The 144,179-nt window shown below is 42.1% G+C and overlaps 1 protein-coding gene across 3 annotated transcripts; it reads left to right on the top strand.

Annotated features, from left to right (window-relative positions):
* Window positions 1-23,739: 23,739 nt before the first annotated feature.
* LOC140723650 (erythroferrone-like) lies at window positions 23,740-120,789 on the top strand. Of its 3 annotated transcripts, XM_073038235.1 has the most exons (8): window positions 23,741-24,639; window positions 73,874-73,987; window positions 78,657-78,759; window positions 81,510-81,712; window positions 82,396-82,504; window positions 94,541-94,631; window positions 102,282-102,360; window positions 120,349-120,789. In XM_073038235.1, exons 1-8 carry the CDS (start codon window positions 24,475-24,477, stop codon window positions 120,445-120,447), a joined length of 963 nt encoding a protein of 320 aa, XP_072894336.1. In that variant the 5' UTR covers window positions 23,741-24,474; the 3' UTR covers window positions 120,448-120,789. The 3 variants fall into 3 exon arrangements, with proteins under 3 accessions (XP_072894330.1, XP_072894322.1, XP_072894336.1); XM_073038229.1 differs by lacking the exon at window positions 94,541-94,631 and having other exon boundaries at window positions 23,740-24,639; window positions 73,877-73,987; XM_073038221.1 differs by lacking the exon at window positions 94,541-94,631 and having other exon boundaries at window positions 23,740-24,639.
* Window positions 120,790-144,179: the final 23,390 nt, after the last annotated feature.

Here is a 144,179-nt window from a genome sequence, read left to right as displayed (position 1 = left end):
TAATATTATAACCATTGAATGTCCTGGAGTGGTAAATATTCTCTCTCAGCTGAAGTATTCAGTGCCTGACATTTGTATGCCCAGATACTACTTGCTGAGTGCAGTCCAAAATGGTTTCATTGTAAGAGGAGTTATCAATGGAATTAAGCACACTAGAATCATCAGTAAGCTGTTCTTTCTTCTGTTAGAGGCAGTGTTATTGATGGTGCGAGTAAAGGTGCTGTGGTGAACTACATATACCTGTCTGGACATGCCCCCCCGCTGACTGCTCCTGTGGCTCCTCCCACAGACCCCGGTATAAAGGCGACTGGAGGCATTGCTCCTCCCTCAGTCTCCAGGATGTTGTGTGATGGTCTCTTGCTGCTGACTGCTCTCTTCCAGCTAATAAAAGCCTATCTCGCCTCACGTCTCCGAGAGTTATTGATGGTGCATCAGGTGGATGCAGCTAGGACTCTGCCTTGAGGATATCCTAAGGCTTGCCTTCAGCTGAGCCAGACAGTTTCTTTGATTCCCACTGATTTTGAGTTTAGCAAGAAATGTTCAGTGGTTCACTGGGCCCAATGCCAAGTGAATAATGGTGGCACATGATGCTGGAGTCTGGAGCAACAAACAAACTGCTGGAGGAACTCCACAGGTCAGGTAGCACAGGTGGAGGGAAATGGATGGTCAGCATTTTGAGTTACGACCTTTCATCGGGACAGTCCAGGTGAAGCGTCTCCACCTGAAACATCAACTGTCTACACAACCAACATGGCGTGGTGTTGACAGAGATCACTTATATGGATGCTCAGGGCCTCGATGCTCCCAGCGTGGAGTGTGCAGGTGTACAGCCAGAAGTCATGGTCCATGTAGGTACCAATGATGTGGGTAAGATGAGTGATGAGGTTCTGCTCAGGGAGATAGTTAAAGGGCAGGACCTTCAGGGTTGTGATCTCAGGATAGCTACCATGTGCTAGTGAGGGTAGAACTAGGAAGATTATACAGTTCAATATGTGCTAAGGAGTTGGTGTAGGAGGGAGGGCATAAAGTTTTTGGATCATTGGGCTCTCTTCCAGGGAAGGTAGGACATGGACAGAAGGGATGGTTTGCACCTGAACTGGAGGGGGACAAATATCCTAGTGGGAAGGTTTGTTAATGCTGCACAGTGTAGTTTAAACTAGAGTTGTGGGGGGGGGGGGGGGGGGGGGAATGGGAACCAGAGTGCCAGAACAGTTAGTGGAGAGGTTGTGGAGACAGATGTTGGTAAGACCTCATTCAAAGTCAGGAATTAAAAGGTTGAGCATGGTGTGACTAATGTCCTGAGCTGCCAGTACTGCAATGCAAGAAGTATGGTAGGAAAGGCAGATGGTAGTGCTGAAGATGAGGTAGCTGGTTTACAAACAGAGGCAATGTGTAGTGAGGAGAGGCTGTGGATATGTCAAAATTGCAGTCAGCAGGATGAGTTGCAATGTGAAAGGCAGACCGAATTGAAAATAATGAACACAGGACTGAAAGGGTTGTATTTGAATATGTGCAGTATACAGGATAAGATAGATGAACTTGCTCCACAGTTGCAGATTGGCAATGTATGATGTTGTAGGCATTACTGAATCTTGGCTGAAAGGAGATTAAACTGGGAGCTTAATGTCCAAGGATACATATTGTACCCTAAGTACAGGCAAGAAGGTAGAAGTGGCAGTGTTGCTCTGTTGGTTAAAAAATGAAACAAATCATTAGAAAGAAGCAATATAGGGTTGGAAGGTGTTGAATCATTGTGAATAGAGCTAAGGGTAAAAAGACCCTGATGGGAACTGTATACAGACCCTCAAACAGTAAGGATGTGGCCTACAAATTACAAAGGGAGATAGAAAATGCATGTCAAAAGAGCATTGTTATAATAGTCATGGGGGATTTCAATATGCAGGTAGACTGGGAAAATCAGATTGGTGCTGGATTCCAGGAAGGAGAATTTCTAGAGTGCCTATGAGATGGCTTTTTAGAGCAGCTCGTGGTTGAGCCCACGAGGGGATCAGATATTCCGGATTGGGTGTTGTGTAATAAACCGGATCTGATTGTAGGGTAAAAGAACCCTCAGGTGAAAGTGATCATAATATCATTGAATTCTCCCTGAAATTTGAGAAGGAGAAGCTAAAGTTAGATGTATCAGTATTATAGTGGAGGCAAGATAGAGGAGTTGACGGGAATTGATTGGAATTGACTGGCAGGGATGACAGCAGAGCAGCAATGGCTGGAATCTCCGGAAGGCACAGGATGTATTTGGAAGGCATAGATAAAGCAATGGTTGATTGGCGGGAGGCAAAGAGTGGAAATAATGGGAGCATTTTCTGGCTGGCTGCCAGCAGATGTTGATAGATTCTTGATTGATCGAGGCATGAAGGGATACTGGGAGAAACATGAATCTGGAGCTGAGAGGAAATTTGGATCAGCCATAATGAAATGGCGGAGCAGACTCAATTGCCCAAATGGCCTAATATCTTATATCTCCTATATCTTATGGTCTTACGTCTTCACTATAACAGAGTGTCTCTCCTCCAGGTTCTCCAGTTTTCTCTGAAGTTGTATGAGCTAACCAGTAGGTTTACTGACCACCATAAATAGTCGTTAGCTTGGTGCTGGAAGAAGTGTTGGGGGTGGGGTAGCGGGGGGAGGAGTGGTGGAAGAAGAAAATAAGTTACAGGGAAATAAGTGGGCAATAGGACTGATCTAATAGCTTTGAGAGCTAGCAGAGACATAATGGGCAGATAATCTCCTCCATGTCCTAAATATGTCGTAAAACATGTCCTAAACCCTGTGGCCACTTTATTAGGTACACCTGTACACCGTACACTGTACAGCAGCAACTCAATGCCTAAAAAATGCAGATGTGGTCAAGAGGTTCAGTTTTTCTTCAGACTAAACATCAAAATGGGGAAGAAATGACTTTGACCGTGAAATAGTTGTTGGTGCCAGAAAGAGTGGTTTGAGTATCTCAGAAACTGCTGATCTCTTGTCATAACAGGCTGTAGAATTTACAGAGAATGGTGTGAAAAACAAAAAAAGACATCCAGTGAGCGGCAGTTCTGTGGACAAATGTGCCTGGTTAATGAGAATGGCCAGACTGGTTCAAGCTCTCAGGAAGGTGTGCGGAAGAGCAGCTCTGAACGCACAATGTGCCGAACCTTGAAGTGGACGGGCTACAGCAGCGGAAGACCACCAGCACACACTCAGTGGCCACTTTATTAGGTACAAAGTGTATATAAGGGTGTGTAAGGGGCTGAACATTCCTGCTTTGGTGCTGTGGGAATTTGAATGTCATACAGGAGCAATGATCTCATGAAGTTAAACCTGAGCGTGGAGAAAGGCCCATAGTTTGTTACAGTGCTGTCACAGGGAAAGAGTTGCCAAAGTAAATGACCGGTGGTGGTTACTGCGATGACTTCATCCAGCCCCAAGTGAGCTGTCTGTGAGCCCCAGTGAACAGTAGAAACAAGAGAAGCAGACGGGGTGTGATGATATGTGGTGAGGTTTGACAAGTTATGGACAACAAGCAGAAGTGGCTCAACAAGCCAACCATTTTGTTAACCTTTGCTACCATACTCTGAGATTTGCCTGGAAACCAGGGACTGCTACAATTCACAAAACTAGCACGTGCTGAATGGAGGGCTACTAGTGCAGGAATTCCCACACCCATAAGCCTCACTGATGAAGCTCTGTATGTCACAGCCATCGATGTTATAGTAAACTGTCAGCCCTCGATGAGCTGGACAGAGTGAAAAGTGATCAGCAGCGAGATTACATGGCACACATGTATTAGGATTTTTAAAGTGTCACATGCAAAACATACATCTACTGCTATAGATGGTGATCACAGAGGTCTCCTGAAACAATGTGGATAAGCGCACTCACACAGCTCTTAAAAATTCCATAACTGAGGAACTCATTTTCAAGGACTTTACAACTCTTTTTCTCAGTATTATCTATTTATTTGTTGGGCTTTTTTCATAATTGCACAGTTTGCCTTCTTTCACTCATTGATTGATTGTCAGTCTTTGTGTGTAGTTTTTCATAGACATTATTGCATTTCTTTGTTCTATTGTGAATGCCCGTAAGAAAATGAATTTCAGGGCAGTATATGGTGACCTATATGTGCATACTTTGATAGTAAATTTGCTTTGAACCCTGAACTTTGAGATTTGGCTCCGCTAGAGGCTGAGTTCCTGAAAGTTTGAGTTTTGATCCCATTCAGACACGTGAACACATAAAGCTGCTATTTCCAGTGAATAATTGGGACACTGTGGTTGATGTGGGGAAGCCATCCTTCAAGTGCTCATCTGCAACCACAAGGGATTTGGTAGCAACGTGGAGGAGAAGGAAGGAAGTATTAGTCCTCAATAAGCACCTTCAGGAGGCTTATCTGGATGTTCACCTCATTGTTTTCTTAGGAATTTATAATTCTTCAGTGAGCCCTTATGCCATCCACTCTGTAGCAGTGCCTGCGGTTTAACAAGCTATCATTGGCTAGAATGGATTTTAGATATCTCCCAGGGTTTAGAAAGGAACATAAATGCAGATCATAAACACAAGGTCTGTAGAGACTGGAAATCCAAAGCAACACACACAAAACGTTGGAGGAACTCAGCAGGTCAGACAGCATCTTTGGAAGTAAGTAATCAGTTAGCATTTCAGGCCAAGACTTTTCTTCCAAGTTCTTCGTTCTTCAGAAAGTGGTCAACATACAGAGGTTGGTTCACATCATTTCCTAATGAGTATCTACATAAATAAATTTTCCCTAAGTTTAACACCGTTGAATTAATCTTTTTTGGGGAAAACCTAACCTCACTACTTGTCTTAACACCACTTCCATTTCAATTAATTTGCTTTCTCTCACCCCCTGTTTTGATGAAGAGTTATTCAGCTGAAACATTATCTCTGTTTCTCTGACACTAAGTGTCTCCAGTCTTCTCTGTTTTTGTTTTTGGCATTTGTTTTATTTCCCATTCTCTCTGATGTTTCTATCTCTCTGAGGAGAGTGTGCTGCTGTCCTCTCAGTGTAAGTGTGATAGGCATTCCCCTCACCGGTATAACTGCTGCAAAATAATGGATGCTATCCAAGCCGACTGGGTCATATTTAGAGGCCTCCAACACTTCACTGGGTGAACCCTAACTAAGCACTGACGTCATCTCTTACAGACATCAACACTACCTGTTGGTGCTTAGACTGACTTCATCCACACTTAGTCATAAAGAATCCAGCATAAACCTCAAAACCGAACCCTGTTCTACTGCTGGGCACAGCTCCTTGCTCACAACCTTGGTCTTGGTTGCGTCTGTGCAGAGTTTACAAACTCTCCATGAGGCCACGTGGATTTCCTCCAGGTTCTTGCATTTCCTCCCACACCGCAAATACACGCAAGCTGATTGGTTAATTGACCACTGTAAATTGCTCCTAGCGTGACAGTGAGGGTTAAAATCTGGGGGCAGTTGATAGAAATAGGGGGAGAATAAAATGGGATTGCTGTAATGCAGGGGTTCCCAACCATTTTTATGCCATGGACCCCTACCATTAGCTGAGGGGCCCGTGGACCCCAGGTTGGGAAATCCTGGTATAATGGGTGGTTGATGGTCTGCATGGACTTGATGGGCCAAATGGCCTGTTTGAGTACTGTAGACTCTATGGCTATATTATCTGAGAGTATTACAATTGAAAGAACAATTGTATAGAACTGGCTGTAGTTAGTGACCTCCCAGAGCTACACGCTCGGCCACATATCACTGAGATGTGTTCTGAAACCCTTTCTCCTCCAGCAGAAACACTTTGGTGCTTGACCAATTTAAGCAAGATTCACAAGGTGTTACGGAAAGTAGTAGGTCACCCTAAGCTGCACTGTAACCTTTAGCCTTCACAACTCACCCATTAGCACAGGTTTCCAGGCAGGATGGCGTGGAACCATTACTGTACACAATGACTGTTCACAAACAGCCAGTCCGGATAAATTGCCCTTTACTGTACTATAGGGGCTGTGCTCGACTCTGCTGGATTGGGTTGATGTCTATACATTGGAAATGTGACTTTCATTACTTCCCAGATTGCAAATATTTTGACTTTTGGATACAAATATCATCCCCCACCCCCCTCCCCACTATACTGATATCTAAATGCTATGAAGCGGACTGGCACTTAGAAGAAGTGAACAGTATTGGCACATTTAAGAGGCACTTGGAAAGAGAGAGAGAGTAACAAACGGAAAGAATTATTGATGAACTGAGATGACTGCAGTAGGTTTATAGGGAACATGAATGCTAGTGTGGGCCAGATGGGTTGAATGGCCTGTTATACTGTTGTTAAGTTCTACCTGATTCTATACAACTGGAGCCTGGGAATGGATTGTGCAGTACTGTGTCTTTTAATGTTATCCAGTTTCAATTTCACCCACAGCAAACCACATTAGTGACGCTTTTGAATGTAAACACCAACCACAAAACTGGAGTAGGTATCAGGACTATGTCAGCTGGTCTGAACTTTACTTGGCATCATGCCCGTTCTTAATGATGTGAGTTTTCATACAATGCCCATTTCTGCCTATAAGTTGGAGCTCTACACTAGGCCTGTCATTGTACAGTTTCACTCCGCCAGCTACCCCGTTACTTCACATGCTATTTAAAGGGACATTCCACCAACACCGGGAGAATAACTGGCCACCATTGACCAGAGTTTGCTCAGCCACTGACGACACAGAGTGTGTCACTGCTAAGAGAGAGTGCTTTCTCTTGCTGAGATATCCATTCCATGGGCACCATAGTGACACACTGGCACCACTCCGATATAGTGGGAGCCCTTATACTGCTCCGTTATAGTGCTTATCTCAGGCTGGTCTGAGTCAGCAGGTGGTTGTGGATCAGGAGAAAACCTTCAAAGTGAGCACCATATTTCAGGGGAGTCCTGCACCTCTGACCCCACCTCCCTCCCTCTCTCCCTCTCCCCCTCCCTCCCTTCATTCTGAAGGTTTCAGCGCCATTGGACATCACTCAGAAGGGTAGATCGTGGGCAAGGAGCAAAGGTAAAAGTTAGAATATAGAACATAGAACAGTACAACACAGTACAGGCCCTTCGGCCCACTATGTTGTGCTGACCCTTAAACCCTGCCACCCATATAACCCCCCCACATTAAGTTCCTCCATATATCTGTCTAGTAGTCTCTTAAATTTCACTAGTGTATCTGCCTCCACCACTGACTCAGGCAGTGCATTCCACACACCAACCACTCTCTGAGTGAAAAAACCTTCCTCTAATATCCCCCTTGAACTTCCCTCCCCCTACCTTAAAGCCATGTCCTCTTGTATTGAGCAGTGGTGCCCTGGGGAAGAGGCGCTGGCTGTCCACTCTATCTATTCCTCTCAAAGTAAATGTATTAACAAGGTATGTATACGTCACCATGTACTACCTTGAGATTCATTTTCTTGCAGGCATTCATAGTTGAACCAAGAAATACAATAGATCAGTGGAAATCTACACACATAGACTGATAAAGAAGCAATGTGCAGAAGATGACAAATTGTGCAAATAAATCAATCACTACATTCATAAATAAATAATACTCAGAACATGAGCTGTTGAGTCCTTGAAAGTGAGTCCATAGGTTGTTGAATCAGTTCAGCATTGAGGTGAGTGAAGTTATCCACACTTATGATTGAAGGGTAGTAAGTGTTCCTGAGCCTGGTGGTGTGGGACCTCAGGCTACTCACACCAGTGATATCTCCAACCACAGATGCAACGAGAGTCATGGAAACACTAGGGAAAAACGGTGCAGTTGAACTGCAGATGGGAATTTTCCTTCTGCACCAATGCTGGGCTGACCTGCAATGCACCCCAAAAAGACAAGGATATTTCATTACTGTGCTGTGTACAACACACCTTGCCAATGGAAGACAGTGGCAGAGGAAGAGAAGAGAGCAGCCTCAGAGGCCCATGACTGCCAGGCAGCAGGAGAAAGAGAAGGAAGGGGACTACCTGACCATGTTCTCATCTTAAAGCTGAAAGGAAAAAGACTAACATTCATCATGCAGGTCATTCCTATTTACTGTGGTTATAAGGCTTCAATGAACAATTCCCTGATCCACAACACCAGTGGCTTGATTCAAAGATCATCTTTCTTGTGGTGAGTGACACTTGTCTAACCAGTTATGACTTCTCCACAAACTCCATCTTCCTCAGATCACCTCCACTTTGTAGTTGTAAAACATTGGATGAGGATTTGAATACTTTGGACCGATGTATGATACTGATAACGACTACTGAGTTTACAGCTGCAGCAGCTGTGAGCAATACCGACTCACTCAGGGGCCAGGGAAATGCAGCGAGAGGCTAATATTAGAAACTATGAAATCCACAGCTAACCTAAATATTTCATGAGACTCAAACTGAAGATTATTTTAAGCTACTGCTTCAATTCCAGGCACAATGAAGCACAACTGATGAAGTTTTAGTTGTAGCACTGTATTTTACTCATACTGTCAATGTAGTATTGGGCTTCACTCCACAAGCCATCAGTTTTATCTGGTGCTCTCTATCAAATTCTACAACTTTCAATCCTCTGTGTAAAGATGGGTGGAGCTATGAGTAACAACCATGGTGTATTCATTCAGATTACACAGACTCTATTAAAACAGTTGTATAAGAGTGCATCCCACTAAATCATTCAATTCCATTGCCATATTTAAGCTTGCTGACAACACCACTGTCATTGGCTGAATCAATTTAGGTGATGAATCTGCATATAGGAGGGAGTCTGAGTGGTGCCACAACAATAAGCTTTTACTCAAAGTCAGCAAGACCAAGGAGTTGATTCAGGAGGAGGAAAGTAGAGGTCCATGAGCCAGTCCTCATTGGGGAATCAGAGTTGGAGAGAGTCTGTAACTTTAAATTCCCTGGTGTTATCATTTCAGAAGACCTGTCCAGGGCCCAGTAAGTGAAATTGCAAAGAAAGCATAGCAGCTTCTCTACTTCCATGGGAATTTGAGAAAATTTGACATGACATCTAAAATTTTGACAAACCTTTGTAGATGCGTGGTGGAGAGTATATTGACTGGCAGAACCACAGCCTGATATGGAAATAACAATGCCCTTGAACAGAGAATACTACAAAAGGCAATGGACTTGGCTCAGTTAATCTTCTGTAAAGCCCTCCCCACCACTGAGCACTTCTGCTTGGAGTGTGGTCACCAGAAAGGAGTATCCATCACCAAGGACTCACACCACCCAGGTTATGCTCTCTTCTCACTACTTCCATCAGGGAGAATGTCCGCACACAGACCTCAGGACTCACACCATGAGGTTCAGGATTGGTTATTACTCCTCAACCAGTAGGCTCTTGGACCAGAGGGGATAACTGAATGCGTATTTTGCAACAGTTTTCACAGTGGAAGACGTCTGCAATATACTGGACATTCAAGAGTGTCAGGGAAGTGAAGTTTGTGCAGTGAAAATTATGACTGAGAAGGTGCTCAGGAAGCTTAATGCTCTGAGGGTGGATAAATCTCCTGGACCTGATGGAATGCACCCTCGGGTTCTGAAGGAAGTAGCTGGAGAGATTGCGGAGGCACTAATGGTGATCTTTCAAGAATCGATAGATTCTGGCATTGTACCGAATGACTGGAAAATTGCAAGTGTTACTCCACTACTTAAGAAGGGTGAGAGGCAGTAGAAAGGAAACTATAGACCTTTTAGCCTAACATCAGTGGTTGGGAAGTTGTTGGAATCAATTATTAGGAATGAGATTCGAGTACCTAGAGGCACATGGCAAGATAGGTCAAATCCAGCATGGTTTCCTGAAAGGAAAATCCTGCCTGACAAACCTACTGCAAATCTTTGAGGAAGTTACTAGCAGGGTAGACAAAGGAGATGTAGTAGACGTGGTGTACTTGGATTTTCAGAAGGCCTTTGACAAGGTGCCACTCATGAGACTGCTTAGCAAGATAAGAGCCCATAAGAGCACAGGGAAGTTACTAGTGTGGGTGGAGCATTGGCTAGTTGTCAGAAAACAGAGAGTGGGAATAAAGGGATCCTATTCTGGCTGGCTGCCGGTTACCAGTGGAGTTCCACGGGGGTTGGTGTTGGGACCGCTGCTTTTTATGATGTATGTCAATGATTTGGACTATTGTATTAATGGATTTATGGCTAAATTTGCTAATGATACAAAGATAGGTGGAGACAGGTAGTGTTGAGGAAACAGAGAGACTACAGAGAGAGTTTAGGGGAATGGGCAAAGAAGTGACAAATGAAATACAATGTTGGAAAGTGTATGGTCATGCACTTTGGTGGAAGAAATAAACAGACAGACTAATATTTAGATGGGGAGAGAATTCAAAATGCAGAAATGCAAAGCGACTTGGGAGTCCTTATGCAAGATACCCTAAAGGTTAACCTCCAGGTTGAGTTGGTTGTGAAGAAGGCAAATGCAATGTTGGCATTCATTTCTAGAGGTATAGAATATAAGAGCAGGTATGTGATGCTATAAGACACTCGTCAGACCACACTTGGAGTATTGTCTGCAGTTTTGGGCTCCTTATTTTAGAAAGGATACATTGAGATTGGAGAGGGTTCAGAGAAGATTCATGAGAATGATTCCAGGAATGAAAGGGTTACCGTATGAGGAACATCTGGCAGTTCTTGGGCTGTATTCCCTGGAGTTTGAGAGAATGAAGGGAGAATCTCATAGAAACATTCCAAATGTTAAAAGGCCTGAAGAGATTAGATATGGCAAAGTTATTTCCCATGGTAGGGGATTCTAGGACAGGAGGGCATGACTTCAGGATTGAAGGATGTCCTTTTAGAACTGAGATGCAGAGAAATTACTTTAGGCAGAGGCTGGTAAATCTGTGGAATTTGTTGCCACGAGCAGCTGTGGAGGCCAAGTCATTAGATGTATTTAAGGCAGAAATAGATAGGTTCTTGATTAGCCAGGCCGTCAAAGGGTATGGGGTGAAGGCAGGGGAGTGGGGATGACTGGAAGAATTGGATCAGCCCTTGATTGAAGGGCAGAGCAGACTCGATGGGCTGAATGACCTGCTTCTGCTCCTATATCTTATGGTCTTGCAATCTTATGATCTTCACTCAACTTCACTTGCCCCATCATTGAAATGTTTCCACAACTTATGGACTCACTTTCAAGGACTCTTCATCTTATTTTCTCAATAATGATTGATTATTTACATATTATTATTATTTCTTTCATTTTGTATTCACACAGCTTGTTAGCTTTTTACATACGAGTTGAATGCCCAAGTTGGTGCAGTCTTTCATTGATTCTACTATGGTTATTATTCTATTATGGAGTTATTGAGTATGTTTGCAAGAAAGTGAATCTCATAGTTGTATATGGTGACATATATGTACTTTGATGCTAAATTTACATTGAACTTTGAAGTTTAGAAGGGGCAATATAGAATAAGGTACTTCTCAACTTCAGTCTATCTCATTTCTCTATGAGGCCATGGCAAATAATGAAATAGAAGAAAAAGCAGGGTAGAAGAATCATAAGATAGTTATTAAATTCACATCATCATTCACATGCAATCATTGTCTGAGTAACATGAGGACTCTGGTGTGAGACTAGTTACATCTTAATCATCTGTTCTGCAGTAGAGCAACATAAAATTTTAAGGGGAAAGCAGCAGTCAATACCCTTCCATAATTAATGTTTAGCTTGAGTTTGTTGGCATGACATATCTGACATTAGTGATCATTTTATTTGAGGTGTGGCAGAATCTGTAGCAATGCCAGCAGATGCCACATTAGTGTGACTGCTCTCTACATTATCATGCGCGCCAATAGCCTTGAACCTGAATGCATTTGAACAGTATTAGCGCCCTGAGACTAATCTTTAACAAAACACATCGAGTGATACATTAGCAGAAAATCAGACCACACTTTTTTGCAAAGTTCCAGCATCGCATTTTCCATTTAACAATCTTGCAAGAAGGCTTTGATTTCTTCGCGCCATGTCGCATGCCCCTGTGTGGTTGGAGCCTGGCTGTGTTTCATTTCACTCAAAGAATTCCCTGAAGACCAACAGGAAACTCTCACATTACCCTACAATTCTGAACCAGACTACAGCTCAGGGCCTACAGAAGGAGCAGTGTGGATGGTTGGTTGTGGACCATGGCCAAGTGTGCTGTCTGCAAGATTGTGTTGTGTGAGCTAATGATGAAGGACATGGCTGGACTGAACTTACGCTCTGGGTGACCTCGTTGGGAACTGGGTCGCAATCCACTGGCAGTCATGCTATTCCAAATTCCAGGCCGAGCCAATGAGCCACAGTACTGCCACCAAAAAAAATAAATTTCACATCCTATAAGGCAATGATAATAAACCCGATCCTGTTTCTGGTTCAAGTCACATAACCAGTCATCTTTCATCAGCTCTCTGCACAGTCTGGGCAGAGGAGGTGTAGGACTGGGAGTGGTGTAAGTTCCCACTCTCATAGGAGAGTGATCAGCTCACATGTGGCCACTCTTTGTTCATGCATGACAGCAGCCTAGGAGCACAGCAATCTGCTCAGCGGCATTAACCTGTGCCCACTAATAGCCGTGGTCTTCTCATGGATATACCCCAGGTTCCACCTACTTCAACAGATGAGTGTCATTCTCCTGCTCAGTGAGATCCCAAGCTGCCTTCTGCCAGGATTCTTCAGGGCTACAAGTTGCTGTTGTGTGGCAGAGAGAAGACCTTTAGCTGGAATCAGGAACACACTGCACAGCTTCTGCCTGTGATCAGAGTGGCTACTGAGCTCTGGTCTATAGGGAGGAGGCAATGGTCCATGATCTCAGGTGATATGTTGCAACAGCTGAAGACAGAATTCTCTACATACCCTATCATCCTCTGCATTCAGATGAGCAGGTTTGGAATTTGACAAACAGCTCATTGTGCATCTGTATGACCTAGTGTTTCCAGATGTGGTATTCATCTGGTCCTCTGAGGCAGGATGAATATCCAACCCCAGGATCCTCATCCACGAGAGTCTAGTATACCTCCTTATCATATAGATGACCAACAGTTTTAAGCTGCTTGTTCCACATGACTGTCTCTCTCACTGAAGAGTGCTTCAGGGTGCCAGCTATGACCATGCATTGTTCTTCATCATCTTCCCCAGCCCCTCCTCCTCTCCTTCCAGTGACCCCTCCTAATGAAGTTAATGCTGCAAAGTTCACTAAAAAACTCTTTTGGCTGCAGCCAGGAGTGTTACTGTAGAAAGGCAGCACAGATGGCAGGGTCGGTGTGCGCTGTTGATCAAATCCCAGGCAAGGCGCATCGTGATGGGAGAGTGCGTGTGAGCAGATCCCATCCAACCGATGTTCACCAGCTGCATCATGCCAGTGTGATCCAGCTGTCCTCAAGAAGGGTGATGGCTTTCTCAACGCTGGTGAAATGCTGTGTATGTGACAGCTCCTCTCCCATAAACGGTCTTCTGCACCTATCGCTGGCAATGCTCATGATGCCAATGACACACATTGGATCCTGGATTCCTGTGCTGGCTGTCTGGAGTTTACATGTTCTCCTGTAACCACCTGGTTTTCTGGGTGATTGTAAGACCATTATCCTATGAGAGGAATAAGGCCATTCATTCCATGGTGACTTTTTTTAATCCCTCTCAACCCCATTCTCCTGCCTTCTCCCCATAACACCCTTACTGATCAAGAACCTATCAACCTCTGCTATAAATATACCCAATGACTTGGCCTCCACAGCCATCTGTGACAATGAATTCCACAGATTTGCCATCCTCTGACTAAAGGAATTCCTCTTCATCTCTGTTCAAAAGGGACATCCCTAGGTTCTTAGGCTGTGCTCTTAGATCCAAGACTCTCCCACTATAGGAAACATCCTTTCCACGTCCACTCTATCTAGGCCTTTCAATATTCGATAGATTTCAATGAAATGCCCTTCATTTTTATAAACTCCAATGAGTACAGACCCAGAGCTATTAAATGCTCCTCATACATTAATACTTTCATTCCCTGGATCATTCTCGTGAACCTCTTCTGGATTCTCTCTAATGCCAGCACATCCTTTCTTGGGTGAGGGGCCCAAAATTACTCATGATGCTCCAAGTGTGATCTGACCCATGCCTTATAAAGCTTCAGCTTTACGTTCTTGCTTTTATATTCTAGTCTTCTTTAAATGAATGCTGGCTTTGCATTTGCCTTCCTTATCACCAATTCAAACTGTACAATGGAATCCCAAGTCCCTTTGTACCTGTGATTTATGAAGATTTCTCCCTATTTAGAAAATAGCCTATGCCTTTATTCCTTCCACCACAGTGCATGACTATACACTTCCCTACACTGTATTCCATCTGCTACTTCTTTGCCCATTCTCCTGATCTGCAGACTCCCTGATTTCTCAACACTACCTGCCCCTACACCTACCTATGTATTGCTCACAAACGTGCCATCAATTCTGCCACCCAAATCATTGATGCATACCATCTTGGACAATGACTCCCATCCACTCCATAATGTACTGGTTAGGCACAGGAGTACATTCAGCCAGAGACTCATTCCACTGAGATGTAACACTGAGCGTCATAGGAAGTCATTCCTGCCTGTGGCCTTCAAACTTTACAACTCCTCCCTCGGAGGGTCAGACACCCTGTGCCAATAGGCTGGTCCTGGACTTACTTCCACTTGGCATGATTAACTTATTATTTAATTATTTATGGTTTTATATTGCTATATTTCTACACTATCCTTGGTTGGTGCGACTGTAATGAAACCCAATTTCCCTCAGGATCAATAAAGTATGTCTGTCTGTCTGTCTGAAATATAATGTGAAAAGAAGTGGTGCAAACACTGATCCCTGCAGAACATCACTAGTCATCAGCAGCCAACCAGAAAGGGCCTCCTTTATTCCCAATCTTTGCTTCCTGTCGGTCTGCCAAACTTCTATCCATGCTAGGACCTTTCCAGTAACATCATGGGCTCTCGTCTTGTTTAGCAGCCTCATGTGCAACACCTTGTCAAATGACCTTCTGAAAATCCAAGTAAACAGCATCCACTGGCTCTCCTTTGTCTATCCTGCCCATTATTCCCTCAAAGAATTCCGACAGATTTGTAAGGCAAGATCTCCCTTTAAAAAAACCAAGTTGTCTTTAGTCTATTTTATCATGTGTCCCCAAGTACCCAAAACTTCATCCTTAATAATGGATCCCAATATCTCACCAACCACCAAAGTCAGGCTAACCGGCCTATAATATCCTTTCTCTTGCCTTGCTTCCTTCCTAAAGAGTGGAGTGACATTTGCTCTTTTCAAGTCCTCCAGAACCATTCCAGAATCCAGTGATTCTTGAAAGATCTCTACCAATGCCTCCACTATCTCATAAGCCACCAATTTCAGAACCCTGGGGTGTAGTCAATCTGGTCCAGGTGACTTATCTACCTTCAGACCTTATAGCTTCCCAAGCACTTTCTCCTTAGTAACAGCAACTACACTCACTTCTGCCCTTTGACCCGCTTAAATTTCTGGCATACTGCTAGTGTCTTCCACAGCAGGATGCTCTAGTTTCCTCTCATCTCTCAAAAGTGCACTGGCTGGCCGGTTAAATGGTCAATGTAAATTACACCTAGTGTAAAGGTGGGTTGCAAGAGAATCGGGTGAGTTGATTTGTATGTATGAGAGGGAGAATGGGGTAAGGTAAATCAGTGCTTGATACGTGTTATGAATAGGGTGGACTGAGGGGTCTGTTTCTGTGTTCGCAGGCATTATGAGGGCATTAGGCAGCCTTTTCATCAGGCTGCCTTTGTGGGTAGGCTCTTGTTCTGGGTAAAAGCACAGAGGGTAGGAGTTCTGGGATGTAGATGCAGTTACAGGTTTTGACTAACTGACTGAGTGTGTCTGGAGACGACTGCGGTTCCATTGTAGAGCAGTGTTCCGCTTGACTTCATTAATTTGATTGTGACATTGCTTGGTGGTTTGCGGACTCACATTTGGTATACCAGAACCACCTCTGGATGGCTTGTTCTAATGGTGGCCATGACAAGGCTCCAGCAACTCCCCCAGTGCACAGGAGCCTTGCCCCATGCATGCATTTCATGCAGCAGGACCTCTTGGCCCCTTTCGGGAACTGAACTGTTTTCTCATTCTCCTTATGGCAGTCACGATCGAATACTGCTGCTGTCTGTATGACTATCACAGTGAATGTTAAAGTCCTTCTCTGATCATTGCACAGGTATTATTAGAGGTTGTACTCAGTTCATCTTGGTCTTATTGGTCTTACAAATGTCTGATATAAAGGTATGTTTTTAAATGCAAACCTAATGCTGTTTCTCACATGGTCCTCAAGTATGCCTGACTTTTCATTGGATACCTAGCCTGCATGGACCCCCACTATGCCTAACTTTTTGCAGGCTACATAGAACATTCCACGTTCCAAGCCTTCCCTGGATATGCTCCCCATATTCCTGTGCTACATTGATGAGTGAATTGGTGCTTCTTCATGCACCCATGCAGAGTTCAGCCAATTTCATCAACTTTACCTCCAATTTCCACCCTGCCCTTAAATTCACACAGTCCTTTCTGACACCTCTCTCTCCCTGTCTCGATATCTCCATCTCCATTACTGGAGACAAAATTCTACCAACATCTTTCATAAACCTTTCAATTCCCACAGCCCTCTTGACTATACCTCTTCCTAACCTGTCTCCTGTAAAAACGCTATTCCATTTTCTCAGTTCTTTGTCTTACTGCTTCTGTTCCCAGGATGAGGCTTTCCTCCTCCTTCAAAGAACGAGGTTTCTCTTTCTCCACCATTGATGCTGCCCTCACCCTCATCTCCACCATTTCTCAGACATCTGTGCTCACCCCAGCTTCCTGCTGCCTTAACAGTGATAGAGTTCCTCTTGTCCTTGCCTATCACCCCATGAGCCTCTACATCCAAAACATCATTCTCTGCAACTTCCGCCATCTTCAATGGGATCCTACCAGCAAGCACATTTTTACCTCTCCCTGCACCCCCTCAACTCTGCTTTCTGCAGATCTCTCACTCTGTGATTCTCTTGTCCATTCATCCCTCCCCACTAATCTCCCTCCTGACTCATATCTCTGTAAGTGGCAGAAATGCTACTCCTGCCCATTCACTTCCTCCCTTACCTCCAAACAGTCCATGAAAATAAGGCAGCAGTTCACCTGTGAGTATGTTGGGGTTGCCTATTTTATCTGGTGCTCCAGATGCACTGGTGTGAACCAACATAAATTTGTGGGCTGCTTCATTGAGCATCTCAGCTCCATCTGCCAAAATCAGAACTTCCCGGCAGCCAAACATTTTCATATGGGTTCCCACTCCCATTCTGACATGTCACTCCACAGCCTCCTCTTATACCACGATAAAACCATCTCAAGGTGGAAGAGAAACACCTCATATTCCATCTTGGTTGCCTCTAACCTGATGGCATGAATATTGATTTCTCCTTCCTGTGATTTTTTTTTCCATTTTTTTCTATTCCCCGCTCTGCCCTTTTACCTCTTCCCCTCACCTGCCTATCACATCTGCCTAGTGCCCCTCTTACTTCCATAGTCCTCTCCTATCAGATTCCTCTTCTCCAGCCCTTTATCGATCTTGCCTTCATCTATCACCTTCTAGCTTGTCCTTCTCTCCCTCCTCCATTTTTTATTCTGATGTCTTCCCCCCTTCTTTTCCAGTCCTGAAGAAGGGTCCTATAGTTTTGTGTGTGTTACTCTGGATTTCCAGAAACTGCAGAATTTCTTGTGTTTATAATGCTGTTTCATATGTCTTTTTGACTCATTTCCTAATCTATGGAAGGAGATCTGCTTTGGAGTGGGCATTGCATGCAACAGTGTTTTAACATCTCTGGTGGTGGTGCTGTCTAAATGCCAGCCAACAGCTTTCTACTGTTGGGTCATCTTGTTGAGTGTTTGCGGAGAATTCCTGACAGATCCTTCCTTCAGAATCTAAAGTGGTTCCTCAAAAAGCTTTTGCATTTTGAAACATAATACTTTTTCTTGACGTAAGTTATTGACCTTCACTTTGAGCCCTGACAGGGCTACACACCTGCTGTCTTTTGCATTGAGAATTACATTGCTTCTTATTCTTTGATCCTATCAGCACTTGACATGCATGATGCTTAGCCTCCAAATACTCATGAGGCATATTTGCTTCTCTGTGACCCTGGATCTAGTGATGCCCTCTCCTTGCAATGTGCGCAGGAAGTTTTCAGCTTAGGGCTTTGCCTAAGTGTAGGAGGTGCAATGGTTAGCACTGGTGCTCCACAGCCCTAAGGACCTGGGTTCATTCCTCACCTCAGATGCTGTTGGTGTGCAATTCTCACATTGTCTCCATGACTACTTGCGTGTTTCCTCAGGGCATTTGGCTTCCTCCCTCATCCCAAAGAGATGCAGGTTGGTAGGTTGGCTGGCCCTAATGACTGGGTTGGTAACGGAAGAATCAGGATGGAGTCGAAGGACATGTGAGTAACAGGGAAATGGAGAACATAGAACAGAACAGCACAGGAATAGTCTCTGTGGCCCAAAATGCCTGGGCTGACTGCAATATCAAGTTAAACTACCCCTTTCTGCCTGCACATGGTCCATATCCTTCCATTTTCTACAAAGCTAATGTGCCTGTCTATATGTCTGTTTGGGGTGTATGGAGTGTCTAGGGAGGGGTAGCATCTCTGGTGGGGGGGCCTGCCGTGCCCTTTTTCAGTGCAGCTTGTCCACCTTTGGTCCCCACCGGGCGCCCAGCAATCACTTCCAAGTAGCGGTAACATGCACAGCGGTCACACCCCAGTAAACTGGCTCAGCAGACAGGCTAAACCAGGTGAGGGTAGCCGACGGGTCTTTGACCATCGCTGAGGTAGGGGATCTGCCTATCCCAGCGTATGAAGTCTGGCCCTGGCAGATTGAGTGGAGGAGACCGATTAATGGTCCGACGGTCAAGAAGGCAGGCCAGAAGGCCTTTGTGGAGCGCTAAGAGAATGACAAGACACTTAGACATCCTGGTCATCTACTGCAAGAGGTGGTGGTCTCTCTAAACTCACCCGGCAGAAGGCAAAGACAAACCACTGTTGTAACTGGACTCTCTGACGGTGGTGTCTGAAAAGAGGATGCTGTCCAAGTTGCATGCCATCTTGGACAATGTCTCCCATCCAGTCCATAATGTACTGGTTAGGCACAGGAGTACATTCAGCCAGAGACTCATTCCACCGAGATGCAACACTGAGCGTCATAGGAAGTCATTCCTACCTGTGGCCATCAAACTTTACAACTCCTCCCTCGGAGTGTCAGACACCCTGAGCCAATAGGCTGGTCCTGGACTAATTTCCACTTGGCATTATTTACTTATTATTATTTAATTATTTATGGTTTTATATTGCTATATTTCTACACTATTCTTGGTTGGTGCGACTGTAACAAAACCCAATTTCCCTTGGGATCAATAAAGTATGTCTGTCTGTCTGTCTAACATGCCGAGTATATGATTTCCCAATATGTCAGAGCGGCGTGGAGGGAAATTATCTGCCAACTGGAAATTCCAGATGCAACCCAACGACGACGAAATGCCTGTTCAACGTCACCATCGTGTCCTTCCATCACCACCCCTGGGAGCGCATTCCAAGCACCTACTCTCTCTAGGTAAAGAACTTGCTTTGCAAATCTTCTTTAATCTTTCCCCCCTCACCTTAAAACTTGATGCCTCTATTTGACGGTACTACCCTGAGGAAAAAATGACTCTGCCAATCTACCTTATCAATGCCTCTGATAATTTTATAAATTTTCATCAGTGAGGGAATATGAAATGAGTGAGGGAATAGGATAGATTGGATTGCCTGAGAGCCATCATATTCTCAATAGGCTGAATGGCCCTTTATGGTGTGAGAAATATGTAAGAGTTTAGCAGTTTAAAGTTTCAAACTCCCCCCATTAATCTCAGTAAGTTCTAACTGTTCAGTTTTCTTACCAAGTGTAGTTGAATATTTGTAAACTTTAGACATGAAGGGTGTGGTCAGAATATTTATATTTTAGCTATCAAATATAGAAGAAGTATTACATAGTACCACCAATATTGACACAGACCAGATAGCATATGTTTTATTAAATAAAGATCTGGATGTATTTCTATATGAAAGATGATGTACAGAATCTAATGAGGAAACAAAAGTCATTTGGCCTTGATATACAGTGTGTAGGTTGAAATGTTGTAGACGGAAATGTGCCGGACCTTTATGAAACCGTACCTTGACTATATGTACGGATTTGTCCTCTGTGTTCAAGGAAAAACATGCTTCTTATAGAAGTAGTACAGCCATGGCTCACCGACATTCCTGGGATGAGAGGGATGATACGAGAGGAGAGTGTGAAAAGAACTGGCCTACATTCTCTGGACTTCAGAAGAGAATTGAAAATTGAAAATGAGAAATCTCTGAGTGGCTGACTTCTCCCCATTCTGAGGTGTCCACGGAAACTTATAAAACTATTTTTGGACTGTTAGGTATTGAAGTGAAATGAATACCACTCAAGAATGTAGAGTTAAGGTCAAGGAATAGTCATGATCTTGTAAATGATCAAGCGGACAAAATAGACCTACTATTATTCCTAATATTTTCAACAGACGAGTTTTGGCTGGGACTGATCCTTCCCTTGAACCCTGTATATATTTTACCGGATTAGAAACTGATACACATTAACTCACTCCCCAAAACAGCAACACATCGCTTAGCTCACTGGAGGGAATCTCTGATATTCTACCAATGTGATACTCAAGACATCAAGCAAGAGAGAAAAGTCCTTATCTCTCGATCTTCCCTTCCCACCAGCATGGAAGTAGGAGTGGTTACTGATTACTGGTTACTGGAGGGAAGGTTCAGAGGGAGAATCACGAGGAAAAGGTGAAGAGAAATTGGAGAATGGTGGGGTTTGAAACCAGCAGCTGAGTTAGAAACATAGAAAACCGAAAGCACAATACAGGCCCTTCGGCCCACAATGTTGTGCCAGACATGTACTTACTTTAAAAATTACCTAGGGTTACCTATTGCCCTCTGTTTTTCTAAGCTCCATGTACCTATCCAGGAGTCTCTTAAAAGACCCTATCGTTTCCACCTCCACTACTGTCACTGGCAGACCCCTCTGTACCAACTTCCAAGCACCTTAAAAGTGTGCCCTCTCATGTTAGACTTTTCAGCCCTGGGAAAAAGCCTCTGACTATCCACATGAACAAGGTCTCTCATTATTTTATACATCTCTATCAGATCCCCTCTCTTCCTCTGTCGCTCCAAGGAGAAAAGGCCAAGTTCACTCAACCTATTCTCATAAGGCATGCTCCCCAATTCAGGTAACATCCTTGTCAATCCCCTCTGCATCCTTTCTATGGTTTCCACATCCTTCCTGTAGTGAGGTGACCAGAATTGAGCACAGTACTCCAAGTGGGGTCTGACCAGGGTCCTATATAGCTGTACATAACATCTGATAGCCCTCCACAACACCCCCAACCTTTGTGTCATCAGAAATTTACTAACCCATCCTCCACTTCCTCATCCAGATCATTTATAAAAATCACAAAGAGAAGGGGTTCCAGAACAGTTCCCTGAGGCACACCACTGGTCACCGACCTCCATGAAGAATATGACCCACCTACAGCCACTCTTTGCCTTCTGTGGGCAAGCCAATTCTGGATCCACAAAGCAAGGTCCCCTTGGATCCCATACCTCCTTACTTTCTCAATAAGCCTTGCATGGGGTACCTTATCAAATGCCTTGCTGAAATCCATATACACTACATCTACAGCTCTACCTTCATCAACGTGTTTAGTCACATCCCAAAAAAATTTGATCAGGCTCGTAAGGCACGACATGCCTTTGACAAAGCAATGATGACTATTCCGAATCATATTATGCCTCTCCAAATGTTCATAAATCCCACCTCTCCGGATCTTCTCCATCAACTTACAAACCACTGAAGTAAGACTCACTGGTCTATAATTTCCTGGACTATCTCTACTCCCTTTCCTGAATAAGGGAACAACATCTGCAATGATGCAAAGATCATTGCCAGAGGCTCAGCAATCTCCTCCTTCGCTTCCCACAGTAGTCTGGGTATGGATGTGGATTCCAAGATCCCTCTTTTCCTCCACATTGCCAGGAATCCTACCATAAACCCTGCATTCCATCTTCAAATTCAACCTCCCAATAAGAATCATTTCACGCTTCTCCAGACTGAACTCCATCTGCACATCTCAGCCCAGCTCTGCATGTCCCATTGTAACCTACAACAACCCTCAATGCTGTCCACAACCATCTACTACCACACACTGCCTTCTCTGAACAAGCCAGTTCTGTATCCACACAGCCAAATTTCCCATGCCTTCTGACTTTCTGAATGAGGCTACCTTATCTAATGACTGACTAAAATCCATATACACCACATCTACTGCTTTGCCTTAATCTATGTGCTTTGTCACATCCTCAAAGAATTCAATCAGACTCAGGAGGCTGATCTATCCCTCACAGAGGCATGATGACTATTTCTAATCAGACTCTGCTTCTCCAAATACCTATGAATCCTGTCTGTAAGAATCAGCTCCAAAAATTTGACCACCGCTGAAGTAAGACTCACCGGTCTATCATTTCCAGGGTTAACCCAACTCCCTTTCTCGAACAAAGGAATAACATTGGCCACCCTCAAAACATTTGATACTACTCCTGTAGCAAAGATCCTCGCCAAAGGTGCAGCGATCACTTCCTCACCCCAGGTTTCTGAGGAGAGGAATTCTCAGTAAGACCTAATTGCTCTCAGTTTTCCTAGTATGGCAAGAGGATGTGGTTGATCATAATTCTATATTTCCTAATGACATAAGAGGCTATTTGGCCCATCAAGTTTATGTCAGCTCGCAGAACAAACCCCATTCCCCACTCATTCTCCCTGTAACCTACTCTCCACAAATTCCCATTACCACCACTCTCTTACACACTAGGGGCAATTCATAGTGGTCAAGAAGCCTACCGACCCGCACACCATTGGAGAAACGGGATCGCCTGGAGGAAGGCTATGCAGTCAGGCGAGAATGAGAACCCACCCCCCCACCCCACGTGCTAGAGCTGGAACCGTGAGGCGGCAACTCTGACTGCCTTACCATTGTGCTGTGAGGGGCAATAGAAAGGTAATGAAGACACCAGGAGGAAAATGGATGGTCATCTTCCCAACAGCTTGATCGGGTGAAGCCCCCTAACTGATACCGAAGTCCCTCAGTTGAGCCTGGGGTTCACTTGCGAGGTAGAATTTTGTGTAGGAGGTATCAAACAAGTACACTGCTTGGCATCAGTGCCTACCACTGTCACCCCTTGCACCCCCCCCCCACCCCTACTCTCCAGGGCTTCAGTATGCCAATTAGACAGAGGTAGTGGCAAAATAATCTAGCCAAACTGCCTACAGAAGTTTGAGGACCCAACACTCAACTTTGTATATGGGAGTGAAACACTGCTTTTATCGAATATGTGCCATACAGAAAGCAAAACTGAGGTGCACAGTGGCTCCAAGGCAGCAGATACAACTGAATTAATCCTTTTAACCCCGGAGCACAGTGCACAGAAACAAGACACACTCACCGCTGGGCGGGAATAAAGTGGGCATATTGTTTGAAGAAGAAGAGAACTGGCAAGGAACATTGCTGATGAGGACTGTGGCTGTGACAGAGTTAAGTTCTGCAGCCTGGAGTAGGTGTGGAATGAGAAGCAGCCTGTTGTTGTCTGGCAAGGCTGAGGCGGGAACCCGAACATCAGCTTGACAGAAGATCAGATATTTACACAAGAGACAGAGAGAAACCTTTGCACATTCAGCCGAAGGAGATGAAGGCAGAATATACAAGGACAGCACATGCAGCTAGGGGAAGCGGAGGAGCAGGCTACAGCTGAAAATCAGGGAGCAACCCAGCATCATCTCCCAGAGAAGATTAATTCTCAGTGTTATGCTCCTTCCAGATTTCATGGATAAAAATTATGAGAGAACTGCGTTTTTGCCTGGACTGAGTTTGCAATCGGAGTGCCTTCCCCAACGCTCTTCCTTAAGGCAGTGAGGGATCGGGTCTCTCCAACCGTTTCCTCAAGACCCAGTCAGACCCGGCCCACAACTCGTAGACAAGGAACAAGCAACCCACGGTGTAGAAAACTGAGTAACACCAAGGGACCTCATCTTCCCGGGGAGACAACTGCATCTTTTTGCCAGCCTGTGTGACATTGTAGACTCTGGATCAGAAGCAGCAACGGCATGTAGTGGGAAGCCTCTGACTGTAGTGTTCAACTGAAAGGAGATCTTTGCTTCTCTCTGGAGGAAGCTGTAATCCTTGGTGTAAACTGGATCTTCAGTCTCCAGCTCAGAGGAGGTGACGTGATCACAATCCATATTCCCAGAGCAAAGAACAAAACTTAACATTCACAATATTTTATGCTTCCCTATATCTCTGCTGCTGTTGGCAGTAGCACTCACAAATACAGATGGCCACTTCACTTGCCGAGCTCCTGACCATTACGCTGTGTGTCGACTTTGTGCTGTTCAAGTTGGTGCAGCCTGACCGGAGTGCTGCGCGCACCATGGGGCGGAAACCTCCGCCAACCGAGAAAGGCCTGGACCAAATAATAAACGTACCCGACAGCCAGCAGGTAGGTGACCCCGCAGGTGAGTGAGTGTGTGCGTGAGTGAGTGAGCGACAAGAAGCCCAGGCGGGATGAGTACTCAATAAAGCAAAGCCTTGGGTAAGTTAGTGAGTGAATGAGCGAGTGTATAGGGTGCTGGAGTATCAAGCAAGAGAGCCACATGCAGGGGAGTACAGAAAGTTGGACGTTACTGCTGAGGTCCTACTATTCCAACTTTTGGATCTTTTCAGCAACTCAAAGGCATAAAAGAATCGTGTCCCTAAAGAATGTATCAAAGATAGTGATGCAAAGGATGATTTGGGACTTCTTTCAGCTAAAAGAATGGATTACAGTATAAAACTAGGCAAAACCTCTGTGGTTTCTACATAGAACAATGGATAAGTAGAGAGAGTGAGCTGCTGGTTGAAAGATCCTTAAAATGAGTGGAACTTAACTTCAGTTTCTCCTTTACTTCCACTGGCATCTCATCAGTCTCTCTGCTGTTTTGAAAAATCCATCTTCCTCACTTTCAGCTTGTAAAGGTATTGTGCTTGCCTCCCCTACTCCCAAACTTACATTTCCTCACTGGCCATCTTATACTGATCGGTCAAGTTGGTATCTTTTACGATCTTTTTAATCTCGCTAGCATTAGCAAATGAGCAGCCTCCGTATTGGGGGGTCTATAGAGAATGTTTTGGAAAGACACAAGAGCCAGGATTTTGAGGATGGGCAGGGTGGGAGTGTTGGTGGAGATGAGTGGGCAGTGAAGTGGAGGCTGTGAAATGAGGGAAATACGAAGACATGGGGTAGAGGAGTGAGAAGCTGGTGGTAGAGATATAGAAACCAGTCAGGAGATGATCTGAGAAGAAGTAGCAGAGAAGACATGAGAAATAATTAACAACTAATGGTAAAATAGGGGGAGCCTAGTTAATAATATGGTTAGCTCAGGAAGAAAAAGGCAATAAGGGGCTCAATTCTTTAGATATGGCACAAAGACAGTGAGGCTTTTTGACTGATTCAGATAGCTTACATGTTCAGTTATGGGTAACCAGCAGCCTTATCGTAGATTTGGGTGGAGGTCAGGCAGGGATATTTAGTTACAGGCTGGGATCCAATCAGTGAAAAACAAGAAGGAGGCCACAAAGATGTGGGGGATGCTGAGGGATAGACTCGGAGATGTTTGTAAATAGTGAGTTGTTTTGACTAGCAAGCTCACGGAAAGCAAACTTTGCCCTCTGCCCGAGGAGATGAAATTGTCCAGCCCTGCAAGCTTAGTGTGCCAAGAACGCTCAGTGATGATGAACATGATACTACGCTTCAGTCTGATATCATTCGATTGTCATGGCACGCGATGCATTCCTAAGCATGTAAACGGCACCACTCTCTACTTAAAGGCACATGCAAAAAGCACAGCATGCAATGTATTGGGAAGGCTCAAACACTGCCTGCTTTAGGACAGAAAAAGCGCGAGAAGCTAAGGAAAAAGAAAAGAAGGAAAATAAGGAATACAAAGTTGCTGCATTGGAGCATGGAACTAGAAAATAAATGCACCAGCTAAAAGATTTCCAGGAGAGTTGGGAGTAAAAGGATTGAGTGGCCTTGTTTATGGAAAATAACTGTGCAATCAGAGAAGGGAATATTCTCAATGATGACCATGGTTGAAATTTAGAAATATAAATGGATCAGTTTCCAATTCAGATCAATTAAAGATTCCTAGAAAATTATGTGTTGCTTTGAAGGAAGCAGAAAACTATGTGAGAGACTTAAATGACCCAAACATTAAGTGGAGGGCTATGTGGGAGGAAAGCATTAAATTAATCTTAGAGTAGGTTAACAAGTCATCATGAACATGCCAGTACTGTGCTGTAATGTTCTATGTTCTATTTTCATTGGGATATAACATAAGGAGAGAATTTAGAGGCCAGCATGGTAGCATAGTAGTTAGCATAACGCTTTACAGTACAGGCGCTCCGGGTTCAATTCCCACCGCTGCCTGTAAGGAGCTTGTACGTTCTCCCTGTTACTGCATGGGTTTCCTCCAGGTGCTCCGGTATCCTCCCACAGTCCAAAGACCTAACAGTTGGTGAGTTAATTGGTCATTGTAAATTGTCCCATGATTAGGCTAAGGTTAAATCAGGGTTTGCTGGGTGGCACGGCTCGAAGGACCAGAAGACCCTATTCCTTACTGTATCTCAATCAAGCAATCAATAATCCCTGTTGACGTTTTCTACTCTTCATTAGGTATGTGTCATTGGCAGCGGTAACACTAATTGCCATTCAAATGGTTGATGGTGAGAAACTTTGCAAGCTGTATACTGAAGGTTTCCAATACTGCTGTTGAGTTGGGAGTTATAGTATTTAGTAAAGGAATGGCAGCATATGTCCAAATTAGTCACTTCCTTAATTATTACGAGATATTTCCATCAGTAAAACGTTGCAGTACTTGATCTATTTTCATTAAAAATTAAGTAAGTGACTGAAAAATATGTGGCAGTTGGGAATACAACACATGGGCGAATACAGGCAGAGCATATTCCAACAGAATACGGGCCAATCTGTTTTAGAATGAGGTAGGTAATAAATAAACACTGAAAGATAAAGAAACATACTGGAAAATACGTAAAGAAAAGAATTGAGACATTAAGGATATTATTTCCGCTGAATCGGTAATCTAAGCAACCATTGTTGAAGAAGGATTTTTTAAAATTCTTACATTTTGGACTATGTTAGATATATTGAGATAAGAATTTGGTGGGTTTTGCAGATTTTTGCATGATATGTGATGTAAGGCAATAAAGGACATTATAAGATCATAAGACCATAAGATATAGGAGTAGAATTAAGCCATTTGGCCCATCAAGTCCCATTTCGTCATGGCTGATCCATTTTCCCATCAGCCCCAAACTCCTGCCTTCTCCCCCATATCTCTTCATGTTCTGACCAATCAAGAAGCTATTAACCTCTGCCTTAAATATATCCAATGACTTGGCCTCCAGAGCTGCATGTGGCAATGAATTTCACAGATTCACCACTCTCTGGCTAAAGAAATTCCTTCTTGTTTCCATTCTAAAGAAATGCTCCTCTATTCTGAGGTTGTGTTCTCTGGTCTTAGACTCCCATACTATAGGAAACATCTCCCCATCCACTCTATCACGGCCTTTCAAGATTCAATAGGTTTCAATGGGGTCACCCCTCACTCTTCAGAATTCCAGTGAGTACAGGCCCAAAGCCATCAAACTCTCATCAAATGATAAGCCTTTCAATCCTGGCATCGAACCTCCTTTGAACCCTCTCCAACGTCAGCACATCCTGTCTTAGATCAGGGGTCCAAAACTGCTCACAATACTTCAAGTGAGGCCTCACCAGGGCTTTATAAAGCCCCAACATTATATCATTGCTTTTATATTCTAGTCCTTATGAATGTAAGAACAAGACTATGGGGACAATAAATTAAAAGAAAAAAAGACTGTGAGGAAATGATAATGCTCTGAAAAGGTGGTGTAAAGTCAATGAGCCAAAGGACTTACTTCTAAAGAACAATATGGCAATGATATATGGTGGAATTGTCTTCATTTGTCTGTGTAGTTGGCATGGGTGCAATTGTATTAAGGGAAAGTAGCTGGTATAATCAGTGCCCTTGTCAATCAACCAAGTATTCACCCTACCAGGGCAGATAGTGGCTGGTATATTAGTATTTATCTGTTCAGTGTAGCAACTAAGCAAGGTTTCTTCAAAATTCCCTTCTTACCCTGCAGCTCCAGCTCCCAGAAGATTGAGAACAAGTAGCGTGATTCTGTTTCCAGAGATGGAAACTAATACTGCCTAGCCTGTGCTTTTCACCCTCACCCAGGTTATTTTCTTCTTCAAGCTAAAAGATAGTGTCAGATAGGCTATTGTCCTACCCTAATGTAGATCATCTGTTCAGATGTAACATTAGAGGATAACAGATTAAAATGATTCAATCCAGAATAATTGACATGACTGTTAAATTCCTTTAATCCACCCATTGCATCTTCTGAGCTCTCTGACACTGGGTTGAGTTTGAACTATCAAATTCCGCTTCTTTGACTTATAGAGATGGGTATATTTTTAATGGAGACACAAGGAACTACAGGTGCTTGAATTTAGAGCAAAAACCAAGTTCAACAGGAGATCAACAGGTAAAGGCAGCATTTGTGGAGGAATAGTTTGGGCTTTACTTTGCTTCCGGACCCACGTTTATTTGTAAACTGGGATTTTTTTAAGATGGAAGTGAAGTTAGACCTGAACTACTTAAAGATGCTTGGTGCTGAAGCAGTAGTTGAGGTAATGCAAAACAAGCAGCTGGGAGATTATGATAGAATTTGGCTGTTCTTTGCAACATTATTTTACTTATTCTCTATCAACAAGATGGATTAAGTAGCATCATGCAATGAGTGTTTGATGGCTCTGGGCCTGTACTCACTGGAATTCAGAAAAATGAGGGTGGATCTCATTGAAACTGATTGAATATTGAAAGGCCTTGATAGAGTGGATGTGAAGAGGATATTTCTATAGTGAGGAAGTCTAAGACTAGAGGACATAGCCTCAGAATAGAGGCACGGCCTTTTAGAATGGAGATGAAGAGAAATTTCTTTAGCTAGAGGGAGTGAATCTGTTGGATTTGTTGTGTGAGGCCAAGTCATTGGGTATACTTAAGACAGGTTGATAGATTCTTGGTTAGTCAGGGTATGAAAGGTTATGGGGAGAAGGCAGGAGATTGGGGCTGAGAAGAAAATTGGATCAGCCATGATAAAATGGCACAGCAGACTCAATGGGCCAAATGGCCTATTTCTGCTCCTATATCTTATGATCTAAGATGATGGTTCATTTGCTCAAATAATAGACAATGAGGTGAATACATCTGATGGAAGCTAGTAATAAATCCAAATGCCTACAAGCATAGTTTATAAAAAAAAACAAGAGTCCATGAAGGCAACAGTCCTTAATCCTAATCCTTCTACTTCTACAGTCCAAATCCTATGGACATAATTCAGAGTGGTTTCATCTCAATAGATTCAACACATTCAGCGATGGTTGTCTAAACTTCCCTGGTTGTATGTATTTTCCTTCAGAGAAGTTCAGTAATCCATTCTCAGTCACTATAAAATACTAGGTTAGTGGCAGAATGAAGTTTCCAATCGAATACAGAGTGGCTTAGTGATTTCTTTTATACTGTTGTACCAAATTCTGATGCCGTGTGTGTTATGGGTTATTTAAGAGTAAAATTACAACTGTATTAATCTAACAAATTCTCCCATGGCAACGAAAGCATAAGTAACTATATAGTGCTAAACCTCCCTCTACACTATGTTACTAGATGTACCAGGCCTGGTACAGTAAGGGGTTGAAACCATGTCTAACTTCCTTTACATTATTTGATCAAAAACTCCCAAGACAGGATAAAGTGTCCCCTGAACTTAACCGATAAATATTCTGAGGACAGGTACAGTATGGATCAGTTACAGACAAAGCTCACTTTGCATGGACCTATCAGGCACACTAAGGTCAAATACTGTATTGAGTAAGGATAAAGTAAAGCTGCCTCTTCAAGGAGGTGGAGGATGCTTCATAATTAACTCATCATGGTGCAGATCTGTCTCAGTCCTGCTCACCTGACCTGGACCATCTAGCTGTCAAATGTTGTCCTTTTTATCTGCCTAGGGAGATTTCCACCATCATCCTGGCATTCCACCTCAGGCTAGTATTAAGCAGGCACTTGAGCAGCTAAGTTCTGTAATCAGTTGCATGGAACAGGTCACCCTGATACCTTCCCTATCATTGTGGGGCATTTCAACCAGGCCAGCTTGAACAGCTACCACCAATGTATCACCTGTAGAACCAGAGAAGCCAACACACTGTTCTACGACCATCGAGAATGATTACCATGCCATCCCTCGTTCACACTTGGCAAAATACAATCACCTGACTGTACTTCTACACCAAGCATATTAGCAGAGATTAAAGACTGGAGCACCAGTAGTTAGCTCCAATAAGTTATGAAAGTGAGCTGGAGGAGCATTTTGAGCTAATAGACTGGACAATTTTCATGGATTCATCTTCAAGTCCATATGAATATGCCACAGTTGTCACTGACTTCATTAAAACATGAGTGAATGAGTATGTACCTGCGAGAAGATACTGGACATAGCCAAATCAAAAGCCATGGATGAACCAGGAGATTCATAGTCTGCTGAGTACTAGATCTATGGCATTGAAGACCAGTGACCCAGAACTATACAAGAAGTCCATGTACAACCTACTAAAGACTATCTTACGAGCAAAATTCTGACTGAGGTTAGAAACAGAATTGGATACATGTCTGCTCTGGCAGGGTTTGCAGGCCACTACTACCTACAAGCAAAAACCCAACATCATGAATGGCAGTGATGCTTCACTCCCAGATGAGCTCAACACCTTTTACGCACACTTTGAAAGGGAGAATAACACTACATCTAATCAAATCCTGCAGACCTTGTGGTCTCTGTTTTGGAGGCTGATGAGAGAACATCCTTCAAGGGGGTGAACTCTCGCAAGGCATCAGGCCCTGATGGTGTACCTGGTAGAGCTCTGAAATCCTGTGCCAACCAATTGGTGAAAGTGTTCAAGGACATCTTCAATCCCTCACTGCTGCAGTCAGAGGTTCCCACTTGTTTCAAAAGGGCAGCAATCATACCGGTGCACAAGAAGAACAGGGTGAGCGGCCTTAACAACTATTGTCCAGTGGTATTCACATCTACAGTGATGAAGTGCTTTGAGGGGTTGATTATAGCCAGAATCAGCTCTTGCCTGAGCAAGGACCTGGGCCATTGCAATTAGCCTATCACCACAAAAGGGTCTACAGCAGGTGCAGTCTCACTGGTTCTCCACTCGGCCTTGAATCACCTGGGCAATAGTAATACTTACGTCAGGTTGCTGTTTATTAACTGCAGCACAGCATTCAACACAATCATACCCTCAGTTCTAATCAAAAAGCGCCAAAACCTGGGCCTCTGTATCTCCCTCTGCAACTGGATCCTTGACTTCCTCACTGGGAGTCTACAATATGTGTGGATATTGTAAAAAACTTGTCAATTCAGTCAGCTCCATCATGGGCACTAGCCTCGCCAACATCCAGGACACGTTCAAAAGGGGATGCCTCAAAAAGGTGGCATCCATCATTAAGGACTCTCATCACCCAGGACATGTTCTCTTCCCATCAAGGAGGAGGTACAGGAGCCTGAAGCCACACACCTGATGTTTCAAGAACAGCTTCTTCCCCTCTGCCATTAGATTTCTGAATGAGCAATAAACCCATGATCCTTAGCATTTTCCCCTTTTTGTTCTTCTTTTTGCACTACTTAGTAATTTTTTAGTATATACTTCTTATTGGAGCATACAGTTTTCATTACTATGCATTGCAATGTACTGCTACCACAAAACAACAAATTTCATGAAGTATGTTGGTGATACTTATTCTGATGCAATATTACAATAAATGCATTGAGGACAGATTATAGTAGGTTGTAGTTACAGAGTAAATCTCCTTTTACGACCTCCCATATGTTAATATCATTCATTCTTCTGTAGCCATTTCTGTTCTGAAAGATTTTATGTTACTCTTAGGATATGGTTGGCAGAGGCAAGGTTGGAGTTAGTCGCCCACTCCTGGTTTACCTACAGACAACTGTGGCCAGCATTATCTTTGAAACATCACGGTAATGACGTTAGGGATAGATCGATGGTGAAAGTCCAAATCAGTGTGAATTAGGTGAGGGTGCTCCCACACACCAGAATATTCTGTTCTTCTAACTAATCAAAGCCAATGATTGTGGGTACAGGGAAGGTGGGTGCTGAAATTACAAAGGCACTGGGTATAAAGTCCAATCCATGCTGCCTGTGCACAAGGAGCAATGTGCTGCATCTACAGTGGTAGTTGATTCTGAAACCAGGTCTTCTAGTCATCAAGTAGAAGAAATAAAGCACAAGAAGTAAAGCAGAAAACGGAATGGAGTTGAGATGAAGGAGAACTGATGCTCACAAGGCATTATTCCTCTGTTCAGAGGAATTCAGTTAATTCAATGATTTTTGTTTAGTTGCATTCAAAAGTGCATCTTTGGAACTGAAAAAGCTATTTGGAGCTTAAAGGCTCTTCAAGGTGGAATGTTTGGGGGAATATGGTAAGAATTTCTTTGATTGTATAACGTTCACCATATTCCCCCCAAAAATACTCCACCTTGAATCACATCTGGTTCTTTTTGAAGAGAACTAGACTCTTTGCTTCAATGGCCCATTTATGTTGTTTCTTATATTCTCTCTGCATTGCAGTTTTGTTTACTAATTTTTCCCTTACCATTGAATCCTCCTGGCAACGTGAACAAATGCCAGAAACAACTTCACCAATCTCTTTCAAAATCTTAAAAATTTTCTTGTGGTCCCCTTAAAGTAACCAAGTCAAACCTTCCCCTCACTAAATGTCAGATTTTAAAGTCTGACACAATTTCAGTTGTCTTAAGCCATTTTTGGAGACACAAGCTTGCATTTTTAACTCATGGTATGACTATTTCTTTACCCAGCTCTTTACATTGAAGGTCACAACAGTTTTTATGAGAAATATTGCATCTATAAAGCAAATGTTTGCTTTTGCAAAGAGTGGAATCTGTGCCAGATTATCACCTGCAACTGGATTTCATCTGATTAATCTAGTAGCATATCATAAGCTACCTGAACTAAAAAAATTATTGTCATTGCAACTGGCATAAAATTGCAAGGCAAGTATTCTTATTTAATTATACAAGGACAGAAACGTATAAAAATCCTGCGTAAAAGACAATAAAAATAAAATCAATCTTTATAAAAGGCCACTTGTGTCCTGAGTAATTAATTTCTTCAGAACGTGCTTCTCACACATCTTGATGATTGGTAGTACTTTATAAAGGCTATGGTTTATCAGTATACCACAAACATGAGAAAGTCTGCCGTGCAGTCCTGAAGAAGGGTCTTGGCCCAATCCGTCATCTGTTTACTCTTTTCCATAGATGCTGCCTGACCTGCTGAGTTCTTCCAGCATTTTGTGTGTGTGTTGCTATGGTTTTCCAGTGTTATGTTTGTGATATTTTATTCATAATGAATTAAGTATCTAAATTGAAATTAAGATATATCAGCCATATCTCGTCGGGAAGATGACAGCGTTCAGAACTCAAGGGCATTACCGGTGGCTGAATTGCAATGAGGGGAGGAGGAAATCTGTTTAAATTTCCAAATTTGAACCTGTAAAAAGCCAATCCCTTAATGGAAAGGGCGGACTGGCTATGATCAGTGGCATTTAAACTCCAGTCAAAATCCCTGCACTCAGTAAAGCCTATTGGCATTTAGACAACAGATAACAAGAAAAGTGTTCCCCAGCATGAGTTAAAATTGTTGTTGGGAGTAGGGGAGAGAAAATATAAGTCAAAAACAAAGAAATATTGTGCAATTGCTAGGCTAACGTAGTGATTGGTGGATTGGACCTGATCGGTAGTGAGTGATGCTCTCCAGCAGTGTCAGATGCATGCTCCTGATTAGTCTACTGTATCTGATTCTTGCACTAACTCGTCTTTGATACCCAGATCTGTCCACATTCCTGTGCTAAATGATGTGCTGTAATTGCTGCACCGACTGATCCACTGAATTGAGGTAATTATCATACTCTTGTATCAAATTGCTGCAATGATTGATTACCCTGGCAGACTTAAACCAATTCAAATTTCTGCCAAGACTGCGACCCAGTCACCGGCTGCAATTCTGCCTCACTACATTAGCACAAGCACTCATCTCCTGTGCCTGAACAGTGAGGTGACTATCCCCAATGCCAGATGCATACAACTTATTTCAATCAATAGGCTCTCTTGGGAGATTTAGCTGTGGCCTTAGAAATGTTATTCTTCTTCTGTGGGAAACAATCAACTCAAATGAAGACTGCACCCCTAAGTGCGACGCATTTCATTTCTAATGAACAAGGAGCACAGATACCATGAATTCTCTAAGGAATCAAGAAAGATTCACATCAAGACCATCAAGACAGCAGAGCTGTTGTTTTTGTGTGTGTGCTCACAGTGGGAAGGGCGGCTTGTTGTGAGCAGCAATCTAGGAAACCTAACCTTCCATGCAGAGTAATAAATGCAAGGTGGAGTTTCAGGAATTTATTATTCAAATGGACAGTAAAGGATTAGAGATCACAAAAATAAAAATAATTCTGAGGAACACATCCAAGTACTGGAGAAAGTCAGAGCATCTACGGAGAGGAATAAGTCCTGAGAAAGGCTCTCGGCCCAAAACGTTGACCATACATTCCTCTCCATAGATGCTGCCTGACCTGCTGAGTTCCCACAGCACTTTGCAGGTGTTCCTCAAGACCTGATGTTGTGGTGTTCACCAAACTTGGCAATTAGCTTGCAAACGTTTCATCACCGGTCAAGATGACATCCTCAGCGTGCAGCTGTTGCTCTCTAGGAGTGATCACGTTTATATAGGCCCTCTTTCGCATGCCTCGGTCGTGATTGGCTACCCCTTCAGTTGACCTTTGAATTCTATTGGCTCGCGTTTCTTTGGCTGTAAGGGGTTTCTAGATTGTGCCTATCTTGATATGTCTGTTTCCCAAGTTATCATAAGAGAACCTTGCTCCTAAAAATTCTCGCGTTTGCTTCATGTTTGCCTGCAGTGTCCTAGGTTTTAGAAGCATGGTTACAATTTACTAAGACCAATTAACCTACCAACTGGTACTTCTTTGGACATTGGGAGGAAGCCCACGTGTTGATGGGGAGAACATACAAACTCTTTACAGGCAGTACCGGGAGTTGAACCCAGGTCACCTGTACAGTAAAGCGTTGTGATGACCACTACATTACCATGCCACTTTACTGAGTGCCAAATCTAAAAGCCTTCCAGTTGCTGAGTTTATCCCTGACACAATTTAAGTATGATTATTGAATGCTAACTTTATCCATCTGTGTAGGCATTTCTCAAGGTATCAATAGCCCAGGATAAATAGTTGCATCGATTGCTTCATCAGTGAACTTTCCCCATGAGCTCAGGGGTGTGACTATTAATATCACAGTGTTCATTACAACTTTTCCTAAGACATCAATCGTAGTTAGTGATGTTTGTATAATGACGATATCAGGCTGTGCCTTTTGGGCAATGGTGTGGGTGTTAATAGGGGGTGAGTCACTTATCACACAAGACCCAGTTTCTGCAATGACCAATAAGCTTAATGTTGCACTGACTAATCAAATAAATGTTTGATCAACAGTGCCCACATCCTAAGATAGTGGTCAACTTAGTGATGGTGCTGCTACTGAGGCTGAGTGGAGAGTGCAGGGTTTCACTATAATGATTACACTCAGATGGCAGAGCTCTCAGATGTTATCCAGACACTGCAGAGGACTTTGCTGCCTTCGTTTAGTGAAGAATTCTGCTGTACACTGTGATATCATTAATGAGATTCCAGCCCCTGCACTAGTTTCATAAGACTCTGCTGCGTACAGGTTAGCGCATCACTATTACAGCAAAAGGTGCTGGAGTTCACAGCTCAATTCTGGCATCTTCCGTAAGAAAGTTTGTACATTCTTCCCGTGTGTGCATGGGTTTTCTCCCACAGACCAAAGACATACTGGTGAGTCGGTTAATTGTTCTGTGATTAGGCTAGGGTTAGGACCATAAGACTGTAAGATATAGGAGCAGGATAAGACCATTTGGCCCGTCACGTCTGCACTGCCATTTCATCACGGCTGATCCAATTTTCCTCTCAGCCCCAATCTCCTGCCTTCTCCCAATAACCCTTCATGCCCTGACCAATCAAGATCTATCAACTGTGCCTTAAATACACATAAAGACGGCCTCCACAGCTGCCAGTGACAAAGAATTCCACAGGTTCACCACTCTCTGGCTGAAGAAATTCCTCCTCATCTGCGTTATAAAAGGCTGCCCCTCTATTCTGAGACTGTGTCCTCTGGTCTTAGACTCTCCTACCATAGGAAACATCCTCTCCATATCCACTCTATCAAGGCCTTTCACCATTTGATAGGTTTCAATGAGGACACCCCCTCATTCTTCTGAATTCTAGTGAAGACAGGCCCAGAGCCATCAAACGCTCTCATACGAGAAGCCATTCGATCCTGGAATCATTTTTGCGAGCCTCCTTTGAACCCTCTCCAGTTTCAGCACATCCTTTCTAAGATAAGGGTCCCAAACCTGCTCACAAAACTCCAAGTGAGCCTTCACCGGGGCTTTATAAAGTTTCAGCATTACATCCTTACTTTTATATTCTGGTCCTCTGGAAATGAATGCTAACATTGCATTTTTCTTCCTCACTACAGACTCAAACTGCAAATTAACCTTTAGAGAATCCTTCACAAGAACTCCCAAGTCTCTTTGCACCTCAGTTTCTTTTGTATTTACTCTCCATTTAGAAAATATTCAGCTCTTTCATTTCTTCTACCACAGTGCAAGACCATACACTTCCCGACACAGTATTCCATCTTCCATTACTTAACCCATTCTCCTAATCTGTCCTTCTGTAGCCTCTCTACTTCCTCAAAACTACCCGCCCCTCCACCTACCTTAATATCGTCTGCAAACTTTGCAACAAAGCCATCAAATCCATCATCCAAATCATCGACATATGCGTAAAAGGAACGTTAAATCGGTGGGTTTCTGAATGGTGCAACTTGTGGTGAAGGGCCTATTCTGCACAGTATCTCCAAATAAATAAATAAGGTTCATTGTATCTTCTCTATTTTGCATTCCATATCTTTGTTTCTTCTCCTTCTGAACCCATATGCATTTTCAACTGCTTTCTCAACCTGACTCCTTGAGGAATTTATTTACTCATACAGTAGATCACTGTCTATTTCCCTACCCCTTTATAATCACACTGCTTACACTATAAAGCCTTTCCTTATTCTTTCTATTAAAATACATTGTTTTGCACCTTTGTCTGTTGAAGTTACTCTGATGTGTCTGCCCATTCTGCCAGGCTTAGCTTTGTCCTCTAGCTCGGCCACCTTCCTTTAGAGGAGTTACTGAGTTGAAGAGCTGTCTCAGTCTCCCTTGCTCTGCAGAAGCTGCCTGTCTTGGGCAATTTTTGTGTTTAACATTGTACAAGTCCAGTTAAATAATGTACGTCAGGAGGGTCTCGACTTCTTGCTGTAAATACAAGTAATTAAAGCAAATATATTTTTCAATCTGTTAACATAAAAAGGTTGCTTTATTTTTAAAATTTAAAAACAAATGGAAAGTGGCATGACTCAAGGTAGTTGGAGGGAGCAACAGCCTTGAACTGCATGGTGTTCACCAGCACCCCCTGCTGAGTGAACCAATCCTCCTAACCAAAGCTTCCACCTGGTCCTAAATTCCACCCTGTTCAATCTCTAATGAAAATGAATCGAAGGTTGTAATGTCATGTGAAAATTTGCATTTTACATTAAATGGTGTTAGCATCTTCCCAGTGTCACAAATTTATGTTAAAAATAGGACAAGATATTAAAAATTATAAATGATCGTCTATCTGCTGCTAGTGCATTGTTGGGAAGGGGCAGAAAGAGTAAGGATATTAAACATGGTTTGCCTATCTGAAACCTAAAGAGTGAGAGGTACCAGTTTCACAGAGATGTTTCAGCTTCTGCTTAAAACACAGGAGTAGGCCGGATGGGTCTTTGAAACTGCTCCACAATTCATTAAAATCATTGTATTCTATGTTATCGGTTATATTCTAACTCTCTCCCCATACCATATATAACCATATAACCATATAACAATCACAGCACGGAAACAGGCCATTCCGGCCCTCCTAGTCCGTGCCGAACTCTTAATCTCACCTAGTCCCACCTACCCGCACTCAGCCCATAACCCTCCACTCCTTTCCTATCCATATACCTATCCAATTTTACCTTAAATGACACAACTGAACTGGCCTCTACTACTTCTACAGGAAGCTCATTCCACACAGAAATATCTTTAATATCTTGATGTCTATCTCTCTCTCTTTCTTAAATCAGTTCAATAAATTTGCCCCCTTTGCTATCAGTGGTGGAGAACTCCACAGATTCATGAGCCTCTCACAGGTTCTCAACCTGGGTCCACCAACCCCTTGCTTAATGATATTGGTATAAAAAAGGTTGGGAACCTTTGCTCTAAGTGAAGAATTTTTTTCTTATTTGTCCTAAACATTTGAGCCTGTACCTTAACACAATGATGTCTTGCTCTAGATCCCTCACAGCTAGGGAAAACATCTAGCTTGCTTTGCCCCGTCAGAATTTTGGACTTTTGTGGAAGAAACTTGGTTCCTCAATGCCTACACTGTCCCAAAGAGTAAGAAGGAAATCCAGGTGAGGTCATGGAGGGCTGGTGTGTGGCTGATGTTGTGCCTATATTTAAGAAAGGAACAAGGAGAAATCATGGAAACTGTAGACAGGTGAGTCTCAAATCAGTTGTGGGAAATTGCTGAAGGAAATTCTTTGGGATAAGATACTTGAGTATTTGGAAACCCAAGCTCTAAGTAGGAAGAACCAGTGTGGCTTTGTGTGGGGTACATCATCTCTTACCAAATTGATCGAGTTTTTTAACTAGGCAATGTGAGAGATTGATGGAGCTAGAGCAGTGGATGTTGTCTACATGGATTTTAGCAAAGTGTTTGTCAAAATTCCTCATGGCAAACTAATCCAGAAGATTAAGATGCATAGGGTCCATAGTGAACTGGCTGTTTGCATTCAGAGCTGGCTTGCATTTAGAAGACAAAGGGCAGTGTTCAAAGGAACTGGAGGTCTGTAATTAGTGATGTTCCGTAGGGATTTGTGTTGAGACGTCTTCTGTTTGCGATGTATATTAATGACCTGAATGAAAATGTAGATGGGTGGGTTAATAACTTTGCAGATGATACCAAGATTGAGGGAGTTGTGAATAGTGTAGAAGATTGGCAAAGAATACAGCACAATATAGATCAGTTGCAGATCTGGGCAGAGAAATGGCAGATGGAATTTAACCCAGATAAATCTGAGGTGTTGCACCTTGGAAGGGAAATGCAAGAAGACAGCACATCATTAAGGGCAACACTCTTAACAGTGTTGTTGAGCAGAGAGATTTTGGGGTCCAAGTTCATAGCTCTATGAAATTGGCTATACAGGTCAATTGGGTGGTTAAGAAGGCTTATGGAATGCTTGGTTTTATTTGTTGAGTTCAAAAATCAAAAGGTTATGCTGCAAATTTATAGAACTCCAGCTAGGTCACATCTGAAGTATTGTGTACATTTCTGGTCGCCCCACTATAGGAAGGCTGTTTAGGATTTGAAGAGGTTCACATGGATGCTGGCCGGTTTAGAGGGCATGTGCTGTCGTATGAGTCTGGATAAACTTGGGTTCTTTTCTCTGGAGAAGTGCAGGCTGAGGGGAGACCTGATAGGGGTTTATAAGATAGAGGTTATAAAATTATTACATAGAGTAGACAGGGAGTAGCTTTTTCCCAGGTTAGAACTGTCTAATACCAGAGGCATGCATTGAAGGTGAGGGGGGTAGATTCAAAGGGAATTGTGAGGGGTACGTTTTTTACTCAAAGAGTAGTGGATGCCTGGAATGTGCTGCCTGGCATGGTGGGAGAGGCAAATACATCAGAAGCTTTTAAGGGATATTTACATAGGCACATGAATATGAGGAAGATGGAGGGAAATGGACATTATGTAGGTAGGAGTGGTTAGTTCTTGGGAGCTTTTTGATTTATTTTTTAGCTGGATCGCACAATATTGTGGGCTGAAGGGCTTCTTCCTATATTGTACTGTTCTATGTTCTATGAACATCAGCTGCACAAATAAATTGTAATACAGACAGGAGATCTTTTCATGGTTCACAGATGAAACAAACTCTTTGGATTGATGATTCAGATCCACTGGACCTGCCCTCCTGTCACTTCTTCCTGTGGCCGTATCATGCAGCGCTTGGTTTGGCCGTGATGCTGTCGAGCTCCTGACAAGCCTAGTGGCCGATTCCACACTGCTCTGATCAGATCGGGGTGGTGAAGGCTATGTGAGCAGCTCTGTGCTTGCTGATAACATTAACACTGGTAACACAGCCACTCAAACAGCACATTCTCCCCGTGACTGCGTGGTTTTCTCCCAAGTGCTCTGGTTCCCTCCTACACCCTGTATGGCTTTTAGGTTAATTAGCTACTATAAATTAGTCCTGGTACAGCTGGGAAAACCAGCAAAGGGGCTTTTAATGGGTACGGGAGGGAATGTGAAGCAAAGAAATAAATGGAGAGATTTGACATTGATTCAATGGGTCACACGGCCTGCTTCAATTGCCTATAGGCATGAAAATAGTTAAATGGTGAAAACATTTAATTATTCAGTTATTATAACTTACATTAATTATTTGACTTAGGTTATTTTTAAAGTAATGTTCGCTTTTCTTTTCTAGCATTCTTAAATTAACCCACCTCCCCCAACACACTACGATAAAATAAGGAGTGATACTTACCAATAAATCAGTTTTTGGCTGGCCTCTGATGTCTTTTTAATATATTTTCAACACCTAACACTCCCACAAACAGCTGCTTCTCCAGTTACAGTTTCTTGGCTGAAACTAATATGGAAAACTATGGATTCTGGAGGTTTCTCTTTTCCCGCCTGCTCAGAATTCCAATACAGAACAAATTCCCAACTTCAGCACTCTCTTAAGCACTCTACTTAAGATCATTATGTGCAATATCTTGGACATAAATCAATATTTCTTTGTTATCAACACTGTGTCAAAGATCTGAAACTCTTCATCAAATATAGTGTGAGAACATCACAACAACATCTACAGCAGTTCAAGAACAGGCCCACCATCATTTTCTCAGGTTAGTTGGTCATGCCAATGACTGGAACTTTACCAACATTAACATCACACGGAGAGTAAAAATAAAAAAAATATATATTAGCAGGCTGTTGCTTGAGCAGCATTGATTACACTTTAAGTGAGCTTATGGCTTTATTAAAATAACCAAGAGTGGAATTTCACTGGAAAGTGTAAATTACACCAACGTCTCTTGATTATTGCCTAAATTCTTCAGCTGTCAGACTGAGCAGTTAAAAAGCAGACAGACAGTCTAATTGACTCTGGGTTCTCCGCATAGCCACAGGTGACTAAATATTGTGATAATGCCAATGCTACTGTGTCTTGTGAGGGCTAGAACAGCTTTTGGATTGACCAGGTACGTTGTAATGTGGAGCTGAAATCTGTGAAATTTGTGGAATACTCTTCGAAGTTTGAATTTCCAATCCTTAAAATCTTAGGATCAATATTTGCATAACTCAATGCGATGTATACAAACTGTTAAGCAAGAGGTCAGTTTTCAAATCATGGTTTTGTGTTGTTATAACATGTGCTACTTTTAGTAATATAACGTTTTGAATAAGCTCTTCTTGGGCTTCAAGTCTTGTACAAGTATCAATCCTAGCCGATGTTTCGATAATAATCTCTGCTATCTTCATCAGGCAGGGCTTATCTAGACCAGTGGTATTTATACCCCCGTCATCCTTCTCTCCTGATTGGTTGGCCCTCACCCAATCAGGTTTCCACTGTCCTACCGTGTTTACAATTGAATTCCAGTTCTTACTTGGAGTGAGACCTTTGTTTTGGTTAAAATTCTTTTCCTCTAGTTTTATTTCAATGGCTTTCCTCACCAGGTGGTCCCAAAAGCTACTGGCGCAGCACAATAGTTTCATGTCATCAAAGTCATTCCTAAGGCCATTGCAAATTCAATGTTCTGCTACCACCAATTTCTCTGGGTATAAATGTAACACCATAAGACCATAAGGTATAGAGGCTCATTGGCTCATTGAGTCTCCTCCGCCATGGCTGATTCAATTTTTCTCTCAGCCTCAATCTCCTGCCTTCTCCCTATATCGCTTCATGCCCTGAACAATCAAGAATCTATCAACTTCTGCCTTAAATATACGTAAAGACTTGGCCTCCACAGGTGCCCATGACAAAGAATTCCACAGATTCGGCACTCTATGGCGAAAGAAATTTCTCCTCATCCCCATTGTAAAAGAATGCCCTGAGGCTGTGTCCTCTAGTCTTAGATTCTCCCACCATATGAAACATCCTCTCCACATCTACTCCATCAAGACATTTCACTATTTGCTAGGTTTCAATGAGGTCACCACTCATTCTTCTGAATTCTAGTGAATACAGGTCCAGGGCCATCAAACGCTCTATATATGACTAACCATTCAATCCTGGAATCATTTTCGTGAACCTCCTTTGAACCTTCTCCAGTTTCTAAGAATGTGCTCACAATACTCCAAGTGAGGCCTCACCAGTGCTTTATGAAGTTTCAACACTACATCCTTGCTTTTATATTCTAGTCCTCACCACAGACTTAACTTGCAAATTAACCGTTAGGGAATCCTGCTCAAGGACTCCCTACTTCTGAGTTTTTGTATTTTCTCTCCAGTTAGAGAATTGTCAGCCCTTTCACTTCTTCTACCATGACCATACACTTCTCGACACTGTATTCCATCTGCCTTTTCTTTGTCCATTCTCCTAATATCTCCAAGTCCTTCTGTAGCCTCTCCACTTCCTCAAAACTACCTGCCCCTCCACCTATCTTCATACCGTCTGCAAACTTTGCAACAAAGTCATCAATTCCATCATCCAAATCACTGACATATAATGTAAAAAGATTCAGCCCCAACACAGACCCTGTGGAATACCATTATTTACTGGTAGCCAGTCAGAAAAGTCTCCCTTTATTCCCACTCGTTGCCTCCTACCAATCAGCCACTGCTTTATCCATGCTAGAAACTTTCCTGTAAAACCATGGGCTCGTAGCTTGCTAAGCAGCCTCATGTGTGGCATTTTATCAAAAGCCTTCTGAAACTCCAACTTCCCAACATCAACCAATTCTCCTTTGTCTATCCTGCCTGTTACCTCTTCAAAGAATTCCAACAGATTTGTCAGGCAAGATTTTCTCTTGAGGGCACCATGTTGACTATGGCCTATTTTATCATGTGCCTCCAAGTACCCTGAGATCTCATCCTTAATAATCGACTCCAAGATCTTCCCAGCCACTGACTAACTGACCTATAGTTTCCTTTCTTCTGCCTCTCTCTCTTCTTGAAGATTGGAGTGACATTTGCAATTTTCCAGTCTTCAAGAACCATTCCAGCATCTAGTGATTCTTGAAAGATCGTTACTAATGCCTCCCCAGTCTCTTCAGACACCTCCTTCAGAACTCTGGGGTGTACACCATCTGGTCCAGGTGACTTATCTACATTCATACAGTTTCCCAAGAACCTTCTCCCTAATTATGGCTAATTCACACATTTCATGCTCTCTGACCCCTGGAACTTCCACCATACTGCTAGAATCTTCCAGTACATTCACTATTTCATTGGCCCCCATTACTACCTCTCCAGCATCATTTTCAAGCAGTCTTGCCTCTCTGTTACACTTTATGTATCTGAAGATACTTTTGGTAGTTTCTTCAATATCTTTGGCTAGCTTACTTTTGTATTCCATCTTTACCTTCTGTCGGTTTTTAAAAACTTCCCAATCTCTAGCTTCCCACTATCTTTGCTCTATTATATGCCCTCTCTTTGGCTTTTATGTTGGCTTTGACTTCTCTTGTTAGCTATGGTTGTGTCATCTTTCCTTTAGAATATTTCTAACTCTTTAGGATATATATATCCTGTGCCTTCCAAATTGCATTCTGAATAATATAATAATACGTCCGAAGTTGTTCCTTGCAGTATGCTAACCTGAATTCCATCATTTGGATCAGCAATAATTAAAGTAAATGCTCCTATTGAATTAGTGGTTTAAAGACTCCAAAATCCTGCATTCTCTGCCACTCAGCATTACCTAGTTCTGAAACAATTGTAAATGTAATCAGTCAATAGGAGTAATAATTTTTGATTACAGAAACTTTTCAGCTGTGAAACGCTGATAGAAACAATAAAATACTAAACACACAATTCCTGTGCAGATGGTGACTGTGGAGGTAATGTTGTTGCCAGTATGAACTGACAGATCTGCAAGTGAGGAAATTGAAAATCCAATTCCACAAAGATATATTGAGGCCAAAATCTTGGAGTTTATTGATTAGTTTTGAGGAGATGATAGTATTGAATGCTGAGCGGTAATCCATAAAGAGCATTCTGATGCATGCATCTTTGCTGTCCAAATACTCCAGGGTTGAGTGAAGAGTCAATGAGATGGCTTCTACTGTGAACCTGTTGCTCCAGTAAGTAAATTGGAGCAGATCCAAGTTGCTTCTCAGGCAGGAGTTGATGGGAAAAAAGGAAAAAAAAACCAGCAGATGTTGAAAGTCCAAAACAAAAACAAAGACTTTTTGGAAAAGCTCAGCAGGTCAGGAAACATCTGTGGAAAGAGAAGCGATCAGTATTTTGGACCCAAGTTGACCTGTTGGATGTTTCCCAACATTTTCCATTTTGTCTCAAGAAATAGTAATTAGTTGTTAGTATGATCAATGTACTCTAGTATTCCCTTCAGCCTCAAGTGCTGTCCATCTTCTTCTTAAAAGCATCTATACTATTCACTTCACCTGCTCCCCATGGAAGCATAGTTGATAACCTTTAAACAGATATGCACTTATTTCAGATAACTGTTGTTCTTGGGGATGATGCTTATGATTGCAACAGAGTATATATGTACTCTAGGGAGATGTGAGTTTTGATTTGTTTTGTATTTATTTGTTTCCTATCCCTAATCGACGTCAAGAAGACAGAAGGTCCAACTTCTTGAACCTTTGTACTGAGCATATCATTCTAGCTGGAGTGGGCTTATATCAATAATGAAGAAGAATTAATGAGAATAATCAGGATGGTATGTGATTAATGGACACTGACAGCGTAGGTAATAACCTTACTCTTCCAGGTGGCAGAGGGCTTGAGTTTGGGAGGCAATGTTGAAAAGTTACTTCTAAACACACCTTGTATGTGGTAACTACTGAAGCCATCGTGTACTTAATGTGGTAGTGAATAGAGAACCAATCATGCTGACTGTTCCTTCATGTTACTGGAACATTGTTAGAGCAAGTGAACAGTATTCCAGCATGCTCTTGTGCCACTTGGATAATAAAAGACTTTGAGGAAGTTAGGAGCTAAGTTAAGACTGCTAGACAACCAGTCTCTGAATCACTGTTGTGTGGCTGCGCTAATCATTTCTTTAACCAATGATGAAGAAATTTTGATGGTGGAGGATATAGTGACACAGACACCCTTGAACACCAAGGGCACTCTCATGTTTGGATGATTATTTCCTGCCATTAGTTGGTACCAGTGTTACTCCTTATCTGTCAGTCCATGACTGATTGATAGTTGAACTAGATATGCTGGGAGGTCGTACAGAAGTGAGATATGCCAAGTAGTGGAATGGTGCTGCAGCAACAACCTGGCACTCAATGTCAGTAAGACAAAAGAGCTGATTGTAGACTTCCGGAAGGGTAAGACGAAGGAACACATACCAATCCTCATAGAGGGATCAGAAGTGGCAAGAGTGAGCAGTTTCAAGTTCCTGGGTGTCAAGATCTCTGAGGATCTAACCTGGTCCCAACATATTGATGTAGTTATAAAGAAGGCAAGACAGAGGCTATACTTTATTAGGAGTTTGAAGAGATTTGGCATGTCAACAAATGCATCTAAAACTTCTATAGTTGTACCGTGGAGAGCATTCTGACAGGCTGCATCCCTGTCTGGTATTGTGGGGCGGGGTGGGGGGGGGAGCTACTGCACAGGACCAAAAGAAGCTGCAGAGGTTTGTAAATCTAGTCAGCTCCATCTTGAGTACTAGCCTACAAAGTACTCAGGACATCTTCAGAGAGTGGAATCTCAGAAAGGCAGCGTCCATTATTAAGGACCTCCAGCACCCGGGGCATGGCCTTTTCTTACTGTTGCCATCAGGTAGGAGGTACAGAAGCCTGAAGGCACACACTCAGCGATTCAGGAACAGCTTCTTCTCCTCTGCCATCCGATTCCTAAATGGCCATTGAATCCTTGGACACTACTTCACTTTTTTTAATATACAGTATTTCTGTTTTTTGCACAGTTTTAAAAATCTATTCAATATATGCAATTGATTTACTTGCTTATTTATTATTATTTTTATTTCACTTTTTTTCTCTCTGCTATATTATGTATTGCATTGAACTGCTGCTGCTAAGTTAACAAATTTCACATCACACGCAGATGATAATAAACCTGATTCTGATCCTGATATAATTAGGAGAGTTATTGTGAATGGAACTGAATGTTGTGCAGTTGTCAATGAACATTACCATACCCACATAATGGAGAGATTATGGTAATGCTACTTCTGGCTCCTTTAGGAGCACTGGGTTTCAGATCTTATAAAGCATTCGCTCAAACTTGAACAGAAGAGTAGCAATCTAGTGGTGAGGTGAGGGTGACGTCAGCAGCAATTGGCTAGGAAAGTGTCAAAAAGCTTGCATATCTTTGAAGTGATTGGAAATCAGGACTTGCTGGAATCATTGCAAGATAGAAGACGGCTGTGGCTTTGGTCATTGGTAAAACAACAAAAGAAGGTTGTTTCATCAACAAAGGTAATTTTCTGAGAAGTGCTCAGAACAATCATTTGGGTACAAAGTGTTGACCTCAAAAAGTGATTTCCAATCACTTCAAAGATACGCAAGCTTTTTGACACTTTCCCAGCCAATTGCTGCTGACGTCACCCTCACCTCACCACTAGATTGCTACTCTGCTGTTCAAATTTGAGCAAATGCTTTATAAGATCTGAAACCCAGTGCTCCTAAAGGAGCCAGAAGTAAGAAGTTCATTGGTGAATAAATGCTACTGGATAAAACTATTGTCTATATCTTCCATCTTTTTGCTTATTATTGCAAGTAGGTCATTGGAAATGGTAATCATTAGATCTCATCCATCCAACATTTTTTGTATACAACACATCTGGAATTTTTTTTTCAGCTTTGGTGGTCACCTACCTGTCTTAAAGTTGTAATAGAACAACTTGGTGAGAGATGAGGGTAGTTTTAGGGCACACCTTCAGCAGCAAACCAGATTGTTTGCTCAGGTTTCAGCCTTTGCTGTCTTCAGTTCAATCAGCTGTTCCTTCAGTTAAAATAGGGTGAATCAGGTTTTGTACAAAAGGTAGAGGTTTACCTCTATCAAAGTTGACAACTTTGCCTTAGCGGAGTCAGATGGAAACCAGTACTCTGTATCAAACCCATGGTATGTATGACCTGGGAATATTTGATGGGACATTGTAGAGGGAGCATTTAGCTTGCATTGAAATCATGCTGTAACTGACCTCTGAGAATTTCATTCTGTATCCCCTGGTCCTTCTCATTATCAGTAAGCAGTGTCTTTGAACTGAAGAAGTGCTTTGATTATATCTAATATTTACCTAAATTTGTTGGCTGTTGACATGATGACACCCCCTCATTCTTCTTTAACTCTGTGCCCAGTGCCCAAGTATCATGAAAACATGCTGTGGCAGATAGAGATCAAAGGAGTTTTTATCCGAACCAAAGCCAATTTGAGGACTCGCTATCGTATATAAGATTAGATCACCCAATAAGTAAGGAAATCTTTGTTATTTATTTTTAAAGTTGTGTGCAATGAGATTTCAAGTAAAAAGGTTCCAGATCACTCAAGTTAACCCATTCATTCAATCATTTGGCTGTAACAGATTTTATCCATCCGTGCCAGCTAATTTTAGGTAAGATGGTGAAAAGAAAGCGTTCTGAAACTCATCCAAAAACAGAAAAAAATGCTGTTTAGCTTGGAAATAGACCAGCTGTTTAGCTTGTTTAGCAATAGAAATGGATGGCAAACGGAGTAATCACAAAATGGGTTTTATTGTGATATACCGTCAAATAACACGGGAGTACAGCAATGAATTGGCCATTCAGCCCCTCAGGTTTGTTCTATCATTAAATTCAAATCTTGTCTGGAGAATAAATTGATCTGTCTCTGTTTTTTGATTAACTTAAGTGATTTCTACAGATTTCCACTTTCTATTATGTGAGGAAACACCCTGAACCCCTCACTTTAAAGTTATGGGGTACAGGAGAGAGCGGGTACGGGAATCCAGATCAACAAACCAACTGCTGGAGGAGCTCAGCAGTCTGAGCAGCATCTGGTGGAGGGGGGGGGGGTGGTCTGTCAATTATTATCTTTTTCTCAGGCCTCCCCTACAAAAGAGTTTCCCTCTATTTGCTGTAGCGGATCATTTATTCATTTATTCATCCTACACACTTCATTTAGATCATTCCTTAATGGTTTATTCTAACGAAGAGACAGTTCTAAATCTGTGTAACCAATCCTCATATTTTAACCCTCTTAGTCCTGATTTCATTCTGCTGAGTCGGTGCTGCACTTTCTTCAAGACTGCTGGAACCTTCCATGCTCTGCTGAAATGACAAAAACACTAAAATCTATACCTTAACACTATCAGCCTTATAATTTCTTTGTGTGCTTTCCTACCTGCTCAAGTAGCTTCAGTACGCGGACACCTAATGCTCTCCAAATGGTAGGCTAGCTTCTTATTTTCTCTGTCTGTGATGCGAAGTAGATGACCTCTCAACTTCACCTAGTTTGGCTCATTCACTTAAACTATTTGCTCCAATCTGCATTACTTACAGAACTGCCTGAATTAGTGATGTCAGCAAGTTTAGATACATTGCTCTAAATTCCCATGGAGCAAGGATTGATAGGAAATTAGAATAGCTGTTTCTTCCTCTCTTAATTTTACCTAGACCATCAGCACTAATGGCAAGGCTATAATTTCCCTTCCATTCCAAAATTCAGAGCATATTTAAGAATTAGCCTCATCGGTGTGTGGGAGCTAGGTAAGGAAAATCAGACTTCCTTCCCTGGATAGATTAGCATAGCTGTTTTTACACAATTACTGGAATTAAATTTTTAACAACAGTTTTTTTTTAATTTTACTTGACTTTAAATTTTTCCAGATGTCAAAGTGGGATTCAAACTCACATCTCTGGATCCAGCCCTCTGGAACCTGGTCCAGTGACTTTACAAAGTTACTGCACTCAATGTTTCAGGCAAGGTCTGTTGCTCTTTTGGCAGTTGGCACCCACTATAAAAGCAGCTACAGAATATTTGGACGGTTCCACTGATTATTTTGGGGTCATATTCTGGTGATCTCACGCAAGATAATGATGTGAGGAATAGCTCTGTCACACTTAGTTATGAAACAGAGAATTGTTCACACCAGACAGGTACGGACCCTATTTATTGACAGCAGTTGACAACTGTAACACACACATCACTGGACATCAATGAATCATCCCTATTCACACAGTATGCATTGCACAAGGACAGGAATGAACAGTTATGCACAAAACTATATTGTATTATACAGGTGTGACTCATTTCCTCTAACTTAGTGTACACTATCTGTACAGAATCTGACACTGGGACACACACAAACTGTAGAGTACTATATGAGAGTGAATCATTCCCTTTTACCTCGTGTATATATTTCAAATACAGAAGCTGATACCAAGACACATACACATTACACAGCATGAAGCAGAAGTAAATTGATTCCTTTAAGTCAGTGCCCTCTCCTTCTGCCAGCCAGAGAGAATTCGACATTACTCGGTTTGCCTCAAACACAAAGTCACTCTAATGAATTGAAAACATCTTATTTTGAATATGCCATTGGAATTATATTCATTACATTATGGCATGTGTCATTTACTTGAACACGTACATCTATCTTTCTTAAGTTTCTTAGACTTTGGAAAACTGTATCCCAAGTATATCATACTTCTTTAAGCTATGCCTATAATAATGTTGCCAATGCCCTAATTTAGTACATTCATAAAATGAAATGGAATAATTTACTTTCGACATTTCCATTGGCGAATTACATTGCTGTTACTGTATTCAGTGAATCGCTGCCCCTCTGCCCTGGCGCCAGTCTGTTTACCTAACCGCATAGCTCGGATAGCACTGCAGGGGAAAATAAGATTACACTTGTCTGAAGCAAAATAAATTATTCACACATCAGAAAATCAGTCATTTCCATTAACCCCCTGTAAAGTTGGCAACCCTGGGTGCCAACCATATGCACTCAGAATGGCAACGACATGCACCGACAATGCGCCTTGGGGGTCCTGCCCATGAGAATACCTAGCTGGGAGAAGGAAGGTCAGAAAGGATGCATCATTCAGGTGAGACATCAAAGACAAGGGTGTGAAATGATGGACATCTCTACTTCAGTGCAGAGGATTTTAAAATTATGAGAGGCATAGATAAGGTGGGTGGTCAGATTTTTTTCCCAGAAGGAAACTAACGGGTACAGGTTCAAGTTGAGAAACAAAAAATTCAAAGAGGAGATGAAAGGCAAGATTTTCACACAGAGGGTGGTGAGTATATATCCTGGGAGAGTGGTAGAGCCAGATACAACTTTGACAAAAAGCAAAATGCTGGACAAACGTGGCAGGTCAGGCAGCATCAATGAAGGGAAATGGACACACAACATTTTGGGCTAAGATCCTTCATCTGGACTGAAATAATTACAACACTCAAAAGATATCTGGGCAGATGCATGCATAGGAAAGGTTTAGAGGGATATGGGCAAAGTCAGAAAAATTTGACTAGTTAAGGAAGTCACCTTGGTTACCATGGATGTACTGGGGTGACAAACCTGTTTCCATACTGTCTAACTCTATAACTCCACTGTCAGGTGAGCCTTAGACCTTATGTTAGGCAAACAGAGTTAATCAATGTGGCCTTCACCATTAATTACATTCTGAATTTTCATAAAATATGTGACAAAAGATACGCTCACTGTGTACCCTCACAATACATATACTGAGTGTATTTTCTTGGTCTTCTGCTGTTGTAGCCCAACCACTTCATGCTTGAGTGTATCGTGTGTTCAGAGATGCTCCTCTGCACACCACTGTTGCAACGCGTGGTTAGTTGTGTTACTGTCGCCTTCCTGTCAGCTTGGTCCAGTCTGGCCATTTTCCTCTGACCTCTCTCATTAACAAGCTGTTTTCACCCCTAGAACTGCCACTCACCAGATGATTTTACTTTTTCACAACATTCTTTGTAAACTCTAGAGACTGTTGTGCATGAAAATCCCAGGAGATCAGCAGTTTCTGAGATACTCAAACCACCGTGCTTGACACCAACAATGAAAGTCATTTAGGTCACATTTCTTCCCCATTCTGATGTTTGGTCTGTACAGCAACTGAACCTCTTGACCACGTCTGCATGCTTTTATGCATTGAGTTGCTGCCACGTGATTGCCTGATTAGATATTTACATTAACGAGCAGATGTACAGGTGTAGCTAATAAAGCGGCCAGTAAGTGTACATTTATAGTTTATAAAACTGAAAGCAATACGATGTCTAAGTTAACCATCAAAATAACCATGAGACAGTTGTCAAAGTCTGTAAAAATAGCTCAATCACAACAAATTTTTCAGGACCATTTGAAACATGGGATTACTGTTTTGGAATTTGCTGAAACATTGTAAGTATTGAAGTATGCACTGACCATTCCATAGTTTAAGGGGAAATAAAGATCACTGTTGCTTCAAGAAGATGTGAAGAAAACAAGCCAGTGGAAATGATTTTGAATTATTTTCTATCAAAGTGTTGGCTACCAATAGAAAAGCATGTGGTGCTGTAAATGTAAGTCATTCTGGGTTTTGGGTTCTTAACCCAATGTATCTTGGTCTACAGTGTGCAGTTCCATTTTTCATTACCACAGGAAAAATAATCTTAGTATATATCCTATCTAAGAGCCTCATAAATTTATATATCGTTATCAGGTATATAATTTTATGTGGTATATATTTTTACCATTATATACCTTTACTTTTCCTTTGTTCCTGAGAAAAGAATTGCAGTCTATTTAATCTTTCTTATAACCTTCACACACCAATTCAGGAATCATCCAAGTGAATATGTTTTTACTCTCTTCAGTACAATGATATCTTTCTTATTGTGCAGTGGCCAGAACTGCATACATTTTCCAGTGCCGTGACCTAATAATGTTTTATAAAGCAGTAACATGATATCCCAGCTCTTATATCCTATGTCAAGGCCAATAAGGGCAAGTATCCATTATGCCTTCTTCACCACCATACCTGTGCTGCCACTATCAGAAATCAATAGACTTGTAACCTAACGTCCCACTGTTCATCAACACTCACCAAGGCCTTAACATTTCCCATGACCTTAGTTTACCATCTCCAAATGCATTGCCTTGCATTTATTGCATTAAGTTCTATTTGCTGTTGTTCCACACAAATTTTCCAGCTGATCTACATCAAGCTGCAGCCTTCCTTTCCATGTACAGCACCAATAATTTTCATATCATCTGCAAACTTACTAATCCTACCTCCTTCATTCAACTCCATGGTGTTAATGTATATCACAGACTCAAGGGTCAGCACCTATCCTGGTGGTACTCATGAGGAACTTTCAGTATTCTCCTTGAGTTACGAGGGCTTCCAAATACCACACTCAGTGAAATGTTACCTTTCAGCTCATTGGTTCACATTTGGACAAATCTGTGATGTCGTCTGGAGCCATGGCATTCCGGTGAAATGCAGAATAAGCACCAGTGAGCAGGTTATTGACTACACAGTCAATAATGCATTCCATCAACTTCCTGATGTTCAAGAGTAGACTGGGCAGTCATTAACTAGACTGGATTTATCCTGTATCTTTTATATGAGCTGAACACGCCTTGTATATTTCCCACAGTATTGGCTAAATCCCAGTGTTGTAGTTGTATAGGACAGCTTGTTACAGATGTGGGTGTAAATCTGCACAACTGATGTTGGGATGTGTATGGTCTCACTGCTTTTAATATAATCATTAAGCCATTGCTTAAACAGATGGAATAAAATGAGTTAGTTACATAACTAAATTTATTTATCAAGATTCTAAATTTTTCAACAATATTGAGAGAATCTACTAGGTTCTTAATTTTAATTTGTAAGCAACACATTTTCATGATCCTAGTTTTTGTGTTCTTGTATTCTAAGTTCCTTGTTTCAGCTTACTGATTTTAATGCTATCCAGTTTTATAATACTGTACTTCCTCCAGGGCTCCACAAAGCTAGGTTTCAAAGTATTCAATACACGAATGCAGTATGCAACCCTGAGAATCATCTTCCCCACAGAGAGTCACAAAGCAATGAAAACACTGCAATCCATTCCACGAAAAGCATCTAACCTTCCCCCATGTGCAAAGAATGACAAATCCTACAAAGAGCAACAAAGGTAGAATATAAAACACAAGATCAAGCGTCCAGGCATATTCAGTTCAGCCCAGTTCATAATCTGCAGGCTGTCCGGATCAAAATCGCCCAAAATAGCAACAAGAAAAGGAATGACCAGAAAGTGGGCTCTATGTTGTTGAAATCTGCAGTATATTCCCCGGTTTTATGTTAAATCTCTGGGTTCATATGATCCGATGTCACTAGGTTCCATTTTGCTATATTCATGTTGCAAAGTTTTAGAAAAATTGAATCTACGAAACGAGGAGATGAGCGCTATAGAATATACAACATTGAAATTACAAAAACCGGAACATGATTACGTTCTAGTTTTCAAGGTTTTTTGTGGATCTTTCCTGGGTTCTATGCTACTGTTTCTTTTACTAGGCAGTGTACATCTAAACTATATGTTGCATTTTTACATGGCCTAGTCTACATTGTGAATTCTGTGCTCAGTGTTACAAAATTCTATCTGGAGATGGATATTACTCATTTAAGTGTTTTTTTATAGTTTGTTTCTATATTACTTAGTTCAGTATACAGATTTTTATGTGTTTCAAGATATATATTGGGTTGAGTTGTCCTCCGATCTTGGCAATATACTTGCAAGCGTTTCATCATCGTGCGAGGAAGCATCATCAGTGCGCTGTGGATTGTGGTGTGCCCTCCAAATACTTGGCCTTGTCTATTATTTTCCAATCAGCTGATTGGACGTCATTTTGGAAACTCCAAGGTCATGTGGGGAGGAAATCTCATCACTGATTGGCTGTGTGGCGGACTTCGCGCTGTGGTGCTGTGGTCTGGAATTTTGCCCACGTCAGCTCATAAGTAGAGTCGAGGTCTACGTGTTAAGATTGCGAGGGGGACAAATTCTACTGGGCTCAGTGAAAGTCATAGCGCAAGCAAACGCGTGGCGTGCAAGAGAATTCCTAGGAATGTGGCTTTCTGCAAACAATCTGTAAACAAACACTTAGACCTCAAGCTTATTTATAAGCCAAAGTGGGCAAAATTCCACAACCACAAACCACAATGCACAAAATTCGCCACGCAGCCAATCAGCGACGAGATTATCTCCCCACATCACAAATGAGTTTCCGAAATGACGTCTAGTCATCTGATTGAAAAGTATACGAAGACCAAGCATTCAACGGGCACACCGCAATCAATAGCGCACTGATGAAGTCACCGCGCATAGGTGACAGAACGTTTACAAGTAAATTGCCAAGATCGGAGAACAACTCAACCCAACCATCAACTACCCAAGCTACACATCTTTCAAAATATTTCCAAGGTTATATATTTTTTGGCTCTATGTTCATAGTTACATGTTTTGTGGTGCAAGTTTTCTAAAATTTATTTACAACTGTCTGTGTTTGTCAATTTGACTGCTAGGTGCTGTATTACTGCACTTCTGGCTGCTATCTTTCCAGGTTATATGTTAAATATCTTGCTTTCTAGATTTTCCAAAATCAGTTTTTCTAAGTTCCAAACTTTCTACTTTCTATGTTAAATATCTCAGTATGCCGAGGCTAATTGTGGCTGCATTCTATTTTTCTGGGCTCCCGCTTATTGTGAGGTTTCATGTGGCTTGGTATCATGTTGCTAAGTTAGTTTCCAGCTTCTATTTTATTACTTTCATTTTTTTCACTATTAAGTTTCTAAATTGAATATTGTGGGAGCTTGTTGATCCTAGATTCTGCTTCTGAGATCTGATGTTGCTTGTTTTGTGGTTCTGGCTGGTAAGCTCTGTGTTACTATATTTCACACTCCTAGGCTTTATATTGCTTGATCCCCCCGTTCCCACACTGCATGTGTTTAGGTTTCGTTGTCTAGGAAAACAGATGCAGTAAAACATCATTGGCTTTAGGAATAATGCCAACTCAGGTCTCTAAGAGCTGCAAAAAGTTTCCATAGTCATCTGGAACAACATTAGGGTGTTCTACACCCAAATAAGTGCATTAAAATAGGGCCTCTATGGTTTCTCATGGGCCATATTCAAATAAATATTCCCCAACACCCTCTTCATAGTAGTTGCAAAGCAGCAAACACGCTCGATGGGGAAGAGGGAGCCTGCCTGACAGAGGCTTGCCAAATCTGCCCCAAACAATTAGAACTTCGGAGACCTTTTGCTTACAAGTCTGGTGGAAACCTACCACACCGTGAGTCTGTGCATCTAGCATACCATTCTCTGTAACTTCCGCAATCTTCAACAGGAACCTACCAATAAACGCATTTTTTTCCTCTCCACAACCCCCACCTCCACTCTCCACTTTCCACATGGATCATTCTATTTGACTAACTTGCCCACTCGTCCTGCTCTCCTGGCTTATCCTGGCACCTGCCCCCCACAACTCCTCCGCACCACCATTCAGGTGAAGCGACAGTTCGCTTATGAGTCTGTCAGAACCATCCAATGTATCTGGCTTTCCAGTTTGGACTCTACTACATCAATGAGACCCAATGTAGAAATGGGGACTACTTTATCAAGCACCATCACTCTGTCGCTACAAAAGGTAGGATTTCTCGGTTGCCCATGGTCTCTTCTACTGCCATGATGGGGCTCCTCTCAGGTAGGAGGGGTAACACCTCATATTCTGTTGGAGTAGCCCTCTAACCTGTAGGCATGAATATTGATTGCTCTAACTTAGTCATGGAGACATAGAACTCTACAGCACAGAAACCGGTCCTTCAGCCTATCTAGTCCATGCTGAGCAATTTGCCTGCCTCGTCCTATCAACCTACACCCGGACCATAGCCCTCCATACCCACCTATTAATGAAACTAATTAATGAAATTATCCGAATTTCTCTTAAATGTTGAGATTCAAGCCAGCAACCACCATTTCTGCTGGCAGCTCGTTCCACACTCTCATCATCCTCTGAGGTGAAGAGATCCCCTCATGTTCTTCTTAAACATTTCACCTTTCACTCTTAACCCATGACCTCCAGTTCTAGCCTCATCCAACCTCAGAGGAAAAAGCCTACTTGCATTTTATTCTGTCTATACCCCTCATAATTTTGTGCATCCATCTCTCTCTCTCTCTCTCTCTCCTCTCTCTCTCTCTCTCTCTCTCTCTCTCTCTCTCTCTCTCTCTCTCTCTCTCTCTCTCATCTCCTCTCTCTCTCTCCTCCTCTCTCTCTCTCTCCTCTCTCTCTCTCATCTCTCTCTCTCCTCTCTCTCTCACTCTCTCTCTCTCTCTCCTCTCTCTCTCTTCTCTATATATATATATATATATATATATATATATATATATATATATACATATTCTTCCACGCTGTAGGGAATGAAGTCCTAACCTGTTTAACATTTCCCTATAACTCAGGTCCTCCATTCTAGTAACATCCTTGTAAATTTTCTCTATACTCTTTCAATCATATTGACATCTTTCCTCAGGTACTCACACAATATACCAAAGTAGGCCTCACTAACATCTTAAAAAACTTCAACATACATCCTAACTTCAGTACTCCAATAGTTTGGTTTATGAAGGACAATGTGCGATAAGCTTTCTTTATGACCTTATCTTACTGTTACACCACTTTCAAGGAATTATGTATTCTCAAATCCTACTGTTCCACCACACCCCTTAGTTGACCGACACTTACCGTGTAAGTCCTACCCTAGTTTGTTCTCCCAAAGTGCAACACCTCACACTTGTCCGCATAAAAATCCTGTCTGCAATTTTTCAGCCCATTTTTCCACCTGGTTCAGATCCCACTGCAAGCTTTGATCATATTTCCTGCTTTGCACTACACACCCAATCTTGGCATCATCCTCAAATTTTCTGATCTAGTTTACTACATTATTATCTAAATGGTTGATATAGAGACAAAGAATAACAGACCCAGCACCAATCTCTGTGGCACACCACTAGTCACAGATCTCCAGTCAGAAAGACAACCATCTACTACCATTCTTTGGCTTCTCCTGTGAAGGAAATGTCTAATTCAATTTACTAACTCATCTTAAATGTCTAGTGACTGAACATTCTTGACCAACCTCCCATGTGGGACTTGTCAAAGGCATTGCTAAAGGCAATGTAGACAGCCATCTACTACCACTCTTAGGTTTCTCCATAAAGCTGATGTCTAATCCAATTTAATACCTCTTCTTGAAAGCCAAGTAACTGAACCTTCTTCACCAACACACTATCTTTCAAAGACATTGCTAAAGTCTAGGTAGACAACATCCACTGCCTTGTCTTCATCAACATTCCTGGTAACTTCCTTGAAAAACTCTATTAGATTGCTTAGAGATGACCTACCACACATTAAGTCATGTTGGACTATCCCTAACTATTCCCAGTCTATGCAAATATATATCCAGTCCCTTAGAATATCTTCCAATAACTTACCTACCTCTGATGTTAGGCTCATGGGCCTATAGTTTTCCTGGTTTATTCTTAGAACCCTTCTTAAGTAACAGAACAATATTAGCTATCCTCCAATCTGGTGGGAATGCACTTACCTAAAACACTTTTGCCAGAAAACAATCTGTCCCAATCCTACTTGCCTGATCCTTTCTGATACCATCAAAATTAGCCTTTCTCCAATTTAGTGTCTCAATCCAAGGACCAGACATATCCTTCTCTATAATTGTGATCCAGGATGCGAAATGCCCCTGAGACAAAACTTCTGTAGCCTGCCCTGTCTCATTCCCTAGTATCACTGTCTCTCTAGCTGGGACCTCTAGTAAGACAATAAAACCATAAGATACAGAAGCAGAATTAGACCATTTGGCCATTGAGTCTGCTCTGCCATTTCGTCATGGGCTGATCCAATTTCCTCTCAGCCCTAATCTCCTGCTTTCCCCCCGTATCCCTTCATGAAGGTGAGCAATCAAGAATTTATGTAATGATTAAAGAACACATGTGATTAACTCTACCCCATCTATCCCTTTTACAGTTTGAAGTCCCAGTCAATTTGTAGAAAGTTTAAATTTATTATCAATATACATGCATGTCACCATATACAACCCTGAGATTCATTTACTTGTGGGCATTCACAGTACACAATGCTCAAAAAACACAGTAAGGTCAATGAAAAACAGCACAAAGCCTACGGACAACCAGTGTGCAAAAGACAAATGACTGTGCAAATATAAAAGGAAAAAAAATCAATAAATATTAAGAACTTGAGATGAAGAGTCCTTGAAAATAAATTCATAGATTGTAGGTACAATTTAGTGTTGGGGTCAGTGAAATTGAGTGAAGTAATCCCCTCTAGTTCAAAACCTGATGGTTGAAGGGTAATAACCGTTCCTGAACCTGGCAAGTCTTGAGGCTCCTGTACCTCGTTCCTAGTGGCAGTAGTGAAAAGAGAGCATGGCCTGGATGGTAGGAGTTTTGATGATGGGTGCAGCTTTCCTGCTATAGCATTCCATGTAGATGTGCTCACTGGTAGGGAAGGCTTTACCCATGATTGACTGGGCCATATCCATTAATTTTTGTAGGTTTTTCTATTCAAGGGCCTTGGTGTTTCTATACCAGGCCGTGATACAACCAGACTGAAACAACTCTTCTCCACACATCAAAGAAGTTTGTCAAAGTTTTAGATGGCATGCCAAATCTTCACAAACTTCCTAAGAAAGTAGAGATACTGCTGTGCTTTCTTTGTAATGGTACTTATGTGCTGGTCCAGTCAGATCCCCTGCAATGATAACACAGAGGAATTTAAAGTTGCTGACCCTCTCCATCTCTGATCCCCTGATGAGGACTGGCTCATAGACCCTCTGGTTTTCATCTCCTGTAGTCAATAATCAACTCCTTTGTCTTGCTAATTTGGTGTGAGAGGTATTTGCTGTGGCACCACTCAGACAGATTTTCACCCTCCCTCCTATATGTTGATTCATCATCACCTTTCATTCCAGCAATGACAATGGTATGATCAGCAAATTTAAATATAGTTTTGGCTCTGTGCTTAGTCTCACAGTTGTAAGTATTAAGTGAGTAGAGCAGGGGGCTAAGTACATAGCCTTGTGGTTCACCTAAGCTGATTGTGGAGGAGATGTTGCTGACAATCCAAACTGACTGGTGTCTGCAAGTGAGGAAATCATGGATCCAGTTGCACAAAGAAGTATTGAGACCAATGTCTTGGCGCTTATTGATAGGTTTTGAGGAGATGATAGTATTGAATGCTGAGCAGTAGTCAATGAAGAACTTCCTGATGTATGCATCTTCATTGTCAAGATGGTCCAGAGCAGAGTGAGTGAAGAGCCAACGAAACTACATCTGCTGTTGACCTGTTGTGACAGTATGCAACTGAACAGATCTAATTTATTCTTCAGGCAGGAGTTGACGTGTTTCATCACAACCTCTCAAAACATTTCATCTAGTGGATGTAAGCACTACTGGATGACAGTTATTGAGGAAGATTACTTACATTCTTCTTGGACACTGGTATAACTGAAGCCTGCTTGAGGCAGGTGGGTATCTCAGACTGCTGAAGTAAGGGGTTAAAGATCTCAGTGAACACTCCGCCACTTGATCTTCTGTATAGGTCTCCAGAGACCCAGTCTGAACCAAGTGCTTTCCCTGACCTCAGGATGCTTTCACATTTGCCTTGGAGGCTGAAATCCTAGGGTCATCAGGGGTTCATGAAGGTGTCTCCATATATTTCAGTCAAAGTGAGCATAAAAAGCATTGAGCTCAATTGGAGCAGTACCTTGTTGTCACATATGTTGTTTGACTTTATTTTGCAGGAGCTGATAGCATTCAATCCCTGCCACAGAGGTCAAGCATCCTTCTGTGATTCCAGTTTGGTCTGGAATTGCCGCTGGAATTGCATGTGAGATGGCTTTCTAGAGGCTGTATCTGGATCTCTTCTATTTTACTTGGTCTCCAGACCTGAATGCTGTTAACCTGGCTCTCAGCAGATTGTGGATTTCTTGGTGCAACCTGGGCTTCTGGATGGGGAAGACTAAATAATTTTGTGGAACACACTCATCCATGACTGACTTTGTAAAGTCCATGACAACTGTAGCATTCAGATCCTTGGATGAGTCCTTGAACATGGCCTAGTCCTCTGACGCAAAGTTGTTCCATTGCCATCTCTTTGCCTACTGTGACCACCTCTTCATTGCCCTTACTCTGGTTCCTTGCTCTTTAGCCCCTGCCTGTATATAGGCAGGGGGAGGAGAACAACCAGATGATCAAATATCTTAAAATGCAGTCTAAGGATGGAACACGAGGCATTTCTAATGTTGAGTGTGTGGGTCCCCTCATGTTCTAGATGATACATCAAAGTTAATTGGGCAGAGATTTCTTCTAAGTAAGCCTGATTGAAGACCCCAGCAATGATTTGAAAGGCTATTTCTTGTTTGCTAATTGCAGCTCTGAATACCTCAAGAACTTGCTTAACATCGGCCTTTGGTGGTATGTAAACTGCGTCTGGATCACAGAGGAGAATTCCCTTGGTAAGTGGGATGGATGCCACTTAGTCATTAGATGTTCCAGGAAGGAGGAACAAGAACACAACAAGACCACTATATCAGAGCTCCAGAAAATTATTTATCATAAAACACAGATCCTCACATTGTGCCCTCTTCAAATCTGAGGTCGGATCCATTCAGGTCTGACCAACAAATCCAACATGTCTGAGGTGAACCAGAAATATTTTCCAAGAAACAGAGAACACAGCAACTCATCATTTCCCTCCGATACAGCAATCCTTCCCTTAGGTTCTCTATCTTGACGTCCAGAGACTGTACATTTGCTAACAAGATACCGGTAGAGGAAGATTTACACCCTGGAATTCTTATCTGGCTTAGAGTCCTCCTATTCTTCCTCTCTTCCAGCCATGGCGATGTACTTTTGTCCACTTAAAGATGCTGTACCTGCATTCCCGAGAATCGATCCGCTGAGTCCTTCAGGACATAGTAAAATCACCTACGGGTTCATCAAGACAGCTTTAAAAGTATGTTACTTAAAGGGAGAATACAGGCTGCAGATTACAGCAATAGTAGTTCAGAAGAGGTAAATCTAGAGATTTTGAGAGCAGTTCACAAAACATCACTGTGTGTCGCCAATGCACCTTTATCTAAAATAAAGATATCTCAATAGGTTAAAGTCATCTTTTCTCATAGCCCTAGGTTTCTTGCACGTCTTTGTTCTCTCTACTCCCTCAATATCCTGTGGACTTATGGGTGGTCTATAATATACTCCCATTAACGTGGTCGTACCTTCCATTATTCCTCAGTTCCACCCATATAGCCTCAGTAGATAAACACTCCAACCTTTCCAGTCCTGAGCACTGTTGTGACATTTTCCCTCACTCCTAATGCTACCCCTCCCACCTTTAATCCCTCCCACTCTATCATGTCTATAGCAACGGAACCTGGAACATTGAACTGCCAAACCTAACCCTACCCCTCCTGCAACCAAGTCTCACTAATGGCTACAATGTCATAATTCCACATGGGGATCCATGCCCTAAGCTCATCTGCCTTCCCTACAATACTCCTTACATTGAAATATACACAACTGAGAATGTTAGTCCCACCATGCTCAATCTTTTGATTCCTGACTTTGTATGTAGGCTTAACAACATCTATTCCCACAACCACTGCTTTATCAGCTCTGGCACTCTGGTTCCCATCCCCTGCAACTCAAGTCTAACCTGCCTCACCACCACACCCACCCTGTACAGCACTAGTAACCTTCCCACAAAGATATTAGCCCTTCCCTGACCCCCAATCCCCCCATTCAGGTCAAACCTGTCCATTCTGTACAGCTCCCCTTCCCGTAAGACAGCCCAATAATCGAAAAATCTGAAGCTCTTCTTCCTGCACCATCTACTTAGGCATGTGTAAAGCTGTGTGATCTTATACTTCTGGCCTCACTCACAACATGGCAGGGGTAGCAGTCTGAGATCACAACACTGTCCTTTAACCTCCATGAACTCACATTGCAGGACCTCATCACCCTTCCTACCCCTGTCGTCAGTACCAGCCTGGACCATGATCTCTGGCTGGTCACCCACCCACATAAGAATGTTTTGGACTAAATCCAAGATGTCCCTGACCATAGCTCCCAGGAGGCAACATACCATCTGGGAATCTCATTCTTGTCCACAAGAAAGTCCTGTCTAATGAATCCCCTTGGAAACTGTGGCACATAGAATGCCCCACTCTTTTGAAATCTCTCTCCTGCTGTTCAATCCAATATTTCCTTGGGAAATGTGGCACCCAAAACCTCTGGTAATTTCTCTCCCCTCCCTCATCTCTCTTTTTGCATTCCCCATTCTAGCTCCACCCTTTACCCTTTCACTTGCCAATCACCTCCCTCTGGTGACCCTCCTCTTTCCCTTTCTCCCATGGTCCATTGTCCTCTCATATCAATTTTTTTCTTCAGCCCTTTATCTCTTTCACGTCATCACCTCCCAGCTTCTTATCCACCCAGTACCTCTCCCTCACCTGGTGTTACCTATCGCCTGCCAGCTTGTATTCCCTCCCTGACCCCCTGGCATCTTCACCCATTCTTTCCAGTCGAAGTAGGATGTGGTTTTAAGACTATGTGTGTGGTCTCTTTACAGATGGACATGTGAATTCCTTTGTCCTATGGCTCTAGTCCATGCCAAATATGGCTGGCAATGGCCATAATGATGTTCCAGTAATGGCTGTTGTCATTGGTATCACTACTAAGGCACCTAGCCTCCAGCTAAATACAGTAGAAAACACTCCCTCTTGAGCACATTCTATGGATTTTAGAGAGTGTTTAAGTCAACTGTGTTCATCCTATGATGTAGTAGCTGTAGAAAACCTGATGCCGGTAAAATGTTTCTTTAATTTCTGTGCTCATAGTTCAAAAGAGACTATCTCATGATAGCTATTATTTGGAGCACTTTTGCTAAGTTATGTCAAAACAGGTGGAAGTAGGTATTGTACGAATAGTGACATCATCTGATGCTGACATGCCAGCAACCAAAACTTCCCACTCCAGTTTTGTGTTTGGCACAGTTTTAACTGGGAAAAAATCTTACTTACACCAGGTAAAATAAATAAATAGTTGTACTTTCTTGAGATTTTTCAGAAATATGTTAATCAGTTCCAAGGTATATTGTTCTAGATTTCAAATTCTTTGGTCAGTGTTCTTATGTTTTCTTGTTGTTGGGTTTATGATGCTGAGTATCCTAAATTAATATCCTACCTTGCTGCTGCATCTAAGTTTCTTGACTTTAGTTTTTCTACCTTGGCCATGGTTTCAGCTGACTAGTTTCTCCCCATCTCCTAAACAGATTAGATATGGCAAAGTTATTTCCCATGGTAGGGGAGTCTAGGATAAGAGGGCATGACTTCAGGATTGAAGGATGTCCATTTAGAACAGAGATGCAGAGAAATGACTTTAGTCAGAGGGTGGTAAATCTGTGGAATTTGCTGCCATGAGTGGCTGTGGAGGCCAAGTCACTGGGTGTATTTAAGGCAGAGAGCGATAAGTTGGTTCTTGATTAGCCAGGGCATCAAAGAGTATGAGGTGAAGGCAGTGGAGTGGGGATGATGGAAAGGATTGGATCAGCCCATGATTGAATGGTGGAGCAGACTCAATGGGCTAAATGGCCTACTTCTGCTCCTATATCTTATGGTCTTATAGTCTCTCGTCCATTCTTTGAGACCAGTGTTTAACTGTTCCAAATTGACCAAGCTTTTGATCATATATTCTAATGGCTCCTTGTTCTTAACATAGAGCTCCTACAGTGTTTGGGGATGTATTGCTCTATGAAAAAAAACACAATGCACGTCAAAGAAATAATTGTTGTACAGCATTTCTTAAACCCAAGCTTCTATCGCTGAGATTTTTAAAAAAATTAATGGAACAACATTTCACAATTCACAGTGTGTATCAGCCACAGGGAGATATCACAACCAAGCCTTATCCTGTCCTCATACATCATCAATTATCATAAACTTTCCACAGACATCTAGATAAAGGACAGCAAGGGGATTTTATCTCTCCCACCTGTAAAGGCATGATCCCTATCATATGCTTTGTTGAGATGATCTAATTTCATCTTATCCAATTTGGTATGGCTGTGTGCTTTGACTCAAGCTCACCTTAGGCAATGTATCTACTCTTTGGGATCTCTGCAGTGTTCTAATGCTGATCCCTTGTGGTTCTCACCTCTAAAAAAATTACAGTGATGGTTCAATTGTATAAATCCTCAACTCCATGACTCTCTGTTAAACCACTCCTTAAAACCCATTTTATTACCATAACACCATCATGTCTCTCTGCATGGCTCTGTGTCAATTTTATCTGATACTGCCAATGTGAAGCACCTTTGAACATTTTATAATATTAAAAACAATTTGTTATAAAAACAGAAACTGCTAAAATTACTCAGCTGGTTACACGGCATCTGTTAAGCCAAAAACAGTGATTTTTTCAGGTTAATGATCTCATGTCAGAGCAACACACACAAAATGCTGGAGGAACTCTGGAGCAGGCCAGGCAGCATCTAGGAAAAGAGTACAGTTGATATTTCAGCCCAGAACCCTTTGGCAGGACTGAAGGAAAAAGCTGAAGAGTAGATTTAAAAGGTAGGGGGAAGGGGAGAGAGAAACACAGGGTGATAGGTGAAACCTGGAGGGGGAGTGAGGAAGTAAAGAGCTGGGAAGTTGATTGATGAAAGAGACAGAAGGCATGGAAGAAAGAAAAGGGGGGGGGGGGGGGAAGAGCACCAGAGGGAGGCAATGGGCGGGCAAGGAGGTAAGGTGAGAGAGGGAAAACGGGTTGGGAAATGGTGAAGGGGTGGGTGGAGGGTATTACTGGAAGTTTGAGAAATCAATGTCCATGCCATCAGGTTGGAAGCTAACCAAACAGAATATAAGGTGTTGTTCCTGCAACCTGAGTGTGGCCTCAGCACGACAATGGAGGAGGCCATGGATGGACATATCAGAATGGGAATAGGAAGTGGCCACTGGGAGATGCAGCTTTTTCTGACAGACAGAGTTTAGGTGCTCGGCGAGTCTCACCAATATACAGGAGGCCACACTGGGAGCACTGAACACAGTATAGGATCCAAACAGAATATCAGCTGATGAAAAGTCTTTATCTTGGAACACAAACCACCGATTCCTTTCGAGAAATGTTATTTCCATTGCTCTATTTTAATTCAAGTTTCTAGCATATCTTTTATTTTGTTTAGGATTAACAACAAATTGTATTGATTCTGAGTACCGGAAAGAAATTAATCCTACATATATGAAGACTTGAGTAAAGGATGCATGGCTTTGTTGGTAAAACACTGTGCCCGTGCGTTATGTCTAATAAAGGATATATTGCAGTGCTAAAGACTTCACACCTTCAGCTTGTGCCGCAGAAATCAGTTTCTGGACAAGGGCCAGAGACTGATGCCCACACTCATAGCAGCACAAATATTGCTGCTGTTGATCCATCTGTTTAGGATTCTTAAGGCCTCATTATGTGACTTCTTGTCTACCTGTTCCAAACTGCTACTCACCAATAGTCACCAAAAGCATTCTCATCTTTCTTCACTCACTGGAACACCATCAGTTGGATAATTGATTGGATAATTCCTTTACCTTAGTCAGGCAGCATTCATTCATTCCACAAAAATCTCCCACACCCTCACTCTCATCACCTCAGCATATCTAATAAGCCATATTCAATATCAAACAAGCAGATGTTTTAATGCCCCAGAGATATTCTTGCACATAACTAACCAGAGATGACACTATGTTTTGTTTAAGACTTGTAGTCAATTAGGTGTGGTTGGTAACACCATGACATGGGAATCAATCTTCTGCCTGTAGACAATGGAGGATGAGGAACAAAGTTTGATAGAACAAGTCGACTTTGGCCCCTAATAATGATGATGCATTGATGCAGAGTTCAAAGAATGCTAAGAATGAAAACTCTGAACTGCAGGTTCGTGGACCGGTTTCAAGTTAATTGAATTGAATTGAATTCAATTCAATTCAATTGACTTTATTTCTCACATCCTTCACAAATATGAGGAATAAAAATTTTTACATTACTTCTCCTTCTAAATGTGCAATCATAGTAATTTATAGTAAATAGAACAGTCAATGTAACATAGAAAACACTCAAATCAGCGTGAGTTCATTAGTCTGATCACCTAGTGGAAGAAGCTTCCCAGAGCCTGTTGTTCCTGGCTTTTATGCTAGGATACCATTTCCTGGATGGCAGCAGCTGGAATAGATTGTGGTTGGGGTGATTCAAGCCCCCAGTGATCCTTCGGGCCCTTTTCTCACACCTGTCTTTGTAAATGTCCTGAATCATGGGAATATCACAAGTACAGATGTGCAGGGCTGTCCGCACCACTCTTTGCAGAATCCTGCGATTAAAAGGAGTTAAAATTGAACAGTGTGATCTGATTTTTTTGCCTAGATTCCTGTCCAAGAGTTAGGCTTTACTGTTCATTGAATGAGGATGAGTGTAGACAGGAGTAGGGAGGTTCATCGGTGTTGGGTGATCGGAATTGAGGTAGGGTGGCTGAAGATGATTGCAACAGAAAAGAAGCTGAGTTGTAAAGATTTGTATATCATTCATGTGTCAAGATCAAAATCAGAAACAGGTTTAATATCACTGGCACATGTCCTGAAATATGTTGTCTTTGCAGCAGCAATACAATGCAATGCACAATAATAGAGAATAAAATTTGTGAATTTCAGTAAGTATATATATTATATCTATAATAGTTAAATTAAATAAGTAGTGTAAAAATATAAATAAAAATGTAGTGAGGTAGTGTTCATGGGTTCAATGTCCATTCAGAAATCAGTTGGCAGAGGGGAAGAAGTTGTTCCTGAATCGCTGTTGGTCTGCCTTCAGGCTCCTGTACCTCCTACCTGATGGTGACAATGAGAAGAGGACATATCCTGCATGATGAGAGTCCTTAATGATGGACACCGACTTTTTGAGGCATCACACCTTGAAGATGTCCTGGATACTATGGAATCTTGTGCTCATGATGGAGCTGACTAAGTTTATAACTCTCTGCAGCTTATTTTGATCCTATGCGGTAGCCACCCTACCTCCTCCATAACAGATGGTGATGCAACCAGCTTAGAGTACTCTCCATGGTACATCTGTAGAAATTGGCAAGTGTTTTTGGTGGCATACCAACTATCCTCAAACTCCTAATGAAACATAGCTGCTGTTGTGCCTTCTTTGTAACCAAATTTATATGTTGGGCACAGGATAGATCCTCAGAGATGTTGACACCAAGGAATTTGAAATTGCTGTGTCTTTCCACGTTTGATCTCTGTATGAGGACTGGTGTACATTCTGTCATCTTAACTTGTGAAGTCCACAATCAACTCTGTGGCCTTACTGATGCTGAGTGCAAGGTTGTTGCTGTGACACTACTCAATTAGCTGAAATATCTCGATCCTGTATGCCCTCTCGTCACCATCTGAAACTACGCCAAGAATAACTATGTCATCAGCAAATTTATTGATGCCGTTTGAGCTGTGCCATCCCACGCAGTCATGGCTGTAGAGAGTTCAGAGCAGTGGGCTAAACACACATCCCTGAGGCGCACCAGTATTGATTGTCATTGAGGTGGAGGTGTTATTTCTGATCCACACATTTCGTGGTCTTCTGGTTAGGAAGTCACACATCCAATTGTAGAGGGAGGTACAGAGGCCCAGGTATTGGAGCATTTTGATTAGACCTGTAGAAATGATTGTATTAAACATTGAGCTGTTGTCGATAATCAGCATCCTGACATAGGTGTTAGTATTGTCCAGGTGATCCAAGGCTGCATCAAGAGTAATGGGATCGCATCTATTGTTAACTATTGTGGCAATAGGCAAATTGCAGTGGGTCCAGGTCCTTGCTGAGACAAGAGTTAACTCCAGTCATAACCAACCTCTCAAAGCACTTCATCACCATAGATGGGAGAATTACTGGACAATAGTTGTTAAGACAGTTCACCCTGCTCTTCTTGTTGCTCTTTTGAAGCAGCTGGGAACTTCTCACTGTAGCAATGAGAGGTTGAAAATGTCGTAGAGAACACCTGCCAGTTATTTGTCACAGGTTTTCAGAGTCCTGCCAGGTGTGTAGAGGGGAGATTCACAAAGAAGTTTGTTGAGGCTTCAGAAACAACATTATTCCTCTATACCTTATCTCCCGCCTAAGTAGCCTCCTTCCTGCCGGCATGAACATCCAACTCACTGACCTCAGCATTTTGTGTTTTTTATTCCTCTATATTCTCAGTTAATGCCTGGACCTTCTTGTGTTCTATAACCTGTCAGGTTAACAGGGATTAGAAAACACTAGAAGTAGTTGAAAAACGAAACTTTATTAAAGACACTCATGAATGATGACTATCCCTTGCAGAGTAGATTGATCCCCTGCCTATCTTCCTATTTCTGGTAAAACCAGAAGTACAGTGGGGCTAGAAAGTTTGTGAACCCTGTTGAATTTTCTCTATTTCTGTATAAATATGAACCAAAATATGATCAGATCTTCACAGAAGTCCTAAAACTAGATAAAGAGAACCCTATTAAATAAATAACACAAAAAAAACATTATATTTGTTTGTTTATTGATTGAGAAAAACGATCCAATATTACATGTGTTTATTGGAAAAAGTATGTTAACCCTTGCTTTCAGTTGATGGTGTGACACCCTTGTTAAATGTTAACCAAACATTGCCGATAACTGTTGATCAGACCTGCACATTGGCTTGGAGCAATTTTACATCATTCCTCCTTACAAATCTGCTTCAACTCTGGGATGTTGGTGGGCTTTCTTGCATGAACTGCTTGCTTCAGGTCCTTCCACAATATTACTATCGGATTAAGGTCAGGACTTTGACTCGACCATTCCAAAACAAAAAAAATTCTTCTTTTTAAGCCATTCTGTTGTTGATTTACTCTTGTATTATGGATAATTGTCTTAATGCATTATTCAACTTCTATTAAGCTTCAGGTGACTGCTACCCTGACATTCTCCTGTAAAATGTCTTGATACAAATTTGAATTAGTTTTCCCCTCAATGATTGCAAGCTGTCCAGGCCATAGGGCAGCAAAGTAGTCCCAAACCATGGTGCTCCTTCCACCTTGCTTCACAGTTGGGATGAGGTTTTGATCTTGGTGTGCAGTGCTCTTTTTCCTTCAAACATAGCAATGTGCATTTCTGCCAAAAAGTTAAACTTTTGTCTCATCTGTCCACAGAACACTGTCCCAGAAACATTATAGAATATCCAGGTGTCTTTTGCAAACTTGAGAAGTGCAACATTTTTTCTTTGGAGAACAATGGTTCCTCCGTGGTGTCCTTTCATTAACATCATTCTTGTTCAATGTTTTTCTTAGGGTTGACACATAAACAGAGACTTTAGCAAGTTCTAGAGATTTCTGCAGGTCTTTTGCTGTTACCCTTGGGTTCTTTTTCATCTCCTTCAGCATTTCATGTTATGCTCTTGATGTGACCGTTGCAGGATTCCCACTCCTAGGGAGAGTAGCAACAGTACTGAGTTTCCTCCATTTGTAGAGAATTTCTCTTACTGTGGTCTGATGAACACTCGGGTCTTTAGAAATGCTTTTGAAGCCTTTTCCAGCTTCACGCATCTCTACAATTCTCCTTCTAAGAGCCTCTGAAAGTTTTTTTGATCAAAGTATGGGTGTACATAAACAGATCTTTCTTGAGAAGAACAAGCTCTGTCAGTAACCTGACTTTGTGTGTCTTTTTTATAGGGCAGGGCTCCTCTACAACCCACACCTCCAATCTCATCTCATTGATTGGAACACCTGACTCCAAATAGCTTTTGTAGAAGGCATTAACCCCAGTAGTTTGCATACTTTTTCCAACAAGTACATGTTGTATTGAATCATTTTACTCAATAAATAAATGAACAAGTATAATGTTTTTATGTTATTTATTTGGGTTCTCTTTTATCTTGTTTGAGACTTATGTGAAGAGCCGGTCTCATTTTAGGTCATATTTATGCAGAAATAGATAACATTCTAGAGTTCACAAACTTTCTAGCACTTCTCTAGGTGATTTGAAGAACAGAAATATGTCAGAAAGAAAGAAAAAAATGTTTCTAATTGTTTGGGTAATGTACGGGGCATAAAACTATGCAGAAATTCAAAGGTTCAAAGTTCCAATTTAATGTCAGAGAAATGTATACAATATACATCCCGAAATGCTTTTTCTTCACAAACATCCACGAAAACAGAGAAGTGCTCCAACGAATGAACGACAGTTAGGCATGAGAACTCCAAAGTCCTCCCCGCCAGCTCCCCCTCCCGTGCGTAAGCGACAGCGAGCAACAATCCCCCCCACTCCTCCCACCGGCAAAAAAAAGCAAGCATCGGCACCAACACCGAGCACAAGTGTGAGCGAGGCAACAGCAAAGATTTCACATTTCATCCAGCATTCAACAAACCATGGGTTCTCTCTCTCCCTAATAAGGGAGAGGGAGGTGTCCCCCATTTACGCAGCGAGCCGGAGACATAATGACAACCTGCTGGTTTACGATGTTAAAAGTCCATTTCGTCACTTTTTTCGAGCTCTGTGCCTGAAGATCGCAAAGATCCCAGGTCTTTGGGCGCACAACGAAAAATTTTCCGGCCTCCCCGACGACACACGAGTCTTCTGCCATGCTAATGATCCAGCTATAATGATCAGAAAATGTCATGTTGAGAATGCATCATTTTCAAAGTGGTTCAAAACACGAAATGAGCAGCAAAGACAAACTGCAACTGGAACTCAGTAGGTCAAGCAACCTTGGTAGAGGAAAGTTAATCTTTTAGCTTGAGACATTGCAATGGGACTTCGAGTGTAATGGAGACAGTTCATATGAAGAGGTGAGAGGAAGGAGTGAGGCAGTTGGATCAATTAACCTCTCCTCATATGGATCTACCAATTGCTCTCCAATTTCAGTCTCATGCTTCTCCTTCAGCTCTTTATGATGGCTACCTCTCCTTTACACTCTCAGTCCTGATATAGGGTCTCAACCAAAACTATCTCCTATCCTTCTGTCTCCCTGCATGCTGCTGACCCATTAGGTTCTTACGATGGTTTGCATTTACTCCAGGTCCTGGTATCTGCTGTTTCTTGGTATCTTCATGAAATGATCATGCCCTCTTCAAGCCTTTAGGTTTATTAGTGGCATTATACTCATTCCAGTGGCTTAAATACACAACCCCCTCTGATTAGCAAGCCATGTGCTTGCAGTTATAATAATGGACAATTAGTATCATTCACAATATAGTTGCAAAGAATTAGGACTGAGAGGCTAAAATCTTGGCAGTTTTCAAATACGAGCAAACATCTATGTATGTAGATACAACATTTTCAATTATAATAAACTTTAACATACTATACACTGAAGATATCTGAAGTTTTGTTCCAGAGCAGGGGTTCCCATCCCTTTTTTATGCCATGGACCCCTATACCATTAACCAAGGGGTCCATGGACCCCAGGTTGGGAACAACCGTGCTAAAGGAAAGCGAGGTTGACGGCACTAATCAGGAGGAAAAAGGCGGGTGGTATTTTTAACTTAAGGTGTCTAGGGTTGGTGGGGGAGGAGGGAATAAGACGTAGGGAAAGAGAGAAATTCCATAGTAGGCACTCGTTCCAAAAATGCACGCAGGGGAGAGAAAAGTAAAGTATTCAGCTGGAGCACAGATGATTTCATTTCATACATAACAGAAATTTTCAAGTTAAGGACTGAAAAAGAGTATTGTGTGAAAGCAGTGCTGAAAGTGATACGTGAAAGAGTCAGTGTAAGTAAGCACCCAAAGTGTTCCAAACACAAGTGCCAATTTACCAACCCACCCTTGATGTCTCATGCCCATATTTGCTAGGTTGAGTTCTTGGCCTTGGCTAGACAGACATACTCCAACTGTTACTGAGTGGGTGACAAAGTCTCACAAATTCCAATTCTCTCTATATCCATGAAGTGCCAACAATTCCTCTTAATAAATCTCCCTGTGCTTTCCCCTGACTCTCTCCAAAAAGATTCATTGTGTATTAAATGTCTGAAATGTAAGCAGAATAGAACAACAAAGGAAACAATAAAACTTATTCATTCCCAGTGAAAACAGTGTTGTGATTAGCTGAGCAATACAGTAATGGACTGGGCTGAAGGGCCTTTCATTGTTATATCCAGTCTTATGTCCCAATGGAAACTTTTGACCTGTGCTCAACAATATTCACGAACAATAGAGAAATAAGCTCTAAAGTTTAATTATACTTTGTCCGTGGTAAACACACATTCAGTAAATACTTAACCTTTAGCACCAATGATTCTGTAATTCTGCAATTAGAGAAGGGTGACACACTGTCCTTTCACATTTTGGGAACATATGATGCAGTTGGTCGCACACTGTTCTTTCACATTTTGGGAACATATGATGCAGTTGGTCGCACACTGTTCTTTCACAGTCTGGGAGTGGGTGTCAGATGGATCAGCTTTGATGAAATGGCGGTGCAGACTTAATAACCCAGTAGCCTAACTCTGCTCCTGTGTCTTACATTGTGGGCCAGATACGAGCATTGATTTATAATCAAATTCTACCTTGCTTTTCCAGTCTTGTCAGAGCTGCTATACTACATGAAACTTTATTGAGAACACCAGAATGTTTGTTGACATCCAATATTTGTTAACCTTAGAGAACTTTACTCTGGATCTAACACAAACTTTATCAGATCTGGGAATGCTTTGTGCTTTGCGTTCTTCCCTTATCCCTTTCTATAGATCTCTGGAGAGTGCTTGTTGGTCCAGTATTGAGGGAGCCTTTCTTTTTATTTAACCCATCTGCACCTAGTCTAAGAATGTGAATAGTAAATATTGCTTCAAACGTTTGAATTAAAATAAGCTTCAAGTTCCACAGGGCGCATTTCCAAATGTTACCTGAATTAGCTCATTCTCAGCTCTTTTAAAGCTGTTGAAGTCCCTACCAATCAATGACTCTGTCCCATAACTCAGTTTTTGCTTCTCAGGAGCTGAATTCCTGTCTCATTTTTCATCTTCTCTCCAGCAGCTACCGGATTTGCCTGTGGACCCACGCGACAGCTGGCTTCTGTTTGTGGAGCACTCGGAAAAGGGAGTCAATGAAAGGCGGAAGAACAAAGGAAAAGCACGGAAAACACAGGTAATCGTTGCATGGTGCCGTGTGAGACAGGGAGGTGGCATCTCCATACCTGGGAGGATATGGGGTTAACTCATTCAGCATCTGAGTGTCTACCGCTCTGGTTATAGTTTAATGTGAACTGAACCGATAAACAGAGAACCACCGGGAGTCAATCACACGGCACGCAGCAATGGTCGTGCGAGAGAGTGAAAGGTCTGAGTGTTAATCAGTGAAATCTGGTCGCTCAGTAAGATAACATCACTGAGAAATATATGAGTGGGTGCTAGAAATTGGGTTCATAGGCATACGTTTAAAAGAAAAACTTGATTAGACGAGGCAGCCAGACTAAACTAAACCAAGAACAATTTTGCGCTCATAATCAGTGGATCTTTATTCACATGCCAACTTCCCCTCTCGCTCTCCCAACCTCATCCAGACTCCTGGATATTTGTATCCATGCACCTATACTTTCATTCCTTGATTTATACACCCATCTGCCCTTAGAGTACTGTGCCTTTAACATCGATAAAAGCCCCAAGATGCATCACTTAACAAGAGTGGATACTAAGCTCAAAAGTGGAAATAAACAGAGAGTGTCAGCACTCTGGTCAGGAAGATAAAATCTGAGGCCTTTAAAGGTGCAGTGTGAAATGGAAGGTCGTTAAAGGAGTTACCAAGAAGTCAACACAGCCGAAGGCCCCATCCTCAATAGTGGAGCCAATGGATATGAATACAACAGAGACAGTAGATGCAGCAGTCAGGAACAGAAAGAAAACAGAAGAATGGAAAAAACTCAATGGGTCAAGTACTATCTGTCCAGGCAAAAGGTGCAGGCTGACGTTTTGGGTCGAGACTTTGCATCAGGACAGAGAAGGAAGAGGACGGAATTCTAGTCCATAACAGTGCGAGGATGGGTGTCGGGGGAGAGAGATGGAGGCTGATAGGTAATAGGTGGAAACAGATGGGGAAGGGGATGCAGGGCAGATGAAAACATGCCCAGGAGTGAAGATACAGGAAATTCACACATTGAGAGTGATGAATTACTCAGGTACATCTGACACTAGAAAGTACCCTGTGTTTGGTAAGGACTTCTGTGTGGCTTGTCGTAAGTGAGGAGTTGTTTAGGAGCAATGCTGCAGCTGGTAGAGATTCACATAAACACAAGAGATTCTGGAAATCCAGAGTGTACAAAATGCTGGAGGAACTCAGCAGGCCAGACAGCATCGATGGAAAGGAATAAACAGTTGGTCTTAGGGGCCACGACCCCAGTAGAGTCTTTACCTCACAGCACCAGAAACCCAATGCCAACCTGCAGAGTTTTCATTCTGACTATATAGTATGTTCTCTTCAGTGCTCCAGTTTCCTCCCACATGAAGGCTGTAGATTAACTGGCCACTGTAAATTGCCTGTAGTGGGTAAGTGAGTGAACGAATCCAAGGAGAGTTGATGTAAATGTGGGGGAAAATGAATAAAATTAAGCTGTGTAGGATTAGTGGGTGCTGAATAATCAGCATGGGCTCAATAGGCTGAAAGGGCAGTGTCTATGTTGCATGACTATAAATTCATGTCAGTTTACCCTTGGCTTTCATGGGTGGCTGTCAGTGAGGAGAATACACTCTATATTAAATCAACAATTTCTCATTCATCCATGATGAAGGGGAAGGTGAAACTGAGAGTTTAGACCCGGACTTAGCAAAGAGGCACCAGTAGACTGATGAGAGACTATTTCCTGTGCTTACGTCATCCTATAATAATTAATCCAATTTAATCAATTTCAGCTATTACAAAGACAACATTAAAAAACATCAATGACCAAGCTGAAACATTGAAATGTGTAAATTAATGCTGGTGGCAAATCTTACATAAAAGACAGGATTGACAGTACCTTAGATTTTTTTTTAAACCTTAGAACAAACCCAAATTACTAGTATTAAAAACAGACAACACTGGACAAGTTCAGATTGGCAAGTTTGATCTCTGTGACATACATTGGTTCTTAGCCTAACACTGCAGCCATTTCAAAATTCTCACTCTATCTCTTCAAAGAAAAGAGGCACATGGTAAAGCAGTGATACGAGTACAAATCCAAATATGGGAATTTAAACTCAGCTAATTAAGAAATCTAGTATCATAACTTTTATAAAATGCCTTTGTCAGGAATAATAACTAAAACCCACTAATATCCCACCTAGCACATGAATATCTTACAAGGAAGGAAGGAAGCCTAAAGCCACTAAACATGACTCCCAAACACTCTGTGTGGTGGTACTTCCTGGAGCACAGGGTGATTTTAAATGAACCAGATATGATAGGATAAAACAATGTGGACCATTCAGCATCAATTGAAATATTCGGTCTAGCCATACAAAAAGTTATTCAGCCTAAAAACCTTGTAAGTCCCTTCTTGTTAACATCTGGGTAGTGGTTTCCAAATTCAGAGAGATATCCCATAGATTTCTCAATCCTCAACTTGATTTGTGGTATTCACAGTATCGTTTCTTGTAGCCTACATGCTCCAGTTTTCTATCAAAATTCCTAACCATGTCATGACCTATATGCAGGATAAATGGAAAGGAGTAAAGATAGGAGACCTCAGCATTAACTTCAGATCACATGAAGTCTCCAGGCATCAGGATAAGTATGGGCAAGGAAACCTCCTCTAGCTGATGAATCAGTACTCCTTCACATTGAACTTTTGGAAGAAACAATAAAAGTAATAAGGGCACATTCTGGGTGTGCACTTCAATGTCCTTCATCTGTCCACACTGTGTTGGTAGCAACTATGCCTGCATATAGCATGACTGAGGCTATGTGCACACTAGACCAGATCATTTTGAAAACGCCGGTTTCGCGTAAAAACGATAGGCGTCCACACTAGATGTTTTTAAAGAAATCTCTATCCACATTGAAACGGAGATTTTGGCGAATCTTCTCCTCCTGCGCATGCTCAGGACACATCTACCAAAAATAAGCGACATGTTTGGTGTCGAATCTCGCCATAAAAGTGCGCTTTTGTGTAGTTACAGACTAGAAAAACTTAAAACGACGGACAGCTGTTGGCTTTCGTGCAGGAGAACTTAAAAGTGAAAAAAAAAAGAAATACTGAAGCGTATGGAGGCAACCGACGGAGTTCAATGACAGATTGACCCGGTTGATGACGAACATTGAAAAACTGACTAACTCTGTTGCATTAATAAAGCACCTTGTTAAATGTATAAAACATGTCTGCATCAGTGTTATCTTGTATTTCCATACTATGTTACATTAGGCTGTTACACATCTATTGTCAGAGAAATACTTGCATAACTAGGTAAACCACCTTCATACGAGCAAGGACAAAAAACTGGGCAAAGTGAGTACAGTATACTTATTTATTCAGTAAGTTATGGGTCAAAGTATTTGGTGAGTACATTTCTAATTCTTCTGGCTTCAGTCTCATTGCCGTCTGTTCTGAAATTGTTAGGTTGCGTTCAAGAAAACAATGAAATGGCGCGCTGCCATCTGACAGCATTTTCAGAAGTCTCTGGATACCCCGTCCACACTGATCCGGCCAATCCGGCATTTTCAAAAATACACACTTTGGAGAGCATTTCTGAAAAGGTCCAGATTCGGGGGACAAAAGCACTGTTTTAGTGTGGACGAAGGGTAAAAATGAAGAGAAAAAGCTTCAGTTATGGATTTATCCAGTCTAGTGTGGACGTAGCCTCAAACAGCATTCAGGATGGGCTGATAAGTAACAGATAACCTTCACTTCAAAGAGGTGCCAGGGTAATGATCATCTCTATTAGCACCTGTCGAGTCCCTCACCACCAACATCCTAGGCAGTTACCAGTGACTAGAAACCCAACAGGCCAACTACATGAACACAGTGGTTCCAAGAGTAGGTTGAAGGCTAGTTATCCTTGACGAATAACTCATCTCGTCACACCCCAAAGCTTTCCGAACATCTACAAGACGTAGAGCAGTAAATACTCATCATTTACCTGGATCAGTGCAGACACATCTAACTTGCAGATGGCATCCCTCACTCCCACCTAACAATTTCACTCATCGAAGGGGCAATACTGAAAACGTGGGATGCCTGCCCACTTGTTCCCAGGGCTCTTCTCCTTCCTAGATTTGTCCTTAGGTAGCAATGAAATGTCCACAGTTTTGTGGATTATTGGTGAAATGTCCAGTGAAAAAAGGATGCAGACTGGCTGTATCTCCCAATCAGAATGGTGGAAGGAAACCAACCACGGCCCCTCAGAACCATAGAGGGTGTGGGAGATGGACAGGAGGTTGGCCTGAGGGTCCAGATCTGGAGGCATGGCCTCAGAATAAGGCACTGCCATCTGGGGCTGTGTGTGGCGCGTGGCCAAGTGGTTAAGGCATTGGACTAGCAATCTGAAGGTTGTGAGTTTGAGCCCCAGCCGAGGCAATGTGTTGTGTCCTTGAGCAAGGCACTTAACCAGTCCACCCAGCTGAAAATGGGTACCGGCAAAATGCTGGGGGTTAACCTCGCGATAGACTGGCGTCCTTCTCCGGGGGGGAAGTCTCGTACTCTCAGTCGCTTCATGCCATGGAAACTGGCATAAGCACTGGCCTGATGAGCCTATAAGGCTTGAGACAGACTTTATCTGGGGCTGTGATGAAATTTCAAAATATAAGACATTTGTACCTAGCAGGTGTTTATATTTGTATTTTACAGCATGGTCTTCCGGGTCCACCAGGTCCCCCAGGACCCCAGGGGCCTCCAGGGGCTGTTGTCACACATGAGGTGCTCCTGAAAGAATTCAAAGAGATGCTGAAAGGTAAAGTCACATTTGATCATTTACTGTGATAAAAATGGGGCTGTCTTCTGAATTATCCTCTAAAATAGGAATATGCTTCTCAGCCTCATTACAATCGTCACTTACCTGTACTGACTTATACTCCCATGTCTTTGTTACTGCCACATGCAGCTACGCTGTTGCTCTCCTGTCTCTCCTCTGCCTTTCTTCACCATTTTCAATTCTTGCTGTAGATCTGTCTATCCTGACTTCTGTAACATCTCGAGACCAAAATACCAGCTCGATATCTGCTCTCCCAAACTTCTAAAGCCTTGATTGCAATCATGTCTGCCCTCACCCTTATCCCAGACCTTCATAACTCTGCCTGGTCCTACCTTAAATCCTACAGTTGTGACAATGACTTTGGTCACTTGTTCTAACATTTCCTTGTGGAATGATGACAATGTTGTTTATTAACACTCCTGTGATATGCATTGGGACTTTTTGCTACAACAAAGACACCACAGAAACCCAAGTTGTACTTAAGATAAATGGCAAGTAAGTTAAGAGTTAAAATAATTTGGGTGTTAATAGACTGAGATGAATAAGTCTAAAAATTCAATTTCATATCATGATTTTATATGCCTTTGTAATAAGAGCTAAGACGCAAACAAGAGAAAATCTGCAGATGTTGGAAATCAAACTATGCACAAAATGCTGGAGGAACTCAGCAGATCAGGCAGCATCTATGGAACAGAGTATAGTCAATGTTTTGGGCTGAGACCCTTCAGAAGGACTGGGGAGAAAAAATTGAGTTAGAGTTAGAAAATGGAGGGAGGGGAGGGAGTAACAAAGGGTTATAGGTGAAACTGGTGGGGGTGTGAAGTAAAAGATTGGGAAATTTATCGGTGAAAGAAATACAGGGCTGGAGAAGGGGGAATCTAATGGGAGAGGACAGAAGGCATTGGAAGAAAGAAGGGGGAGGAGCTCCAGAGCAAAGTGATGGGCAGGCAAGGACGTAAGGTGAGAGGGGGGAAAGGGGATGGGGAATAGAGAAAGGGGGAGGTCATTACCAGAAGTTTGAGAAATCAATATTCATGCCATCAGGATGGAGGCTACCCAGACAGAATATAAGGTGCTGCTCCTTCACTCTGAGTGTGGTCTCATTGTGACAGTAGACGAGGACAGGGATGGACATTTCGGAATAGTTGAAGGACGAGATGTAGAGGCAGGTGTAATACTTGCAAGGATAGGTGCTATGAGGGAGATCAGTGGGGAGGGATGAATGGACAAGGGAATCACATTCAGATTGATTCCTGCAGAAAGCAGAAAGTGGGGGGAGAGAAAGAAGTTCTTGGTGGTGGGATCCCATTGGAAATAGTGGAAGTTACGGAGAATTATGTGCCAGATGTGGAGGCTGGTGGGGTGGTAGGTGAGGGCAACAGGAACTTTATCCCTTGTGGGGTGGTGGAAGGATGGGGTGAGAGCAGATGTGCGCAAAGTGTAAGAGATGCAGTTGAACGCTGCGTTGGTGGTGGAGGAAGGGAAGCTCCTCTCTTTGAAGAAGGAGCACATCTCCCTCGTTCTGGAATGAAAAACCTCATCCTGAGAGCAGATGCAGCAGAGACAGAGAAATTGACAGAAGGGGAAGGCATTCTTACAAGTAACAGGGTGGGAAGAGGTATCAGGTAGCTGTGAGAGTCGATGGGTTTATATCAAACATCAGTGGACAAGCTGTCTCTAGAGATAGAGATAGAAAGATTGAGAAAGGTGAGGCAGTTGTCAGAAATGGAGCAGGTAAATTTGAGGGCAGGGTGGAAATTGAAGGCAAAGTTGATGAAGTCAACTTGCAGGAAGCAGCGCCAATGCAGCCATCGATATAGCTTAGGAAAAATGGTGGAGTGACATTGCAAGGTTTTTTGCCTACAGAACTGCCACTCACTGGATGTTTTTTTTATTTTTTGCACCATTCTCTGTAAACTCTAGAGACCGCTGTGTGTGAAAATCCCAGGAGATCAGCAGTTTCTGAGATATTCAAAATCACATTTCTTCCCCACTCTGATGTTTGGTCTGAACAGTTTCATTTAACCTTTCCTAAAACTTCTGTGATAGTCCTTTAATATTCATCTCAATATCCATAAATACAGTTTTATTTTATGATCTTTGTCTATTTAATTTCAAATTATTTGACTATGCACAGAAGAACACCATCTAAGAGCTATTTTGGATAAACCCCATTTTTTGATCTGTGCTCCTATAGATTAGAGCACCTCAGTTCCTAATTCTGGTACTTCTTAAATGGGAAGATTTTTCCAGTATGTAGGTTGCTTCCAAACTTGGGGTGGTAACAAATTTTCCACATGCCTAATTATTAAAGAGATCAGAGCTCAGGTAATAGCTTGATTAAAGGCTACCTGGATTCTTGAAAACTTAACATAATTTCAAGTTTGACCTTGCTCTGTATTGAATGGTATCAACTGATTCTACAAACCTACTTATACGATTTCTAGTATTTTCCCTCATGCCTTGTCTTTCCCCAGATTAGATTTTTTTAATATATCCTTCAATGGATATCAAATGATGCATGGGAATATAGCTGATAATCAACACAGATCTGCCAACAACCTTTCAGCTGGGTGTATTGTTTATCATGGGAATATTAGAAAATGGAAAAGAGTGAAGGAATGCAAATAAAATTACCAGAATTAAAACCTCACAGCTATTGGAATTAGTATGACTAAAGATGCTGGATGTTATGTCTTTCTTCATCTAGTTTAATTTTATTTTTGCAGAAGTGGTTGAAGAACGAAATAGGATTTCCTCGCGGGAAAAGTGCCAGGAATGTCTAGGGTTTCAGGACATTCTTGCCTATCGTCCCCTGTTACCCAGTGAGATGGGACAATATCACAGGCTGGAAGCAGCCTTTCACTGCAAGCTAAAGGACGACCTTGTGATGGGCAGAAAAAGTCTGAGGGAGTTGCAGAACTTTCATATTGTAAGTGCATTTTCAATGTAAAAAAAGTCATATCTTTTTTCACCAATGTTGGCGAAATGAATAAACACGTGCATTTTGTCTATTATAATCACTGAATAATTAATGGACTATATTGCCTGGTTCAAAATCTGCAGCTGTGGAGCAGAATTGGCATTGCTCCCTTGGCCTGATTCTAGCATGACATGGACCCATTATTTCTGGTCTTTCACGTACTAAGAAAGCTTGGCAGCCAACACACAGAGGCCGTTGGGGGTTCTTGTGGGAATGGACGAGAGGAGTTAAGGTGTGAACGTGATACAGGTCACACCATCTAATTCAGATCTCTAGTCAGTCATCATCCCACACATCTGACCTGGCATCTGAATTGCAATTCAACCCAGACAGATGAAATTGAGGTTTCCAATTATTCACTAAAACAATTCTAGATTAAATTATTCTAGTTGCATTTGGTCCAGAATTTCTCTATGAACTTTTAAGATGTTGGTATGTTGATTTGCAGATCAACAATGCTAATTTGTAGTGGTTTCATATTTTCATGGAAGTAATTAAGATATTGTGACAGGATTTTGTGGAGTATGTATTCTAGAGTCTTAATCATTAAAACATGCTTAGTTGGAATTATTACTGGAGAAATGTTGAAGTTGAGTCTGGCTGAGTTACTTAATAAATTTCTTACCTTTTAGCCTGAGAAGGATGGTGTGTTTCTGCGAGGAATTGGCCTGAATCTGACCAGTGGCCAGTATGTCGCCCCAGTGGCCGGGTTTTACCAGTTCTCTGCCAATCTCCATATCGGTAAGGACACAGACTACTTATATGGGATAAAGTCATGTAAAAGGGCTGAATGAGCTTACTACAATGTGCAGAACTGTGGGGTAGACCTTCACCTCCAGAAGAGTCATAAAAAATGGGTAATAGCGAATTTGCATCTTGTCCAATTTTACTTCTGAAGGAGAAGTAATGAGAAGGAAAACAAATTGCTGGAGGAACTCAACAGATCAGATAACATATGTAAAGGGAAATGGACATTTTGCCATTTCAGGGTGATTAATGAAGCGGCTCAGCCAAAATGTCAACTCTTCATTTTGCTCTATAGATGCTTCATGACCTGCTAAATTGTTCCAGATTCCAACATTTGCAATCTATTGAAAGGAGCTACCAACTTGCAACCATTCATTATACAGAGCCACACTGTGTCAAATCCCACCTTTTTTCAGGTTGGAGAATGACAAGTGCTACTCAACACAATCTGACAGAATAGTCAAATATCTCAGTTTTAATCACGTGAGAGATTAAATTGGGAACAGCTACATTCATTGTTATTCATAGCAATGTTTGAACTTTGAGCTAAGAAAAGTCCTGATTAAGGACCTAAATTCTTCTATCATTTTCTGTGTGCTGTTTAAGATTTCCAGTATCTGCACAACCTCTTGTGTTTATGATCAAGAACATCTGTTCTGGAATCACACAACAGCAAAAGAAGCCTTCCATGTTCCTGGAAAGAGTCTCTGAGATCTTCTGCTGTTTCCCCATAAGCCCTGCAAATATTCCTTATCAAGTATACCTCCAGTTCTATTTTAGAGTGTTACTTCTAAATCTGCTTCCATCATCATTATAATGTTTCAAGCTTGTTGTTTTTGTTTTTTTATAAATAATGGGCAGGTGTAGCACTCCTGCTGTTTGCAGGGGTAAGAGCCAGGAGGGAGATTAGTGGAGAGGGACAAAAGGACAAGAGAATTACAGAGGGAGTGATCCCTGCAGATGGTGCCCTGTGAGTGGGCAGCTAAGGATTTGTTTGATGGCAAGGTCCTGTTGTGGAAGTTACAGAGAATGATGTGTTGAATACAGAGGCTCATAGGGTGGTAGGTGAGGACAAAGCAAATTCTATCCCTGTTATGGTAGCTGGAAGATGGGCTGAACATGGATGTCTGGGAGATGGCGGAGATGTGGGTGAGGGCAGCATCAATGGTGGAGGAAGGGAAATCTCATTCTTTGATGAAGGAGGACATCTCTGATGTCCTGGAAAGGAAAGCTTCATCCTGGGAACAGATGCAGTGGAGACAAAGGAACTTGAAAAAGGAAATGGCATTTTTACAGGAGACAGGATGGGAAGTCAAGAAAGTCAAGGTAGCTGTGGAAATCAGTGGATTTATAAAATATATCAATGGATAGTTTGGCTCCAGTGAGGAGACAGAGAGATCGAGAAAGGGGAGAGCGGTGTTAGAAATGGACCAAGTGAATTTAAGGGCAGGGTGGAAGTTGGAGGCAAAGTTGATGGTTGATGAGCTCAGCATGGAAGCAGCACCAATATAGTGCAGAAAGAGTTGGGGGGCATTACCAGGGAACACTTGGAACATGGACTGTTCCACGTAGCCAACAAAAGGGTAGGCATAGCTGGGGCCCATGGCTATACTTTGTGTTTGGAGAAAAGGGAAGGAGCCAAAAGAGAAATTGTTGAGGGTGAGGACCTGCTTGGCCAGACAGAAGAGAATGGTGGTGGTGGTGGAGGGGAACTGCTCGGGTCTGTTGTCAAGGAAGAAGTAGAATGCTTAAAGGCCTTCTTGATGGGGGAATAGAATTATATAGGGACATGGACATCTGTGGTGAAAATGAGATGATCAGGTCCTGGGAACTGAAAGTTGTTGAGGAGATGAAGAGCATGAGAAGTGTCACAAATATAGGTGGGAAGGGACTGAACCAAGGGGGAAAGAATAGTATCAGGGTATGTGGACATGAGTTGTACCAGTTAATCTAGTTTGTACCAGTAATGATTTCTGGGTTAATTAACATCCACCATGGCCAGGAAACTCTGTTCATGGTGTTTGTCTGCTGATAGTAACACAGATAATGAAGTCATGATGTGCCCAGCAGATATTGCTGCAGATACTGGCTTAAAACGGCACATTAAGGTGCAACCTGGAACTAGCCCCAAAAGTACAAGGAGAAAAGTTCACAGCAAAGACAACATGAATTAAATTTCCTGATGTTATATGACATAACAAGGAACTCTGCCATATTTAGCTTTCATACATATTGTTATAGGTAGAAATATTATTATGCATTTGATGCAATCAAGCTCATAACTCTGTACTTTACAGTGGCATCTGGTACTTGCAATACCTGAATCAATCAGGGCATTACATTACGTAGGAGGTTGGCCACAAGCACCTGGATTTAGTGTCTGGCACCTTCCTTACATTATCCCTCACCTCCTCGACTGCCTTTTCTGCATCTGGTGAGATCTGATTACCTTCTCGGGGTCAGTGTGGCAAAGACGGATTTCTGCAAGCTCCTGATGTCAAACTGCAGTGGTCTTTTTTTAGCAAATTAATTGGTGTGCAACATGTCATAGTGCTACTTTTAAAATATTTTTGTCTCATTGTGTAAATTTTCTCAAGAAATCTGAAGAGAATGAACAATCTCCAGCCAAAATACCTTTTGCTCAGTAAAAAATTATGTAGTATATCTCAAAATTTCCTTCAAACCAAATCTATGCTTAGTCTCTTCCATTGTACTGAGAACAAGGGCAGTTTTGCCAGTTTCCCAAACCAACTGAAATTTTGCCAACAGCAAACTTTAGTAAATCTTTGCATTGTCAAGGACTTAGTATCCTTCTTAGACATGGTGTCCACAATGGGCACAATATTTTAGCTAAGCCAAACCAATGGTGTTAACATTCTCTAACTTCTGTACAAACTATTGGCCTACTCTTAAATTAGGTATAAAGGTATAAAGTTATTAAGCTTGCCAGTTAATTTCTCGCATACATTCCATGTGTAGCAAGAAGCCTGATAAATTCATGCTGCCCAATACTTTACTTCCTGTAAGCACTCAGAGTTACCTGCAGTGTCGTAGACTGCACACATTGACTGATCCTCTCATTTCCAGGGTGATTAGTGCAACTTAAAGATGGCCTGAAGCTAAAAGGGACAGTATTGAGACTGGAAGAAATGGGATTGTCATTTGAAAACAGATTCTGATCTAAATAACACTTGGAGCGACAGAGGATGAGAGGTGACCTGATAGAGGTGTACAAGATAATGAGAGGCATTGATCATGTAGATAGTCAGAGGCTTTTTCCCAGGGCTGAAATGACTAGCACGAAAGGGCATAGTTTTAAGGTGCTTGGCAGCAAGTACAGAGGAGATGTCAGCATTAAGTTTTTTACCCAGAGACTGCATGGAATGGGCTGCCGGCGGTGGTCATGGTGGCGGAAACGATAGGATCTTTTAAGAGACTACTGGATAGGTACATGGAGCTTAGAAAAATGGAGGGCTACGGGTAAGCCTAGGTAGTTCTAAGGTAAGGATATGTTTGGCACAGCTTTGTAGGCTTTCTATGTTTCTAACAGACACAAAATGCTGATGTTTCTAGCACACATAAAATGCTGGAGGAATCTAACTACTGGAGCATTCTGATCTAAGTTCTTTGAGCAACGACTAAAGAGGAAGAGGTGAATAAAAGGAGAATGTTTTATTTCATTTATTCATTTTTTGGAATCTGGGTCTCACTGCCAAGACTTACTGCCCATCCCTCAACGCTCTTCAGAAGCTGGTGAGCCTTTGCAGAGGAAAAAGAGGTTTTGCAGATGTTGGTGGAGGTCAGTACTAGGTATCTTGGTCTAAGAATGCAAGTACAACATAGAAAGTTTAACTATCCAGGTGTGTATGGTCTTTAAAATGGCACGATGTAGTACTATCACAAGTGACCAGTGATATTTAAAAGGCTAACCTATTATCTAAACTGAAAGAATAATATGTATTCAAGAAGAATGGCTATACTATGAGTCTCACTATTTCCTGCACAATATCTAGCACTAGTATTGACTACCAATGAATAATCTGCCCTAAAATTCAAATAATTTATCTCACTTTCACACAGGGTAGAATACCTCAAACTGACAGCTCACTGGTTAAAATGCCTGACAGCTATTCAGCCATGACAGTCACATCACTCAATCTTATTACCCACTATCACGTTTACATTTTTCTTTGAAGATAAAAATGGAGTATAGTGATGGAGCAGCAATGAAGCTAACGGGGACAAGTGTGTCTGCATGTTTGAACCACAGTGGAGGACAACAGCTACTGGCCATCCTGGGATGGGGGCATTAATGGGGCCAAAACAAACAATGATGAGGGCATCTGTTTGACTGACTCTTCTTTTACATCATCGGCAAAACTATAGATGGTGTAAATACAAATGGATCAATTTCTTCTCCCTTCTGATCACACCGCAGTCCTGTTGCCTTAAACAGTTTAGGTACTCAATAGCTAAAAGCTTCCCACTTGCAGGAGGAAGAGAATGGTAAAGACGTTGAGGCACCATCACTCTGTTTCATCACTGAATCCTGAAACTGTATACTTTATAGGGCAGGTCCATTTTTATTTATTTTCCCTCCAAAGAGTCATCGAGCATTACAGCACAGGAACAGGCCCTTTGGCCCATCCAGTCCATGATTTATTTTACTCTGCCTAGTCCTTGCGATCTGCACATGGACCCTAGCCATGAATTCCCTTCCCATCCATGTGCTTATCCAAACTTCCCTTAAGTTTTGAAATCAAACTCATTCCACACTCTCTTCATCTATCTGAGTGAAGAATTTGCCCTCATATTAAACATTTCAACTTTCACCCTTAACCCATGACTTCCAGTTCTAGTCTCACTCAATCCTGAGTGAAAGAAGCCTGCAGGTCCTTGAGTCCTGACAAAAATCCTTGTAAATTTTCTCTGAACACTTTCGATATTAATGATACCTTTTCTGCAGCTAGATGATCAGAACTGCACACAATACTCGAAATTAGGCCTCGCCAAGGTCTTACACAACTCCAACACAACATCCCAACTTCTGTACTCAATACCTGTTATGAAGGCCAATGAACCTGTGATGCCACTTTCAATGAATTAAGAACCTGTATTCCAAGATCTCTCTGCCCTACTGCACTTCTCAGTGCTGGACTGTTCATTGCATAAGTCCTACCCCGTTTTGTCCTCCCTAAGTACAACACCTCACACTTGCCTGCATTAAATTCATCTTAAACCTATGGCCTTATTTTTGACTCCTTTCTGGGGAAAAATACTGTGTGCATTCACCTTATCGATGACCCTAGTAGTTTTATACAACTCTATAAGGTCACACCTCAGTCTCCTATACATTAAGTGCTGAGACAGTGGAAACCAGGTTTCTTGAATGAGGAAGTTACATGTTCACACACAGTAATTTTAGTCCTACCTCATTCCATAAATCTTTAATGACACAACAAGCCATTCCTTTCAACAAATGAGGCTGTCTCAGGACTTAAGATATTTAGAAGCAGCCTTATGGCCAGGGCTATTCGTAATTTTACCTTTTTGGAGAATTTTCTACCTATATTATCCCAATGTTATGTTAAGCCTCAGCTTCCCCAGGGGAGCTTCACCAGGCTGAGAATCACTGATCCATGGAATAGATAAAGAGGTGTGTAACTACAAAGGTTAGGAACCAGATTAAGACCATAAGATGTAGGTGCAGAATTAGGTCAATCAGCCCATCAAGTCTGTTCTGCCATTCCATCATGGCTGATTTATTATCCCTCTCAACCCCATTCTCCTGCATTCTCCCATAACCATTGACATCCCGACTAACCCAACAGCGACTGCATTAATTATGTTCAAAGATTTGGCTGCCACAGCCATCCATAGCAAAGAATTCCAGAGAATCACCACCCCCTGGATAAAGAAATTTCTTCTCATCTCTGTTCTACTATGACATAGTTCTATTTTGAGGCTGTGCATTCTGGTCCCTGACTCCCACACTATAGGAAACATTGTCACCACGTCCATTCTCTCTAAGCCTTTCAATATTTTATAGGTTTCAATGAGATGCCCCCACCCATTCTTCTAAACAGTGAATACAGCGTCTGAGCTATCAAAGACTTCTGTAAGTTAACTCTTTCTTTCCCAGGATTATTCTCCTTAATCTCCTCTGGACCCTGTCCAATGCCAGCACTTCCTTTCTTAGATAAGGTGCGCAAAATTGTTCACAATACATGAAGTGTGGACTACCCAGTACCTCAGCATTACATCCTAGATTTTATATTCTAGTTCTCTTGAAGTGAATGCTATCATTGCATTTGTCTTTCTTATCATCTTTAAGTTAACTTTTAGGGAATCCTGCACAAGGATTCCCAAGTCCCTTTGCACCTCTTACTTCTGAATTTTCTCCTTTTAGAAAATAGTCTATGCCTTTATTCCTTCTGCCAAGTATATGACCATACACTTCCCTGCACTGTATTCCATCTGCCACTTATTTCCCAATCTATCTAAGTCCTTCTGCAGGCTCCATTCTTCATTGACATATAATGTGAAAAGAAGTGGTCCAAACACTGAACTCCATGGAACACCACTAGTCACCGGCAGCCAACCAGAATAGTACCCTTAATTCCACTCTTTGATTCCTGCCTTTCAGTTAAGCTTCTAGTCATGCTAGTATCTTTCCTCATGTGCAGCACCTTGTCAAAGACCTTCTGCAAATCCAAGTAAACCTCACCCGCTGACTCCTTTGTCTATCAAAGAATTCCAACAGATTTTTCAGGCAAGATTTCACCTTATAGGAACCATGCTGTCTTTGGCCTATTTTATCATGTGCCTCCAAGAACCCTGAAACTTCATCCTTAATAATGAATCTCCAACATCTCACCAACCACCAAAGTCAGTCTAACTGGCCTATTCTTCTAGAAGGAACATGTTAAGTTTTTGGGTCACAGGGAGAGAGGCATGAAATGGGCCTCAAAATTCTGTAGCCTCACCCAACATTTTTCTGATTCAGAGTTCTGAAAAATCTCATTCAAGATTCAAGATGATTTAATATGATTTCCTGCACACAAGAGTAAGGGGAACAAAATAATTGTTATTCCGGGATCTGATGGAATACAAAAGATAGAGAACACAATGATATAATAATAAAAAACACAATAAATATAGATACATAATATTCCTCACATACATAGATTGATTGTATGTCCATAATGTAGTGCTAGTTTGAAGGAAGGTGACTGACAGGATTGACTGAGGGACTTGGGAGTGCTTGTTCATGAAACGCAAAAAGTTGGCTTGTAGGTACAACAGGTTATTAAGAAGGCAAATGGAATGTGGCCTTCATTGCTAGAGGGATTGAATTCAAGTGCAGGGAGGTCATGCTGCAACTGTACAGGGTACTGATGAGGCTGCACCTGGAGTACTGTGTGCAGTTCTGGTCTCCATATTTGAGGAAGGATATACTGGATTTGGAGGCTGTGCAGAGGAGGTTCACCAGGTTGATTCCAGAGATGAAGGGGTTAACCTATGAGGAGAGATTGAGTCACCTGGGCCTATACTCTCTAGAATTTAGAAGAATGTGAGGGGATCTTATAGAAACATACAAAATTTTGAAAGGGGTAGATAAGATAGAAGTAGAAAAGTTGTTTCCATTGGTAGTTGAGACTATAACTTGGGGTCATTGCCTCAAGATTCCTGGGAGAAGATTTAGGATGGACAGAAATGAGGAGAAACTGTTTTTCCCAGAGAATGGTGAATCTGTGGAATTCTCTGTCTAGGGAAGCAGTTGAGGCTTCTTCACTAAATATATTTAAGATACAGTTAGATAGATTTTTACATAGTAAGGGAATTGAGGGCTACAGGGAAAAGGCAGGAGCTGAGTTTACGGACAGATCAGCCATGACCTTATTGAATGTCGGGACAGGCTCAATGGGCCGGATGTACTCCTGCTCCTATTTCTTATGTTCTTATGACAGGAAATAATCAAGTAGTGGTGGGTTACTGGGTGGAGGTGTTGATCAATCCTACTGATTGGGAAAAGTAACTGTTTTTGAGTCTGGTGGTCCAGGCATGGATGCTACATTGCTTCTCCCCTGAAGGGAGTGGGACAAACAGTCCATGAACAAGGTATATGGGATCCTTCATGATGTCACTGCCCCTTTCCAGCACCTTTCTGTACAGTAGTGCTAGAAAGTTTGTGAACCCTGTAGCATTTTCTCTATTTCTGCATAAATATGACCTAAAATGTGATCAGATCTTCATGTAAGTCGACAGAAAAACATTATCTTTGTTCATTTATTCATTGAGAAAAATGATCCAATAATACATGTATTTGTTGGATAAAAGAATGTAAACCTTTCCTTTCAGTAACTGGTGTGACTGCCCTTGTACAGCAATAACTTCAACCTAACGTTTCCACCAACTTTTGATCAGTCCTGCACATCGGCTTGGAGGAATTTTAGGCCATCCTCCTTACAAGACCGCTTCAGCTCTGGGATGCTGGTGGGCTTCCCTGCGTGAACTGCTTGCTTCAGGTCCTTCCACAACATTTCAATTGGATTAAGGTCAGGACTTTGACTTGGCCAATCCAAAACATGAATTTGTTTCTTCTTAAACCATTCTGTTGTTGATTTACTCTTGTCTTTTGGATCATTGTCTTGTTGCATTATCTAACTTCTATTAAGCTTCAGGTGATGGACTACTACCCTGACATTCTCCTGTGAAACGACTTGATACAATTTTGAATTCATTGTTCCCTCAGTGATTGCAAATTGTCCAGGCCCTGAGGCAGCAAAGCAGCCCCAAACCATGACACTACTTCCACCATGCTTCACAATTAGGGTGAGGTTTTGGTGTTGGTGTGCAGTGTCCTTTTACCTCCAAATATAATGTGCATTTTGCCAAAAAGTTCAACATTTGTCTCATCTGCCCACAGAACATTGTCCCAGAAGTGTCGCAGAACATCCAGGTGTCTTTTGCAAACTTCAGACATGCAGCAATGTTTTTGTTTGGAAAGCAGTAGCATCCTCTGTAGTGTCCTTCCATGAACACCGTTCTTGTTCAGTGTTTTTCTTATAGTGGACGCATGAACAGAGACTTGAGATTTCTGCAGGTCTTTTGCTGTTACCGTTGGGTTCCTTTTCTCTTCCTTCAGCTCCTGGTTGACCTTTGCAGGATGCCCACTCCTAGGGAGAGTAGCAACAGTACTGAGTTTCCTCCATTTGTAAACAATTTCTCTTACTGTGGACTGATGAACACTCAGGTCTTTAGAAATGCTTTTGTATCCTTTTCCAGCTTCATGCATCTCTACAATTCTTCTTTTAAAGTCCTCCGAAAGTTGTTTTGATTGAGACATCATGCAGATAAAAAGATCTACCTTGAGAAGAGCTAGTTCTGTCAGTAGCCTGACTTTGTGCATCTTTTTTATAGGGTAGAGCACCACTACAAACCACACCTCCAATTTCATCTCATTGATTGGAACACCTGACTCCAATTAGCTTTTGTAAAAGGCATTACCCCAGAGGTTCACATACTTTTTCCAAAAAATACATGTAATATTGGATCATTTTTCTCAATAAGTAAATGAAGAAGTATAATGATTTTGAGTAATTTATTTAATTGGGTTCTTTTTATCTAGTTTTAGAACATATGAAGATCTGGTCTCATTTTAGGTCATATTTACGCAGAAGTAGAGAAAACTCTACAGGTTCACAAACTTTCTAGCACCACTGTATACATGTCCTGGATGGCAGGTAGGCTGGTGCCAATAACACATTGACCAGTTTTGACTGCCTGTTCAGCACAGTGCAGTTTCCGTACCAAGCAGTGTTGCAGCTTGTTAGCGATGTTTTCCTTTGTGCATCTATAGAATGACATGAGCACAGCTGTGCACAGTCCAGCAATCTTCAGCCTCCCCAGAAAAGAGAAGTGTAGGTGAGCTTTCTTGACTGTGTAGAATGTGTTCTGGGACCGCAAGAGATTGTGTGTGATGTGCTCTCCATGGAGCTTGCAACTGCTTGCAGTTTCCACCGCTGTGTCACCTCTGTAAAGAGGGGTGTGAGTGGTGCGAGTTCTCCTGAAGTCGATAAGCATCTCTTTTGGCTTGTTGACATTAAGGAAGTGGTTATGTGTCTGGCATCAGGCCTTAAACTTTTCCACCTCCTCTCTGTAGGCTGTCTCATCATTGTTGGTGATGAGTCCCACCACTATCGTGTCATCAGTGAATTTGACAATGCGATTGCTCGGGTGTTTGGCTGTGCAATCATACGTGAGCAGAGTGCACAGCAGTGGGCTCAGCACACAGTCCTGGGGGGTGGGCACCCATGCTGAGGTTGATGGGGAGGGAACAGCAGCTGTGCATCTTGACTGTTTGAGGTCTATTTGTTAGGAAGTCCAACACCCAGTTGCCCAGTGGTGTATTTAGAACAATGAATTTACACCAGTCCGTGGGACAGTAGTGTGAATGCTGGAAAGAAATCCAGAAACAGCATTCTGACATAAAGTAAGTGTCCTTGTTTCGAGGTGTGTCAGAGGCAGGTGCATGACAGAAAATCTTACATAAAACACCATTTTAAGTTTCCATTAAAGCTTTCTTGAATTATAGAATCAACATTTTTTAGCTTGCTTAAGGTAAATCACTAGAATTAGAACGAGATTAACAATTACAGTGTCCTTTTTCTCAGGCTGTCCCTGCCTGGATTGGATGGTTCAGATATGACTGATGAAGCCAGTGTAGGAACTGTAGACCTCTCCACAGAAGGAACAGGTGTGCTGGTGGGATAGATGTTTGGGAGATGGCGTATTCCTTCTCCCAATGGGTATCTCTGTGCTCCTGATGCGCATTTATCTATCATCTCAATTTCACCTTTTCCACTTGGAGTGGTCATGCGTTAGGAATGCATAGAAGATATGATCATTCTGTGTCATGTAATTGAGTCATTTGTAGTTCTTCACAGAATATCACAGACGTAAGTAGCACTATCATCAGAAGAAACAAGATCTATTTCAGATTTCACTTCCTTAAGTATATACAGTATTTATATCATTGCGTGGAATGGGCTGCCGGCAACGGTGGTGGAGGCAGATACAATAGGGCTTTTTAAAGAGACTTCTGGATAGCTACATGGAGCTTAGAAAAATAGAGGGCTATGGGTAAACCTAGGTAATTGTAAAGTAAAAACTTATTCGGCACAGCTTTGTGGGCTAAAGGGCCTGAATTGTGCTGTACGTTTTCTGTGTTTCTATGTTTCTATGTCTTATGAAACAATGTCATACTTTAAGAGGAAGAAATTAGCATTATTTGTCACACGTAAATCGAAACATCAAACCATACAGTGAAATATGTTGATTTGCGTCAGTGACCAACACAGTCTGAGGATTATACTAGGCAACCCGCAAGCGTTACCATACTTCTGGTGCCAAATAACATTCCCATAACTCACTAACACTAACTGCATGTCCATGGAAAGTGCGAGGCAATGGAAGCACCCAGAAGTAACCCACAGGGTCATGGGAAGAACATACAAGCTCCTTATAGACAGTGGTGCAAATCGAACCCTTATCGGTGTTCGCTGGTGCTGTAAACAATTGAGATAACTGCTGTGCTATTGTTCCACATCTCAGTCCTCTGACTGGGTGTGGGGTAAGTGTGCTGGTCAGTAGTCAGCTCCCCTCACCCTGCTAATTTAGGTTACCAAAGGTGAGTGGTTATTACTGACTCTGACGCTTGGTAAAACCTTGGTGTGATCCAAACATTTCCTCTTGATTTGTTAAAGATAATGAAATAGTCACATGAGCACCTGCAAGCTGTGTGATGAGCCTCTGATCCCAAAATAGTCCATAGGGAGGATCTTATGGACATCATTGTTGAGGAGGGAGTTAAAGTGTTTCTGGAGTCATGCTTTTGCAGATTATCAGTCCCCATACAGCAGGTATGGCTTTGCCTTGGGTGGCACTACACCAGCAGTCCTACATTTGGCCTGAAGAGCTCACGCTTCCCCTGCTAACAGAATGTTTTTACTTGTTTTGTTTTATCAGCACACAGAGAGCATCAAAGAAGAAGGCACAATAGGCCTCAAGATAATATTCGAATTCTCATCTGCATCGAATCTCTATGTCAGTACAATGTGTAAGTGTCATACTCCACTGTTGCCATGGGACCATCAAATACAAACCAGCAGCTGAACAACGAGCAAATTCAAGCATATCCAGATCAAGGTGTTAGATATGGAATAGGAATCCATCACTCAGAATCACTGGCACAGATGTAAATGTGCAAAATTAAAGAAGTACAATGGTTCATATGCTTTCACAAGGCTAGTCTGTTATTCCGTAAGATCTTTATCGATCATCAGAACTCCATTTTCCAATGCCATCCCTATAAACCTTAATGTCCTGATATCAGTCTTGGATATGCTCAACAATCAAGCCCTTCAGGACAGAGAATTCTAAAACAGTGAACTCCTTTCAAGTGAAGAGACTTCTCTTCATCTCAGTTCTCAGTGCTTAACTATCTACACTAGCACCCTCCAGCCAGGGAAAATTATCTTTCCAAAGATATTTCATCAGAGCCTTTTAAGATGAAATGTACTCAGGGAATTAAAAATAAAGAGCCTGTTTCAAAAGGGAAAAAATGGGATTGAAGAATGAGCTGACTTGGGTTGGTTCCTCAAAACTGGAGGAACCTAAGCAGACAGTTTAATTGATTTTTACTATACATACGCATCAGATCAGGTAGTATCTATGGAGAAAGAAACAAAAGGAATGATTCTGTTTGATAACCTCACACTGCATAATTCAATCAATTGTGGAAATGTCTGTGAAACTAACAGCATTCTATCTACACAACACAAACCATCCATCCAACAGTAAATGAACACTGATAGTTGACTATCACATTGTCATTTGCTAAGAACTCACCAGAGCTTCGGTGTAGTCTCCTCCAACTTACAGACACGATTTGGCTAATTGTTAAAATGGAAAGTTATGGGTTTGAAAGCTAAATTTCTTACTCTCCCCACAGGTGCTGCCTGAGCTGCTGAATATTTGCAGCATTTTCTGCATTTTTTAAATCAAATTTCCACTGTTTTGCTTTTTACTGTTAATGTTTATTATTGTAGGATATTTTGAAATTGAGTTAATTCCTTACACCAGTTCTCACACCTGAAAAGCACTATAATTAAGGAGAGTATGAACCTGGTTTTGGAAAACATCTTTTTGTACATTTGTGATCCTCCAGTCAATTGTAAAGCCCAATCAATTTTCTGTTCTATAACCTGAATGCTTATAAAATGGACATTTCATTGTAGTTTAGCTTGTGTTCCCTAGATATTAATTTCACCGTAAGGTGCCATACAGTGGAACATGCTGGCACAGTCATGCTGCTGTCTCTTGGATATCCTGTTGTACATTTCATAGATTAGTAAATCTTAAATATGCTCATAAAATCTAGGAGCAGACACAGAATAAACCTAAAGTAAAAGAACCTATTTGGATTAAAATAGCTATTCCAGAAACAATGACTTTGCAAACATAACTTATTATTGTGGCTATAATGCTACTCAATTGCTGCCAGTGTAACACTGTGCTACAATTATGTGTTACTGTAATACAACAATACAATACTACACATTCAGTCCCTCAGACATGTTCTGCAATTCAATTAGATAATGACTAACTTTACACCAACACATTCAGTACCCATCATTGCCACATGTCGTTTGAAAGACTCACCGACTAAAAATCTGAGCTTTGGGGGTTAATTTTTCATATTTTTATTTCTATGAGGGAAAATGCTAACTGACAGCTTCCCTGAAAAGTTCTACTTATATGTTCCATTGCTCTGGTCTCTGCCACCAGAGGAAAAGCCTCTTCTATCTTCCTAATTAGTCAAGAAAACAGAATCCTGCTGTTCAACTCCTTTATCCTCAATATCATACTGAGAAACCTGTACTCTATCCCCTTTTAGATATCTTTTCATTGGTATGATGCAAAATACTGAACACGGTACACTAACGATCGTCTGAGCCCCTAAGCCTTTTCTCACCTACAATTTTAGCTTTATATCTTTTAGGAAATATTTTGATTAACTTTAGGGCAAAAGTAAACGATTTCATACTTAGCCAGAATGATGTCCATCGGCCATAAATTTGTTTGCTCGATTTACCAAACTCCATTTACAATTTCCTACTCCCATTGCTGTGTTGTGTAATTTAGTGTTATCAGAAAATCCAGACACGTGCTTCTCCATTCCTTCAAAGAAAATAGTGAAAAGCTGATCCATGCAATCGCTGTGCACAATGTTTTCACAAATAAAGTACATTTCTCCATCTTCTATCTGTTAGTCAAACTTTGATCCATATCAATTTGTTATCTACGATTGTCAACATTAATATTTTTATTAACAATCTTCTTCTGTTGAACAATATCGAATTCCTTATGAAAGTCCATATCATAGACATTTCCTGATTTACTGCAATGATGATACGGTAAATGAGTGTAAGAAAGACAGAGAACAAAAACTGAATCTTCATCCACCTGACCACTTTTACACTAAGCCTACACTAAGAAGGTGGAGGGATACGGACATTCTGTAGATAAGAAAGGCAAGTGTTTGGGTGTTTTTGATTTGTTTTTAGCTGGTTTGGCAACACATTGTGGGCTGAATGGCCTGTTATTGTGCTGTACTCTTCTATGTTATATGCTCTATCTTCTAATTCTACCTTATTCTCCCTAGATCCATCAACTCCCTCTAAATTTCCCCCTTACTTACACACCTGAGAGTAATGTACAGTGCCCAATTAATCCACAAACTCATACTTTATTTGGGATCTCCTTAAAAAACAAATGGATAGATAATATATTGAGATTTTTTTTGATATCCAACACTTAGTGTACTTCAATAAAATTTTAATACTTACCTGGTCAGGTGCTATCTGTAAGAAAATTAATTAACCTTTCTTATCAGACGCCCTTCATCAGAGAACTTTCTTGGGTTCTGATGTCGGGTCATTGATCTGAAACATTAATTCTGATTTCCTTTCCACAGATGCTGACTTGCTGAGAAATTCAAGCATTTTCTTGTTTTATTTAGGGTGCTCTCTGATTTTCAGTATTCATAGTATTTTGGTTTTCATTCCTAGTGTATCACCCCTGGGATACTGACCTGTTTACTCCACACCTACTTGAGCTAGGAGCACTCTGAGTGACAATAAAGAGAGATTTTCCCTTGGTAACCAGGAGAAATAAATGTGGTGTCGTATAGTGCTAGCAATAAGTTGATTATGCTTTTTCTAAGAAACTAGAATGGAAAGAGTGTTAACTCACAGCACTGAACTCTCTCATCTAACTGAACTCAGAGAAATAGTCATTATTTGTAGTTAATAGTTCCGGGGCAGATTCACAGAACCTAGGAAGGAAGAACAGCTCACAGTCCCCATATTCGTGCTTAAATGATCTGGAAGATCTCTTTACAGGACCTGCGGTTCCTGTGGGCAGATAATAATCTTTACATCTTCCCCTCATCCCTTCTGCCGTCTGCAACAAAAAATCAACAAAGTTCAGTCCTGTCTGAGAGCTAAAACAGAGCCTCTTTCACCAGCGATGATTGGCCCTGCAATCTTTTGGTGCTCTTATCCCTGATGTAATTCTGTTCTCCTGTCTGGACATGCAACAACTAGATGGAAAAGAATGAATATGAAACAAATGCTTGCATTTGTTAAGCCGAAGACATGTCTTTGCATGAGCTTTGCTCGGCACAGCCATTGATTTCCAGGTTAGATGGGGATTCATTCCTTTATTTTACATTACAGTTGTATAGCTTCACAACTGGGATTTGAGCACACTATTGAGAGTATAAGTCCATAATTCGTCCAGCACAAAAGCAGTAGCAACAGCTTGCATTTAATTGGGTTTAACATTCTAAGGTATCACGGAATTATACAGCATAGAAACAGGAACTTCAGCCCATCTCATTCGTGACAAACTAGGTACCTAGCTGGGCTAGTGTCAGTTCCCCGTATTTGGCCAATATCACTCTAAGCATTTCCGTGTACTTGTCTAAACATCTTTTAAATGGTGTACGTATTTGTATTGCCTCTTCTAGCAGCTTATTCTGTATATCTAACACCCTCTGTGTGGGAAAACTTCCCCCCACTGGTCTCCTTTAAATCTTTAACCCCCACCTTAGGCCTATGCCTACTAGCTTTAAAATTCCCTATGCTAGAACATTCAACTTACCTATGCCCCTGAGAATTTCATATATCTCTGTAGGACAACCCTTAACATTCCTTGTTCCGAGGATAAAAGCTTCAGTCTGTCCTTGTAACTGTAACCCTTTGGTCCTGGCCACATCTCTGTGAATCTGCAACCTTCCAGCTTAATGTCACCCCGCTTACAGCTTTATACTCAGTTCATGAATTCACTTTGCACAACTCCTTAAAAACAAGTGTGATATCATCAATATTTTAAGCCATTGCTACATTCAAGCCTATTTTCATATTTGACATTGCACCCCAAGTGTACTGTCTCTTGGTGTTCTGAAACTGGGGAGGGTTCAAAGGAGGTTCGTGAAAAGTGATTCCAGGATTGAATGGTTTGTCATATGAAGAGCGTCTGATGGCTCTGGGCCTGTATTCACTGGAATTCAGAAGAATAAGGGGTGACCTCATTGAAACCTGTCGAATGGTGAAAGGCCTTAATAGAATGTATATGGAGAGGATGATTCCTATAGTGGGAGGGGAAAAAACAGAGGACACAACCTCAAAATAGAGGGTCTTCCCTTTAGAATGGTGATAAGGAGGAATTTCTTTAGCCAGAGAGTGGTGAATCTGTGGAATTCTTTGCCACTGGCAGCTGTGGAGGCCAAGTCTTTATGTATATTTACGGCAGAGGTTGTTAGATTCTTGATTGGTCAGGGTATGAGGAGATATAGGGAGAAGGCAGGAGATTGGGATTGAGAGGAAAATTGGATCAGCTATGATGCAGTGGTGGATCAGACTCGTCAGGCCAGATGGCCTAATTCTGCTCCTATATTTTATAGTCTTATAGTCTCTTATCAGTCTAACATACTAAAACGTGGCAGTGATTGAAGAGCATGCATTTATGCCTAGAAACTGCTCAGAAACCAGGACATGTTAGTATTAAGGAGGAGGAGGAGCTGGGTGACTTGAAAACATTAAAGGAGTTAAATCTCCAAGGTCTGATTGGATCTTTCTGAGGATTTTGAAGAAAAAATGGGAGCTACAAGAAAGTGGCTAAAGACTGGAGAATGGCTGATACTGTTACTTTGTTTAAGAAAGGCAACAGGTTCAAACCAGGAAATTATCAGCGGAGTGCTTTATAGCTTTTGTAATTTGGGAAATTATAGTAGCAGATTTTTAGAGACAGGATTTACTTGCATTTGGAAAAGCACTGACTTATTATGTCATTGGTGAAACCTGGCACAGATTGGAGTAGGGCAATTTGTTAGGAACCTTTTCTCCTGGTGACTAGCTATTTCAAATCACCTTCCCATTCCCATTCTGACCTCTTCTACTCCCATGATGAGGCCAAACTCAGTCTGGAGAAGCAACACCTCACAATCTGTCAGGATGGCCTCCAACTTGATGGCATGAGTGTTGATTTCTCCAATTTCTTCCCCATCCCTCCTTCTTTCTTTTTCCATTCCCCATTATGATTAACATCTCATCCCTTCTCTTCCGTTTGTCTGCTTATCATCTCCCTCTAGTTCCCCTTATCCTTCCCTTTCTTCCATGGCCCACTGTGCTCTCCAGCCTCTTCCACCTATCCCCTCCCAGCTTCGTACTTCATCCCACACCCACATTTCCCCGTCGCCTATCACCTGCCAACTTGTACTCTTTCCCCTTCCCCCTCCTTATTTTGGCTTCTGCACCCCTCCTTTAAATTCCTAATGAAATGTCTCGGCCCAAATCATTGACTGTTTATTCCCCTCCATAAATGCTGACTGACAAATTTCAGAGTTGTATTGTACATGCATATCTTGACAATAATATTAACCTTGACTTGCTCATTTATTCCATTTTGTGTGTGCTGCCCAAGATATAAGTGTGGCTTTCTGGGGGTCTCACAGATTTATCCTGTCCTTTCTCACAAATTTGATTTGAGTTTTTTGAGTAAGTGATAAAGATGTTGATGAGGGTAGGACAGTGGATGTTCTTCTATCTATGTGATCATTACAGGATTTGACAATGCCCCTCATAGTAGGATAGTCCAGAAGGTTAAGTCACATGGGACCCAAGATGAATTGGTAAAGTATATGCAAAGTAGGATTGGTTATAGTGCTAGAGGAAATGTTTTCTGACTAGAGAGTTGTGACTAGCGGTGTTGTCCGAGGATCAGCACAGACCTATGTTGTCTGTAATCTATGGCAATGATCTGGGCAAAAATGTAGATAATCTAATTAGTAAATCTGTAGATGGCGTGAAAATGGGTGGAATTGTGGTTAGTGAGGAAGATCCCTGAAGGATACAGCAGAATATAGAGTTTGAAATTTGCGTTGAGAAATGGAAGATGGAGTTTAATTTGGACAAGTATGAGCTGATCCATTTCTAGAAGAGATGTAAGAGAAAATTATAGTTATGACAGGCCTTTTAGGAACACTAATGTACTGAGTAATCTTGGGGTGCAAGTCCAGAGTGCTTTACCAAATTCAGATGACATCTAGCTCCAAACTACATTAGAAGACATTAGGTGAGGTGTTTAAGTACTTGGCTTGGGAGCAGATTATAAGGACAGTTTCAAAGGAGGAAGTTTGAGAAGGGCATAATATTTGTACAATAGTGCTCCATTACAACCATGTAAGCTTAGTATTTTCACTCAACACTGGCACACAGACAAAATGCCAAACTGTAACTATTTTGTGTTACAACCATACCAGGGCTACCATGGTAATACTTAAAACTATACAATATTAATGTCAGAAGTGTACAATGGTGCGGCATTATAACAGCATAGTGATAATGTATATATTGTCCCATCATAAAAAATGTTTAAACACCATATACTGCTATATTAAACAATCTCATTTTATTGCACTACAATGAAATTACAAATAATATAAATATTATTTAATACTGATTAATGCTATTTAATATTAATCACTGACAATAAAACCACAAAATTGCCATAAATCGTTATTTTGTGAACTTCATCAGATAGGATAAATGAAAGGTGTATCTATATGATTGCATTTCAAAGTCAGCAGATATAACACAAAGTCAGCAGACATAGCACGCACTAGACAAGCGTAGATGCTTGCAAATACAATGTCCCTAATTTGCACATAAGGGATATTGAGTCCATGGGGCAATAAAACTGAATCTGTTAAAAGGGTACTGTAAGGTCCACATAATATGGAGTGGAATCTGATCAATAGTCAATAAAAAAAATTAAGATAAAGTAATGGACAATGTGCTTGGAGGGCTTTGGTGAAAGTGTTAGCACTGATACAGATGCAGAGGGGACTAATCTCCCTCTGTGCTGAGAATATGTTAGAACAAGATATCAACATCACCACATCAACCCTTGCACCAATGCTGAGAGATTTTTTTCAACTCAAATTAAAGTTCCAGTGTTCAGTTTTGGAATAATGACATATAATATTTCAAAGCCACTTGCCAGTCTATACCTTGTTTTGATTAATACAGCAGAACAAACTGGAGATGATCTGCGCAGAATGAGGAACAGAGCTGGCTGTTCACTGACATATACTCTTCCTAAATCACTGCAAATAGAGTGAGTCTCTCTGTCTGTCTTACAGGTCTCTGGAAACTGTCAATGGCCTGGGTAGCAGCAGTCATATATTTACAATGTTTGTCAGTGGCACCCTCTATCTGCAGGTAAGAGACTGAATTTAGAACTCACCTTGGGTTGTGAAATCTGCTTCTTATGGCCTGTACTAATCAAACAACAAGCTGTGGATCTCTAAATTAAATACAGTCAGCACACCGTATCAGATGATTACCTCAGTACTACATTAATTAACTATTCATTCCTATTAGGTATTAAAAACAGACAGGTGCATGGATGTGAAAGGGTTGGGGGAAATGGGCAAAACACAATGGTACGAGCTTAGATGGACATCTTGGTGCATGGATGAGATGGGTGGAAGAGAATGTTTCCATGCTGTATTGCTCTGGGGTTCTGAGATACATAGTCCATGTGCAATATATGTCAATATCCACTCTGTGCCTGTACAGAGAAGTAAAATTGAAAAACTGATCCTGTTTCTTCATCTTACTGTGCATGTACAGCATATATAAGATAAACTGAACAATGGATTAGTATAGATACTGAAAAAATGTGGGTCAAAGTGAATACCTCATTCCTCTCTGACATAAGGGTTAGCTTCAGTAGCTTCAAAGTTTAAAAGTTCAAATCAAACTTTAAAGCAAGTTTATTATCGAAGTCCATATATGTCACCATATACAACCCTGAGGTTCATTTTCTTGTGTGCATAATCAATAAATCTATAGCATAATAACCATAACAGAATCAATGAAAGACTGCCCAACTAGGGCATTCAACCGAAGAGCAGAAGACAACAAACTGTGTAAATACAAAAAGAAGAAATAATAACAATAAATAAGCAATAGAAATTGAGAACATGAGATGTAGAGTGCTTGAAAGTGAATCCATTGGTTGTGGGAATATTTCAATGATGGGTCAAGTGAAGTTGAGTGAAGTTACTCCCTTTGGTTCAAGAGCCTGATGATTGAGGGGTAGTAACTGTTCCTGAATCTGGTGGTGAGAGCCCTGAGTCTCCTGTACCTTCTTCCTGATGGCAGCAGTGAGAAGAGAGCATGTCCTGAGTGGTGGGGGTCCCTGATGATGGATGCTGCTTTCCTGAGATAACACTTCATGTAGATGTGCTCAATGGTTGGGAGGACTTTACCTGTGATGGACTGGGCCATATCCACTACTTTTTGTAGGATTTTACGTTCAAGGGCATTGGTGCTTCGATATCAGGCTGTGATGCAGCCAGTCAATACACTGTCCACCACACATCTACAGAAGTTTGTCAAAGTTTTAGATGTCATGCTGAATCTCCGGAAACTCCTGAGGAAGTCGAGGTGCTGCCATGCTTCCTTCATAATTACACTTCCATACTCGGCCCAGGACAGGTCCTCCAAAATAATAACACCGAGGAATTTAAAGTGCTAACCCCCTTCACCGCTGACCCTCTGGTGAGGACTGGCTCATGGACCTCTTGTTTCCTTCTCCTGCAGTCTATAATCAGTTCCTTGTTCTTGCTTGACTTTAATTAAGAGGTTGTTGTTGCACCAGTCAGCCAGGTTTTCAACCTCCCTCTTACATCCTGACTCGTTATCACCTTTAATTCGGCCTCCAACAGTGGTGTCATCAGCAAACTTGAATGTGGCAATGGAGCTGTGCTTAGCCACACAGTCATAGGTAGAGCAGGGAGATAAGCACACAGCCCTGTGGTGCACCTGTACTGATGGAGATAATAGAGGAGATGTTTTTGCCAATTCAAATTGGCAAGAGAGGAAATCGAGAATCCAGTTGCAGAAGGCGGTATTGAGGCCAAGGTCTTGGAGCTTATTGATTAGTTTTGATGGGAGAATAGTATTGAATGCTGAGATATAGTCGACAAAGAGCATCCTGATGAATGCATCTTTGCTGTCCAGATGTTCCAGGGTTGAGTGAAGAGCCAATGAGATGGCATCTGCTGTGGACCTGTTGCTCTGGTAGGCAAATTGGAGCAGATCTAAATCACTTCTCAGGTGGGTGTTGATATACTTCATCACTCACCTCTCAAAACACTTTATCACTGTGGATGTAAGTGCTACTGGGTGATAGTCATTGAGGCAGGCTATCACGTTCTTCTTGGGCATCAATATAATTGAAGCCTGCTTGAGGTAGTGGGTGTCATGCACTGCTGAAGCAAGAGGTTAAAGATCTCAGTGAACACACCAGCCAGTTGATCAGCACAGGTCTTAAGGACTCGGCCAGGAATCCCATCGGGGCAGCGTGCTTTTCCTGGCTGCTTGCACATCAGCTTCAGACTCTGAAATCATAGAATCATCGAGGGATGTGGGAATTTGTGATGGTTCCTCCATGTTTTGACGGTCAATGTGAGCATTAAGGTCATCTGAAACGAAGCCTACTCTCTCCTGTGTTGCTTGATTTGACTTAATAAGAGGCGCCACAACAGTCGTTGATTTGAGTTTTGTCTGAAATTGCTGCTTCGTCCGTGAGATGGCTTTCCAGAGACCTTTTCTAACTTTCTTGGTCACCAGACTTGAATGCCTCTGATCTGGCCCTCAGCAGGCATTGGATATCATGGTTCATCTGGGCTTCTGACTGGGGAAGACTTGGAATGATTTTGTGGGTCACATTCATCTACAGCTGTTTTAATAAAATCCATTACAACTATGGTGTATTCACTCAGATCCACAGATGAGTCCTTGAACACAGCCAGTCCTCTGACTTGAAGCAATCCCATACCAGCTCCTCTGCATCTTGTGACCATCTCTTGTGGTCCCAATCTCTGGAGCTTTGCTCTTTAGCCTCTGCCTGAATGCAGGTAGGAGAAGGTCAGTCAGGTGATCAGATTTCCCGAAATGCGGTCTGAGCATGGAATGGTAGGCATTCCTTATCTTAGAATAACAGTGGTCCAGTGTGTTGGGACCTCTATTGCTACAGATTATATGCTGGTTGTAATTGGGCAGGGTTTTCTTCAAGAAAGCCAGGTTGAAGTCTCCAACTATAATTTGAGATGCATCAGGATGGACTGTTTCTTGTTTGGAGACAGCATCATGTAGTATCACAAGTGCTTGATTATAGTCAGCCGCTGGTGGTATGTAAAATGAGGTCAGGATCACTGATGAGAACTATCTAGGTAAGTAGAACAGATGGCATTTGACCATTAGGTGTCTGAAGTCAGTGGAACTGCCACATCAGAGCACCACCAGGAGTTCATCATGAAAAGCACACCTCCTCCTTCCCCTTTTCCAAGTCAGCAGTTTAGTCCATCCTGTAAATCGAGAAGCCTTTGGGTTTGATCACTATACCTGGCACACCCGGAGAAAAGCTTGTCTCGGTCAGACAGAGAATGCTAAAGGATATAGAGATATAGTTCCTAATTCAGGCTGTTTTCTAATTTGGGTCGTTGCTGCAGACAGTCTTTCATCAATAGAACAATGAAGCGTTCACAAAAGAATTCCAAATAAAAGTTAGAAAACTGAAGAATTTATCTTCCCTTAGTATGGATACTGATCTTCAATAGTCTTAATCTTATTTTCTCCCAACTCACCTCTCCTCTCAATATTTTTTATCTCTACCATTTATCTCAGCCTCATGATCTCCAGATCTCCACCTACCTCTGATCTCTATCTTTTCCTCTGATCTTTTTCTCTTTTTGATCACTATCAATGCACAATTTCTGCCCCTTCAGTCCCGTCTTTCTCCAGCTTTCACTGTATTGATCTCCCCTTTCCTTGTGCTTCACTCTCAGATTATCTCTATTGATCTCCATCATTCTACAATTTCCTCCCTTCCAATTTTCCATCCTCCACAAACACGATAAGATCTGCAGATGCTGGAAATCCAAAGTAATGCACACAAAAAGCTGGTGAAACTCAGCAAGCCAGGCAGCACCTATGGAAAAGAATAAACAGTTGACACTTTGGGCAAAGACAATTCTTCAGGACTGGAAAGGAAAGGTGAGAAGTCAGAGTAAGAAGGAGGAGGGAGGGGAGGCAGAAGTACAAGGCGGCAGGTGATAGTTGAAACGGGGAGATGAGAGGGGTGAAGTAAAGAGCTGGGAAGTTGATTGGTGATAAAGATAAAGGGCTAGAGAAGGGGGAAGCTGATAAGAGAGGACAGAGGAACATGGAAGAAAGAAAAGGGGAAGGAGCACGAGGAAGGCGATGAGCAGGTAAGGAGATAAGGTGAGACAAGGAAACAGGAATGGGGAATGCTGAAGGAGAGGGACGGGCAATTATCAGAAGTTCAAGAAATTGATGTTAATGTCATCAGGTTGGAGGCTACCCAGACAGAATATAAGTGTTGCTTCAGGTTGGAGGCTGTCTGGCCTGCAGAGCTCCTCCAGCAATTTGTGTGTGTTCCATGCTCCATTAACTCTAACAAGTTAGTAACATCTTCTGCAAACCTTTAACCTTTCCGTTCTCATCACAAACAAGAGAAAATCTGCAGATGCTGGAAATCCAAGCATTTTGTTTGTGTCCCTTACCAATTTCAATATCTCTCCCATTGTCCACACTACCCTGTCTCCTTCTCACCACTTTCCAAACCGCACTCATTTCAACTACACCCTACCTACCACCTCCACACTCCCCCCAACTTGCTGTCTTTCCTGATCTCCGCATTTCAAATTTCTGGCTTCCGAACTCTCTGTGCATTCCTTCAATGCCCACAATTTTGACAATCAATATTCATCTTTGTTTTGTGACTATTTGTGGTATACGTGATAAATGTAGCTAACTAGACAAATTCTAATAATGGAAAAGGCTCAGTTGCCTGTCTCCCTTTCTGCTGCTCAGTTTCAAATCTGCCATGGGTTGTGTCCATACTTAGAGCATAAAACAACACAACAGAACATTCAGCCTACCACGTCTGTGCTGAATATGATGCTAATCTAAGCTATCTTATCTCCCTGTACATGGTCTCTATTCCTCAGTTCCCCACATGTTCACACGTCTCCCTGTACATGGTCTCTATTCCTCAGTTCCCCACATGTTCACACGTCTCCCTGTACATGGTCTCTATTCCTCAGTTCCCCACATGTTCACACGTCTAAATGCCTCAACATGTTGCTATTGTATCTGCATTTGCTGACTACCCAGGTATGGTATTCCAGGCACCGACCAGACTCTGCAAACTTACCTTACAAACATTCTTTAAGCTTTCTCCCTCTCTCCTCAAACCATGCTCCCTAGTACCTTATATTTTCATTCTGATTGAAAAAAAAGACTAACTATCTACCTCATCAATGGCTCTCATTGTTTTATGTATTTCTCTCAGCTTGCTTCCCAATGTCTGGCACTCCTAAGAATACAGTCCAACTTCTCCTTGTAACTAAGCACTCAAATCCAGATTACATCTGTTGCAGGACAAAACCAACACTAAACATACACATGGTGGCAAATACTTTTCTAAAGCGTGCACCCAGGCCCTCTTTACTGTAGCAAACCCCCAACGTCTACCGTTCCCGCGGCACCCTCATCTACCTGTTCCACGGTGGCCCAAGAGCAAAAAGAGAACACGTAGTTTGCACGCGCCACACCTAAACTCCACCAGTGCCGTGATGTCATCAGCTAGTGGGAGGGGCTGCAAAGCTCCTTACTCAGGCCAGTACTCATCTCCCACGGGGGAGCAGCTTTTGATGAGCCGGTACGTTAGGACACTTACTGCAACACTCCACCCTTGAAAGACACAACACTGTGACACTCAGCCTCTGGGTGCTCCATTATAGTACACCCAAAACATAGCCACAGTAATCCACCAGCCTCCCAACACCTCAATAGACCAACAACGTTCCCCAGGGGTATAGTAGTTATGGAGTCGGCCCCCTACTTTCCTGATCTTGTTTACTGACATCAGTTGGATATGAGGCATGTTCCCAGACTCGTCAGCGATGTAGGTGCAGCATACCTGACCAATCACAGTGCAAATGCCATCTTTCTCCACAAGCGGGTAATGCAAGGCCATCCAATGTTGAGAGGCCACCATCTGAATGGCTGTAATCTCATCTGACACTCTCATCAGTGCATCCACTGCATGCTTGAGCGCTGTGGCCATCTCATTGGCCGGTGCCACCACCTCACTGGCTATGCGTATTAGTTCCTGGGACAGCCTGGCCGCACCATACGGGGAAGGGCTATCATCCAGAGTATTTCTGCCTCTGTGACGTGCCTCATCCCAGGATACCGCTCCCACTCACACTCATTGGACCTGTGCTCATCATAACACCTGCACCAACGTCCTTCTGAGTGGCAACTGCGAGATCCCGCTTTTTCTGGCAGATGGAGCATAGATGCTCGGTGAAGCGGTCTCCCAATCTATGTTGGATCTCACCCATGTACAGGAGCACCGAACACAGTAAATGATCACAAGAGACACTCACAGGTGAAGTGCTGCCTCACCTGGAAGGACTGTTTGGGGTCCTGGATGGTAGTGAGGGAGGAGGTGTAGGGGCAGGTGCAGCACTAGTTCTATGTACAAGGATAAGTGCCAGGAGGGAGATCAGTGGGGAGGGATGGGGGGGGGGGGAATGAATGAACGAATCATGTAGGGAGCCTCCACATCCAGCAATCACTTACCACCCCACCAGCCTTTGCATCCAGCACATAATTTTCTGAATCACTGTGTTTGCTGCTCCCGGTGTGGCCTCCTGTACATCAGTGAGACCCGATGTAGATTGGGAGTCCGCTTCACCAAGCATCTACATTCCATCTGCCAGAACAAGCAGGATCTCCCAGAGGTCACCTATTTTAATTCCACTTCCCATTCCCATTCCAATATGTCTATCCATGACCCCCTCCACTGTCATGATGAGGCCACACTTAGGTTGGAGACACAACAACAAAACCTTATATTCCATTTGGGTATCTGATGGCATGAACGTTGATTTCTCAAACTTCTGGTAATACCCCCCAGACCCCGCCACACCTTCCCCTTCCCATCCCCTTTTCCGCCTCTCACCTCATCTCCTTGCCAGCCCATCTCCTCCCTCTGGTGCTCCTTCCCCTCTTTTCTTTCTTCCATGGCCTTCTGTCTCTTTCACCAATCAGCTTCCCAGCTTTTTACTTTACCCCTCCCTCTCCAGGTTTCACCTATCACCTGGTGTTTTACTCTCTCCCCTCCCCCCACCTTTTAAATCTACCCCTCAGCTTTTTTTCTCCAGTCTTGCCAAGGGGTTTTGGCCTGAAACGTCGACTGTACTTTTTTTCCGTAGATGCTGCCTGGCCTGCTGAGTTCCTCCAGCAACTTTGTGTGTGTGTCCTGGTTTCAAAAGACGCTCTAAGTACACTCTTCAATTACGACCACATGTTGCTGTTTTGAAATGATAACAAACAGTACACTTGAGATGTAGTGTCAATTATGAAAATAGATTTGAATGTAGCATTTCTTAAGAATGTCGATAATACACTTGTTTTTTTAGGAATTGTGCAAAGAAAAATATAAAATCCATTCTCCATTCCTAATGACCATCAGCTTTCACCACATATTAAACTCATGCATTTACAGGTATATTAGGGACAATTTAATAGATGAATGGATTGTCATCTCCTACCTTCTTTCTCTTTTCTTTTATTGGTGTCCCCAGGCAACCCGGGGACAAATTTAGGTTGTCTTTGTTTTTTAGGAAAATTCAAGAGAGTGCTCACCATTCAGTTGTCCACAGGGGTCATTACAGGTCATCTAAACCTTCCCTCCTCTGATGACTTGGATTGTTTTTCCAAGCAAATCGTAATTGGCAATTACAACTTTATAGACAGGAATTTTAACAGGCAGTGAAACGGTTAGCAACATCAACAAAATAAATTCTCCAGGTGCTGGAAATCCAAAGTTACACATGCAAAATGCTGATAGAACTCAGCAGTCAGGCAGCATCCATGGAAGTGAATATACAATTGACATTTCGGACCAAGACCCTTCAGCCTTTTTTGGTAGATACATATTTATCCTTTACATCTGGAAGTACCTTACACTTAACTCAATAGGGAAAGCTGTGTAACACTGGAGAACGAGGCAAGAAACTGATTGCTTGGCTGATAAAGCTAAGATTAATATCAGTCATGAACTACCTGATTGGCTGAGCAGGATTGAACTGAGTGACCTACTCTTTTTTTTTTGTATTTACACCACATGAGACCCAGGAGTTTGTAGAACATTTTATTTATTCAACAGTATTAAAGTAAAATCGATTTACATATACTGCTGCAGATGAATGTACGATTGTAGCATAATTAATTGATTCTCAATAAGAAGGTATTCATTCTCCTGACTGTTTAGTTGAAGGTGAAATAAAACTGCTGTTTCCTTATCGCTAGAATAAATTAAACCAGATTACGTAATCAATGTTCATCAGACAGTGCAGCTGTGTTTCTCTTTCATTACAAACAAAACACTGCAAATTATTTTAAATGAAATATTGAGTAAGTTTGTCTGGAATAGAAAAATTAATGACGGAACAATCTCTGACCAAGGCTGGGTGTCACATCTGCTCTATTACCTTAACACGTAAACAATTTATGATGAAACACCCACCTGGTCAGACACAGATTGTGTTTCAGATCTGTGCCTTGCATGGATAATAGAAAAATCGACCGATTTTAAGCAAATACAGAGGTAGGGAAAGAGGAAGGGAAGGAGAAGCAAAATGAAAGAGCTTTGATAATGTGTAAGACAGGAGAAACCAAATGAAATGTAAAAACTATTTCTTCAATCTTCTGTCCAAATGTTGGTGGACTCTTCCATGTTAAACATCTTTCCATATTGAGGAGAACATAAGGTATTTTCTGGAAATGTGAGTGATTAAGTTTCTGCATGCTAAAATCAGGAGCCTGCCATCCAACTTTTCAATCTATTAAAATAATTGTCTAAAGAATGGTAATGTCCAGTTATGAATATTTTGCTTGGAAAATCAAATCCAATGTCTGTCATCAAAATCAGGCCATAGACAAAGCCATGGAGTCATAGACATGCAATCTGCAAGAGGGTCATCTGGCCCATTGCTCCTCAACTAATTCAAGCTCTCCTCTCGATCTATCAATTGTGATCCCAATTACACATTCATATCCTTTGTCAATTCCCTTTGAAATGACATAATTTCTCCCTCACTGAACACTCCCAATATCAGAGACTGTTAGACCAAGGAGACTTTGATCCACACTGAGCACAAATCAATGCAGAAAGGGTTCTTCCACACTTCCACCAAACCAAATGAGTCAGAAGACATAAACAAAGCTGCCTTTGTGCCTTAATCCAACAGATAGAAACATAGAAAACCTACAGCACAATACAGGCCCTTCGGCTCACAAAGCTGTGCCAAATGTGTGCTTACCTTAGAAATTACCTAGAGTTACCCGTAGCCCTCTATTATTCTGATCTCCATGTACCTGTCCAGGAGTCTCTTAAAAGACCCTATCATATCCGCCTCCACCACCATCGCCGGCAGCCCATACCACGCACTCACCACTCTGCATAAAAACACTAACCCCTGACATCTCCTCTGTACCTGCTTCCAAGCACCTTAAAACTGTACCCTCTCATGCTGGCCATTTAAGCCCTGGGAAAAAGCCTCTGACTATCCACACGATCAATGCCTCTCATCATCTTATACACCTCTGTCAGGTCACCTCTCATCCTCCGTTGCTCCAAGGAAAAAAGGCCGAGTTCGCTCAACCTATTCTCATAAGGCAAGCTCCCCAATCCAGGCTACATCCTTGTAAATCTCCACTGCAGCCTTTCTATGATTTCCACGTCCTTCCTGTAGCGAAGTGACCAGAATTGAGCATAGTACTCCAGGTGGGGTCTTACCATGTTTCTATATAGCTGCAACATTACCTCTCAGTTCCTAAACTCAATCCCACGATTGATGAAGGCCAATACACAATATGCTTTCTTAACCACAGAGTCAACCTATGCAGCAGCTTTGAGTGTCTTATTGACTAGGACCCCAAGATCCCTCTGATCCTCCACACTGCCAAGAGTCTTACCATTAATACTATATTCTGTCATCATATTTGACCTACCAAAATGAACCACTTCACACTTATCTGGGTTGAACTCCATCTGCCACTTCTCAGCCCAGTTTTGCATCCTGTCAATGTCCTGTTCTAACCTCTGACAGCCCTCCACACTATCCACAATACCTCCAACCTTTGTGTCATCAGCAAACTTACTAACCCATCCCTCCACTTCTTCATCCAGGTTATTTATAAAAATCATGAAGAGTGGGGGTCCCAGAACAGATCCCTGAAGCACACCACTGGTGACAGACCTCCATGCAGAATATGACTCGTCTACAACCACTCTTGGCTTTTGTGGGCAAGCCAGTTCTGGATCCACAAAGCAATGTCCCCTTGGATCCCATGCCTCCTTACTTTTGCAATAAGCCTTGCATGGGTACCTTATGAAATGCCTTGCTGAAATCCATATACACTACATCTACTGCTCTACCTTCATCAATATGTTTTGTCACATCCTCAAAAAATTCAATCAGGCTCGTAAGGCATGACATTACAAAGACATTCTGACTATTCCTAATCATATTGTGCCTTTCCAAATGTTCATAAGTCTTGCTTCTCAGGATCTTCTCCATCAACTTACCCACCACTGAAGTAAAACTCGCTGGTCTATAATTTCCTGGGCTATCTCTATTCCCTTTCTTGAATAAGGGAACAACATCTGCAACCCTCCAATCCTCCAGAACCTCTCCCGTACCCATTGATGATGCAAAAATCATTGCCAGAAGCTCAGCAATCTCTACCCTCACCACCCACAGTAGCCTGGGGTACATCTCGTCCGGTCCAGGTGACTTATCCAACTTGGTGCTTTCCTAAAGCTCCAACACATCCTCTTTCTTAATAGCTACATGCTTAAGCTTTTACGGTCGGCTGTAAGTCATCCCTACAATCGCCAAGATCCTTTTCCATAGTGAATACTGAGGTAAAGTACTAATTAAGTACCTGTACTATCTCTTCCGGTTCCATACACACTTTTCCACTGTCTCACTTGATTTGTCTTATTCTCTCACGTCTTATCCTCTTGCTCTTCACATACTTGTAGCATACCTTGGGGTTTTCCCAAATCCTGTCCGCCAAGACCTTCTCATGGCCCCTTCTTGCTCTCCTAATTTCATTCTTAAGTTCCTTCCTGCTAGCCTTATAATCGTCTAGATCTCTATCATTACCTAGTTTTTTTGAACCTTTCATAAGCTCTTCTTTTCTTCTTGAATAGATTTACAACACCCTTTGTACACCACAGTTCCTGTACCCTACAATCCTTCCCCTGTCTCATTGGAACATATCTATGCAGAACTCCACACAAATATCCCCTGAACTTTTGCCACATTTCTTCCGTACGTTTCCCTAAGAACATCTGTTTCTGATTTATGCTTCCAAATTTTTGCCTGATAGCCTCATATTTCCCCTTACTCCAATTAAATGTTTCCCTAACTTGTCTGTTCCTGTCCCTCTCCAGTGCTATGGTGAAGGAGATAGAATTGTAATCACTATCTCCAAAATGCTCTCTCACCTGACACCTGACCAGGTTCATTTCCCAATGCAAGATCAAGTACAGCCTCTCCTCTTGTAGGCTTATCTAAATATTCTGTCAAGAAACCTTCTTGAACACACCTAACAAACTCCACCCCATCTAAATGCCTCACTCTAGGGACATGCTTTAGGAAAGTGTTTAATTGCAGTAAGGGGAAATATGAGGCTATCAGGCAGGAACTTGGAAGCATAAATTGGAAACAGATGTTCTCAGGAAAGCGTACAGAAGAAATGTGGCAAAAGTTCAGGGGATATTTGCATGGAGTTCTGCATAGATACATTCCATTGAGACAAGGAAAGGGTTGTAGGGATTGTAGAATATTTGGGAAGTTAAAATCTCCCACCATGCCAACCCTGTTACTCTTACATCTTTCCAGAATCTGTCTCCCTAAATGCTCCTTGATGTCCCTGTTACTATTGGGTGGTCTATAAAAATGAGTTATTTACCCCTTGCTGTTCCTAATTTCCACCCACAGAGACTCAGTAGACAATCCCTCCATGTCTTCCTTCTTTTCTGCAGCAGTGACACTATCTCTGATCAACAGTGCTACACCCTCCCTGTCCTTTCTAAAGCCTGACACTCGAAGTAACCATCCCTGCCCCTGAGCCATCCAAGCCTCTGTAATGGCCACAACATCATAGCTCCAAGTACTGATCCATACTCTAAGCTCATCCGCTTTCTTCATAATACTCTTTGCATTAAAATAGAGACACATTTCATTAAAATAGACACATCTCAAACCATTGGTCCGAGCATATCCCTTCTCTATCACCTGTCTGTCCTCCCTCTCACACTGTCTCAAAGCTTTCTCTATTTGTGAGCCAACTGCTCTTTCCTCTGTCTCTTCAGTTTGGTTCCCAACCCACAGCAATCCTAGTTTAAAGTCTCTCCAGTAGCCTTAGCAAACGTCCTCACCAGAATATTAGTCCCCTGGGATTGAAGTGCAACCCGTCCTTTTTGTACAGGTCACACCTGCCCCAAAAGAGGTCCCAATGATCCGGAAATCTGAATCCCTGCCCCATGCTCCAATCCCTCAGCCACACATTTATCCTCCACCTCACTCTATTCCTATACTCACTGTCACGTGGTACAGGCAGTAATCCCGAGATTACTACCTTTGTTGTCCTGCTTCTCAACTTTCTTCCTCATTCCCTGTAGTCTGCTTTCAGGACCTCCTCCATTTTCCTGCCTATATCATTGGTACCAATATGTACCATGACTTCTGGCTGTTCTCCTTCTCACTTCAGGATATCGTGGACACGATCAGAAACATCCTGGACCCTGGCACCTGGGAGGCAAACTACCATTCGAGTTTATTTCCTGTGTCCACAGAATCGCCTGTCTGACCCCCTAACTATACAGTCCCCTATCGCTGCTGCCATCCTCTTCCTTTCCCTTTCCTTCTGAGCCACAGGGCCAGACTCTGTGCCATGTCCATATTTGTTACTGCAATTGCCCACTGGTTGTGTTGACATCCAGTCATCTCAGCACCTTGCTTCACTGTTGATGCACCATCAATAACTCTCGGAGACGTGAGTCGAGATAGGCTTTTATTAGCTGGAAGAAAGCACCGTCAGCAGCAAGAGACACCACACAACATCCTGGAGACTGAGGGAGGAGCAGTGCCTCCAATCGCCTTTATACAGGGGTCTGTGGGAGGAGCCACAGGAGCAGTCAGCAGGGGTGGGGGGGGGGGGGGGTGTCCAGACAGGTATATGTAGTTCACCACAACTGTGTAAATTAGTTTCAGCAACTTGAAGCAGTATTTTTAAAGTGCTTTTCTTGCTTTTTACCTGCTGAGCAGCCTTAATGCCTGAAATTCTGATATTGCTATCTTTACACATACTCATAACTTTTCTTCCACTGTTGTCAATGTGGAATTAACTGCAGAGTCTTGAACTTAGCTGACTTTGCATGATTACTGACTCTCTTTAGATGAACCAGGCCCAGTAGCTGCTGGCAATTCACTCACCTGAAGTAGAGGTGACTCCATAAGATTATGGGAGGCCAGTGCAGTGTAGGTTCTTGTGATGTACCAACACATTAATACTAGACAAGGTCAAGCTGGAACACAGCAAGACTTCACAGATGCCATGGAATAATACCAATGTAACCTCCTTTAACATTGTAGGTTGAAGGGTGTATATGGGTCTGGACACTTGAATGCAATTTTTACATTCTAAAAGATAGCTCCCTGACAATTCAATGCTGACTTTGTCCTCTATTGGAATACTAGCCTGGATTTTGTGCTCATAGCTTTGGATTTAAATTCATAGCTGTCTGACACAGAGTGGAGCTTACATATTATCGAATCACAACTGATGTGTAAAAAATGTTTTTTTATAGACTTGAGTATTATATACCAGAGGATACAGCCATTGACCTGGATTAATGATTCAAGAGCAATCTATTTAAAAGAAGAACTCAATCTAGCCCCTAGAAATATGCAGTCTTTTGATGTAAATGATTGAGCAACTATGTATCAGGATGAGTTTCAATCTCTGTTCTGACTTTTATTTGTAGCTAGTAATCTTTAATGCTGTGTGGCAGAAAGAGTAGAATGTATTTAAGTAAGATTTCAATCAACACAGTATTTAGGACTGTGATTTGATCAGATTGCAATATAGTGCTTCTCCACATTCCATCACTATTAGATAGGTCTTCTTAGATACCACAAGATAACTCACCTCATGACTGAGCGCCATTGTATGAAATGTGAAAACATGAAGGGAATGTAACCTTTGCAACATGGAGCTTTCTCCACAAGTTTAGGGATGCTTCTGTATTCCTCCTCTGGCTAAACACTGAGCGCAGTGAGTTCTGGGTCTCTGCCACTTTTCAGAGGGCGGTATCAATCGGCTAAGGTTATGGACAGAGACTATCTGAATCTCTGCAAACTTCTGAAGCTCCAAACTGATAGTAAAATCTGTATTTTTTTTGGCTTCACGACTGTCTGATGAGAAAGGAGTGCCTATCCCATTTTTCACCATGTCTGATTTTATTCTCCATTGAATCAACAAAGAATGAAACTAAATGGAGCGAGGAAGAGTCTCCTGTTAAAACAACATTCACAGTGCAGTGAGCATTTGTCAGCCATCCGCTTTTTCTAATTACTGCATTAGTACATAAACACCCTTTGTGTACTGTAGTTGGACAATAACAAATCTGGCCATACCATGCCAGAGAGAGAGAGAGAGAGTTCTTCGTATGCAAATGTTGTGTACTCTACTTACACAGAAGTTGACACAGAGATGCAGCAGAACTTTACAGTCAGTAACATTTCACTCTGAGTCCCTTCTATGAGAGCATGAGCAAGTATTGTTACTTATGCCATCAGGCTACGTAATACTGTTACCTTCCCCTATTTTCTACATGCACAGGAACTGATGCTGAGATTTTGACACTCATGCAAGCCATAGAGTAACAAAATGATGTCATTCCCCTTTTCGGGTCATACAGCACAGAAGCAGTCCCGATGAAGGGCCTCAGCCCGAAACGTCGACTACTTACTCTTTTCCGTAGATGCTGCCTGGCCAGCTGAGTTCCTCCAGCATTTTGTGGGTGTTGCTTAAATTTCCAGCATCTGCAGATTTCCCTGCGCTTGTGAGGCCCTTTGGTCTGTCTGGTCCATGGCAACCTGCTGGACCCAGTTGACCATCTTCAACCCATTGTTCTTTAAGCCCCTCCCCTCCATTTAGTTATGCAAATACCTCGTGTCAGAATTGAAGCCATCTTAGCCACTTCTACCAACTAAATCCAGGTATTCCTTATCCTCTGTGTAAAGAAGCTATCTCGCATGTCTCATTTAAATCCCTCTCCACTTTTCTTATTTGTGTTCTATAGTTTTGGACTCCACAACCCTGGGTAAAAGACTACGAGTGTCCACCTTATTCAAACCCCTCTTGATTTTGTAAACTTTCATGAGGTCACCCTTCATGCTCCTCAGCTCCAGGTAATAAGGATCCAGTATGGCCAACCACTCCCTATAATTCAGGACCTCTTAGTCCAGAGAGCATCTGCTTAAATTTATTCTGTATCCTCTCCAGCTTGATAATATCTTCCTTGTAACAGTGAGCAAGACTGTAGAAATTACTCAGCAAACTGTGCACTTTTACTCCCTAGACTCTTTGATCCACAAAGCTTCTCAGTGTACAAACCAGGTATATGTCTTAGCCTGGTTTGACTGTCCAAAATGCATTATCTCACACTTATCTAAATTGAAATCCATCTGTCATTCCTCAGCCAAACCAGTCAAAGATCTTTTGAGCAAATCATTATAATCTGTTTCACTATCTACAAGAACCCCACTTTGTATCATCAACAAACTTGCTAATTGTGCCATGCGAAAATCATTTATATAAATAATGAATAACTGAAGTCCTAGCACCGACAGCTGGGGACCCTACCAATCAGAGGTCTCCAGATGGGGAATTGACCTTTCGTCATTACCCTCTGCTTTCTATCATTCAATCTATCTCGCAAGCACCCCCTGAATCCCATGTCGCCTTCCAGATCAGCCTGCAATGCTTCTTCTTATCAAAGGCCTCATTAAAATGCACATAGACAATACCCACTGCTTTACCTTAATCTATCCCGAGTTACCTCTTCAAAAAATTTCCAAAGGCGTCATTAGACATGACTTCCCAAGCACAAAACCATGATGACTATTCCTGATCAGACCTTCCTGATCCAAATGGTGGTAGAACTTATCCCTCAGAATCCCCTCCAATAACTCCCACCAACTGTTTCTTTGCCTTTAAATAGAGTTACCCAGTCAACCCCAGCTAGATTCTGATTAATGCTCTCAAAGTTGGCCCTGTTTTAGCTCTAGTCTTTAACCAGTGGACCTGTTCTGTTATATCTTTTTCCATAACTTTTAAAACCAATTAGAGTTATGTTCACTGGACCAAACGTGCTCCCAACTGCAAAAGGTGCATGGCTATCCTCAACCCCTAAGAAGAGGTCCAGTATGTTTCCTTCCCAAGTACAGTAGGCTTCTCTATATTTTGTGTGAGAAATATACTGAGCAAGTTCCACTCCACCCAGGCCCTTTACACTCTGGAAGGCTCACTCGATATTGGGAAAATTGAAATCTCCCTAGAGCACTACCCTACTATTCTCACAACCACAGGCAATTTCCCAACTCATCTGTTTTTCAGGTTCCTGCTGACAACTGGAGGGTTTACACCATAGCCCTACTAAGGTGACCACTACTTTCTTATTTCTAAATTCTATCCAAATTACTTTGTTAAATAATCCCTCAAGAAAATCATCTCTAAATTTTACTGTTGTATCTGCCATTATCAAAAAGGCAACACCCCCTCTACTTTTCCCTGTTCTTTCACATCTAAAGCATTGCTATCCCGGAACATTGAGCTGCTGGTCCTGCCTTTCTCTCAGCCACACTTCTGTTAAGGTTATAATATCCTTGTCCCCAGAGGCAATCCGTACATTGAGTTTGTCTGCCTTCCCTGTTAAGCTACATGCATTGAAATAGATGCAGTTTAAATACGGTAAGTGGTCCTATCTGCCCCTTTACTGTAAGCATGGCTATCCTACTGTCCATTACACTTTGGCTTCTGCACGTAACCCTGTCTTCTCACTAGCTTTGATCTCTGAAGTCCCACAATCCTGCCAATCTAGTTTAAATCCTCACTTTAGTGTAATGTAAGATGATACTGAAACTTGCATAACATGTACCAGAAAACAGAGGTGAATTGTTCTCTTTTGCTTGGTGTGACGCTGAAGTACATATATTTTCGAGAGATTTTATAGTGCAACAGAATAGCCAGTGATCACTTTCTCTTATACAGCCAAACCATTCTCCTTCATAGCATTTTTCCTATACAGAAAGTCATTCGACCATGATGCCTTGCCAGCTTTCTGAGAGGAACATACATTCTCATACACTTATTTCCCTTTTCAAATATATTGTCTAATCCCTTTCAGTGAGCATTGAATGCACTACTTCTGCCCCTCAAGATTACGTAATGAATCACTGCATTGAAAACTATGTTTTATCTCCAGCCAGGTGCTTTTACTTAAATCTTGGCCTCAAAATTGGTGTAAAAAAATCTTTATCAATCTGACTCATGGTTTTGAATGCCTCCGTTAAATATCCACTTAACCTTTCCCACTCTGAGAACAGACCCATTTTTTCTAGTTTCTGCACAGAACTGGTCCATCGCATTTTGATAAATCTCTTCTCCATTAGCATTCCAAATTTCCCATACACTTTCTATGGGTCAGGGTGGGCTCACCTGACCTACTACCTTTGAAGAACTGGGCATGGGAAGCTGAAGTCTACATTCTTCAGCCATCTAATTCATGTTAAACCTACCCATTTTAAATGTGGCATTTCATACTTCTCAATACCTTTTCAACCCTTGCAACAGTGGAAGACCTGAGTAAGTTATGTGTATGGTCATACTGTTTCATTCAATTTCCCTTAAGGTGGGCTCTTTGTTCTTGTTACTATGAGTTGATTGGGACCGTGTGGAAGGTTCTACAATCCAGCAGGACAGGAGTCACTGATGCTCACGACTCTGTTCTCTCCACAGGCCATGCAGTACATTTCCATCTTTGCTGACAACAGATCGGGTTCCACCATTACCATTCAAAGTGGCTCGGACTTCACAGGAATCTTGCTCGGCACGTAGAGCCAGCTGGTGCCTCGGGTGGTCGTCTGCTCCTCGCCCCTGTCTCCACCTCCCCCGTCTCCCAGTCTTCAAACTCGGTTACCACCTTGACCCTCTACATCACTGCAGCTAAGAATTTATGGCCTCTGTGCCGAAAGCCAAGAGTAATCGATGGGAGTGGAGCAGCAAGTCCTTAGCTTGTGTTTTCTGCCCATGGCTCTGGGGCGTGCTGGAACATCTCTATTTCCGTGTATTTTAATGGCAAGCTGTTTCCCTCAGTGTCCAACCTGCCAGCAACATAGCTCCAATGGCTTTCAAAGCTCTTTTCAGGATGTGATTTACATATTAAAAATAGGCTAGCAATTTGTTTGTGACCAAGATGTATCTTTAAAATGTGGGTCTGCAACATTGCAAAATATGGGTACACATTAATATCTTTCTCACAAGTGCGAAAATGCAACAAGGTGGGGTATTTACTAATGAACAATTCTCCACGTTAACCCTTTACTAAACTCTAAAATGATCTTCCTGAAGTTACTATGTTGTGATACTTCACTCCTACAAATACTTCTGACATTTACAAATACTTCGGTTGGTTTTCTGCCTGTCCCTCCTCCCCTCAGTGCGCTGCTCATTGCTGGAATCGAGTTGCAGATGGCAGTGATGCTCAAATACATTATCTCCCTTAGCCTGCCTAGATTATTAGCCCACTGAGGAGCATCAGAGCCAAGTCTAACCCAGTGCTCATAAATGCCTAGACACACAGTTACACAGTGACCTGGGTTCGATTCTGACCTCCAGCGTTGCCCATTGTTGGCCCATGTGGATTTCCGTCGGATGCTCTGCTTTCTTCCCATATCCCAAAGATGAGTGCTTGTTACTGCAAGTTACCCTTAGTCTAGGTCTCTGGTTTAAAAATGGGGGAAAGTGGAGAATACCTACTGCATGATAGAGTATGGTATAGGGCAATTGGTCAAGAAATGAGATTGATAGGACAACAAAGTGGGCCGCATGGCCTCCAATGGAATAAGGAAACAAATGAAATAAATCACCTATAGAAAACATGGATAATCTTTCCTCTCCCTGCTGAGGACAATCGTTATACTCCGTTTGTGGCCTAAGATCAGTTGTGGGAAAACAATAGAGGAAGGAAAAACAGCAAAAAATACTTCTGAAAGGTCAGAATCATATCTGGGCAACCACATCCCTTAGTGCTCAAGAAAGGAGAGAACATGGAGGAATTTGATCAGAGAACCATGCACTGCCCACTGCATGCCTTACTCAAGAGCCATGAACTGCGCCTGGTCAAGAGAAGCATGTTGGTAAACCACAGGTAATCTCGCTGGGCAAACGATTGTTTCAGTTAAAGTGCCGGGGGGCTTTCTTTTGCAAAGATTGGTTTAACAATTAGGAGTGGGATTGTAAGTAGGTTTCAGTGAAAATGGGGACGGGGGGGGTGGGGGGGGGGGGGTGGTAGGCAACTGAAGATCAATCATGTGGTCCTAAACTAAATCCAACTGTGGACAGAGAACTCAACAATCCGGCCTATTAAAAAAGGCTGTTCTGCTTGCTATAGTGATTTCAGATCCTGTTGTCTGCTAATGAATTTGTTTGCTTCCATTTTGAGGTATTGATGAGCATCCGTGATTCTGCAAACTGATTGACTGACACTCACATAATGTTTTAAACTGCTTTATTCTGTAGAGTCCAAAAAGTGTTAATAAATATTATTCTGTAAGGTAAGGCCTATGTAACAAACATAAGACCAACTTCTCAGTTGACATTTCAAACTGTTAACTAAATGTAACTTCTTACCCTTGGAACTAAGATAGCTGGGGGTTAGGTACATCAGAGCCTCTCCATTGTCCTGAATCACTCCTAGATATCCAGTAGATTGGCCTAGTCACTTTGATGAAACAAAAGAAATGTATCCTTCAGAACAGACAGACACTAGGGGGCAGAAAAGGCTTCAGAGGCTGGAATTTGGAGCAACAAACAAAAAGCTGGAGGAACTCTGAGTCAGACAGCATCTGTGGAGCAAAATGAGCAGTTGATCATTTGGGTCAAAACTCTTCACATATCGAGGTGAAGGGTCTCCACTGTCCATTTCCCTCCACAGATGACTCCTGACCCACTGAGTTCCTCTAGCAGTTTCTTTGTTGTTCTGACAGACGCTAGATTCAGCCATGAGAATGCCACACAGACCAATCGATCTTGTAAGCTCCTCTGCGCAAACATCAAGGACATATCTAAACTGAAAGAGGTGTTACTGAGATTAATCTTCGAACTGTTGGAATAGAGGTTACAGCATCTGATGATTTCCCAGATTCTTCAACCACAATTCCCTGGGTGTGTCCTGCTCCCAACAGGCCAGACCTACAAGAATGCTTGCACAGGAGGGTAAGATGCTGGGCAAACATAAACATTTGCTCCAGCTCTCATGACCAAGAACAGTTAGTTGCCACCAGCTATTCCCCTTCAGCTAATGAATCCATCTTCCTCTAAGTTGAACAACCCTTAGCAAAAGCATTGCTAACAGTAACAACACAGAAGGTACTGAGGTCCACCACCAAGAGCAGCAATATGATCACTCAGCGGTCACTTTATTACTCACCTCCTGTACCTAATAAAGTGGCCACTGAGTATATGTTCAAGATCTTCTGATGCTGGAGCCCATCCACTTCAAGGTTCGATGTGTTGTGCATTCAGAGATGCTCTTCTGCACACCACTGTCGTAACACATAGTTAATTGAGTTGCTGTCACCTTCCTCTCAGCTTGGACCAGTCTGGCCATTTTCCGTCAACCTCTCTCATTAACAAGGCATTTATGCCCACAGAATTGCCACTCACTGGATTTTTTTTTTGTTTTGTTTTTCATACCCTTCTCTGTAAACTCTAGAGATTATTGTATGTGAAAATCCCAGGAGATCAGCCGTTTCCGAGATACTCAAACCATCCCATCTGGCACCAACTATCATTCCATGGTCAAAGTCACTTAGATCACATTTCTTCCCCAGTCTGATGTTTGGTCTGAACCTCTTGACCATGTCTGCATGCTTTAATACATTAAGTTGTTGCCACTTGATTGGCTGATTAGATATTTGCATTAACCAGCAGGTGTACCTAATAAAGTGGCCATTGAGTGTGCTTCCACTACTAACTGATCTAGCCAAGTTCTGAAGAATATAACTGATAGGCTGTGTCTACAGGTGGTGAGTGAATCAGCAAAGCAGATAAACCTGCTTGAACTAATCAAAGAGCACACAAGAAATTAGGAGCAGAATGACATTAGCTGGCTCCCAAATCCCACTCACCCATTCCAAAATGATTATTGCTGATCAGCTCTGGCCCTCATTTCCTTTCCTGATCCAGTTCCACATAGCCCTCAATTCCCTGATCCTTCAAAAAATGAGTGTGCTTCATGAAATGGTAATCTTGCCTCCACAGCACTCCAACAGAGAGAATTACTGAAATTTGCCACCATCTGCAAGAGAAATTCTTACACATTTGAATTTAAGTGACCACCTTCACCACACGGCCACCCACCCCCAGTCTTCTGCTGTTTCTATTTGTGTCAGTATTGGTAGGAGCAATCAACGTGGAGTCTAATTCTTGTTTTAGTTTTATTATGTTGTGTGGTGTTGCTGTCATACTAAGTTGGAATAGAACCAGAACAAAGCTGGTCTTCCAGAAGAACAATTACATTCCTACCACTCTCTGGATTATTATTGTCACATGTACTAAGAAAAACTTGTGCAAGCATCCGGGACATGTCTAAACTGAGAGAGAGGTTACTGAGACAAAAAGAAATCAGACTGTTGGAGTAGAAATGATGGAATCTGATCATATTCCAGACTCTTCCATTACAGTCCCCAGGGTGTTTCCTACCCCCAGCAGGCCAGGCCTACCAGGGTGCCAGCACAGGAGGGTTACATGCCGTGAAAAGATACAGTAAAAAGCTTGTCATACAGATTAAATCATTCCATAGTGCACTGAGGGAGAACAAAGTGAAGGAATAACAGTGCAGGTCAACGATAAATTGCAAGATTACTAAGTGTAACTGTAAGCTCAGGAGTCGATAACAGTGGGATAGAAGCTGTCCTTGAGCTCGGTGGTACATGCTTTCAGGCTTTTGTATCCACCGCCCAGTGAGAGAGGGGAGGGGAGAATGTCCGGGGATGGCAGTTTCTTGGCATTCCAGTCATGTATAGCTCAGGAATCAGCCCTCATTCGATATACAGTACAGAAAGGCATGTTGGAAAAATCACTAAGCGAACTAAAAATGAGGTTTGAATGTAATGAAACTGCAATGTGGATAATGAACAATAAATCAATATCTGATAGGCAGAGCAGAATGATGCTCCAACCAACAGATCAGATGAACACAGTCAATCCCCATGCAATAATAAATAGTGATGAACTATTAAACAAATGCAAGAGGAGACTTCAAACCATCCCCATTCACTGATGGCAGAGAATGCTAATAGTAAAGCTTCCTCCTGAGGTCTACAGCAAAACAGAAGCAGGATTCAAACAATTCTATTCACCCAGTATGATACAAAGAAACACTTCTGAGCAGTTCATGAGATCACATATTCCAGTTGCAATGTTGTTTTACTTGCTCCAGAGTATTGCTATCCCAGTACAGTTACAACACTGACATCTACCCAACAATGGAGAGAATTGTTCTATCCACAAGGAGTGAAAAAAAACAATCCATCTGATCAACACTCATCATGCTTTCAACCACCAGTAAATGGATGGACCAAAAATAGCCCTAAGGCCAGTATGATTTCCTGAAGGGGAAAACTTTCCTGACAAATCCGTTGGAATCCTTTGAAGAATTAACAGGCAGGATAGACAAAGGAGAGTAGGTGGATGTTGTTTACTTGGATTTTCAGAAGGCCTTTGAGGAAGTGCCACATGAAGCTACTAAACAAAATAAGAGCCCATGGCATTACAGGAAAGATACGACCATTGATAGAAGACTGGCTGCTTTGCAGGAGGCAAAGAGTGGAAACAAAGGGGGCCTTTTCTGGTTGGCTGCCAGTGACAAGTGGTGTTCTGCAGGGATCAGTGTTGGGACCACTTCTTTATTTGTTTTATGTCAAAGACTTGGATAACAGAGTTGATGGGTTTGTAGCCAAGTTTGCAGATGATACAAATTTAGGTGGAGGAAGCAGGGAGTTCACAGAAAGACATAGACAAATTGGGAGAATGGGAAAAGAAGTGGCAGATGGGAATATAGTGTAGGGAAGAGTATGGTCATGCACTTTGGTAGAATAAGTAAAGACATAGACTATTTTCTAAATGGGGAGAAAATTCAGAAATAAGAGATACAAAGGGACTTGGGAGTCTGTATGCAGGATTCCCTAAAGGTTAACTTAAAGATCGAATCGATGGTAAGGAAGGCAAATGCAATGTTAGTATTTGTTTCAAGAGAACGAGAATATAAAAGCAAGGATGTAATATTGAGGCTTTATAAGGCATTGGTCAGACCGCACCTGAAGTATTGTGAGCAGTTTTATGCCCCTTATCTAAGAAAGTTTGTGCTGGCATTGGAGAGGGTCCAGAGGAGCATGAATGATCCCAAGAATGAAAGGGTAAATATATGAAGAGTGTGTGATGGCTCTGAGCCAGTACTCATTGGAGTTTAGAAGAATGAGGGGGATCTCTGTCATGCGATACACTTCACCACAGGAAATGTCATTTTTGCTGTTGGTCATCCCCAGGACATTGGCTCCTTGGGGGAAACCCCTAGGACCAACCATCTTCAGCTGTTGCTCAATGATGACCTTCCTCCTTTCAAAGGTCTGAAGTTGGAATGTTGGGTGACCATTGGATATTGTTCAGCTCCGTTCTCAACTCTTCAGTAAATGAAACAGTTTATGCCTCTATAGAACAATATTTTGGAGAGTATTCAAGCATTGTCTGATATCTGGTAAATAATATTGAGGTCACACCAGTGTCATGCAATGGACATTTCCACTGTGGAAATTCGTCATGACATTCAATAGTAATAATTTTGTTAAATTTCCACCACTGGGATCACCATTGCCAGAAGCATAAATGGACAATCAGCAAATATTGTAGTCACTAGACCACATTAAAGGATAGATATCTTATAATGAGCAACTCATTCAATTTCCTTCATTTCTAACATTTAACAAACAACTCATGAGTTGAAAGCCCTAGATAGAGTGGTTGTGGAGAGGATGTTTCCAGTAGCGGGAGAACCTAGTGTGGTGAACTACATATACCTGTCTGGACTGCTCCTGTGGCTCCTCCCACAAACCCCTGCTGACTGTTCCTGTGGCTCCTCCCACAGACCCCTGTATAAAGGCGATTGAGGCCTGAGCCCGGCCTCATTCTCCAGGATGTAGTGTTGTTCATTCTTCCAGTCAATAAAAGCCGATATCTCGCTTCTTACGTCTCAGAGTGAGTTATTGATGGTGCATCACCTAGGACCAGAGAGCACAGGCTCAGAATTTAATAATGTCTCTTCAGAACAAAGATCAGGAGCAAATTCTTTAGCCAGAGGGTGGTGAATCTGTGGAATTCATTGCAACAGAAGGCTGTGGAGGCCAAGTCATTGGATATATTCAGAGCAGAGTTTGGTAGGTTCTTCATTTGTAAAGGTGTCAAAGGTTATAGGCAGATGACAGGAGAATGAGACTGAGAGGGAATATAAATCAGCCTTGATCAAATGGCAGAGTAGATTTGATGGGCCAAATGGCCTATATTTGCTCCTGCTGTACGTCTTATGGTCTTATTGAGTGCAATGTTCCTCAAACAAATAACACTCGAGAAGCCTGACTCCACCCAGGCCAGAATTTGCATTTGATTGTTACCCAGACATTAGCCCAAACATTCACTTACCCTCTTATAGTGGCTGCAATGTGTAACACCCTACTTATATTCTATACATTGCACTGTATCTGTTTTATATAATCCATACTGGGACTTTTACACAGTAAATGACATAGATGAAAACATGAAGGAGTGTATTAGCAAACTTCCAAAGGTTTATGACATTGTGGGTAGCATAGAAGATTGCCAAAGGATACATCAAGAGATTGATCAATTGCAGCTATGGGCAGGGAAATGGCAGATCGTGTTTAATCTGGCCGACCAAATGTGAGATGATACACCTTGAGATAGCAAATGTACAGGACAGTACACAGGGAATGACAGGATTGATCCATAAAGTTTTGATGCACCGAGGGATCTGGAAATCCAAAGCTCCCTGCTTAAGTTGATAGTGTGGTAAAGAAGATATGTGGCATGATTGCCTTTATTGGTTGAGGAATTGACTTTAGGAGTTAAGAAATTAGATTAGAGCTTTATAAAACTTGGGTTAGGCTGCATCTGCTGCATTGCATTGAATTCTGATTATCCCCAACATAGGAAGAATGAGCAGGCTTTGGAGAGGATTCTGTTACAAGAATCACCCCTTATAATAATGATCAGGGAGGCACAGAGAGAATCCGTAGTTACCGATAAGTACCTTTATTGTCTCAACAGAAGAACACATAAACCTACACAACCAAGAACCTGTATGCACACCTACTAAATGTCCCTAACCTTTCAAAAGCAGTCAAAGAACAGAAAACATAATACCAGTTAAAGAGAAGTTTCTGCTGCTGGCCACAATTCCCTCAGCATCCCGTTTGGGATCTCCACGTGTCTGTGAGGCACCTCACATCCATGATGCCTCACCTCCTACCTAGTCATTGGTGTGTTGTATGTGAAAACCTTCGCTTTTATACTCATTTCTTACCATTCAAATATTGCATTCCAGCGTCAATGGCTGTAAGTCTTGTGTCTGATCTTTAACTCCTTTTTATTGGCTCTGCTCCAGGCTGGCATCCAGTTATTGCTCTCTTTCCTGGAAGTGACAATCGATAATATATGGCTCTTTGTTCTCAATCAGCATCCAGCTTGAATCATGTAGAACAGATACAGACCCCAACAGGCAAAAACCTGCATGTTATATCCAACCAAAGAACACCTCACAAATAACTTCTTACTTGGAAATGTTTCGTAGTCCAGTAGATTACCTGGAGCATCATTATGTCAACTTTAAAACACTGATCCAGACAAGCAACTTCAGCTCACAAAATGGAGTCTCTTCATAAAATGGCAGCGTCCATCTCCTCCCTCATGGCAAGAACAAAGGCAATTGGTCTGCTTCCACTGTCTTTGATTCACTCAAATTGACTGATTTGTAGACTGTAGATTTTTTTTTTGGCCAACAATGCAGAAGAGGTTTACCAAGATGGTGTTTGGATTAAAAGGCATGAAGAGGTTGAACGAACTTGGAATGATTTCTCTCAAGAGGTGGAGGCTGGGCAGAGACCCGATAGAAGTTTATAAGATTATGAGGGGCATAGATAGAGTAGTAAGCCAGCATCTTTCTCCCAGGGTCAAAATATCTAATACCTCAGGGCAAGCATTTAAAGAATGCACTGTGAGGGGAGGTAGTGGAGCAAATATGACAGAGGTGTTTAAGAGGCTCTGAGATAGGCATGTGAATATGCAGAGAATGGAGGGTGCACAATAATGTAGCAGTTAGTGCAATCACATTACAGCACCAGCAGTCACCAAACTGGGCTTTTGAGTCATTCTGCTGTCTGTACGGAGCTTATATATTCTCCGCATGGGTCTCCCACATTCCAGAATCACATGGTTAGGGCTGGGAAGTGTGGGCTGCTCTCAGCACAATCCTCGCTGATTTGATGCAATACAATCCATTTCACTGTATGTTTCAATTGACATATGACAAATAAAGCTAATCTTCGATATGGAATTGTGAAGGAAGAAATATTTAGCTTAGGTAGGCTTTTAATTACTAGTTTAAATAGTTCGGCACCACATTGTCTATGGTCTGTGTATTTAGAAAAAAGTCCGATTCGTCTATGTGTTGAACCTAAATGGCAATGTTCATAATGAGTTATTGAGCAAGCACGGGCAGTTGATGATTGGTTTGCAATTGAGAAACGGCCTCTACCTCCACAGAGTCAATGCTATGAATGGAGACACTGAGCTCCTGGCTGTCAGCCCAGCCATTGAATATGGAGCAAACTCCAGCTTATTGCCTGCCCCGTCCTACGTATCCATTATCCCTGCCCACATCCACACCAAGAGGCTCCACACTCTCCCAGATGTGCTCCAAATCTTACCTTCATAAGAGCTATTGGTGCGTTTCACAGGCAACTATCTGAGAAGGAAATCAGTTTTGGTCTGACTCCCACCTCAGGCTTGTTCTGGGAATGATATGTTTGAGGAGAGGGCATGACTGATGCCAGCAAGATATGTATCCAACTGGATTCAGAGGAGGATTCTTGTACCACCTGACATCGCAGAAAGATGTGTTTAAAAAGCAATAAACCTCACTTGTATTTTGTGTCTCTAAGTTGTCATAAATTTTGTGGAGAGTATCCTTCAACAAGTGTTAACCTACCTGCTACCTATGGAAGTATTCCAAATGGCCAACTGGCATAGTTAACAAATTGATCTGACACGTGCAGTCTGCCCTACAGCTGGGTTAATTGCAAGCAAAACTGCGATGTTGCTACTGCAATGCAAGCAATGCGTCTACAACATCAGGATGAGTACAAAAGGTTCTTCACTCACACAACCAGGCAAAACCTTGAGACGATAAAGAAAAGACAAATTTCCTTCCATCCAGTTCCCCTTTATCTATCCTTTTCACTGAGTTTCTTCTGCAGTGCAAATGAGTGTATCACATATAATGCCGTGTCCTGAGCACCTTATCCTGGGTCAGCACTGTGAGAAAGGGGCCAACAAATGGAGAAGTTTTCATCTGGAGCTCTTGGTTCGGTTCGGGTGCCTTGATCGAGCAATTAAGTTGAGCAAATACTCCTCAGGGAGGAGGATCAAAGTCAATGTGTCAACTAATCAGTGGCTCATTTCTTTTCAATACGTTTTCACCCTGAACAACTGGTGTGGATAAAAAAAAAGACGCAGAGGATAATGTAGAGGAAAATGCTGCAGTGTTGAGTGAAATGTTAAACAGCCCTGCAGAGGATCTGCACATACATGCTGAATGGTGCTCCATATAATGAAGTGGCGAGCTACATTACACATTAATGCTCCAAGCTCATTTAGTGAGTTGTACAATTAAACTTTAGGAAATATTGGCAGCCCCTGTGGGAAGGCATTCATTCAAACAGGAATGCCTTTGAGAAAGGATAAGCAGAGGGGGAGGGAGGGTGAAGGTAACCCACAGAGTCACTGGGAGAACATGCAGTTGTCACATGGACAACAGCAGAGGACAGACTTGTTTGCCAGTATACACACACACCTATCACTCCGTGCTGAAGATCAAGGGAAATCTGTGCACTAAGACAAAACGGCTTTTAACCTGGGTTCCCAAAATCCTGAGGGATGCATCCCATTAGGATGAATCTGCATAGGAATGCAGTACCTACTCCCCCATCAAAGGCTGATTCCTAACGGCTAGAATCACAGCAGTCCTGTATTCTGAGGGAGTTTGGCAGAAATAGTGGTGTAAGAACGACTGCAACAGGAACAGGTAAACCCCCGCCCGCATTGACGTTTGCATTAAGTGCTGCTGGCGGCTGGCACATTGGCACAGTTGGCAGAGCTGCTGCCTGACAGTTCCACTTAATCTGGTAATCCTGATGCTGGTTAGAGGTTTGTGCATTCCCCCTGTGATGCACCATCAATAACTCTCTCTGAGACGTAAAGGCGAGATATCGGCTTTTATTGACTGGAAGAAGGAACAAGCAGTGATTGACCACCATACTACATCCTGGAGACTGAGAGGCCGGGCTCAGACCTCCACCACCTTTATACAGGGGTCTGTGGGAGGAGCCACAGGAGCAGTCAGCAGGGGGCGTGTCCAGACAGGTATATGTAGTTCTCCACACCCTGTGACCACATCTCTTCCAGATGTTCAGGTTTTGCTCCCACACACCAAGGAAATGCTCAATGGTGGGCTGCTTGACCATTGTAAATTGTCCCTGGTGTAGCTGTGTGGTGGAATTATTAAGGGAATAAGTTACAGGGAAAATTACTTCACTGTGAGCTAGCACAGACTCGATGTGATGAATGGCTTCCTGTGATGTAAGGAAACATAGGAATATGCTCCTTCAGATGTTAGTTCTTACCTGAATTACTTGCTGCTCTCCTCTTCCATCCTTTGGTACCTTTGAGGACCCCTGAGAATATAATTCTGAAGGTAACTAATCCTCACCTCTCTTCCAACTCCCTTTATCATTATAGCCTTAAATAGGGATTGGAGAACTTCACTCCAATCTGGATTTGTCAAAAAAAATCAGAACTTAACATAAAAACACAAAATGCTGGCAGAACTCAGCAAACCCTTCATCAGTTCTGCCAGCATTTTGTGTTTTTATTTATTTCCAGCATCTGTAGCTTCACTCGTGTTGCCTCAGAACTTAACATGTATAGTAGAAATGGAAAACCTCTGGCTCAGATCCAGCACAACTGAGCACCAAGTAGATTAGATCCCAGCTTTCTTGAAGAACCCCACTGAGCACTCAAGCGTGCCACAAAGCATCAATAAAGACACAGACTTGCAGTACCCCAAAGACTACTCGTTCACCCAGTATTTGACATACCACCAGGTCCCTCTCTCTCCCTAATAAGGGAAAAAGATGTGACCCATTTCACAGCAAGAGGGGAGGCATAACAAACAACTCGCTGATTTACGATGTTAAAAGTTAAAAAGTGTCACTTTTTCCAGGCTCTGCACCCAGAGAGCCTGCCCCAGGGCTCAGGTCTCTGGACACGCAGCTAGCCCACTACCCCCAATGTTCCGTGTTCTCCCACGACGCCTCAGTCAGGGGCACCGGCCTTGAATCAGCCCGTCTCCAGAGCCAAGAAAATCCAGCACCCTGAAGGCGTGCTAGTCTTCCAGGCCACATCCAAATCGGCCAGTCGTGAGGCCCTGAGAGCAGGTCCCGTTCCAGCAAAGAACCGAAATCAGACTCTAACTCCAGGTCAGGGTCTTCAAAAGAACTTTGAAAAGGGAGAAAAGAGATATCAAATATAGAAAAAGAGCTATTTCAGAAGATGCAAGCAAAGGAGGCGCCATTTAGTGCCATCTTGACTTTGCTTCACCCTCAGAATGTCAATAAATAAATAAATATAAATTTTTTAAAACTGTTGAAACACTAATATGTTTTTGGGAACTTTATTTCTACATAAATTAATCCACTCTCCATGAATTAAACATAACCAACATCCTGTATTACTCACCAAATCTGTACTCTGCCACTCAGTATTCCCCTCCCCAATACCATAGTGCTGATGGATTTTCCACAGATATTAACTCTGTTCTTAATAGTCAACCCAGGTTGTACCAATGTACTGACAGCATCTCTGCTGGGTTAATTCCCATTCCTTCACATAATTTATACCCCAAATAGCATATTCTGCTGACAATCCATTGATGTTAATCTTTTTCCCTCCTAATATCACTCATTAGCTGCCATCTCCAACACTGACACTAACCATGACTCTACCTGTGTCAGTTCCTCTCTTTCCATCTCCCTACCACTTTGACCAGTGCTCAGTCATAGTAACTGCATGTCTACTAATATTAATCCATCATTCTGTCAATTGATATCCTCTGGCCCAAATCCTAGCCACATGCTGAGATAAATAATGATGTTAATTCATATCCTTTTACCTTGAGTCATGCACTATAGTTTTTATACCGGCAGATGCTTGCAAGCTACCTACCTTGTATTTGGTGCTATACAACTGCCATAAAGAAATAAACACTTGTTCAATTCTGTCCTCTTAAACCTCAGAATACTGTGGGGTCTGAAAGCAAACTATTCACACCACCAAGCTGGAGTCTGAAGGTAGCAACCAGCACAGCAAAACCTGATGAGTTCAGTATTTTGAAAGAATGTGGACTGACTGGGGGAGGGTTATTTTTCCCCTAGTGATGAGATGGGAGATTCCACTCAGCAGCTCACTGATAGCTCTGATGAGATCAGCACAGGAGATATTCTCAGAGTGGCGCCTGAAACTCTTGCTAGACAATACTTACTGTATCACTGAGGTCTTGGTAAACACAACTCTTCCTGCAATATCGAAAGACAGATCGAGTATTACACGGGCTCACAGCTCCTTAACCCTATCACATTCAAATTGCCCCAATTATACAAGCATCCTGCCAACTCCGTAATTGGGGTGTTGTCCTGCTTTGGGAAGGTTCATGGACAGTAACTGCTTCAGCATCCGTGATTTGTGATTTTGTTTTTGGAATCTGATGCTTAATTCTCCCCTTCTCCTGCATTCCATTCTCACCCAAAGGTGCCACTGGCCACAGATAGGTGGCCTACATAATAGATCAGAATCATTGGCATATGTTGTGAAATTTGTTAAATTTATGGCAGTACAGTAAAATGAAATAGATGATAAATAACTATAGAGAAAAAATCTGAATTATAGTAAGTATATATCTGTCTATTAAGTAGTTAAAATAAGTAGTGCAAAAAAACAGGAATAAAGAAGTAGTGAGGTAGTCTTCATGGGTTCAATGTCCATTCAGAAATCTGATGGCAGAGGAGGAAAAGCTGTTCTGAATTGCTGAGTGTGTGCCTTCAGACTCCTGTACCTCCTTCCCGACAGTAACAATGAGAAGAGGGCATGCGCTCGGTGGTGCGGGACCTTAACGATGGACACCGCCTTCCTGTGGCACCACTGCTTGAGTATGTCTTGGATACTACGGAGGCCCATCTTGGAGCTGATTAATTTTCAAAGTTTCTGCAACTTACTTCGATCTTGTGCAGTAGCCACACCTCCACTACCCCCACCCTGCTACCAGACGGTGATGCAGCCAGTCAGAATGCTCTCCACGGTACATTTGTAAAAGTGCCTCCAATAGATCATGTGATAACTAACTCCGAATTCAGGCGAAGCATCAGCCCATGTCTCTGGTTTTGGCTGCCAGTGAAGTATAACAACATGGATCATTTGCTCAGGAACTGCATTCGGTTAATCTGTTTTCGTTTTACCTCATACAACCTCAATACACTGTGTAATCTGGATTAAAAGTAAGCAAGACAAGCTTTTCACTGTACCTCTGTACATGTGACAACTAATTCCATTTCCAATTGCAACTACCTCCCCTTGACTTTCAGCCAGCAGTATTCAAAGCTTCATTTATTATCAAAGTATACAATCCTGAAATTCTTTTTTTCCTGGGTAGCCATGAAAACAAGATAGAAAAGAAAATCAGCATGATCATCAACACACAAATGTCACTCCACTCTTTAAGAAGGGAAGAAGACAAAAGAAAGAAAATTATAGTCCAGTTAGCCTAACCTTAGTGGTTGGGGAAGTGTTGGAGCCTATTATTAAGGACTAGGTTTCAGGGTACTTGGAGATAAATGATAAAATAAGTCAAATTCAGCATGGTTTCTGTAAAGGGGAATCTTGCCTGAAATCTGTTATAGTTCTTCGAGGAAGTAACAAGCAGGGTGGACAAAGGAGAGGCAGTGGATGTTATTTACTTAGATTTTCAGAAGGCACTTGATAAGGTGCCACACATCAGGCTGCTTAACAAGATAAAATCTTGTGATTATACAGGAATGATATTGGCATGGATAGAGGAATGGCTGACAGGCAGGAGGCAGTGAGTGGAAATAAAGGGGACCTTTTCAGGTTGGCTGCCAGTGATTAGTGGTTTTCCTCATAGTATTGGGACTGCTACTTTTCACATTGTTTGTTAATGATTTGGATAATGGATTTGATGGCTTTGTGGCAAAGTTTGATGATGATACAACGATAGGTGGAGAGGTAGGTAGTGCTGAGGAAGCATTTCGATTGCAGCAGGACTTAGACAAGAAGGAAGAATGGGTAATAATGTAGCAGTTGGAATACAGGGTGAGGAAATATATGATAATACATTTTGGTTAAAGGAACAACAGTGCAGACTATTATCTAAATGTGGAGAAGGTTCAAACATCAGAGTTACAGAGAGACTTAGGAGTCTTCGTGCTACCCAATGTATGGATGATTTAAACACCGTGCCAGATGGATTGAGGAGATAGAGTGCCAAGAGTGGAGGTGAAGGATGAGCCACTCCTACTCACTGCTCCACGACTTTTCCTCCACTATTTGCAGCACCAAAACTAAAGCTGTGGGCCTACTCCGGTCTTCACGTCTGTGAGCTCCATGATGTTTTGCACCACTGTGTGAAGAACTGAGGCTGAGGCTTTGGGCTTAGTGTCTATGGACTCACTTTCATTCTGAATGCTGTTACTTGCTTTTACTGTTTGCATTGTTTGTGTTTTGTTTTCCTCTCTCTGTGCCCTGGGTGTTTGTTGGGTTTTTTTAAATGGGTTCCTTTAGGTTTCCTTGTTTTGTGGCTGCCTGTAAGGAGATGAATCTCAAGATTGTATAATGTATACATAGTTTGATAATAAATGTAATTTGAACTTTGACATTCAACTGCAATATTGAATAAGTATTGCAATATCTGGTTAAACTAACTGTAATGCTTGGAGACACAAGAGACTCTCAAATTTGCAGCAACAAACAATCTGGTGGAGGAACTCAACAGGTTAAGCAGCATCTGTGGGAGGAAGGTAATGCCAACGTTTCAGGTCAAGACTCTGTATCAGTAAATTCACAACTTCTTTCCACCTGAAGATACTATTTGACCCATTAAGTTCATCCATCAGATTGTTGCTAACCCCAATAGCTGAATGTAAAATTTTCCACCAGAAAGAGGAACATGGATGTTACTGAATGAATTCTGGCCATTATTTATCCTTTAACAAATAACACAGATTATTCAGTTACTATTAATGAAATTCTATTCTCTTCCTTTTAGTTACTATGGGATAGAAATTTATTCCTGATCAGAGCTGTAAGTATTCAATTAGATTGTTTTTTGCCTTTGAAATTCATTCTAAAGTCTGTAATGAACCTTGAGAAAGGGTATTGCACTACTCCTGGGCAGTCCCACAGCTCTGTGAGTTTTGAAGGCCAGCATGGAAACTGTAGACATAGATGGGACAAGTGGTGGTTGGCAGAGGACAGGTGAATAGTTTGTGATGTGGTGTGCTCTTTCTACACTTCCAATACATGGACTTTAAGTCCCAAATGTTTCTTCTCCACTTTGAGTGGTCAAGGGCTAAATATTCCCAGGGGTGATTGGGGACCTAATCTTCTTTCAAAGTGACATTTAACACTAATGACCAGAGAAGAATTATATTGTACAATAGCTACAAAAGTGCTCCATTTGCCGTAAAATGTTTTGGTATAGCTTGAGATCGTGAAATGCATTACAAGAATGAAATTGTTTCATTCTCACTGAATTCCTATTGATCTATCAGAAATTTGCCTTTTATTCATGCAGCATCTTAGCAATGCAACATCTCAGTGAATAACAGCTCACTTGATGATAGCCTTGATCTCCTCGAGCTACACTTTAAAACCTGCAATCAGTAATGCTTTGCCAATGCTCCCTCCTGCCATTATGTTATGCTCCTCTGGAAAAAAAATATTTATAGAGAAGTACAACACAGAAGCAGACCCTTCAGCCCATTCTGTCTATGATGTAACCATTTAACCTGCCAACTCCCAACATCCCGCATCAGGACCATAGCCCTCCATATCCCTACTATATAGGTACCTACCTAAACTTCTCTTAAATGTTGAAATGGAGCTTGCATGGACCACTTTTGCTGGCAACTCATTCCACACTCCCACGGCCTTCTGAGTGAAGAACTTTCCCTTCCTATTCCCCTTAAACTTCTCACCTTTCGCCCTTAAGCCTTAACCCATGACCTCTGGTTGGAGTCCTACCCAACCTCAGTGGAAAAAGCCTGCTTGCATTTACCTTATCTCTTCCTCTCGTAAGTTGTATACCTCTATCAAATCTCCTCTCAATCTTCTATGTTCTAAAGAATACAGTCCTAACCTATTCAATCTTTCCTTATAAATCAGGTCCTCCAGACCTGGCATCATCCTTGTAATTTTTCTCTGTACTCTTTCAACCTTGGTTACATCTTTCCTGTAGGTAGGTGAACAGAACTGCACACAATACTCCAAATTAGGCCTCACCAACATCTTATACAACTTCAACATAACATCCCATCTCCTGTACTCAATACATTGATTTATGAAGGCCAATGTGCCAAAAGCTTTCTTTATGACCCTATCTAATTGTAATGCCATTTTCAATGAATTATGTACCTGTATTCTCAGATCTCTTCATTCTACAACACTCCTCAATGCCTAACCATTTACTATGCAAGACCTATCTTGGTTGGTCCTAAAAAAGTGCAAAACCTCACCCTTGCCTGCATTAAATTCCACCATTTTTCAGCACATTTTTCCAGCTGATGTGGATCCCTCTGCAAGCCATGATAGCTTTTCTCACTGTCCACTGTACCCCCCCCCCCCCCCACCAATCATGGTGTCATCTGCAAATTTAGCCACTTTATCATCCTGATCATTGATATAGATGACAAATAACAAAGGACCCAGTACCAATCCCTGTGGTACACCACTAGTCACAGGCTTCCAGTCAGAGAGGAAACCCTCTACTACCACTCTCTGGCTTCTCCCACAAAGCCAATGTCTAATCCAATTTACTATCTCATCCTGAATGCCAACCGACTGAACCTTTTTGACCAGCCTCCCTTGTGGAAACTTGTCAAATGCCATACGAAAGTCCATGTAGACAACATCCACTGCCTAGCTTTCATCCACTTTCTTGGTGACTTCCTCAAAAAACTCTAAAAGATTGGTTAGACATGACCTACCATGCACAAAGCCATCCTGACTATCCTTAATCATTTCTTGTCTATCCAAATACTTAAATATTCAGTCCCCTAGAATACCTTACAATAACTTTTCCACGGCTGATATCAGACTTACCAGCCTATAATTTCATGTTTTCTATTTAGAGCCTTTCTTAAACAGTACATCAACATTGGCTATCCTCCAATCCTTCGGTCCTTCTGTTGCTAAGGATGTTTTAAATATCTCTGCTAGGACCACAGCAGTTTCTGTACTTGCTCCACGTAGGGTCCAAAGTAACACCTTGTCAGGCCCTGGGAATTTATTCACCCTGATTTGCCTCAGGGCAGCAAACACCTCCTCCTCTGTAACCCATACAGGGTCCATGAAGTTAATGCTGCTTTGTCTCACTTTTATAGACTCTATATCTGTCTTCCAAGTAAATACAGATGCAAAGAATGCATTTACAATCTCCCACACCTGGTTTGGCTCCACACAAGTATTACCATTCTGGTCTTCCAGAGGACCAATTTTGTTCCTAGCAATCATTTTTCTCTTAACATTCTTGTAGAATCCCTTAGGATTCTTCTTTACCTTGTCTGCTAGAGCAACTTCATGCCTTCTTTTAGCCTTCCTGATTCCTGTCTTGAGTGTTCTTTTGCATTTCTTGTACTCCATAAGCACCTCATTTGTTCCTACTTACTATACCTGCTATGTGCCTCCTTTTTTCTCTTAACCAGGGCCTCAATATCTCTTGAAAACCCAAGGTTCCCTCCACTTGTTATCATTACCTTTTATTCTGACAGGCCCATACAAACTTTGTACTCTCAAAATTTCGTTTCTGAAGGCCTCCCACTTTCCAAGTACATCTTAGCCAGAAAACAGCCTGTCCCAATCCACACTTACAAGATCAGTCCTAATACCATTAAAATTGGTCTTCCTGCAATTTAGAATCTCAACCCATAGACCAGGCCTGTCTTTTTGCATATTTACTTTGAAATTAATGACATTGGGATCACTGGATGCAAAGTGTTCCCCCACACAAACTTCTGCCACCTGCCCTCTCTCATTCCCTAACTGCAGATCCAATAACATATGCTCTCTCGTTAGGACTTCTACATACTAATGAAGGAAACTTCCCTGAACACAGTTAACAAACTCTATCCCATCTAGTCCTCTTACAGTATGGGATTCCTGGTCAATATGTGAAAAGTTAACATCACCTATTGTAACAACCTTATGTTTCTTGCAACAGTCTGTGACCTCTTTACAAATTTGTTCCTCTAAATACCTAGAACTGTTGATGGGGGGGGGGGGGGGGGTCTGTAATATAGCCCCATTAACATGGCCCTACCTTTTTTATTTCTCAGTTCCAGCTATAATGCCTCACTAGTCGAGTCCTCCAGTTTGTCCTGAAAAAGCACTGTCCTGTCATTTCTCTGACTAGTAATACCATAAAACCGTAAGACATAGGAGCAGAATTAAGCCATCTGGCCCATCGCGTCTGCTCCGCCATTCTATCATGACTGATCCTTTTTTATCTCCTCCCCATCTCCAGTTCCCGGCCTTCTCCCAGTAACCTTTGATACCATGTCCAATCAAGAACCTATCAATCTCTGCTTTAAATACGCCCAATGACCTGACCTCCACAGCTGCACAGGGTAAAGATTTCCACAAATTCACCACCCTTTAGCTAAAGAAATTTCTCCGCATCTTTGTTTTGAAAGGGCACCCATCTATCCTGAGACTGTGCCCTCTTGTCCTAGACTCTCCCACCATGGGAAATATCCATTCCACATCTACTCTATCTAGGCCTTTCAACATTCGAAAGGTTTCAATGAGATCCCCCCTCATCCTTCTAAATTCTAGTGAGGACAGACCCAGAGCCATCAAACATTCCTCATGTGATAACCCTTTCATTCCTGGAATCATTCTTGTGAACCTCCTCTGGACCCTCTCCAATGCCAGCACATCTTTTCTAAGATGAGTGGCCTAAAACTGTTCACAAAACTCGTGAGACCTCACCGATGCCTTATAAAGCCTCAGCATCACATCCTTGCTCTTGTATTCTAGACCTCTTGAAATGAATGCTAACATTGCATTTGCCTTCCTCACCACCGACTCAACCTACAAGTTAACCTTTAGGGTGCTCTGCAAACAGACTCTCAAGTTCCTTTGCAACTCAAATTTGTGGGTTTTCTCCCTGTTTAGAAAATTGTTTGCACATTTATTTCTACCAAAGTGCATGACCATGCATCCTCCAACATTGTATTTCATTTGCCATTTTCTTGCCTGTTCTCCTAATCTGTTTAAGTCTTTCTCCATCCTACCTGTTTCCTCAACACTACCTGCCCCTCCATCAATCTTCATATCATCTGTAAACTTGGCAACAAATCCATCTATTCCATCATCTAAATCATTTATATACAGCATAAAGAGAAGTGGTCACAACACCGACCCCTGAAGAACACCACTAGTCACTGGTAGTCAACCAGAAAAGGATCCTTTTATTCCCACTCACTGCCTCCTACCAATCAGCCAATGCTCTAACCATATTAGTAACCTTCCTGTAATATGATGGGCTGTTAACTTGGTCAGCAGCCTCATGTATGGCACCTTCTTATAGGCCTTCTGAAAGTCCAAATATACAACATCAACTACACCCCCATTATCTATCCAAATTCCAACAGGTTCGTCAGGCAGGATTTTTCCTGAAGGAATCCATACTGACTTCTACTATCTTGTCCTGTGTCACTAAGTACTCCATCACTTCATCCTTAATAATTGACTCTAACATCTTTCCAACCACTGAGGTCAGGCTAACCGGTCTATAATTTCCTTTCTGCTGTCTTCCTCCTTTCTTAAAGAGTGGAGTGACATTTGCAGTTTTACAGTCCTCTGGCACCATGCCAGAATCCAATGATTTTTGAAAGATCATTTCTAATGCCACCACAATCTCTAACACTACCTCTTTCAGAACTTTAGGGTGCAGTTCATCTGGTCCAGATGACTTATGTACCTTTAGGTCTTTCAGCTTTTTGAGCACCTTCTCTCTTGTAACAGTAACGGCGCCCACTTCTCTTCCTTCACACACTGCAACATCAGGCATACAGCTACTCTCTTCCACAGTGAAGACTGATGCAAATACTCATTTAATTCAGCAGCCATCTTCCGTTATTATTTCTCCTGCCTCGTTTTCTAGTGGTCCTATATACACTCTCATTTCTCTTGTATTTTTAACATACCTAAAAAAACTTTTACTATCCACTTTGATAGTATTTGCTAGCTTGCTTTCATATTTCATCTTTTCCTTTCTAATGATCTTTTTAGTTGCTCTCTGTCAGTTTTTTAAAACTTCCCAATCGTCTATCTTCCCACTAATTTTTGCTTTGTTGTATGCCCTTTATTTTGCTTTTACAATAGGTTTGACTTCCCTTGCTAGCCATGGTTGCACTATTTCACCATTTGAGTAATTCTTCATTTTTGGAATACATACAGTATGTCTTGCATCTTCCTCATTTTTCCCAGAAACACACTCCATTGCTGCTCTGCTGACATTTCTGCCAGCAGCTCCTTCCAATTTACTTTGGCCAACTCCTCTCTCATACCACTGTAATTTCCCTTACTCCACTGAAATACTGCTGCATCAGACTTTACTTTCTCCCCATCAAGTTGAACTCAATCATATTGTGATCACTGGTTCCTAAGGATTCTTTTACCCTAAACTCCTTAATGGCCTTTGGTTCATTAAATAACACCCAATCCCATATAGCTGATCCCTAGTAGGCTCAATGACAAATTGCTCTAAAAAGCCATCTCTTAGGCATTCAACAAACTCATTCTCTTGACATCCATTACCAACCTGATTTTCCCAATCGATCTGCATGTTAAAATCTCCCATGACTACCATGACATTGCCACCCCTCCTCCTTTAATCCCTTCTGTTTTGTCTCATCTAAAACAATGAAACACCAGAATATTGAGCTGCCGGTCCTGCCCCTCCTACAACCAGGTTTCACTAATGGCTACAATGTCATAATTCCAGGTGTTAATCCATGAGCTGAGCTCACCTGCCTTTCCTACGATACTTCCTGCATTGAAATATACACCGCTCAGGACACTAGTCACACCATGCTTAACATTTTGATTTCTGACTTTATCTGAGGTCTTACCAACATCTGCCTCCACAACCTCTCCACAAGCTGTTCTGGCATTCTGTTTCCCATTCCCCTGCAACTCTAGTTTAACACCCACCATGCAGCATTAACAAACCTTCCTCTAGGATATCAGTCCCCCTCCAGTTCAAATGCAAACCACCCATTCTGTACAGGTCCCACCTTCCCTGGAAGACCAATGATTCAAAAATGTTATGCTCTCCCTCCTACACCAACTCCTTAAACTGTATATACAGTCCTATTAAACTGCATAACTTTCCTAGTTCTGACCTCACTAGCTCGCAGCATGGGTAGCAATCCTGCGATCACAACCCTGGAGGTCTTGCCCTCTAACTTAGCACCTGACTTCTTGAACTCTCTATGCAGAATCTTGGCACTCGTCCTACCCATGTCATTGGTATCTACATGGACCACAACTTCTGGCTGTTTGCCCTCCCACTTAAGAATGCTAAGGATTCGATATGAGATTTCCTCGGCCCTGGTACTAAGGAAGCAACATACCGTCCAGGAATCTCATTCTCGCCCACAGAATCTCCTGCCCATTCTCTAAACTAATAAATCCCTATCACCACAGTGTGCCTTTTCTGAGTCACAGAGCCAGAGGCAGTGCCAGAGACCCGACCACTGTGACATTTCTCTTTTCGGTCAACCCCCCCAACAGTATCCAAAGTGATATACCTGTTGTTGAGGGCAACGACCACAGGGGTACTCTACACTGGCTCCTTAACCCCTTTCTCCTTCCTATCACCCAGTTTACTGTGCCTTGCACTTTGGATGTAACTACCTTTCTCTATGTCCTACCTTCAGCCTCCCGAATGAATGCAAATTCATCCAGTTCCAGCTCCAACTCCTAAATGTGGATTGGTAGAAGCTGCAGCTGGATGCACTTCTCACATTTGTAGTCGCCAGAGACACTGGAGGTCTCCCTGCCTTCCCACACCCAGCAAGAGGAGCATTCCACTATCCTGCCTGGCACTTCAGCTGTCCTAGCTGAGTAGGTATAAAGAAGGGAAGGAGCTTTTCTTTTTCTGCTTTCTCTGACTGAAGCCTCTCTTCGCTGGAGCATCAAAGAGCTAAAGCCACAAGATCACCACTCTGACTCTGCCCTCTCAGACAATGGCCGCAGCACTTGCCCCTGCCCTCCTGTAATTTGCCCTTGCTAATCAATCTGAAGCACGGATTGGTTGCTGGTCAACGCTGTATTATGCTGCCACGGCCCGCCGCTGCCTTTTTCTACTCGGGCAGTGGATTTGAGTGAAACCTTCTCCTCTCAAACTTCTGATGCCTGGATTGGTCACTGGTCAAAGCTCTATTTGTGACAGTCTGCAATGCTTCATAGCTTTTTCAAGCCCATATGATAGAGCCATTCTTGAGGTTCAATTGTGTGGTGCTTTTTAAGTGATATGTGTTTAATCTGAAGCAGAATGCTGAAGAAGCGAAGTAGTTGGGATCTCTGGGCATGACATGGTTGAGAGCCTCTATAAACATTTTTATTATAAGATTAGAATTTCCATATGTGCAAACAATAATGACTGGGTGCTGACAGAAAAGAAGGACAAAATGGACAATGAAGACATGGAGTATGGAGTATAACTCCATATTTAAATCGATTATTGAAGCAAACCATGGATCATTGATGCTGAATCACTTGTCTCCATGACTTCCTTCCTTTCTCATTAAAAGTGAAAAGATGACCACCTGCTCTGATGTTTCTCCAGGACATCCACCTCTGGTGTCTGATCAGCTCACTCCCCTCTCTGAACTGCCACTCCTTGTTTGTGAGATCCACATAACTCT

The sequence above is a fragment of the Hemitrygon akajei genome, chromosome 3 (assembly GCF_048418815.1).
Source record: "Hemitrygon akajei chromosome 3, sHemAka1.3, whole genome shotgun sequence".
Classification (NCBI taxonomy): domain Eukaryota; kingdom Metazoa; phylum Chordata; class Chondrichthyes; order Myliobatiformes; family Dasyatidae; genus Hemitrygon; species Hemitrygon akajei.
This window is presented reverse-complemented; position numbering and strand designations above follow the sequence as displayed.

What these genes read in the sequence shown, in the direction of transcription:
- LOC140723650 (XM_073038221.1), top strand. Translation starts at nt 24,475, where the DNA reads ATGGCCACTTCACTTGCCGAGCTCCTGACCATTACGCTGTGTGTCGAC. An exon ending in ATTCAAAGAGATGCTGAAAG is followed by an intron (nt 78,760 to 81,509) that starts GTAAAGTCACAT and finishes TTATTTTTGCAG; the next exon opens with AAGTGGTTGAAGAACGAAAT. An exon ending in CTCTGCCAATCTCCATATCG is followed by an intron (nt 82,505 to 102,281) that starts GTAAGGACACAG and finishes TCTGTCTTACAG; the next exon opens with GTCTCTGGAAACTGTCAATG.